Genomic DNA, 130,531 nt, shown 5'->3' on the forward strand with positions numbered 1-130,531 from the left:
CTCCTCCGGCGCTGCGCCTGCTCCGGGCTCGGCCCACCCGCTTCACACACACACCCCACTCCGCCGCCCCCGCGAGTCCAAGCGGGCTTCGCTTCTTTGCAGAAAAATGGGCGGCGGGAGGGAGTGTCGGTGGGCTGCCCCCACTTCCCCACAGCCCAGCCCCGCCCCGCCCCGGTGGCCTTCTCAGGTACTTGTCTCTCGTGCCTGAAGGATGGGAATAGCGCTGAGAAGCTAGTTCTGGGAGGTACAGAGAGTCCTCGACTTGCGACCGTCCGTTTAGTGACCGTTCGAAGTTACCGCGGCACTGAGAAAAGTGACATATGACCATTTTTCACACTGAGGACTGTTGCAGCTTTCACGTGATTTGCATTCATGATGCTTGATCAGTGGTTCATATTTATGACGGTTGCGGTGTTCCTGGTAACCTTACCTGATAACCTTCTGGGACCTTCTGACAAGCAAAGTCAATGGGGAAGCCAGATTCGCTTAACAACAGGTTACTAACTGAACAATCGCAGGGATTCACTTAACAACTGTGGCAAGGAAGGTTGTAAGATGGAGCAAAACTCACTTAGCGACTGGCTCACTTAACAACAGAAATTTGCTCGGTTAGTCAAGGACTACCTGTAAATGGCCATCTGCTAACAAACATAAATTTTGGGCTGGGTTATGTTCGTAAGTCGAGGACTACCTGTATTAGTGTTGTTTAGGGAGGGTTTTTTCCCTATTTATTCCTTACAGGAGAATTTAAAAAAAAAGACACATCCCTTTGTTAAAAAAAAAAAAAAAAGAAGAGGGCTACCTATTATGGATACCAAATTCAGCCAGTACACTCTATGATTTCTCATCAATTCCTGAAAATAGTGCCATCAGCATTGCAAAGTAAAAGTATGTCTTGAACTTGATCTTTCTTATAAGTGGCCATGAGTTCCCTATTGAACCAGTCATTCTGTGCCGAAGTTGCCAGCGCTTACTATTGCTTGGAGTGGAAAGTTGGCGGATGGGACAACCAACCTGGACAAAATATCTATATTCTGAAATTCATTTGGAACCAATAGGAAAAATGTCAATGTTTTTGCAACATTTTTACATAAATGAGCCGCAGTGGTTAGAGTGGTTTTTCTTGATTGAACATCTTAGAGGACATTGTGCAATCCCTCCACATAAAAAGGTAACGACATTGTGGAATTGAACTTGTCTCTTCCTAGTCCCTACAAGGATACCTGCATGCAATTTTCTTGGCAATTGTTTTGGTGTTTTGGACTGACTTCTTTCAAGATGCTCCAACTTCTCAATCTAGCCTACCACCTTTATTTATTTTAAAGCATGGGTGCCCATCCTTTTGGCTTGCCTGGGCTGCATTAAGTGAAGAAGAATTGTCTTGGACTGCATATATAATATAATTAATGTATATAAATCACAGAATAAGTTTAAAAAATTATAATCTTATAGGACCACATTACTAGCTATCCAGGGCCACATGCAGCCCACAGCCAATGAGTCGGAAATGTCTCTTTTAAAGGAATTTTATTTTTCCCTAAAAGAACAATGCACATTCTCCTATTTATCCTATTTATGAACTTAAGTTCTACTGGAATTCATCTGAACACCTAAAAACAGGTCCAGATTTCCTGGAACTGTGTTAAGTAGAAAAAAATGTGTTTAGACAAAAAATATCATCAGTGTCTACACTATTTCATCTGAAATAATTACTGTCTCTTTGTTCAATGCACATAATCACTATTGTGCATGGGAAAAATATCACCTTTACTTATAATCATGGCCAATTAAAGATGTGCACTGTTCACAAAATTTACCTTGAATTCAGAAGATAGCTCAATTTAACTCAGAGGCCAAAGCTGGGATTTCTCACTCTCCATTTTTACAATATGCTCTTATGTGCTTTGTGTCTGCAAATGACAAGAACACCATGTATTTGCAACAACATACCAGTAGTGAGAGAGGGCTCTGATGGATTGTGGGGGAAAAGGGGGATTGAAGGTGAAAAGCTTGGTCACTGACTACTGCTTTGAAACTAAATTGGAAAGGGTAAGTAAAACATCATTTTTAGGAGCCTGAGTGGCGTAGGAGGCTAATGCCTCCTAAGGCAGCATTTAACATCCAGCTGCCTGCAATTACTGCGAGTTCAATTCTCCCCAGGCTCAAGGTCGACTCAGCCTTCCATCCTTTCTAAGATGGGTAAATTGAGGACCCAGTTTGTGGGGGCAATAAACTGACTATGTATAAATATACAAAAGTATGAAGGCTATTGCTTAATGCATTGTAAGCTGCCCTGAGTCTCCGGAGAAGGGCGGCATATCAATCAATTTTTTTAAAAAAAAAAAGAAAAAGAAGAATAATGTGTTTTCCTACAAACAGAAAAATGTATAGGGCACAAGATGTTTTGACTGCACACTTAAGCAAAGTAGAGATAAGAACTTAGGAGGAATATGGTACTTACTACTTTTTCCAATTAACAAATATTATTAAAAAACCTACAGTATCCTGAGTTGAAGTGACCTGGCTGGACTGATCTGATCTAAGATTTAGATTGGGAAAAGGGAGGAGAAGAGAGGTTGTTTTATATGAGACAGATTACTAGTATTTTATCAATTAACAGTTATATGCTTGTTGAAAACTTTGATATTGCCTGAAACCTTTTGATGTATGAGAGTTTAGCAATTTTTCACTGATGGTGCTTTAAAAGTCCTGTTTTTCCAAAACAATCACCTAGAGGTCTGCCATAGAGTGACCTGGAAGATTGAAATGCTTTGATTTTACTTTTTGAGTTGATTAGTTTTATTGCACAAAATTTGCCCTATATAAACCTAAAGGGGCATTGCTGGTATATAATCATATGGAAGCACCTCTAATCTTGTGCCTCTATAGTACAGTATACTTGTTGGAGCCTCTGATGGTGTTACTGGTGTAGATGTGGAGAGTTGATCTTATCTTTGTCTTTAAGGTGCAAGGGCTATCAAACCACTAGATGGCAGCAGAATTATGTACAACTCTTTACCGCCATCTAGTGGTTATCTAGATATTTCAGTACAGCTCTGATCATCTCTTGTGGTGCTCTCTGAGCTTGGTGGGTTTTTTGCATATGTTTCATTCCAAAATAAGTAACATCATCAGTGCACTAGTTGGTAATAAAATGTCTGCAAGCTTCCAAAGGAAGCACTAGGGACCCTGCAGTTCAATCCTGAGATACAGATATTCTCTTGTATTGGTACATTGCTTTTATTGCCAAAGCTAGCTAATAGTACTAATTACCTGTTAAAATTGTTTTTAGAGCTGTTTCTTGCTAAGTAAAATGATCAAATACATTTTAGTTGCATTATTCAAAAATCAGTCATAGAAATACAGTCATGCAATTTTATGGCAGACCTGCTCACCTTGGAACCCAACAAACTATTGCTTCTGATCCAAATGTAATAACATTCCAGATCTGATCAGCTGTCATTCATCTGTAATGGGCTCTATTCAGCACAACTGGTCACCATGTCAAATTGTAGCTACAGAAGGACAAACATTCCTCCCAGAAAACAGGGAGCATTTTAACTAGTGGAAGATACGAATATCTATTAATTTTGAGATATACATCAGGAAACCTGACCCACTGCAAACCAATAGAGGATGTAAGGGTCTGTTACCTGTAGTCAAACTTTTATTATTCTTCATATTACTTATCATTTATCTGTTTTCTAAAATAATCTTAATATTGTTTCTTTTCAAGAGAGGTCTCTATTTCCATTGATTCCATTTCCATTGAATCATGGTTTTTACAGTATTTTATTACTAAGAGCTGCAATGGCACAGTGGTTAGAAGAATGCAGTACTGCAGGCTAATACTGCTGACTGCCGGCTGCCAGTAGGTCAGCAGTTCGAGTCTCACTGGCTTAAAGTTGACTCAGCCTTCCATCCTTCCAGGGTCAGTAAAATGAGGACCCAAATTGTTGGGGGGAATATGCTAATTCTGTAAACCACTTAGAGAGGGCTGTAAAGCACTGTGAACTGTATATAAGTCTGTTGCTAAGTACTAGTATTGTTGTTACGTAATTGTAAATCATATGTTACATGGCTTTCACCTCCAGTTGTATGAATTGTACACTATTTCTGTTATTACTTGGAAAATCTATTGTAATGATGAAAATGATCTTATTTCAGCAAGTAATATTTTCTTTTTCTTTTTTTTTGCTTTTTTTTTTTGCCAGAATAAAACAGAGAAAATATATTTAAACAAGGCAAAATAGACATCTATGTATAAATCCTTCCAGAGTCATGTTTAAGTGTTCTTTCTTCTGTTGATAATATAATATATTATATACATAACATAATGTATGAAGTCAAGGCTGCAACCACGCAGAATTAAAAGAATGATTTGCTTTCTTGCACAAGGATATGCATGTGCCCTAGCAAGGATTTTTTTTTATTATTATTATTATTTTTAACATTTTATATTTTAAATTACTAACATTACAAACAACATATACAATATTTCACCCTGTGATATACATAAGAAAGGAAGATTTGGTTCTTCGGATATATCCTCATGATCGCCAAAATCCACGTTCTCGGGGTACAGGTACCGAAGCATCCAATTTTCCCAGCACATAGTCCACAAATGGTTTCCAAATTTTCCAGAAAATGTCTTCTTTATAGTCACCATTTCTAATTTTAATATCACATGTCATTTTATCATTTAAAGCTAATTTCCACATTTCACAATACCATTCTTCTATTCTAAAATTCACATCTAATTTCCAATATCTGGCTATTATAATTCTACCCATTATAATCATAATTCTAATCAATTCTTTCTCATATTTTGTTGGTTCTATTTCCTTAATTATCAACAGTAATATAGTTTCTGGTCTCAATATTATTGCTTTCCCCATCATTTCAAATATCATTTCCTCCAATTGTTGCCAAAACTTTTTAACTTTATCACATTTGTACCACATATGTTCATAAGTCCCTAATTCCATATCACATCTCCAACATTGTTTACTAATTTTTTTATCCATCAATGACAATCTTAATGGAGTCAAATACCATTTCCAAACAACCTTATAATTATGCTCTTTAATCCTTACAGATAAAGTCTTCATAATTCTACTCTTCCAATTCACGTTCCAATCTAAATCTGATATTTTAATTTTAAGTTCTTTTTCCCAATTCATCTTCATCACCCTTTGTGGTTTTCCATCAAAATTTATAATCTTATATATCTTACTAACGAGTCCCTTTAGCCCAATTTCATCTTTCATAATTTGGAATACTAAATATTCAAATTCAGTTTTACTTCTACTTATCGAACAATTGTCCCTTACCTTCTTAGTCCATTTTTCTATCTGTATTTTTTCAAACCAGCCTAAACCCAATTTTTCAATGATTTCTTTTTTCCTCCTTTCATTTTCTAAAGTTTTTAACCAATCTATTATAGTTTGTATATTTTCATCTTCCATTACCCTATCACGACTTATATTAGTTTTAATCGGCCAATTTTCAATTGTCTTCCCTAAGAAAATTATATCTGGAATTAAAATTTTAACAAATTTGTTCCAAATTTTACTCAGTCCCTTTAACCAATAGCTATTAATTACACATTTTGATTTTGCTTTATCTAAAAACCATGTTGAGCCAAATCTCTTGATGTCCTTTAATTCTAAATCTCTCCAATGACTATCTTCACCTTTAAATATTTTTACCACAGTCCGAATAGCATAAGCCCAATAATAATTGAGTAGTTTGGGGATTCCTAATCCACCTTCCTTTTGATTTTGATACCACATTTTCTTCACTAATCTAGGTCTTTTCCCACCATTACAAAATTTATCCAATTTCTTCTGATATCCTTCAATATCTTTCTCTGTCAAGTTTAATGGTAACATCTCAAATAAAAAATTAAACTTTGGCAACAACATCATCTTACACATTGCAATTCTACCAAACCAAGACAACTTTATCATTTTATATTTATCTATCTTTTTCTCAATTTCATTCATCACCACATCATAATTTAATTTTTTCATTTCTTTAACTTTGAGTGAAAGTGTTATGCCCAAATATTTCAATGTTTTTTTAATCCTTATCCCAAGTTGTTCTTGCATATTCTCCCACTCCTTACCATAATTATTCATTAATAATTCAGATTTTGACCAATTTATTTTCAAACCTGTCATTTCCTCAAATTCTTCTAAATGCTTATGTATCCTTTTCAAATCTTTCTCTATATCTTTCAAAATAATCAAAGTATCATCCGCATACAGATTTATCTTATATCCCTTATACCCTTCCAATTCTTCATCTTTTTCTATCATTTTAGTCAAAATTTCCATAACTAATGAAAATAATGTTGGAGACAGGGGACATCCTTGTCTTGTACCCGCTTCCAATCTTATCTCTTCTGTCAGCCTTCCATTCACCTTCACTCTTGCACTACTTTTTTGATACAGTTTTGAAATAACATGTATAAACTTATTACCAAAACCTAGTACCTCAACAATTGTTTTAATAGTTTCCCATTGTACAGAGTCAAAAGCTTTGAAAATATCTAATGATATTATACCTATTTTATCAGCATTATTTTCAGCAACATCTATAATATTTAATACTCTTCTGACAATATCACTCATGTATCTACCCTTCACAAAACCTACTTGGTTATAACTTATATATCTATCTATAAATCTACTTAATCTATTATTTATAATGGCAGTAAATATCTTTGCATCTTGATTAATTAAAGAGATGGGCCGATAGGACTCAATCCTTTCTAAGTCTTTATCTGGTTTAGGGATTATAGATATCACCGTTCTGTTCCATGACAACGGAACTTCTCCACCATGTAAAATTCCGTTAAATAGTTTTTGCAATTTTGGTATTATTATTTCCTTAAATTCTTTATAAAACTCAGCAGGTAATCCATCTTCACCTGGAGTTTTCCCTAATTTTATTTTTTGTATTACTCCATTAATCTCGTCTTGTGTTATATCTTCTTCCATTAAATCTTTATATGTTTGGTCAATTTTCACAACATGTAATATTTTCAATTCAGCTTTTAGTCCAACAATAAGTGTTTCTGGAAGATGATTATGAAACACCTAGTGGTTATTATCTATACAATAATTAGCAACAAGAATGTATCTTTTTAGTGGCATCTGTAACAGACCACAATGATGTTCCAATCTTGACATGTGCATCATGATGTCATCACACAATTCACAGACTGAAATGTGTCATGATGCCTGATGAAACTCATGATACATGTCTTATCATTTGTCACTTCAGACATCCAGTGGTTTTTATTTTACTTTTTTTAACTTTTATTTTGTACTTAATTTTTGTATCTCAAATGCTTGCCTATGCTAGTATATGTCGGAGGACTAATAAAACAGCAGAGGAGAAAACATGGCACATGAGATGTTGCTTCAGATTTCATCAGCCTTGACTTTGATCATGCTAGCTAGAGCTAATTTGTGGGGCCCTAGAGAATATGGGTGTCCAGCTCAAGCACTGGAACAAGATGGGACAGTGGAAATAAGGGAGACATTTTCATTAAACATATGGAAGCAATTCCAAAGTTTGTTAAAGAATTTTAACTTTTTTAACTTTTCCAAATTAACCACCAGACAAAAGACAAACAAGAAAATGCCATCAGGATTCTTCAGCTGGATTGCTTGGTCTCTAGCCTGGCTTGAGAGAAAAGAAATATGTGCAAAGGGGAAAACTTATTTACTCTCTTTCCTAATATAGGAAAAGCAGCAGTAAAACAAACAACCCAGAAGCTTGATTATACAACTTGCGCAAAACCAATTTTTCTCAGGAAATAATAAAACTATGGAATATGTAACAAAATATAGTAAAGCTAAAGACACATTCTAGAGAATAGTAGCATCATTATTGAGGTCAATGTTCGGATTTACATGTTGCATTAAGAGATACCATAAGTTGCTTAGCTATAATTAATTTTATAAATAATGATGGTTTGCATTTACAACACAGCCAGAATCATGGTTTCTAAACTAAAGTGTTGTCTGGAATCACAAGTATGAAGCTCATAGGATTTCATTAACTACTATGAAGACAAAACAACGAAAGTATACTGTGATGCTGTTTGACGTTGCCTGTTTAATTATAGTCAGTAACATCCTACAACTGAATTCCCTTCAATTTGATATCCAGAATGGTGGATCATAATCATATTGTTCTCTGCTAAACATATAAGTAATACTTTTGTACTCTGCCAGGAAGTATAAATTAAATAACATATGAATATTATGCAAAGAACAGGTTGTATGTTTAGAAACAATGTGTTTAACAATTAAATTTCCATATGAGTAAAACAATTTTGATGCAAGAAACACACTTTAATTGTATATAGATTATGCTATTTATTTTAAACAAGGCATTTTTTCCTATGGAAAAGGAGAAATTCTATTAATATAATGTTTAAAAGCCCTGTTTACATTTTAAATTAATGAATACTGATTACATTTTGTGCCCTTAAAATATATATAATAGGGAATATACTTTTATTGCACATTTGTTCACAAAATTCTAGGAATTCTAACCACATGCTGCAAAATTTGGTATTAAGAACTAAGTCATTAGACATTGTCTAATTGCCAAATCAAGATTTTTAATTTAAATTTTCATGTATACAAGATATATAAGCCTCACTTTTCCATCCCACAACTGTAGTTCCTCAGAACTACTATGTATGCAGTATATATAAATATAATTTTGTGTATCAGAATAGGTTGTTAAGTAACAGTGGTGAAATCCTCCAAAGTCTGCTACCGGTTCACTGCGCGCGTATGTGCAGTGCACACCAAACACATGCTTTGCACGTATGCACACCGCAGACGCTACTGTGCAGTGCTGAAAAAGAAGGCTTAAGAAGCCTTTTCTAAGGTAAATAGAGGGGGGGAACAGCTGTGCCGCACAATTTGAATTTGCTATAAAGCAGGATTTCCTTCTTTCTACCGAATATAAATCACGTGGCACAGCTGATCGTTGGAAATACCGGTTCATCCGAACCGGTAGCATTTTTTTTACTGCAGGTTTGACTGAACTGGTAGCTTTTATTACTACCAGTTTGCACAACCTGGTCCGAATCAATTGCATTTCATCCCTGCTAAGTAAGCAAAAGCACAGTGGAAGTTATCTCTGGTTTCACCAGCATAATGTGATTGCTAGAACAGTTTTATTTTTAAATCAGAATGCTTACGTTACTATTTACCAACCATTTCATCATTCCTGATCAATCTTGGCAACCTTTAGCCAAAATAATATTCATTTGCAATTTTAGCCAAAATATTCTTCATTTGTACATGGGCTAATTCCTTTACCTTGTCCTTGCTATTCAAAAATTAAAAATTATTTTTGACTAGGAGAAGTTTTAGGATGGGATGAATTAAACTGTCAGTTAAATGGGATTCAGATATATTTTTCTCATAAGAACAGAACAATTTGGAATGTTTTTTCATCAGCAGCTAGTATTACCAAACTCTAAGATGTCTGTAATTTCCTTTTCTCCGCTAAAGTATGCTTAAAGAACACAAATAGCATATCTGTATCTCTTCTGTTGTAAGGATGAGTCTTAACTGCTTGCATAAATATAGTGGCTAGTTTCATACATGATATATAATTTGATTTGTTTGGTTTGGGCTTGATGCAATATGTGTACCCAGTTTTTGGGTTTATAAACTACAATTTATTTCTTTGCAGGATGTCTGAACCCAGCCAGGTGTGGATTATTCAAAGCATGGTAAAATAAACCATGACAGTATCATATGTAAACCTAGTCAATAACTTTGAAGATAGAAACAAATATAAAGATAAATTCTTATTAGAATTTCCAGCAAATGTTGCTTTCTAAGCATCTTATACTTTGATCCTAGAAGCCACATCCAACTCTCTTAGCAGATTCATCAGTCTCTTGTTTAATGAAGTTGTTTTGTTTACTTGGTATAAGCTTCTCAAATGCTTTCCTTTATTAATCATTTTTATAAGATGAAAATCATTTCAATTGGAGATGATGAGAGGGCTGCACTCATTACAGAACTGAAAGTAAGTTCATTAACCTATAGCAATAGCACTTAGACTTATATACCGATTCACAGTGTTTACAGCCCTCTCTAAGCAGTTTACAGAGTCAGCATTTTTTTTTTTTTAATTTGATTTATATGCTGCCCTTCTCCGGAGACTCAGGGCAGCTTACAATGCGTTAAGTAATAGCCTTCATACTTTTGTATATTTATACAAAGTCAGCTTATTGCCCCCACAAACTGGGTCCTCATTTTACCTACCTTAGAAAAGATGGAAGGCTGAGTCAACCTTGAGCCTGGTGAGATTCGATCTGCCAAACTGCTGGCAGCCAGTGATCAGCAGAAGTAGCCTGCAGTAGTGCACTCTTAACCACTGCGCCACCGCGGCTCCTGCAGGAATAATGATTTTTAAACTGGGATCCTCTGAAGCATGATCCCAAATCTTGCAAAAAAAAAAAAAGTTAATCTGGGCAGCATAGGGTCCTTGCAAGAGGTAGCTAAATTTAAGCAAGAAATCCAAACAAGATACTTTAAATGTTTACAAGTGCAAAATTCTTTGGAGTTTGAGATGGTTGGTATTTTGGAGAGTCTTTCAAATACATCAGAGATCAATATGAGCAGCACTATTCAGTTGGTTACCAGTCACAAACTTCTTGCTATAATCAGCATCTCTGTCTGTCTTTAGACATCAATCTATGTTTTGAAAGAGGGACTCAAGAGCTTAGATTTCACAGACATGTTACCTTCACTGCTTGTGTAATGTAGCTGGAAAGAATTCAGGATAAAAGTTTATTTAGCATCAAATTAAAGGCACCATCGAACTTGCTTTCTAGGTTGTACTGTAGCAATTGGGAAATAAATCACTCTGCTTTTCACCATAATAGAGAAAGAGGAAATAGAAATGTATATATTTTTGTATTTAGAAGTTTTTGTGATTAGAAGTTTTTAGTTTTGTATTTAGAAGTTTCCATCAAATCCCTTAAATAATTTTCTATATATTTATATATTTTAAACAAAACTTTAATAACTGTTTTAAATCAACACACCGTTATTATATATTTATTATTGCTGTAATTTTACAAGAAAATGATTTTAAAAAGCACAAACTTTTACCAATCCATCTAGGACTAAATAAGGTCAATAATATCTTGCAATTTCTTTCTGCAGTGCTTAATTTATCTAGCTTCTACTACTGGGCATACTTTTAGGAACAATGTAAGTGGTTCACTCACTGGACAGCTTTTGCAATCTTTCTAAGTCTATTTTGTCCATTCTTTGTCAAAATAAAATTAAATCAAACCATTTTATCCTGTCCCTTCCTGATTTTCTACAAGATCAGCAATCTTTTCCAAGGTTCCTCAAGCAGGAACCATAAGTCCAAGAAGATTTCCAAATTATGAACCTATTGTGAACTCTACCACCTAAATACAGCATTTAAATTGAACTTTAAAATGTCAGACACCAACGAACAAGAGCTTAGTCTTCCAGAAATTTATTTTGAACTTGTTTTAACACATCATAGCCTTTATAACCTTCATGCACTTGGCCATCATTTCAATAGCATTAAAATGCTATTGTATTCTTGCACCTTGGGTTGTGTTGGCAGCAGATAAGTGAATATAACTAATGTATAGATGATATCTCACCTGAAACTAATGAACGTCCTTTCCTAGAGTTTTCAAGTATATGTTGCACCTGCAGAAAGACTACCTTCCATGGGTAGAGATAAGTCACTCACAAGCCCCCCTTTCCTCATTCTTATTTATAGAAAACTTAAGAAGATAAAAATGGGGCAAGTATGTATACCATTTAATATATTTTTAACATTTTAGTTGAGCTTTCCAAAGCTGATGTTTCCTAGAACTTTTGATAATGCAGCTGGAGGATTTTCAACTTGCAGGACTATTAGCTAGTAATTTTGAAAATTGTAGTTCTAACACATATGGAAGCACCAAACTAAGGAAGGCTGCTTTAGACACCTCTAGTGTCCATACTAATAGACTGAAGTAAAATTTTAACATATTCTAACATATATTAATCTCAATTCTCCAATATATGGCCTTCATATCAGCAGATCTGAGAACGTATCACCAAAACACCACATGTATAGCAATGCAAAATAATTTCTGGGATATAGAACTACAGAGTGAGGAAGCCTTAACTGCTGAACATGAATAGAATGCCAGCATTCAGGAAGCAGGGATAGAATGAATATCTTGGAAGAGGATTTAGTTGATTGGATAGATACATCTCTGAATAGAAATACATGATTTGCAGTTCCCACTTTCTATATTTAAACAGTATCATGAAATGTTCAACCAAAGAGGGATCCTTGGCTTTAATTCTATATGACAACCTTCCTGAAGATAATTCCTTCCAGATGTGCTCAAAGGGGCCAATGATATTTGGGATGCAAAACTCTAGGAGATAGATTGAGAAAACTATTTTTCCTTCCATTTACTTCTCATCCAGAGTTTTGCAGCTCAAATATTATTATCCTACTGAACTACAGTTTCTTTTGTTTCCAGCAGCAAGCAATCCACACATCTGGGGAAGCCTATTTTGGAAAAGCTGATCAGGTGGTTGAGAGTATAATTTGTGAGCCAGAAAGAAATCAGATTAAATCTGAACTGCCAAAGTTCAGCAGAGGGTTTTGGCAAACATATTTTCTTACTTTCATTTCTCCAGAGCATAATGAAATTGACCAGCAGAGATTTACAATAGTATGGAAATAATGTACTGTATATGAAACACTTGGAATAATCAATGTCTTCAATAAAACAATCTTTTTCTGATGTTAGGTACATAAAGCTTTTTATCAAGCTGTGCTTTGTTTTAATCATAGTTTGTAAATGCACAACTACAGAGCTCAGACCAAATGCTAAGTAAAATGAAATAAGCCACATAGTGTACACAGCATGATGTATGATTCCAGGCTTTATTCTTCATTACACATTTAAGCTAAAGGATCTGATGATTCAGAATCTAGGTTTTGAAGTATTTCTCCCACAATTTTTGACCACTAGTCACAAAGCTGATTTCATGAAATGATTTCATGAAAGCTGTATCCCAAAACGTTTGGAGGGCAACCAGTTGGAAGGAAGTGATGAAGACAATAGACATGCTATTTTGTCTGTATGCCCCAATCTCAGTTTTGGCTTCTCAGTATGTTGAGTCAGCATTGGCAGGCATTTACTGAATGATTTTGTCTTCTGCCAAAGTCACCATGAACAACAGCATATGTGTGTGAGAGAGAGACAGAGAGGGAGGGAGGGAGGGAGGGAGGGAGGGAGGGGGGGGAGAGAGAGAGAGAGAGAGAGAGAGAGAGAGAGAGAGAATAAACCAAGAGGGGAAACTTGTTTCCAAAGTGGGCTTGCTGCTATTAGAGTTTACTTGAATATCTAGTAACATGCTTCATGGCAAAGATTATGGCTGTTCTAAGAAAGAAAACATGCCCAGGAAACATCTTTTTAAATTATATTTTTCATATCTCACACTAAGCACATAATAACTTTTTTAATAGGAATACCTTATTACCAATTTTTCACCAAAAGGAATTTAAAATGCTCTTATTTACTATTCTCATACTGCAGTCTTCTTTCTTTTCCAAGAAACTTAGTAGTCAATTAGCTATAAGTTGGACTGTCTTGTTTTATTTTTATTTATATATTGTTATGTTTTATTTTTATTTATATATTCCCCATGAAAATGTCAGATCAGATGACCAGAACATTTAATTCTGAATATTGGATAGTCACAAGATCACAATGAAGCAAACTTAGTCTTTAGTGCTGCATCTTCCTTCCCAAATTGATAGTTGCAACAGAAATACATTCATTTCAGTCTAATGAAGAAGAAAGGTTCTTAGAAGAGAGTTCTTATACTACAGTGAAAAGGAGAAGAAAGAACATGTTTATTGTTGCTAATCCTCTGCTTTGGTTTTCCTTCAGCAGCATGTTCCATTTTGCCAAACAAGATTTGGCAAAAAAGTTATGTGTACAAATTTAAATAATTCTGCTGGCATTTCATCAACCCTTGCAGCTTTGTTGCTGACAATATTTTCTAGGTCCTATTCCACTTTCCAAAATGTCTGGCTCTCTCCAGTGATCAAAACTTTGTCTGCATCATTGATTTGGAGATATTTTTCGTATAGTTCTTCTGTGCTACCTTTTCATTATATTTATTTCTCCAGTAAATCCTTGTGTATTTTGTCTCTTATCAATAACAGCATCTTTTATTACAACCATTGCTCAATCAGTAAATATGATAAAATCCATGCCAACATAAGACTAAATAAAATTACCTTCACAAATAATGTAACAAAAATTGCACTTTTAGCTTAATATAAAAAAATCTTTGCCATCATTTTAGTCATATAAAATATTTTATGGAAACTAGTGCTTGTGAATCTATAATTTTTTTCCTTCTATGTCATAGAGCAGTGATGGCGAACCTTTGTGGGACCGAGTGCCCAAACCGGAACGTGTGCATGTGCGTGCATGTGCGCATGCTGGAGAACCAGAAACCCAAAGACTAGCTGGCTGGCGTGCGCATGCCTGTTTTTCAGGCCATTTTCTGGACTGTTTTCCAAGCCATTTTGCGGCTATTTTCAGGCTGTTTTGGGGGCCATTTTCCAGGCCATTTTCAGGCCGTTTTCTGGCACTCTGGCACCCGCGAAGACCAGCTGGCCGGCACACATGTGCGCATTGGAAACCAGAAGAGCAGCTGCACGTGCCCACAGAGAGAGCTCTGCGTACCACGTGTGCCAGAGGTTCGCCATCACAGTCATAGAGGGTGCAGTTTATCATGGTTTTCAAGGCACCAGAATTGCAGAGGAAAATATCACTGGATGCTTTGAGAATTTCTTTGTTTGTATTTTATCAGGCTTTACATTAAAAGTTTCCATTGCTTTAATTTTTCAAAATAAAACTCTCATCCTTCCCATTTGGTTGTTATCCACAATTTCCCTGCATTGCTTATTTATACACAACTCCTGGTTTGTTCTCTGGAATTCAGAGTTTAGTTGGGCAAATGTTACTCTGCTGCCTTTTGTATCCTATCTTTCTGTAAATATTTTGACCCCATTTTAACTCATTTTGCCTTCTTTTGCATTTGGGGATACTTTTGTTTCATCTTTAATAATGTTATGGACTTCCATTCAGACTTCTTGAGGCACTCTATTGAGCAAATCTCACTCATTGATTTATACTTTATCTTCACAGCACAATCATACATAGTGCTGTGCAGGTTGTATCTTGCTAGTCTTAACAATTTTGTCGTCTTTCATTTAAACTGTAATTCTGCAAAATCTGAGCTACAATGAACATCAGGTCAATAGAAATCCTCTGTTTTGGCATGCAAATTATCCAGTCAATTTGAGTTCCGTCTTCAGCAATGTCCATATGTAAAGTTGTCTTTTAAGTTGTTGAAAGCTGGTATTTATTATAAGCATTGGTTTTTCTTGGTAGAACTCTGTGTCCTCTTTGTTTTGTATACCAAGGCCAAATCTTTGCATTATTCCAGATGCATTATATTCCCCTACAATTAATAAGATGCCTTTTTTGATGTTGTGTCAACAAAGTATTGCGAATCACCATAAAACTATTCAACTTCTGCTTCGTGTGCAACTTTGGGATAGACATGAAACACAATAAGCCAGTTGGCTTGCTGTGAATTTCATTTAACATAATTAGGAGGGGTTTGCATGCGACCTTTAACTTTGTTGTCTTTTTAATTGATGAGGATAGCTACTCCATTTCAAACTTCAAAGTTTTGAACTTTTCTTTTGTCTTTAGATACCTCAGCAGCTAAACAACTTTTCGGGTTTAATCCAGCTATATTGGAAGTACTTGTGGGCTAATTGTATTTGCTTTTTTGGCCTTTCCCCAGTACACACTGAATACCTTCTAACTTGAGGGGGGTTCATTGTCTAGTACAGGTAGTCTTTACTTACAGCAGTTCATTTAGTGACTGCTTGAAGTTACATAACACTGAAAAAAGTGATTTATGACTGTTTTTCACACTTATGACTGTTGCGGCATCCATTTTCAGACACTTGGCAACAGACTGATGTTTATGATGGCCAGGATCATGTGATCTCCTTTTGCAAACTTCTGACAAGCAAAGTCAATGGGGAAGTTAGATTCACTTAACAACTGTGTTACTAATTTAGCAACTGGAGTGATTCACTTAACAACTGTGGCAGGAAAGATCATAAAATGGGGCAAAACTCACACAATAGCTGTCTTGCTTAGCAACAGAAATTTTAGGGTCGGGGTGAAATCCAGCAGGTTCTGACAGGTTCTGGAGAACTGGTAGCAGAAATTTTGAGCAGTTTGGAGAACTGGTAGTGGAAATTTTGAGTAGTTCAGAGAACCAGCAAATACCACCTCTGGCTGCCCCCAGAGAGGGGTGGGAATGTAGATTTTGCAATATCCTTCCCCCAGGAGTGGGAAGGGAATGGGGATTTTGCAGTATCCTTCCCCTGGAGTGGGGTGGGAATGGAGATTTTGCAGTAACCTCCCCTGCCACGCCCACCAAGCCATGCCCATAGAATCCATAGTAAAAAAAATTGGATTTCACCACTGGTCATTAGTGATCATAAATCAAGAACTGCCTGTATTATGTTACCATTTTCTCAATTGGTTTCCTTACAAAAATCATTGGCATGAGTTGCCATTCTTCCTCCAATGGATTGTATTTAGCCTGATTCCTCTGTCAGTCATGGGTGATGCTTCTGGGAATATGCTTACTACCGGTATAGCTCATAGCAAGACTCTATGGGGTCACTCTAGTTTACACAGAAGAAATTATCAAAATATTCTCCCACTGTCCTTGGATTCACGATTTCATTTCCATGGGAAAGTAGAGTAATTGGCCTTGAATATCTTAGCGTGTATAAATTCATTCATTAGAGATATTTTATTTCTCCCAAATCCCCCCACCTTTTTTTCCAATAACAAGTTGCTATGGTAACTGTCATTCAGAAAGACAAGGCTTTTGAATATACATTTGCCATCATATTGGCTGCACAATTCAAGCTTTGGAACTATTTAATATGTGCTTGCAGCTATGGCAACTACACAGCCATTCAGAAATGCAGCCATTTACATTTTTACACTCAATATCAACCACCCCTATTTTGGGAGAACTTCTTTTTCAAGCCATTAGACAAATTTACTGATGATTGCAATCCATAGTATAAGCTACAGTAAAACTATGCAAAAGAAATAAACTTTTTTCATCATAATAATACACCTTAAAGAAGAAAGTCAGGCTATAGATGCTGTTCTATTGTGACTGTAAAACAATAGTTCTTCACTTTCAGCCAAGGACTGACTTCTGTCAGTGAAAAGCTAATTAAGTTGTGATGAAACCACGTACAAAAAATCCGCTCCTTGATGTAAAAAGGAATGTAGCTGGCTGAGGAATTCTGGGGGTTGAAGTCTACAAGTCTTAAAGTTGCTAAGTTTGGAGTCCCCTGCCTTAAAGGAAAGAGCATCACAGTACTTCAAAATAATCCAAGCAGAAGTTACTAGAGCATAGGGTGCTGGTCCATTCAAATGCTGGGCCAGGCACAGGTGTAGAAAGTTCGTTGAAAACTTTAGGGTCATTAAATCCCATACCATGCCTCCAGAGACAAGATAACTTTGTGTTGCCTATAACCTTTAGATATGTCTTTAGATGAAAATAAAGGCAAAAGATGTTTTCTTAGGCATACCTTTAGGGCAAGCAAGATGGCAGCATTTTGTTTATAACACACTTAATTTAAATTATTCTGGGCTAAGACTTTAAACACAAAGAACTAAAGGTGATGAATAAATCCTCTAGGCAGACAGGGAGCACAGCTCAATGTGTGTGTACAAGGTGGGGGAGCAGAAGTGGATAGGTGTTTTGCATATGCTAAATGCTAGGAGCCCTGACAGAATGACTCCAGTATGGTGCCACACGTAAAGTCTGAGTGGCAGCACTAATTACTTAAAGTTAGGAGGAAAGAAGCAAAATTAAAGGGGGCAACTCAGACAGTGACATCTGTTTTACAAAGATGTCTCCCCTAATTACATCTCTGCTGAGTATCGGCAGCACCTCGCATTCCTGCAGGCCCTGGCAGTCTCCCAGGAGGCACTGTGCCCAATGGAGCCCCTCTGTCTGAGAGGAAGAGAGATCTTCATTCTCTTCATGAAGAGTTAGGGCACACCTCCAGCATAGGGAATCTGGCAAGACCCGGAGACAGTCATTTTCTCATCTCGTTGTTCCTTTCAAACAATTGCCAACACATCTCATCTGACCTCCTTTGTGCAGCAGGTTGTAATTTATATCATACCACAAAACTGAAGGAAACAAAACACAACAAAACATTGTTTGGAAAAGATCTGGGTTCACTGCCCACCAACCCATACTGGACATTTCTGTAACTTGGTTAATTTATGGACAAATGCTTTTCCCATTTGTAATACACAATATCCCCATTGATTGGGATTTTGTAGTAACATTAGGCGCAAGTTGTGGGAGCTTCATCACTTGAGACTCTCAAGAAAAGATTGGACTGCCATTTGTCAGAAATGGTATAGGGCAGTGATGGCTAACCTTTTTGCCATCGTGTCAGGAGAGGGGGGGCGGGGGGAGGATAGCGCATGCACGTGCCCACGTGCATGCGCACGCTACCCCACCCACCCCCCACTCCTGGCACATAATGGCCTGGTAGGCCCATTTTTCTTTCTTACCTGATTCCAGATCCTTTCTATGGATCTGGGAAGGTCGAAAACAGCCTTTCCCACTCCCTTGGAGGCCCTACGGAGGCTGAAAGGGCCCATTTCCCAACTCTCGGTGGGACAGGAAGTGATGTTTTTTGCTGTCCCCAGCCTCCAGAACCTGTCTAGGAGTCTGTAGGAGCCTCTCTAGGAGTCTGGAGGCTGGGGACAGAAAAAAATGTCACTTCCTGTCCCACCGGGAGTCGGGAAATGGGCCCTTTCAGCCTCCGTAGGGCCTCCGAGGAAGTGGGAAAGGCTGTTTTCGCCCTTCCCAGTTCCATAGAAAGGATCTGGAGCCAGGTAAGAAAGAAAAATGGGCCTTCCCCCCCCCCAGGCCCTCCAGAGGCAGGAAACAGCCTGTTTCCCTACTTCTGGTGGGCCCAGAAGGCCCGAAAATCAGCTGGCCGGCATGCGCATGCACCCCAGAGCTGAGCTGGCGTGCCCACTAATATGGCTCCATGTGCCACCTGTGGCACGCGTGCCATAGGTTCGCCATCACGGGTATAGGGTCTCCTGCTTGAGCGGGGGGTTGGACTAGATGACCTATAAGGTCCCTTCCAACTCTGTTAATCTGTTAACCCATAGCAATAACAAAAGGTAACCTATTGCATGTGCTCTAACAATATTTCAATTTGACTTCAGTAATCTGACAACTTTATGAGGCTTGGAACTATATTTAACTGCGGAATGTGCATCTGTTTCTTTAGCTCTGTTTTTATAACACAGCTGACTAAGTCAGACACCGTCACAGTATAAAGACTTTGTAATGCATGGTTGCCAATGAATCAGTCTACCAGAAAGGAGGTTGGGAGACTTATCTCTTGGTTGTTATGCCATCCAAGGGGGGCATTTGCTCAGGTTTGTCTGGTGTGCCAGTTGCGCCCTTATTTGGACTGAGATGCCCTACGCACAGTCACTCATGCGCTTGTCACCTCCTGTATTGACTACTGCAATGCTCTCTACATGGGGCTGCCCTTGAAGACCACTTGGAGGCTTCAGCTGGTGCAGAGTGTGGCTGCGTGGGTAGAGATGGGAGTGTCCCGACACTCCCATGTTACACCTCTCCTGCGCGACTTGCATTGGTTGCCGGTTGCCTACCGGGTGAGATTCAAGGTGTTGGTGATCATCTATAAATCCCTACATGGCTTAGGCCCGGGATATTTGGCGGACCATCTGCAGCCAGCAACAGCTTCCCATCACCCAGTGCGCTCTCACAGGGAGGGCCTACTCAGGGTGCCATCGGCCAGACAGTGTCGGCTGGCGACCGCCAGGGAGAGAGCTTTCTCTGTAGGCGCACCCACCCTTTAGAATCAACTCCCTCTGGAGCTCCGGGTGGCCTCCGACCTTCGCTCCTTCCGCTGTGGGCTGAAAACGTGGCTATTTCATCTAGCTGCCCTAGACTGATGGGGTTTTTAATAGAACTTAATGGGGTTTTATTGGATTTTTGTCAATTTTATCATGGACTTTGTTTTTAACAGTTTGTTTGTTTTGTTTATTGTTGTGAGCCGCCCTGAGTCCTGTGGAGATAGGACGGCATATAAGTCCAATTAAATAAATAAATAAATAAATAAATAAATAAATAAATAAATAAATAAATAAATAAAAATACATACATACATACATACATACATACATACATACATACATACATACATACATAAATCCAGATTACAAAAAAAGTAGGTAAAAAATGTACAGAAATGCACAAAATCCATGTCAGTGCAAGTATAGGCAGAGTCGGGGAGTTTCTCTTCCCATCCTTTTCTATCTCTCATCTTTGGTCCCACAAGGCCTTAAACTAAAATAAGCACAAAGATCAAATATTTGAACCTGAGTGTATGTCAGCAAATTGCATACAACTCTTGGTTGGTGGGATGTGGGCCACAGTATATTGATTTTCAAGATAATATTTAGAGATTGTAACTCAAATAGAATGGTATGCAGGCTTGGCATAAATTGGGATATTGTTGCATTTGGGATATCCTGACTGAAATGTGACATTGATAGGTTCTATACTGCACATGACATGGTATGTCTGATAATCTAATCTTGCATTCTTTGAAAACCTTTATTGGCCAAAAGCATGATAGGTGATAAAGATCAAAGATCACTGTGGACCCATCTACTCATAACAAAGCACGCTGAAGATTTTGGTTTCAAATATATGAAGAACCAATGATAACAGCAAATAAAAGAAAAAAAATATATGGTAAATCTCTGAAACTAAAAAGGGAAAAATATTGTTCTTAATGAAAATAGTCTATCTTTTGGAGAGGAACTGATTACTATAAATGCACCGAAATGAAATATAAGTTTAATTGTTAATGAAAAAGCAAAAAAGTATGTCAGAAAGTATGAATTAGTCCCATTTAGGTTCCTGGGAGGGTAAGAAAATAAAAGAATTTAAAGGCTCACAATAGCTTCATATGAAAGGTGATAATGAAAGAACTAGAGTTATGTTTGGGGGGAAATCATGCAATTTTATGTATAAATTAACCTGTAAGGAGGAGGTGAATATTCTGCTAGAAGTCATGAATGTCTGGGTGAGAATCAGAACAGGGAATAGTGAAGGAATTGAGAGAGCCCGAAATGCATAAAAATAGTGACTGGTAAATATCCATTTGGAAAAAGGTGTAACTATGTAGTATAAGCATCAATATCTACCACCCAGAGTCACTGGGAATCAGGCTGCCTAAAAAATTAATTAATAACAATAATAGTTCAAACCTAAAGTCAGATGGCTGACTTTACTTTACTTTACTTTACTTTTATTAGATTTCTATACCACCCTTCTCCCGAAGGACTCAGGGCGGTGTACAGCCATATTAAAACACATAAAATTTACAAAATTTAAAAACCATTAAAATCAAATATACAAAAATTTGGCCCACAAATTAAAAACTAACATACACCCATTAAAATTCATATTCATGTTAGGCCAGCCCGGCTTGTTGAAACAAGAGGATCCTCAGGGCGTGGGGAAAGGTGCGCAGGTCGGGGATCATACGCACATCTAGGGGCAGCTCATTCCAGAGGGCTGGTGACCCCTCAGAGAAGGCTCTCCCCCTGGGTGTCGCCAGTCGACATTGTTTGGCCGGCGGCACCCTGAGGAGCCCCTCTCTGAGGGAGCGTATTGGCCGGTGGGAGGCTGTCGATGGCAGAAGGCGGTCTCATATATACCCTGGTCCTAAGCCATGGAGGGCTTTAAAGGTGGTAACCAACACCTTGAATCACACCTGGAAGACCACTGGGAGCCAGTGCAGCTCGCACAGGAGAGGTGTCACATGGGTGCGATGAGTCGCCCCCATAATCACCCGCGCGGCCGCTTTCTGGACCAGTTGGAGCCTCCGAGTGCTCTTCAAGGGGAGCCCCATGTAGAGAGACTGTGCAACAGTCCATAATAGTTCCAGTCAAATGTACCCATGGCAAAGAAATGAATATCAATTTAAAAGCAGAATGCATTTGATTCTTTATGATGAAAGATTAAATGAACCAGTGAAGGATGCAAGGGTGATGAGGAATTTTTCTAAAATTGGACAAATAAAGCATTTTTTCCCTGAGTAGATGTTAAGTAAAACTGAGTATGAAAGAAAAGAAGTGAAAGAAATTATGAGTGAAAATAGAATAATTACAGGAAAAATAAGTACAAGTGTTGTATGAAAAAGAATTTGGAGACAGATCAATTTTCCACAGAATTGATGGAAAGCTGTTGCAAAGAAAAAGGAACGGGTAGCTGTCTACAACAGTTTGAATGTAACTTTCACTGTTAACTAAAGACCAATTTACTCCCTGCCTAACATCTTTCAATATTGTGCTGGAATTTTTCTTTCAGATCAGTCTGCTCTTTTCAGCTGATATAGCCCACGTCTCATCTCTAAGTCAGAAGCAATCCCTTCCTACAGTTCTTACAAATAGAACAAACTGTAGTTATCCCTGAAAAGCTATGTGCCCACTTTCTGCACACTGCTGGGTAAACCAGGCTATATAAAATTAACTAAAATGATAATATGTCAGAAAACTAGGTACCAATAAATAACAACCTCTATGGAAGTCACAGCTTGGGCACAGTTCAATTTCCCATCATCCTTTTCCCCCCATCTGAAATAAAACAATCATTATAGCCTCTCTATGATTTTCTGTAGCCTCTTGGAATGAGCAGAAAACTAAATCATAACTTTCTTTTAGTAGGTGGGTGGAAAAAAACTGAAATTCCTAATCCAATGTGTATATTTTTAAGCAAACATCTTGTCATTTGCATATACACACAAGCAAATCCATCTACCTGTAAGTACATTTGCTATCTGCTGTCACAAATCCTGTATTTTAGGCCCTTTCTCTTTAGAGGGCAACCTAATATGCATAAACAAGTCTCAGTATTTTACTATTCAGTGCTTTACTGAAGCCATCAAAATGTCATGATAAATGCCTAACTACTATATCTCCCTGATCACCCGGACCTTCAAGGGTTAACTAACCACATATCCCATAATCCCTGTAACCACTCCTTACCTCTTAGCCCCTCCTCCTGGGTACAAAAGGTCCGACCACATGGTCCACAGATGATTCCAGATGTATACCTGAAAGAGAAAGGTACAAGGTCAGTGACCTCCAGTACCAACAGATCAATAATAAAGCTACAGAAAAGAATTGGAGTCTGTCTTTGAGTTATTGGGCTAGATCCAGCTTTTAACAAAATTGTAGCAGAGGTCGGTTGCCCATAACTCCAGACAATGACTGAACCCAACACCTACCCTGAAGAAGCAAACAGAGCACAGACCAGAGCTCTTACCAAGAAGATGGCTGAGAAGCTTGCAACCAAAGCCACAGCCATGGAGGAGACAGAAGCTGGAAGCGAGCAGGACTCCAGCCTGGACTCACAATCAGATGAAGAGGGGCCATCCAAGGAAATCACCGCCCCGGAAGAAGAAACAGCACAGAAAATGAATAAATTCAAACTCTCCATCCTGAAACTGATGGAGGGAAGCAGCGACAAAGAAAACCTCATCGCGGACCTTCAAAGCCTCTTCGAGCAACAAGAAGCAGCGATTGAGGCCCCAAAGACCACCGAGAAAGAAAAGCCAGCAAAAAAGGGTAAGCCACCCCAACCCGATGATCCTGAGCCGGCAGAATCCATTTCCGCGCCCCCTTCCCGGCGGCCATCTTGGGACGAGCACCAGCCAATGGGAAGCCAGGATTTGAATCCCTTGGCGCGAAAATGCCCGAACCCCGAAACAGACGAGGGGGACTCAGAAAGCGACTACGAAGAGCCCGACTCTGAAAGCGACCACGAAGAGATCACAATAACAAAAAGAAAAACGCCTACCGATCTCGAATTGCAAAAGGCAATCGAAACCATCACCGCTGCCCTAGGCTCTGCTTTCGAGCCTCCTGCGGCACTCAATAAATCAAAGAAAAATCCTGGAAAGCACAAGAAGGCCAGGATAACCAACAAAGACCAGGCAACCGAGTCACAGCCAACTAAAAACACCGCACACACCAACAACCGGCACAAAAGACCGCCCACCTGCAGGAAGAATCAACCGCAGAACTCGAACTCACCACCCGCTACACCGACAACGCGAGGCCCGAGGGAGAAGAGAAGAACCGGCTACTCACCAATGCCACGACATCCATCAGGCCAGTCCACGCGACCAGGGACCAGCGACCACGAGGGAGGATCTGCCGCCGCCGCCGCCATTACCGCCGAGCCGCTGGGTGCAGGGAATCCTCAACCTACGACCTCCGCTGCTTCCGCGCCGCCGACCCGCGAAAGTCCTCGACTTGCGACCGCGTCGCCCCCTCACCTTCTGCCCTTCTTCGCCGGGGATCCGGCCATCCAGCAGTGGTGTCCACCTTCAGGAGGAATCTTCGGACCCACCGGGGGCGGGTCCAGCCTCCCACCGACAGGCCTAGGCCTAGGCCTGGGAGCTCCAGCAACAGGAACCTCACCCGATGGACTCCAGTGCGGAATGAGCTTCGCGCATGCCCAGTACCTGCCTGTAACAAGAGAAGCAAGTTACATAGATCCAAGCAAGTACAGAATGGCCACAGACATCCCAAAGCCTTATTGTGAGTTTAATCACATTTTGGACCATGGACAGCTCCCCCCAGTAAGTAACCTTACTAATATTTCTGGGGCAAATTATACCAATTTGCCAAAATTGCAGTTAGATGGGGGTAATATTATAGAATGGAGCCAACAATTAAGAGTTGCTCTCATGAGAGAGAATGCACTGTTCCTAGCTAACAGACCTCCCCAAAAGCCCTGGTCACTGGAAATTGACTGCATTCATCACAGGGCATTTTGCATCATGTTAACCTCCATTCCATCTGCTATGTATCCATCTATTGAGGACAATCTAACTGTTTATGATATTATGCAAAAACTATGTAACCTGTTTTATAGCCAAAGCAGAGCCACTACCACTAGACTATCTAGGGAGTTCCACTCCACCAAGCATAAGGCAGGGGTCCCCATGAGTGAGCACATCTTAAAGATGAATGCTGCAAGGGCAGAACTCATGCAGAGGGGGGAAATCATCACTGAAGAGAGCATGATAAGCATAATCATAAACTCTCTTGATAGCAGCTGGGACAGCTTCATGACCCAACTAAATAGCCTCAGCTTGCAATACCTCACACTAGGCGCACTGACCAGTCAGCTCGTTGCAGAGGACACTCTGAGGAGGGAACGCCAACTAGCCAAAGGGGACCCTAGACCCACAAAGAGGGTGGATTTCCAGGATAGGGCCAGGGATACCTCAGAATGTTATTCTTGTGGATCAAGGAACCACTTAAAGAAGGATTGCCCCAGGAACCATAGGGATAGGGGACAGCACGACAGTAGAGGGGGAAGGTCACCTGAACGCAGGTACCCAAAGGAAAGAGGGCGAGGTGGTCACCCAACCCCAGGAAACACCACGAGCGCAGAGACCACTCCAGGGACAGTAACTCTGGCTCCATGTACGGGATCAGGCACGATGACCCAAATGACAAACACAAGATAGAGAGAAGCTCATGGCTTCTGGATTCAGGGGCCACAAGTCACACTACCTGTAACCCAGAGCTGCTAGACTCACTCACAGAAATAGACTCAGAAATAAAGGTGGCAAACCAAAGCAAGGTCAAAGTAGTGGGGAAAGGAAACGTACATATCACACAGGTAGGGGACTTAAAAGGAGTACTGTACGTACCAGAGATTCCCCACAACGTGCTAGCCATCACAAAGCTGACACGAGACACAAATATAGAAATAAAATTTAAAGATGGAAAGGCACACTTGATCAAGCAAGGGAAAGAGATAGGAAAGGTAACCATACACGAGGGACTTCCCTACTTCACACCCAACGCAAGGGAGGAAGAAGGCATTGATACCAGCACAAACCACAAGGTAGATAAGTATCCAGAAACAGAGGGGGTGCAGCAAGAGGCAGGATGTAGCCATGAGAAGACAAACAAGTCTGTATCTATCGGCAAGCCATTGCATGATAACTGCGCCCACCTCCTCCACAGGAGACTGGGACACATAAGCTTCCCCATTGTAAAGAAAATGACGGAATGTACCGAGGGTCTCAAAGTAAAGAACTGCGAAAACTACTTGGAGTGTTCAGTTTGTAAGCGTTCTAAGATCAAGGTTAAGGCCATCCCCAGGGGATCCAAACGAACCACGGAATACCCCTTCCAATTGGTGCATATGGACTTGGTAGGGCCAATGAAGCCCTCTGTAGGACATAGGAAGCGATTCTTCCTCACGATTGTGGATGACTACACCAGATACGGGTATGTCTACTCCCTCAGACACAAAAACGAAGTGTTCCAAAGGTTTAAGGAATTCCACAGAAGAGTAGATATGCAACATAACATGAGAATAAGGCAGATAATGACTGATAGGGGCTCAGAGTTCATGGCCAAAGAATTCACAAGGTGGCTGAGGGAGCAGGGCATAGCGCATTACACCTCTTCACCTTTCTCCCCCTTTCAAAATGGAGTCTCAGAGAGAAAAAACGGGGTGTTGCAAACCATGATGAGATGCGCCCTGGAGGATGCTGGGATGGGGCAGCATTTCTGGTCAGAGGCATTACACTACGCAAATTACACCCTGAATAGACTGTGGTCAAGCTCCATCAATAAGACACCATACGAGATGCTATACAACAGAAAGCCCAACATTGCACACTTACACATATTCGGCGCCCCAGCTGATGTCCACATTCCCAGACAGCTAAGAAGAAAAGGGGAGAAATTATCAAAAAGGTTGAGGTTCGTGGGTTACGAACCGGGCACAAAGGGCTACAGATTTGTCGACAACAATAACCGTTTTGTGGTTTCCAGATCAGCCAGTTTCCACGAAAACGCAAACTGGTCGAGGGTACACTCCAATGACATCCCAACCAATAGGGTCACGTTCGAGTATGACCAAGGGGAAAGGGAGGTCAGAGAGGTCACAGGGCACAAAGCCAACCATCGCAAGGCGAGCGTCAAAGGTTGGAAAGAAGGGCACCCTTCACTGAAGATAGATGACCTGACGGACAAAGAGGCAGACAACATGCAGGAAACCGAGCCAACCCCCAGCAGGCCAATCAGAGAAACCAGAAACAAGCTACCAAAGAAGTTAGAGGACTACGTTATGACCATCCACAACACCCATTTCACGCCCAGCTCATATGAAGACATCCTCGGGCTCCCCCAGGAAGAGAAAGAAAAATGGATGTCTGCCATGGAGAAGGAGATGGAAAGCCTAAGGAACCTCCAGGTATACTCACCTGCCCAAGTTCCAGAGGACAAAAAACCAATAGGAACCAAATGGGTGTTCAGGGTTAAGACATTAGAGGACAACAAGGTCCTATACAAGGCAAGACTAGTCGCGCAGGGTTTCGCCCAAAGATACCCCGAAGACTATACAGACACCTACTCGCCAACCGTCAGGGCGGAGAGCGTCAAAAGCGCCCTGGTGGTGGCCACCATCCTGGGCTTGGAGGTCTTCCAATTCGACGTACAAACAGCGTACTTGCACGCCGAGCTGGATAAAGAAATATACGTCAAAGCGCCGCCTGGGTACAACAAAGGCGAGAACCAAACCTGGCTGCTGAACAAAAGCCTGTACGGGCTCAAGCAGTCAGGCAAAAGGTGGTATGACTGCCTGGCCAAGGCCCTCAGATCCATGGGCTTCGAGGCCACCTCAGCCGACAAATGCTTCTTTACGAGGAGAGAAAACAACACATTCGAAGGTGTGCTCGTTTACGTGGACGACATCTTGTACATCAGCAAACACAAGGACAGATGTGACAAGTTCGCCACTGACCTGGGTAGCCACTTCTCCTTAAAGTCACTTGGAAAGATCGATAAATACCTAGGAGTCCAAGTGATAAAAACCAACAAGGGTTTCCGCCTCTCCCAGAGAGAAAAGATCATCGAGCTGCTGTCCAAATGCAACATGTCCGAAGCAAAACCCAGCGAGACCCCCATGCAACCTGAGTTTCTGAAGACCATGTATGAGGAATCTGAACCTTTCACAGACAACAAATTGTATAGATCAACGATAGGGTCACTGCTGTACATATCCAACTAGACCAGGCCCGACATCGCCTTAGCCGTCAATCTGCTGTCCAGGCATGTAAGCAAACCCACGGTAACACACTGGAACGCCATCAAAAGACTACTTAGATACTTAAAATTCAGTGCGGATGCCCTACTCTGCCTAGAACCAGAAACATCCGAGAAACCAAAGCTAACCTGCTATGCTGACGCTGACTGGGCTGGGGACATAGAGTGCAGAAAAAGCACCTCAGGCTACGTGCTACTACTCAACAATTGCCCCATCCATTGGTACACTGGAAAGCAAAAACTGGTGGCCACATCAACTACGGAAGCAGAATTCGTTTGCCTATCAAAGGCCGCAAACAATTTAGTATGGTTCGATGACCTGCTCTGCGACATCTGGGCTGAACCCTCATATCCAATAGTTATCCACGAAGACAACAAGGCAGCGATAGAGATCTCTAGGGCCGATGCCATAGGTCAGCGTTCTAGGCACATTGACATTAAATACAAACACGTCAGGCAGTTTTCAGAGATAGGTTTCATTAGGGCAGTACACTGTGACACAGAGGAGCAAACAGCAGATATCCTCACTAAACCCCTACCACATAAACAACATGCTTACCTCATGTCAAAAATGCGTGTTTGCTTGTAATTCATGCCTGTACCTGTGTATTCTCTGTATGTATGCGAACACCGCCCCAGGTACCCAGTTAGGCATTTAGAGGGGGTTTTGTCATGATAAATGCCTAACTACTATATCTCCCTGATCACCCGGACCTTCAAGGGTTAACTAACCACATATCCCATAATCCCTGTAACCACTCCTTACCTCTTAGCCCCTCCTCCTGGGTACAAAAGGTCCGACCACATGGTCCACAGATGATTCCAGATGTATACCTGAAAGAGAAAGGTACAAGGTCAGTGACCTCCAGTACCAACAGATCAATAATAAAGCTACAGAAAAGAATTGGAGTCTGTCTTTGAGTTATTGGGCTAGATCCAGCTTTTAACACAAAAGAAAGATGCTGTAGTTTTGAAACAAAAAATGCCAATGCACACTGTTCTTGCTGTTTTTGCTTTGTTGTTCCTATTAATTCAGGCACAGTAGTTTTATCAACGTCTGGTAGAGCTGCAAACTTCTGTAGAGAAGCTAACCAAAATAGAATTCAGAGACAACAGATATAGAGTAAAAAGGTAAAGCCGGTTCCCTGTCCAGATTCTAGGGCAGAGTACTCATCTCCATTTCTTGGCTGAGGGAGCCAGTGTTGTCTGAAAACATTTCCGTGTCATGTGGCCAGCATGGCTATGCTCCAAAGGCACATAGAGCACAGAACACATCCCACTGAAGTGGTACCTATTAATTTACTCGCATTTGCACGCATTCGGACTGCTAGGTGGGCATATGTATATTAATTCAGATAGCTAGCTAGCTATAGATAAATGATAGATAGACGATAGATAGATAGATAGATAGATAGATAGATAGATAGATAGATAGATAGATAGATAGATAGACAGACAGACAGACAGACAGACAGACAGACAGACAGACAGACAGACTAGGAGTATCTTTACTCAAATAAATGAAACATCTGATTGCAGCTTTCTTTGGAGCCTCAACTTTTGATGATCATCAATTATTTAATAAATTCAAGAACTGTTTCCCAACTTGGTGACCTCTAGAAGTTCTGGAGAATTTCCTTCATGGCTGCCAGCTGAGAATCAGAGGGAGTGGAGTGGACTCTGTACTTGAGCAGACTATTTGCTTAACATATGCAGGGGAGTCCAGCTGACTGGCTTTATAGCAACTCTGTATGGTGATATATTCAGCAGTCATCAGCCTTCATTCTTTTACATGACATTTCCCCCCAATAACGCATGTGTGAAATTCCCATAGCTAAATAATCCAGATCCCTGTATATGTTTTTGTGTTCCTAAAATGATTAAGAATTGGAAATATAAGGAGCCCTTCTTTTCCTCAGAAAGAGGCTAACCTGAATATGAAAATAAGGCTTCTGAGACTCAGACTCCAAGTGAACCACTTAAATCTGCTTTTTAAATTGTCATGTCAATGTTTTGGTATTCCTTTAGAGAGCACTGTGCAAAACTAGACATAATTTAATGGTTTACTATCGTCCACAGGTGCCTTATTCAGTCAACCATGGTGCCTTATCATTGTGTGGGTCTCTCAGCCCTCTCATGTTCTTCTATTGAACAGCTGAGGTTGCTTGTCATTTGGTTTAATCCTTTGGAGGCCTTTCCCCATTTGCTCCATAAGAAAAGAAGTCAGCCAAAGGCTGATCTTTTGTCTGTACTTTTATTTGGAGTGCAAGAGATTAGCACCCAGAGGCACCGGCTGGGCCTTGGCAGTGACTCATGCTTAGAAGTAGGACCATGGATTGATGTTGCTACTGTGGTGGATTCCCCATCATAAGGGCAATTTGATTGGCACATCTGCTGAATAGGTGCAGACGAATTAAGGCAGGAATTCCCCAAGCAGACCTTCCCTTGAAGAGGAATGAACTTCATCACCCTTACCAATACACAGGGCATAAATCTTTGTCTTGTGGACAGCCATACATTTCACACCAGGAAAAAAAAATTGTCCTACATTGAACTCTGTAACCGAATTAAAATATCACCGAATCCCTGGTATTGCTCTGTCTTGCCAGAGCCTATTTTTCTATTGGCCTCCATACCTACCTATCTTTTCCATTGAGAACAAATCCCAAAATTCAAGATCATATACGAGACTAGAGAGTGGTGCAAGGAGATACCCCTTTTCTCTATGAAGGTTAGTGAGGATTCATCAAGATAGAAGATCATCCTCAGTCATTGGAGTATAATCAATTTTTTAATCTTGTGAATCTGTCTGAATTGGGAACTTGCAGAACCATGTAATAAAACACAGAAAACTAAGTCTTCAGAGTTTTAGTGGGACAGAAGAACCTGACCAGAATATTCAGTCATGCATCTACAACCCAAAATGGTTCTGTTCAAGGACAAATGTATCTCCTTATCAGGTTATTGTGAGTTTTAGAGTCATCTATCAGGACACTGAAGAATGCTTTGGGAAGAGATGTCTATGCTAATCTTCTTTAAGTCTTTTCTCTCTCTTTTTCTCACTCAAAACACACAGGTTAATGGCTGCTTAGCAAAGTGGATGAAGCATCTGAAGAGTTATTGGCCTGTCTTAATGCGGAATTTCTCCTTTGGGTGAAGCGTAGGCTTCCAGCCAGCCAGCCAGCCAAGTCCATTAATGTGGAAAGGGGATACCCCTGAGAAGAGGTCAGTAGCCAGAGGAGGTAGACAGGAAGTGCCTCTGGCCCCTGGATGGAGACAGACAGATGAGGGCCCTGAAATTTCAGACCTGCCCCAGACCTGCTGAAACATGCTGCAGGAATGTTCTTAGAGTGCCAGCAACCAGCAGGACATCAGTGCTGGGATCGTTCCTGCTCTCACGTCAGACTGATGAAGACCAGCAGTCAAAGGAAGAAGCCACATCAGCTAAAGTAAGAAGTGTGACTGCCGTTCTTGCTCTAGTCTGCCCTCCTTACTAAACTAGTGGCAGGGAGGGTTGATTTTATTGGGGGGGGAGGACTCTTGTGAGGATATTTGTAGGAAGAAAGGAATTCATGCTGGAATTCATGAAGTAAACATTGTCTTTTGGCTTCAAAGTCTCTTAGGATGAAATTCATGCTTGTAAAGACATCAGTGGAATAGAAGTTTCCAAGACACTCCACTTCCCTCCCTGGAGGCTTTTGATCTAAAGCCAAACCATTCTCCCAGACAACGCCGGCCTGCTGCAATTGTTCCAGACCCATTATATCCCCTGAGATCTAAAACATAAAGCTTCCATTTTACATGGCCTGGACTCTCTCCTCCTCCACAACAGATGTGAAGGTTTCCAAGATCACTATATATAATTGAACAAGATGTAATTGAGAGCTAGTCATCCAGTAGTTTCTGAGATGCGATAAAACCTGGATTGATTAAGATTATCACAGTGTAAGAAATCTAGGGCTACTCTACCTGGCCTACAAAATCTAAACTGGCCACTAGAAGGCAGCAAAGAGATACAGAAAACTCTCTTTGCTGCCATCTGCTGTAAGTCTTTGCTCCAATCTTAATATTTCTGTTTTCCAGATGACTAGTAGCCCAAGTTATGGCTCATCACATGGCAACCAGGAATGGAGTGAGCAACCACAATTGGTTCATCATCACTTTACACTATGATAAATAGTCTAGCACACTGCCTTTTGATCTGGATATAGCCCAAACAGATGAGAAGAAAATTAGGGTTCAGATCAGCCCAGCCTGGGTCCCTCCCAATATGTGGATTTCTGAAATTTTGAACAATGGCCATGCTGACTAGGCAAATCTGGGAACTGACTCAATATATCTGGAGGCCAGATTGTGAAAGGCTCTTTTAGATTTCCTGATGTCTGTTTTGAGCTGCTCCAAAGGGACAAATTAATAGTTTCCTTGATTCACTAAACACTCCAGATCTTTGGAACTTGTGCTGCAAAAACATTCCTTTGCTGTCCACAGCTGGAAATTAGCTCCTGGATTAAATGGATGCTCATTGCTCAGACCCAAGTAGACTCTTTTGCAGAAGGAAGGCACCCCGTTAATAGTTGCCCTGCTTTTCCAGAGCAAAAGAAATGATCTTCCACAATCTGCGAAAGCTTATTGCAATTGCTTTAATGATCAGGCCCATTCTGCAGAGTGCAGGTTTCAAACAGGAGGTGGTTCTTTGTTCAGATGTAAGTGGTCCACAATGGCTGCACAATTAAGGTGCCATTTGCTCCAAAGATACATAGAAAAAGGGTTCTCACTTGAGTGACCAGTTTCCGAGCAATTCTGACCTGACCTAACAAATGCCCTGTGTGCTGCAGCTCCTGGAGAGTTAAGTCACCTTCTGATTTCCAATCAGCAAAGGCACCGTATCCTCCATCGTGTCCTCCACAAAAGTACTCTAAGCAACCGGTCAGCTGAGAGAGAGAGATCCTCAAGGGCGGGAAAGAAAGGCAGCTGCTGTGGTACGGGGCCCAAGTAGGTTACTGCATGGAGCGAGTCACTTTTTCGGTGGGCGACCCTCCCACGCATCTTAGCAGAGTCCTCCGGAATCCCAAAACACAGACTCAATTAATAGCCGAAGCATGAGGCCAGCTTCCCCCTCCCACACATGTTCTCTTGCGTTCCTGCAGCAGATGGCCGCCCGTCGCTTAGTTCCCCGCAGTTGCACCTGCAGCAACCAAAGAGAAGGGGCAAAACGTGACATAGGGGAACGTTTCACTGAGGCAGCCCCCATGGGACCTCGGTCCCGAATTGATTATAACAGTTTATAATACTCATCATTTCTTTACTCATTTTTTTTTTTTTACACAGGGCAGTGCTAGCAGGAATGGATGGGAAATCATTTCACGATTTTGCTCAAGGATGGAGAACTTGCAACCCGCCAGATGTTGTTGAATAATGACTTCCACCAATATATGTTGCTGAATAATGACTTCCTCCAGTAGTATCTGGAGGACAGTGTATTTGGCATATGATAAAACGGCCCTGTGATTACTACACTACATGGTGGCTGTAAGTCAGGGGTGTCAAACTCGTGGCATCATGTTGTCATGTGTCATATTGTGACTTTTTCCCCGTTTGCTAAAATGGTGGTGGGCATGGCCAGAGTGTGACTCATTTGTCCCGTGGGCCGCGACTTTGACTGTAAGTTCTGCAAAGCTGCCAAATTGAACTGCATGTCTGTATGGGAAATCCTGATTGTTTACTGAGCCAAGTGAAGGATGACATAATTCCACAGCCTTTGCAGGAGTTCCCCTGTCTCACAGGGTGCTCTGGGCACTGCCATTTGGGTCCTTAAAGTGGATTTTGTGGGCAAATTTTTGTGCCTTGAGCAGAGGAAGGAGAGCTGCAGGTCCCTCTGCTCCACCTATTCTCAATGCATTCTGCAAATTGACAGGTTCTGGTGAGCCACCTCTGACTAACCGTATGCTGTCTACGTGCTGTACTTGACAGGGTGGCTCTGTCTCAGCAGGTGGAGTCAGGTCTGCAGAGGGTGGGAGGCAGGCAGGCAGGTTACTGAATTGCTTGGTCTTATGTGAGCAGGAGCAGCTGGGCAAAACGCCAGCAGATGCTTCTGGACCTGTTGTAAAGATGACTAACACAGTTCTTATCAAAATGTGTAACAAGGAAACTCCATACTTCTTCAAGAAGGCAGCTTAATAATTCGCCCCTGGAGGTTACTTTGGCTCACTTGGAGTGTGAGGGGCTGCCTAGATTTAGATTAACCCCTAGATTCAGTGGTGGGCATTGTCCCCTAAAGCTGATTTATAGGCAACTCATAGTTGACAGGACCACACCTTCGAAGTCAGATGGTAAAGCAATTAGATCATTTCACCCTGTTCTTGTTTTATTTTTTTAAAATTTGGGTGGGGGAGGGGCTTAAATGGTTTGCACCTTTTTTTTTCTGAAAGGAAGAAAACTTCAAATTTAAGATGGCAGCTTTGTATGTAGATATCTGCCTCGTGTGCCATCCCTTACTGTACCGAACGTGCAATACAGAGAATGTATTGCATGATCGTGCAATACCAAACAATACAGATAATGTTGTATATGGATCCTACACAAGGACAACATACAACTTGTCCTTGTGTAGGATCCATATACAACATTCTCTGTATTGCTCCAGTTTAACTATATAAGCCACCAAAGCCACCTGTCGTGGAAGGGGTCACCAGGGTTGATTCATTTGATCTGTCTAGCTTGGGGGGGGATCGTCTTCCTTTCTCACTGCTCGATACACATCCCTCACAAATGTCATACTTGGTAGAAGAGAATGACCAGATGAAGCTTCTTCAATGGGTATATGATCAATACGGTCTAAGTTGTAACAATCAGGTATGATCAGTCTTCGAGTTAAACCTACTTCATGGACAAATCCATTTAGTTTTCTTGGCACCATGAAAATTCAGCCTGTAGTTTTGGCATTTCTGGTGATCTTCCATCCAGGTGCTAGTTGGATTCAACTATGTTGGCTTTTGAGAACAGCCAAGATATGTAAACTGTTGCTACTTAGTACAAAGAGATTTGATGTAACAGTAACAGGGCTGGAAGGGACCTTGGAGATCATCTAGTCCAGCTCATGCAGGAGACCTGTATTAGAGATTCGAACTGCCAAACTGCCAACCTTTCTGATCAACAAGCTCAGTGTCTTAGCCACTGAACCACCTAGTTTTAAAAAAGTCACACAAAGGCTGTGAATTTGATGACCTGTAGTGCATTTCTTTCTAAATAAGCAGTCTCACCAGAAAAAAAATTAGTGAATGTGAGCATGAGTGCATACATGCATATCCTATAGATATATTTATCTGGCCAGTATGGGGAATTGCCTTTCATATGTGTTTGAAGAAATTGTCAGCTGTTAAAGAATACATTTTCCAGAGGATACACATTCCATTTGATCTTATTCTAGTTAGTTTGGGACAAAGTTAAAATGGTACTTAAACTGTCAAAGCTGAGGAACAATGGCATCAAAATGAAGTTAAAAAAGACAACAATCAAGCAAAATATTTACTTGTCAAATATGCATGTGGAGATGCCCATTTAGAAACAATTACTCATAGCATCATCCAAGCCATCCATATATATCATCCATAATGAGGAGAGGCTTTATAGCACAGGTTGGGTTGTGAAGGTACAGTACATTGCTAGGAGGAGATCTTTGTAATAATTTTAGTGCACAAGAAGCATGTAGATCACACTGTTGTCCAACCTTTTGTCTTGCCTGGGCTACATTGAGTGAAGAGGCATCTTGAGTTGCATATAAAATATATAGTATAATTAGATAATGTACTATATATAAATAATACACTTCCCTTTATATGTATGCTTTTATTATCTTCTAGGGTTGCATTACTAGCTGTTCAGGTTCACATGGGGCTCAACGGGGTGTTGGGTTGGACATGCCTGATGTAGAGTCAGAGGCTTCAGTTTGCAAGAAATCTAAAAGTTCTCCCAAAGTAGTTGTTTATTCATTCAAGCATGAAATTTCCATCCTGTCTTAATTCAGTTGGATTTAGGTGATATATAATAAAATACAGTAATAGCTATAGAACAGAGGTGTCAAACTCTCATCATCATGGAATTGTCATGTGACGTATCATCACTTTTTTTTCACTTCGCTAAACCGGGCATGGGCGTGCCCAGCGCATGACGCATCTGGCCTGCGGGTTGCGAGTTTGACACCCCTGCTATAGAGCATGAAATCATAAAACAGAAAAGAACATCACAATAAAACTCATTCAAGAGTTCATGTCTCTACAATCAGTCCCCAAAGACCCTCTGGAAAAAAACAGGTCTTTATAAATTTCCTCTCACCATGATAAAGAAGAACCTTAGCAAGATCTCTGAGGCAAGCAGGCAGGTTCTATCTTACCTCAAGCCTAGTAATCACCAAGTTGCAATTATTATGTGACCAATGGGGAACATTATTAAATATGGTGTTTTGAACAATAAAAATATTATATCATTAAAAAAGGGGCAGTTTGCTGTAGTGGTGAAGGCACTGGCCTAGAAATCAGGAGATGATGAGTTTTAGGCCTCCCTTAGGCATGAAAACCAACTGGATAATAGTCTGCTCTTAAAAAAATTGTTCCATTTGCTACAAAATATGAATTTCTTGGTAAGTTTTTATTAGGCCCTCATTACTTAAGGATTGCCTGATTTTAAAATATGGGACATCAGATTCCTATTTTTAAATAAGGAAGGAAAAGTACTGTACTGTAGATGGAAAACCTAAAACACTGAAGAAAATTTGAAGAGAATACATACAATATTGTTGCCTTTTTCTTTTTTTTTTTTTTTTTTTGCAACCTAAAAGTGATTCACTGAGCTGGAAGAAAAATTACTCAAAATTTGCCCCTTTCTTTGGATTTAATTGGCATTACTTTCTGATGGAACATGGACCAATGACCATACATTAACTTTTAAATATTTTATGCCATCCTGGTGAATCCCCATCAGTCATAATCAATATGACTAATAGTTACGCTATACGTTGGAATTGATGAAAGCTGTAATTCACCCCATCAGATTGCCAGAAAATTAGCAAGAGGAAAGGAAGAGAGATATAATCTCTGAATTGCTTCAGAGTGGCTGCATTCGGCTTCTTTGATCTCTTTCCAGATGAAATCCTTTCATTGTTCATTCAGGTTTGGGTGGGCTGTGCTGGGCATCTGCAAGCGATGATTCAAAAACTCCTCAGATCTTAAGTCAGAACACCAGTGTCCCGACAACATCAGGTCTACGAAGCTGACTTAGCAGAGTCCTCTGAGCCAGCTGTGCATCTTGAGGTGGGCTTATTCTCTTCACTCCATTACACTGTGCAGGCCATTCTTCTTCTAAATCAGGGGTGTCAAAAGATTTCTTCAAGGGCTGGATCAGCATTGTAGTTTTCCTCCATGGGCCGGCCAGGGTGGAAGGGGGGAGGCAGCCTGGATGGCCAAAATGGGATGCACAGGGCCTGTGCATCCCCTGCCCCCCACATCCCGTTTTGCCTGCCAGAGGCACTGCAGGCTGGTTCTTTCCTATTTCCAGGCCGGCCCTGTGGGCCAGATTTAAGCACCCTGTGGTCCGGATCTGGCCCACAGGCCTTGAGTTTGACACCCTTGCTCTAAATCCTCACTGACTTGGTTTGGACCTCATACTGAGACTACAGTTCAGTGCAAGATAAATGAATGTATCTCCCTCCTCCTTCAGTCTGTACTAAAATCTAACTAGATTTCACATGAGGAAATTGAAAGCTTGCACATTTTTAGTGATCCAATGAGATGTTGCCTTTAAAAAAATGAAATATTACATTTTTATTTAGCCTAGGAATTCCACATCATTGCTGGAGCTACTGCTGTGACTAGACCAGAGAAATTACCCTTAATTTTATTGTTTCGCATTTCTTTTCACCAAAGATAACTACATGTTAACCTTGGACAATGCATAATGGTGTTGTTAATATAAAAGTAGACACTTATATTTTTTTTGCAAATGTCTTAGATTCTTAATACTTGCCAAGTCTCACTGAAACTTGTTCTTCTCATTGTACAAGTGAAATCTGAATTTGGCCTTTCTGGAAGGTTCACAAAAAGCAGAACTGAAATGGAACAATTAGAAAAAAAACCTCATTTGCAGATATCTGAGCATGATTGCAGCTCTTCTGTTCACTTTCTTTTTTTTTTTTTTACAAATTTTTATTGAAAATTATTAAAAATTACAGAAAAAAAATATATCAATATGGATAGAATTGCAGAGAGTAATATAATCCATATAGAGTTTTAAAGCATCTATTTTCATCTAGAAATAGTACAAATCTCCATTAAACCAAATCATCAAAAAAAAAGAAAAGATTATCCAGAAGAAAAAATTCTCAACTGCCATGCAATATTCCTATAAATCTTTACCCACAATCACACTAAGATTATTATTTTACATTCTTCTTAAGATTTCTTTTTTGCAGCCAAGCATACCACCGGTCCCAACTCATATATAGCCCCGATTCTTGTCTATCTCGCAAAAGTCCAGTAAGCTTGTCTGCCTCTGCACAGTCCATGATCTTTGTGGTTAACGTAGTCTCCGATGGGGTATTTTTGGATTTTCATTCTTGCGCAAATGAAATCCTGGCTGCAATGATGATGTGGAGAGTGAGATACCAATTAGATTTATTTAAGTTCTCTGGTTTCATGCCTAGTAAAAACGTTTCTGGGTTCAATTTTATCCTACATCCTATGATTTCTAAAATCCATTTTTGAATTCTAGTCCAATATTCTCTTGCTCGGGGACAGGTCCACCAGGTATGAAAATAAGTTCCCATAGCGGCGTTACATTTCCAACAAACCGGGGAGGTTCCCAGGAACATCTTCGATAATCTAGCCGGAGGGAGGTGCCATCTATACAGCATTTTATATGTATTTTCCTTATAGGAAACCGACATTGTTAATTTTAGGGTTTTCCCCCAAATTTCTTCCCATTTTTCAAGCTCAATCGAATGCCCCAAATTTCTCCCCCAGGCAATCATTGAGTCCTTAATAACCTCCTCTCCAATCCAATCCGTTAAGAGGAATTGATACAGTTTGGATAATACCTTCTCATCCTTCCCCAACAAGATCTTATCAAGTTCTTGTAGAGAATTATAAATTCCTCCCTTGTTTTTGTCCTGAGCTGTCTTGGATTGGATCTGATTGTATGTCCACCAATCTAACTCATAGCCTAATTCTACCAGTGTATTTCGAGGTTTTACTTTGCCTAAAGGATCCAACAGAACTTGGTAAATTAATGGTTTATTTCTATTATAAAGGGTCGGGTGTATCATCGCGTCTAGAGGGGTTCTGTTCACTTTCAAGAAACATCAAGCATAGAAGTAAAAAGGAAATGATGATAACATTTTTTTTTTAAATGTTGGTCTAGATGAAGTGGTGAAAGACGATAACAGGTCCAGCCCTACCAACAGTCAGAAGAAGGATAGTGGATGCTGCTTAGCAGTTGGAAGCAGTATTGTGGCAAATAAAACTGCACCATGCAGTTCACCTTGAACTCTCCATTAGTTTGAACCCTCAAGTATGATAGATAATGTTGAAATTGACATTTGGATCAGATAGTGTATGAGGAATGAAGATATGGGGATTGACACAATCTTGATTTTCTTCTGTCTAATTACCCTGTCTCATAGGGTAATTTGGGGAGGGGGTAGCAATCTTTTTCCCAATTCTGTTTGAAGAAATGCTACAATTTCTTACCAGTAGTCCATATTTGTGTCTATATTTCGATCCTCTTTATTTTCTCCCCAGGATGCCTCATTTTACCAATAATATCTGTAGCTCAGGGTTGAACTGCGGAGTCCCTTGGTAGTCTTTGAACTTGATTGTTTTCTTGCAGACATTTCATTACCTGGCTAGGTAAAATCATCAGTGCTAGAAGGCAGTTAACATTTCCAATGTTAGAAACCCCACTCCCTTCTAGTACTGAAGATGTTATTTAGCTGGGTAATGAAACATCTGCAAGAAAACAATCAAGGTTAAAGAGGACTAAGGACTCCACATGCCTTATTTTTATCACTGTGTAAATGCAAACATCTTTAATGGCTATACTCTGCTGAAGATGTCCTTCCTTCTGTACCTATGAATAGAGGGGGGGTATACCTTCCCTTCTGAACCCCATGAATACTTAGCCTGTATTGGCAAGAAGATCATGTGCAATAAGCAGAACATACAAGCAGGGATCATCCACAACAGATGTTTGTTAGACACCACTAACACATTTTGTAAAGCAGATCCAGATGGTTCAAACACAGGAGCCAGCCAAGTATCACAAGGAAGGAAATAAAACTGTAGCTGGTCTTGCCAGCTACTTAGTTAGTTTGTGGAGACTTTATTTCTGGTCCACAATATAATAATTCCCTCTAAGCTTTGGAACCATTTGATGCCACTCCTGATTAGTTTATCTCAGAGGTGCTCACTTTTTTTTCTTTAGCCCTTCAGTCTCCAGGGAATCCACGAACAAAAGTGGCACCAGAGAAAATCCTTTCCTTACCCAGATTTGTAATTAAAGCAGACTGAACTGGAGGTTGCTTTTGGCAATCACAGCATTAGTAGCAGTGGAGATTGCAAATAAATGGAGAAGACAGTTGCACTACATTAAGAAAATAACTAAGCGGTGTCAGAGCCCAGGAGACTATCCGAGGGGGCTGTGTGGTATGAAGACCTTGGCAAATAGTTCAAGAACTTCTGCTTTGAACAGGCAGGAAGGAAGGATCCTGCATCTGGCTGTGGGGTGACTCAAGATTTCTCTAACTTTTAAAGTTACGAACAGCAGGTCATCTTGTATTTATGTTGCAGGAGACAAATCTGCATTCCTGTCTCCAAGAACACTTCACCATATGGTAATGTTATAAACTCAGCTACAGCTAAAATCAAACAGAAACAGACCTCCCTGTGTGGAGATCCACACACACTTAGCTCTAGACAGGCACTTTTCTTGCCTTTGTGCCTATTCTGATTCTCATAAATTCTCCATGAGATTCCTGAACTTCTACCTGTTGTTAACCTTTCCCCAACCCTTATAAAATCCCTTGTTCCCAACCTGCTAATCATGTTGGATTGGGCTGATGGAAGCTGCCCTTTAACAATGTTTTTGGAACCTACCCTTTAACAACTTTTTAAATTTTATTTTATTTATTTATTTATTTATCAATAATGTATTAGGTAATAAGTATAAACATAGATTGGATACATAAAATAGATACAAATAGAGGAAACATTAGGACAGGGACGGTAGACACCTTGATGCGCTTATGCACGCCCCTTACAGACCTCTTAGGAATGGGGTGAGGTCAACAGTAGACAGTCTTAAGTTAAAATTTTGGGGGTTTGGGTTTGGGGAAGAAACCACAGAGTCAGGTAGTGCATTCCAGGCATTGACCACGCTGTTACTGAAGTCATATTTTCTACAATCGAGTTTGGAGCGGTTCACTTTAAGTTAGTATCTATTGTGTGCTCGTGTATTGTTGTGGTTGAAGCTGAAGTAGTCATTGACAGGTAGGACATTGTAGCAGATAATTTTATGAGCTACGCTTAGATCATACTGAAGGCGGCGTAATTCTAAGTTTTCTAAGCCCAGAATTTCAAGTCATAAGGTATTTTGTTGTGAGCAGAGGAGTGGAGGACTCTTCTTGTGAAATATTTCTGGACATGTTCAATTGTATTAATATCCGATATGGGGAGGAATAGGCTCAACCCATCCAAGACCGAGTGGCTGTGGTTTCCGACGTCCCGATATAGTCAGTTGATGCCATCACTGACTATTGGGGGCGAATCATTGGCCCCCACGGAGAGGGCTCGCAACTTGGGCGTCCTCCTGGATTCACAGCTGTCTTTAGAAGAGCACTTGACGGCCGTGACCGGGAGGATTTTTCATCAGGTTCGCCTGATTTGCCAGTTGCGTCCCTTTCTGGATCGGGACTCGTTACGCACGGTCACTCATGCCCTTGTCACCTCCCGCCTGGACTATTGCAACGCTCTCTACATGGGGCTCCCCTTGAGGAGCACCCGGAGGCTCCAACTGGCGCAGAGTGCGGCCGCGCGGGTGGTAATGGGAGCGACATGGCGTTCCCATGTAACACCCCTCCTGCACGAGCTGCACTGGCTCCCGGTGGTCTTCCGGGTGCGCTTCAAGGTTCTGGTTACCACCTTTAAAGCGCTCCATGGCTTAGGACCCGGGTACTTGCGGGACCGCCTACTACCACCAATAGCCTCCCACCGGCCGGTACGCTCCCATAGAGAGGGGCTCCTCCGGGTGCCGTCAGCCAAACAATGCCAACTGGCAGCCCCCAGGGGGAGAGCCTTCTCTGTGGGGGCACCTACTATCTGGAACGAGCTCCCCCCAGAGATACGGAGGATCCCGGATCTGCACACCTTCCGCCGCGCCTTAAAGACCTTACTATTTCACCAGGCCGGCCTGGCCTAATTTTCCCCCTCTCTTATAAAAGATTTTTAAAATTTTAAATATCTTTTAGTATTTTATATATTCAATTTTAAATTGGTTTTAAAAGTTTGGGGTTTTAAATTTGTCGGGGCCAAAATTATTTAATTTGATTTTATTCTATTTTTTAAATTTTGTATTGTATGTGTTTTTATTGTTTGGCTGTGCACCGCCCTGAGTCCTTCGGGAGTAGGGCGGTATAGAAATCTAATAAAATGAAATGAAATGAAATGAAATGAATATTTAGTGTGGGTTCCAGACAGATGAGCTGTATTCGAGAATTGGTCTAGCAAATGTTTTGTATGCTCTGGTTAGTAGTGTAATATTACCAGAGAAGAAGCTATGCAAGATTAGGTTTACAATTCTTAATGCCTTTTTGGTGATGTTGTTACAGTGGGCTCTGGCACTTAGATCATTAGATATGAGTACTCCAAAGTCCTTGACAGAGGGAGGGTCATCTACAACGTTGTGTCCACTCAGCTTGTATTTTGTGTTCTGGTTCTTTTTGCCAATGTGTCAGACAGAGCATTTGTTGGTTGAGATTTGGAGTTGCCAATTGTTTGACCATTCCGACACAAAGTCAACTTCAGCAGAGCCGGGTCAGAAGGTTCACACCTATTCGCCTATTGAAGTTTCTACAATATCAGTATTTTGGTAATATTAACGAAGCAAAACAGGTCAGCCCAAAATGCACTTTTTCCTAGGCAGAATGGAAAGCTAATTATTGGCTAGGAAACATGTATAGGTTTTTCAACTTTATTCCATGTTTCCTTGGGGAGTTCTAAGTACGTCTAGCTCAAAGTTCTCCCCCATTCTCCTCCCACAAACAACCCTCTGAGGTAGGCTTAGCTGAGAAACAGTGATTGACCAAAGGAAGGTAGGGGGCCGTTCATATTCTTTCCTTCATTGTTTCTGACAGATTTTCTCCTTCTTTTCCTTCCTCCCATTTAGCCACATAGATGATGGGATAAAAAAGAGCAAAGACTTGGGAAACCCTGATTTTAGCAAATTAACAACTTCTCTCAACCCTTTTTATACAACCCAGCTGAGCCCAGGGCAATTGCAAGCCAAGATTAAGTAGTATTGCTTAATTCTCACAGTTAGCTGTATGTGTTCTGGCTTTCCTTGGCTCAATTAAAAACATATGAATTTTTATGGCTTGAGGGTGCTTGCAATCTGGATTGCTGTGATCCAAGTCCAATATTTAAACCACTACAGAAACCCAAAATTCAGATGCCCTAAATCAGGGGTGCTATTCAACAGGTTCTGAGTAGCGGAAATTTTGAGTAGTTTGGAGAACCAGCAAATACCACCTCTGGCTGGCCCCAGAGTGGGGTGGGAATGGGGATTTTTCAGTATCCTTCCCCTGCCACGCCCACCAAGCCACACCCACAGAACCAGTAGTAAAAAAAAATTGAATTCCACCACTGCCCTAAATATATGTGTGACTGTGGAGGCAGCAGAGGAGAGCAGGAGGAGCAGAGAGACTTTAATGGACTGATAAAAGGCACAAGGAAGTCTTCTGAGAGGAAGGGAACTAGAGGGCCTTACAACAAAAAGGGATATGAAGGTGGTTTGCAGTAGTTTAAATATCTGCTCACCAATCTTTCAATTATATTGGGAATCTGAACTCAAATCGTGCTCATTTCCTTATTTGAAGAAAATGATTGGGGCTATTTATGCCTGCTGCCATGACCTAGCCTGCTTTTCAGATTCCATGGCTGTGCCCTGGCATATCCCTATGCTGGAATTAGAGATTATGCTACGATTCATGTTTATTTATAGATCTTAGCAGGCAGTCTGCACACCACTGGCTTTCTTGTTGGCACTCCTATGAGGAAGGTGCTCAAGTTTTAAAGCCCTGATCCCAGCCATCCTCTTAGTACCGGTGGCATCTAGGTTTCTGCTTCATAAATGCAGAGTTAACTGGGAGAGGGGTCGTACCATTTGCCTGCAGGCCTTATTCTAACCTCAGCTCCTCCACTGATTCATCTGAGAACGTAACTTTTTGAGGCACAAAATGGAAAATCCAATTTTCTTCTCTGCAGCTGTGGGAAACATATACTTCCCATCTCATAATTTTCCAGTGCATTACACATAAATGTTTTAAGTGTCACTACTACAAGCCAGATGTCATGTATGCAACTTGTTATCCAGCATTGGAAAGAAAGAGAAAGACAATCCAGTTTTTTTTTTCTTTATCGGATGTTTCGACTTGTGTAGTTCGAAGTTACTAATTATCAGCATCAGGTTATTTTTGTTCCTTGGGAATAACACATGACTCATGCCTTGTCTGGTTTCCTACAGTTTTATTTATTATTTTATTTGCTTACAGTAGACATATACATCTCTCTTTTTGAAATTTTCTCAGAGCATCTAGCAAACATGATTTAAATGATTGTAAAAATGTGTGTTTTTAAAAAAGATTGTCTATGATTAGAAACATTTTTACCAATTAGTTTAAATGCATCAAATCCTGGGCTTGTCTACTCAAATTCAATGGGACCTACTCCTAGAAAACTAGAGATAGTAGTTTTCCCCAACCTAACAATAGTGACTACACAGCCTGTGACTTGAGAATTATTTGGGCTGAAATATAAGGATCCAGTAGTGATTTAATTGGTAGAGAATCCTTTTAGAGTTGAACAGGCTCATTACAGGTAATCTTTATTTAACTATGACAATTGGGACCATAATTTCCATTACTAAGTGATGCATTTGTAGAACATGATGCCACATCACTGAGCTTTGGCAATTGTAGCAGTCCCTAGTTACCATCATTAAGTGAATCCCCATGGGTCATTAAGCAAGGAGCTCATGTGACTGCAACTTGCAACCTTCCCTACTGGCTCTCCCATTGATTTTGCTTGTGGGAAGCTGGCAAGGAAGGTCATAAGTCACAATCACATGACCAAGAATTCTGCAACAGTCAGAACTTCGAGGGCTAGCTGTAAGTACCACTTTTTAGTTGCCATCGTACATTTCAATGGACACAGTGGTTGTTAATTGAGGACTACTTGTATTAGATTGAGTCTTCTTCCCCATATGCTGATCTGTTCTGTAAGGTTGGGAGAGTTTTCAGAATTCATTTAAGGGGCATCAGGAAGACTGTTGGAAGAAAGAAGGTAAAGATAAGCTTCCTTCAAGCAACAGAAACTCTGCTTGCCTAAAGTCGAGGGTGTGTAAAGTTATCCCCACCCCAACCCCATGCATTACTTATCTGGGAAATCTTATATTTCCTTCCTGGCAGGCAAAATATTTTTCTCCCCCCCCCCTCGCTTTTTTAAAAGTGTAGAGATTTATCTTGGTTCAATTGAGTATAACATGTAAATTAACTTGGATCCTGTAAGCTGCAGGCTTCTACATGCTATATCTGATAGCAAAAGTATGTAAATACCGAGTTGCTAAAGCAATAAGACATTTAGTTGTTTGCTGGTTCCATTCCAGAGGTGGGTTTCAGCAGGTTCTGACCAGTTCTGGAGAACTGGTAATGGAAATTTTGAGTAGTTCAGAGAACCGGTAGTAAAAATTCTGACTGGCCCCGCCCCCATCTATTCTCTGCCTCCCAAGTTCCAGCTGATCGGGAGGAAATGGGGATTTTGCAGTAACCTTCCCCTACCATGCCCACCAAGTCACACCCACAGAATTGGTAGTAAAATTTTTTGAAACCCACCACTGTTCCATTCGTAAAGAAGGTATAAAGAACATATGAGAAGTAACTAGAAAGCAATACAGGGAAAGCAAGCAAGTTATCCTACAGATTTGGGGGCTCCATAGCTCAAGGTGGCAGGAATTTTCTCTTCTGAGGCAGAGACTGGCAAGTGGATCAGATGCTGCAATTTGGAGTATAATATTATGGTTGGCTAAAGCTTTCTCTCTTGCCCTCTGGGCCAAGTATTTGTTGCAGGCAACCCGTTTCTGGTAAGCTAAGTATGGACAATGCTGACACATACTGTAAATTCCTTTCTTGCAGAACAATTTTGCCAGGTCCAGGCGGCAGCTCCCAGCGTCACCTTTTCAAACCAATTTTTTATTTGTTTACCTAGCAATGTGCAGGGTCCCTGCTGCTTCCATTGCCATTTCTCCTCATTATGACACCATTTTCCACACCAGCCCTCAGCCCTTAGCTCCAGACTCTTTGTCTGCTCATGAACAAAATATTACCTGACCAATCTGGACATAACTTGATGTATAAAAGCCAACTAAAGACACCATCTTTAAATGGTATAGGAAACTAAATGCAAAAACTCTTGCAGCAGGTTTTTTGTGTGTGTAGCTGGCATGATACAGCTCGTCCTGGGTGTTCTCTTTAATTTGGCATATTTTGGATGAAAGCCTGCTCTAGAAAGAGAACAGGCCAGATACAGTACCCACCCTGCCCCTCCAAGGTGAATTATTATCTGTTGTCATGGGAACTCCTTCCCTATAAAGTCCCACACAGGCTGACTTCATATCTCTCCAAAATAGGTAGACTGCGACACCATTCAGCTGCCACCCATCTGCTTTCATAGCTTGGATGAAGGCATTTGGGATGTGGTTTTCTTATTCTTGTGAAATGCAATAACATTTGCTATGGGAAGCTGTTCACACTATCGTACCCTTTCTAGTTTCCTCACACAGAATTTCTCTCTCCATCAAACAAATATTTTGGGTTTGGCAGGTCTTAATTTATGTTTGTTAAACTTTAAACGAATGCAAATAAAAAGTCTTTTTGGTGGTAGCTCCATTTTCTTTGAGTCCACCCCAGGAAATAAACACAGCTCCAATTTTGCCAGCAATTGGGAGACATCTTAGTTCTAGACTACATAATTGGGCTTAATCTACTCTGCTTTTCATTATGCTTTAGCCTGTCTTTCTTTTTGATGTTTTAAAATTTTATATTTTGAAAATTGCTTTTGTTTTATATACTGTTCAACTATAATCTTTCTGACAGATGGCATGGCAACTTTCTGGCATGTTTTAACCCCACAAGAAAGCTATAAATAGATTACACTAAAGTTATGCAAAGGGATGTTTAGATTTTACATACTTCATTGCCAGACCATGCACATTTGGAGACTACACACACACACACACACACACACACACACGAAAAAGTAAAGCGAGTGTGACTATTTCTTTGTCAAGACAGAAGAATATGCACTATCAGTAAGAAACCTAGGTTAGTTTTCCTCTCTGTTACAATGCTGTCATCACGTTAATATTGATGCATATTTTGGCATTAGTAGCAGAGAAACCATCCAAAGGTGAAGTAGTGAAAGGTGAAGTTGACTCAGCCTTCCATCCTTTAGAGGTAGGTAAAATGAGGACCCGGTTTGTGGGGGCAATAAGCTGACTTTGTATAAAATAGAACACCACTTAGGGGGGCCCAAAAAGCCCTACTAAGCAAGTATATACAAAAGTATGAAGGCTATTGTTTAATCATGCATTGTAAGCCGCCCTGAGTCTCCAGAGAAGGGCGGCATATAAATCAAACTAATAAATAAATAATAAATAAATAAAGTATATGGCCAGAGCTCATAGACCTAACTTTAAAAACAAAACACCCAGGGATTACTGTAGCACTTTGGGGACGAGGGAAAATAAGCTTAACAAGTCTTAACTGCTCAGAATATTTTGAGAAGATGGAATTTGGAAATTCCACTAGGCATAAAACACACACAGAGAGAGTTTTCTACCAAGTTAGCATAACTTACTTATGTTCAGTTTTTAATATGCCTTTACAACAGATTCTTCCAGAGTTTTCAAGAATAATTCATACATGATGAAAAACATCATATAAGTGATAAAAGCAGCACAATCCAAACACAGAAATAAATCACATTCAGTTGAAAATTCTGGAAAACGACTGATCCTTAATTATGGGCAAAGAATATTAAAGTTGGCATCAGGAGAGCTTCTCTGGAAAATGTTTTCTATGGACAGGAAACAATAACTAAAGTGTAAATGTAGTAGAACTGTGTTACTCCAGGGTTTCCAGCCTTGAAACCTATTAAAAGGTTAAATTAGGTCTATAAATGGAATTGTCCTAATATTTAAGGAAAGGTCATTTGAAAGCAAGCAAAGAAAAATTAACCCCAGTAGGTCTTCTTGGCTTCTAGCAGCTCTTTTTTCTTTTTCTTTTATGTACACTGAGAGCATATGCACCAAGACAAATTCCTTGTGTGTCCAATCACACTTGGTCAATAAAGAATATTCTATTCTATTCTATTCTAATCTATTCTATTCTATTCTATTCTATTCTATTCTATTCTATTCTATTCTATTCTATTCTATTCTATTCTATGCTATGCTATGCTATGCTATGCTATGCTATGCTATGCTATGCTATGCTATGCCATTCCATTCCATTCCATTCTAAAGAAGACAGAGCTTTCTGAAGAGTACTGTGACCAAATAGTAGTGGGAAATGGTGGTGGGTAGTGATGGTACAGAGTCAGCAGCTATCCCTTCCTCTTTATGGAATTAGCTTTATGGATTTAGGGATAAATGTAGAAGTGCATGGCAGTGCCTTAAAATGCCAGAAGTGTTTGCTGGGGGAATAGAGGGGAGGGAAGCAATGGTGGGTTTCAAATTTTTTTACTACTGGTTCTGTGGGTGTGACTTGGTGGGCGTGGCATGGCTTGGTGGGCATGGCTTGGTGGGCATGGCAGGGGAAGGATACTGTAAAATCTCCATTCCCATCCCAATCCAGGGGGAGGTTACTGCAAAATCCCAATTTCCTCCCAATCACCTGGGATTTGGGAGGTAGAGAATAGATGGGGGCTGGGCCAGTCAGAATTTTTACTACCGGTTCTCCGAACTACTCAAAATTTCCACTACCGGTTCTCCAGAACTGGTCAGAACCTGCTGAAACTCACCTCTGGAGGGAAGGAAGGGATGACAAGGAGTATCTTTAACCATCCCTTTGTGTGCTACTTTTATTCATTTTTCTTTAAAAAATGTGTTCCATTCCATCTTCTTGTTCCTGTTTTCCCCATATTTCTTTTACAATTGTTAACTTTTTTCATTATTGGTGCTAAGCACAAATGTTTTTCCATGTTGAGTATACCTAAGATTGATAGGCTACAAATTAATGTACTTATTTTGTACATTAATTTGTAGAATATCAATCGTGGGTATGCTCAAAATCTACACTATAAGTGCAGTACCTAAGTTTGATCCATCTTTCTTGATAATCTGTCCTTCTTTTTTGCTGCACATTTTGTATATTTCTACAAATATGGGGAATTGCTAAACAAATTCATTTTGGCCATCATAATTCTCAGCTCCTTTTAGGTCTGTTTCTGGCAGCCTTTCTCCAACTCAGTTTGACATCAGAAGGATTTATAATAAATTTAGAGTGCATATTCACTATGAAGTGATACATTTTCAAGTATCTCTTCTATATCTCTGATAGAAAGAATAGTTAAATCTAAATATTTATTCTGTAAGGTTTACCCAAAAAATTCCTTATTCCAAAGTTTAGGATCCACTTGACTTTTTTAAAAAAGAGTGAAACATTATTCCAAAGGAATCATTTGTACAGTCTTAATTTGCAAAGTTTCAGATACATAATTTGGACTGTGTGGATATTTTACTGGATTGGAAAAAGTTGCACTGATCACAGGGTAATCTAGCCTAATAGTATCCTTTAACCAGCAGTCCAGGCAGTGAACTCATCTCACATTCTATATACAGTATTCATTCCCAAGATCCTAACTGGATAACCGTTTAGAAATTTGGACCATTGTTTATATTTTATGTTTAATTTCCTGATTTTTCTATTGCTAAGTAAAATGTTACTGATAATATGGCAGAAGGTAAATGTATTCATAATGCTGGTTAGCAAAATGATGAGTATAAAAGGGATGTATGCTTTTTCCTTTTCTCCCCTTCCATTTTTTAAAAAAATATCTTTTTTCATAGGCAAATAAAATTAATTCCCCTATCCTAGCAGGCAAAATTTTCACTCGGCACCTGCTACTAACTGAAACTGTTGCCCCACATGCTGAAACTTGATGAGTTTCAGCATTTATTGGCAGCATAACAATATTAATGTGTAGGCAACTGGTGATGGCGAGGAGTTCCCCCTGAGTTTCCCACCGGCTAGTAGCAATCTGCAGCAGAATCCCCACGACTGGGTTTCAAGCTCTTCCCCCATGCCACAGGAACCCTGTCCAAGAGCTCTGCTTCCCAGCTGCTCTTGTAATCTTCGTAACATGAGTTAAACCCTTTGCTTCCTGCAAAGTTACAAATACAGCCCTATGTGCTTACAGTCTGTGAACATGTAAATAAGGCAGCATTAACTGAAAGGGATCTCGGCCTTTTGGTATCCTAGATCTAGGCAGGGCTCGAAGCCAGGCGAAGCTCCCCTGGACTCATCCCAAAATGAACCTATAGAAATTAAGAAGGAGCACTGACATCCTTTCTGGTTGAAAGGTTCTTTGAGGACAAGCAGGGCTTTGTACCTCTGCTTAGCATCGAGAACAATCCCGAAGTGTGGAGGGGGCAGTAATTTAGTGCAGGTGAGGCAATTACAGTCAATTGGCTGCTGCAGCATGTCCCTTGGCAAGAGATGTAAATTCCAACCAAGGCCTTCTCATATATCAAAGGAGTTAGCTTGTTCCAAAAGTAAAATACTCCCTGCTCCACAAGGCCGACAACCTCTAGGCTGGGAGCAGAGAGTAATTCAGTTCCAATGGAAAACCATTTGCTTTGAAACAAGTTGAAACAAAAGCTTCTTTTGAGATTTCCAACGTGCCCAGATGGCCAGGTTTCCTTTCCTGACTTATTCCGGGTCTTTTGCTCTTGGCAGAGAGAGGAGACAGGAGAGTCAATTGCTGCCATAGAGCCACCCAGGAGGAAATGAACAACAAAGAAGGAACCTGATTGTATAAGAGGCCAAAGGATACAAATGTAGAGAATGGTGGGAAAGCTGTTGCTAGATGTACTCAAATGACTTCTATCATATGCTGGGAAAAAAGTCTGAACTATCATTCAATTAGAAAGTTTTTGTTTAGAGAAGTCAGCTTAAGCTAGGAAACTAGCTAAGTTCAGAGCTCCACTAACTTTAGGACAGAACGGTGGAACTAGTCAGTAAAAGAGCCTGTTGTAAGTGAAATGGTCCTTCTGCTGTAAAGCACATTTACTGTTATGGCTTTACCACGGATGTACTACCGTAGGTGAGGACTAAAGAAAAAGTGGGCAAGGGAGAGCAGCTGGCCTCATGTTTTCTGACTAGCAGTGTGCAAGATAATATAGTCCTGCAAGGATATGTCTTTTTCCAGATGGAAGATTTGCTTGGATAAAAAGCTGCTCCTGAATGAATGGCAGAGCTGATCTGGGCTGCTAGTTTAGCAATGGCTTTGTGCCAGCTGGTTTCATCTTTCATGTCCTCCAGGCAGGCAGTTCTTGAGCCAGCATAGCAAGTACATGGCAACCCGGTGACTCAGCAATCCACTAAAATATGATCAAACTACAAGCTCCTTGTAAGGCTCCAGGCAGAATTCCATTACAGTTCCATTTCTACACCTATAGCAATTCTTCTATGGCACCTAACTCAGATTCCAGTTTATAGATGCTGTTTTTAGAAGAATTCCTCTAATGTTACTTCCATATGCTCTCAGCATGTCAATATATTGCATGTATTACTAGTTGATGGAATATGGCAAACAATATGTTGGCTTCCAAATTAGTCTCGGAATTAGAGATCCTTGTTTGAAAGAACAGGGTGAGCAAGTTTGGGGTAAAAATGGGATATGGTTGCATTAGGGCATATTGGCCACAATTTGCCAAAGGCTAACTAGTTTTGTTTCCCTACCATTAGCAGGCACTAAGGCCGGTAATCAAATCATTTTTTTTTATATCTTACTAAAATATTCATTAAAAGACATTGTAGGAAAGCCACCGTTGGGTGGTGGAGGTTAATATTCAGGGCCATCTATTGACCATCATTGTATATGAAAGATATATTCTTTCCCACTGTCCAGCCATCAATTTCCATGCAGCAGCTATGCATTTTAGAAGAAAATTATACGGTATGTCTGAAATATTAAGCCCTGTCTAAAAGCTGAATTAATATTTGCTTAATTAATTAATCGTTTATGGCTCAAGTGCATGATTTTAGATGGGCAACAATAAAAACAGAACAGAAACATCATAAAAGCTATCAAAATTAAAAACAACAGAAATAACAATGGATCAGTTGGGAACACTTATTTAACAGTCATGACCAGGAAACAGGCTTACTTGTGCTATCAGGGCCCCAGGCTTGATGGAAAAAATGGGTTTCCAATGCCTTGCAAAAGGCCAGCTGGGTTCAGGCAAGTCTAATCTCTGGGGGAATGCCAGAGGATTGGGTACCAGAGCAGAAAAGGCTGTTCAGATGGAACTCTCTTGTTGACAGGGCCCAGAGCATGCTACTCCTGCTAGATCTAACAGGATGGGTCCCACAGGGGACAGATGATTCTGTAGGCTAATAATACTTCTTCCCCAAAATTAACATCTTTAGGACATTACAAAACATATGCTTTAATGAAACATTATTGTTATGTCAAATAACACAGATTTACTGACTTGTTTTGTATACAAACAGGGCAGGATGCAGTAAGTTTGAAATATGAATATGGTCTGATATTACTGAATGAAGCTGATGAAGATAATCACAGAAAATGAAAGTTTAGGTGTAATTCCCAGCAATAAGGCCAAAATCAGTAGGTACAAATTTGTGTCACTTAGGTTGTTATGGCTGGGAGAAGTGTATGGCGAGAATGAGCAAAATCTGGCAAATGCAGTGTAAGGTAGGGGTAGTACAGACCAAAATTTTATTTTTTGGTAGTCACTGCAAAATTTATGAATGTGAGAAAGTTTACTGTAGATTTGGTAATTCAGAGAAAGCATATGATAAAGTAAATAGGCTTGAATTGTAGTGTGTGTTGTAAAATATGTTAAGTCGCTTCCAAAATAGCATGTGATATATAATGCACATAAGTAAAGAATTTGTAATCAATGAATTTTTACTAAATGGTTCCATACTCAGCAGGGAATAGAACAAGGATGGGTGATGTCCCTTTGATCGTTTACTGTATCTACAGATCAAGATATAAAGAGTATCATCCATTAAAACATATATTTCTGTAATAGAAGCTAAGAATGAGGGCAAAATGGAAACTTGGATGAAATAATTGATTGGCCCATAAATATTCAGGTAGAATGGAAGCTTATATTTGGAAGTTCAGTGGAGATTCAACAAGCCAGAACTTGTAACCAGCTTCATTACAAATTATAGCCAAAAACAAAAAACAAACAAAAACCTTGTTTCAAACATGTGTAATATCCTGTATGTTCAGACATTCTGTAAATAAGAATTCAGGTTCAGAATAAATGGTTTATATACTGGATTAATCTAAAGCCCTCTGACTAATTCCTGGAACTTTGGATATTATTTCTAAAGTTGTTGTTAGGACAATATCTAAAAATGAAGTAGAGTTTCTTGAATATATAACCCAAAGTTTATGTGCACAAAAATAGATTTTGAAATACTCAGGATGGAGGAATAGCTGATGAAAATGACAGAATTGGCAGAGATGGCAAAATTGACTTCCTTGATTAGAGAAAGGATCATTGTATTTATTAGGGACTAGAAACTCCTTATGGACTTTTGCTGAACAAAGAAGAAAATGAACTTGTGATTTATGGGTTTGATGATTACAAGGGATGGACTATAGAAAGGTGGATTATAGAGAGAAGGAAATTATATTATAATCTTAGAAAGTACAATTTAAACTGTTTGTAGCTGCTAAATTTGGAAGCTGCTACTTTACAACTTTTTCTTCTTCTTCCTATTTCTTTTCTTTCTTATTTATTATTTTTCTCTGTTCTATTTCTTTTTCTAAAAATTGTATTGTTATTTATCTTGATAAAGACCTTTTTATCAAGAAATTTGAGAATAGCCACATAGCTGGCATCTTCTTTAAACTACTGCCATCTTGTGGATATTTTTATTTTTGCCATATTCACAATGTACGTTTTAGAAAGCACAATGTAGCACAGTCTTGAGCTTTTTAAATGTGATTCCAAATTGACTGTAGAACTTTGTCCTTTATTATTTCTATTTGAAGGTTTAATGCATGCACCTCCATGTATATTTGAAAAACCATAAATAAAAATCACTCAGTGAACTCCACCAAAAAAAGCGAATTCTCCTATGCAAATTTCACAAAATTATCTACTCCACATTGCTCAAGCTTTTACTTACAGTAGTTATCCACCAGATTTGGCATTTCTCTGCATGTAATAGTTAAATTGGCTCAGTTTAAACTAGCCTGATGTTTATGTGCCATCAAGTCAACTCTTATTATATAGATATTCTGGATCTGTCCCCAGCTTGCTGCTGTAATTGAGTATGTCCTTCTTTCATTGCACTGCAGTATTAGAGCCCTCTCCAGTGCAAGGAAAGAGGAATAATTTGAACCTTGATTTCTTTGTTTGATGAACCATTTCTTTGCTTTCTTCGCTGTCCATTGTATTCTCAGGATTCTTCTCCACTTTCAAAATTCAAAAGCATCAAAACTTTCTCCTGGCTTCTTCAAAATCCAACTTTTTTTCCACAGTGCGTCACAGGGAAAACCCACTGACTACATAATTCTGATCTTTATAGCTCTAGATGTATCAAGGCATCCAAACACATTTGCCAGAGTATTCATTGCCACTCTACCCAGTGCTAGCCTTTTGACTTCAAAGAACTTCTTTGTCAGGCAGTGCTAATCTAAAACAAATTCTACAAAACAAATGGTCAAAAAAATGATCAAACAAATGGAGAATTAAATAAAACATGGGTAGGGTTTTTAAAAAGTTTATACTGGAAATGGAATTGTAATCAGAAAAAATCAATATGGATCAGTAATAGATTTGTCCATTTTTTCCCTGAAAATTCTACTTAGTATTTCACAAGAGACATTGTTATTTAAGCCATTGCACATCTTATTTATATGATTTACCCCCAACAGTCAGAAGAACTTGCTATATCAATCTATAAATTCTATAGTGATATAGAACACAATCATGGTGGAGCAGAGGCATTCCATGCTTATTTCCAAGAAAAGCATCTGGGTTATTCATTTTTGGACATAGTACTTCTTCCCACTTAGAAGCTTGTAATTATATTACATTAGAGGGCATTATAAAAAAAAATGTGAAGAAACCCAAATACTACCGTTCCCCACTTTCTAGGGATTCTTTCCTTCTCTTCCAGTTTTTCTTAAAGCATGCTTCACAAGCAAATTGCAGGTGTCCTGTGTGCAACTACTTGCAAAAATAATTGAACCTTGCGCCTAGTTCTGCTCCATCATTGACCTGCTAAGGTGTACATAAGGAGTATGCAAATCTTTCAGGGTGATGTGATGGGGAATCTTTAGTGGGACCTCCCACTGAATAAAAGGGCAAAACAAACCAATTTCATCTATTGGTTCCTGCCGCGGTTGCTCTTGTCAGAATTGCTTTTGGCTAGAGTCTGAAAGTAGAGGAGCACACAGCTGTAGGTGCTCTGGCTACAGACCAATGGCATATGTATATATAGTCCTTGAATTAACTGGTCACTTAGCTACCATTTGAAATTACAACACCCCCTCCCCCAAAAGGTACTTATGACCAGTTTCTGGCATTCCAACAGCTGCGCCCCCATGGTCACATGACTGCATTTCAGGTGCTGGGCAGTCAGGCCACATTTATGGCCATCTGCAATGTCCCACAGTCACGTGAAGGGATTTACATTTTTTGCCAAAATCTGGCATTTGCTTCCGGTTTCTGGCAAAAGCCAGCCATAGCGAATAATGTGTTTGATTAATGACAACAGTGTTAACCATAACAAAAGTAGAATTGGGTCACTCCTGTAATGACTCGGTTTATGACTGTCACAATGTATGACCATATTGCCAGGCTTAATAATTGTTCTAAGTCGAGATAGTACATCAGATATATTAAAAAAAAGTATTCTCCATTAGAAACATCTGCTAAATATTCTGTAGTCTTAAAAAGTTAATGCAACAGAGTTCTAGAGGCAGATAGCATGACCAACCTGAATGAAGCGGCTCAATGAAGCAGGTGTTATTTACCAATGCAAAATAGAGAGATATCTCTAGTTGTTTAAAACTCCTTTGGTATTTCATTTTAAATTAAGGTTACTGGAAGGCTAAGGTAAATATGCAGTTCTCTATTAAAGAACTCAACATCTATGCTAAGCAGCTATGCAAACAAGTTGCAAGCATAATTCACTTTTATTCCCTCATTAACATAAATACTGGATACCAACTAGTTTAAATTTATTTTGCTCTCTGATATCACTTACATAGTTATACAGCATTTTTATACAGAATGTATGGGATCCATTTTGCCACTGGGACACAAAAGACCACAAGAAAATCCAGACGATCCAGAGGATCTCCACCTTGCACTGGACTGCTTAGTAACGGTTCAAATATGTCCAAGTGCGGTTGTAGTTGTAATCCAGAAGTTGCTCAACAGGTCCTGAAAAAAGAACCAATTTGTTTGAGATACTGTAAAGAAACCCCTGGCATTACTTAATAAGCTTGAAAAGAAGAGCTAGATGGAAGTTTTACTGGTTTTCTACAAACCATTGTCAGATTAGATGTAACAATACTTCTCTGTTCAAGGTTTCCAAGTAGCCTAAACCCTCTGAATATAAATTGGGTTCAATAATACATCAAAATTCAAGTCAGACATTTTGAAAAAAGTTGGCATTTGAGGGTGAGGAAGATTTTATCTTCTTTTTCTCTGGAAACTGCCTTCAAAGAGCTTTGCTTTAAAGTTTCAGACGGAATCTTAACAACTGCACTGGATGATGGGGGAAATCACCAGCAGTTCTAAGTCATCTACCTGTTCAGGCAGGTTTCAAGAGAAAGCTTTCCTGGGCTGACAGGTAAACATTGAAAGGTACAACTACAAGCAGATAATTCATGTCATAGGACAAATTTGATCTCAGAAATAACATTTTCACAAACATTCTTAAGAGTCCAATTTCATTATGGCTGTCTTAGAATGGGATTGTAAAAAGGGTGACATGCAGATCTGGGATTATACTGAATTCAATTTTGTCATAAATAACCAGAACATGATCTGGTAAAGTTAATCTGAAGCATTTTAAACATACCAAAATAGTCAACAGATTGTTTCCTAGTTCCTTAGCAATCACAACTCAAAGCCTATCAACTTACCAACTCCTGCAACAACTGGACATTTGTCATACACATATTTACTGCAGACATCCTGAACCATTTGGGTATTAATTTCCTAAAAGACAGAAAAAAATTAGATGTACTTTCAGAAGAAATTTAAACAATTTGCTAATTACATACACTGACTACCAACCAAAACTGTACATCATTGGCAAAACTCAAATTGACGTTGCTCTGCTCATCTACTTGAGGGTCTTCTAAGAATACAATATTCTCTTCAAAAATACAGAACTCCTTCATAGATTACTTCCTTCAGTGATGACCTGAATCAGAAACCAACACCCCACAAATTAGAGCTCCTTGAACTTCATGAGAAACACCACAAATTTCCTAAGGATTTTTGCATGTTGCAAGATAGGCGCCAGAATTGCAGAAAACCGACATACCATGCTTGATACTGTAGTACTGAGTAGGATGCCATGTCTTAGCAATTATCAAACAGTAATGCAAACACTAAACAGCACCAGTTTGATTGGAGCAACACAAAAATAATCGGCCATGCTACCACCTGCCACGCTCCTGAGTTCATCAAAGCCTGGCACTCCACAAGCAATTCCATCACAGACACATTGACCTACAACCAGTCTACGAAGTCCTCAGAATCCAAATCAACCGCACAGCCAATCAGAGACAGCACAAATCCTCAACCAACCCATGCACCTCCCCCCCCCGATTTCTCTCCCCAATAACCCTGACCTGATGTAATCTCCTTATTTACACTCATCACAAGACTCACTGATGACTCACAGCTGACCCATCACAAGACCCTCACTTGACACACCCATACCTGAAGCTCTTATAAACAGAACACTGACATGGACGTCCCCTAAACTCTGCTGAAGATGTTACTTAACCTAATTACGAAACATTCGGAAACCAACTCACAAGCTCGGAAAACGAACTTTCACCCTCATCCTACACCTGAGCTACAGATATTCACCATTATTGCAAAGTAATGCAAATAACTACTGTTTCAACTATAATCAAGAAATGCGAGAAGATTAGTGAAATTAAGCTTCCTCTTTCATCAAAACAATAATACTTACAGAAATTCTGGCATCCCATTCTGCCAAAGGTATCCGACGACCATAGCTCAGCAGCTGGGTGGCAATACTCTCACACATTGGAGTAGTACCTGAAAAATAATAGATTGTCAATGGAGTCATTAAATCTCTTTTCAAGAAGTGAAGCAGATTCCACAATACACAAACAAGTATATATTGTTAATGAATACCATTCAAAAATCCTTGTAGTCAGGTATTTCTTTCATATAGGACGTTACTAGTGTACAAGCTTTGAAGTTCTTAATCATCAATGATATTACCAAAAAAGCAGATGAGGAAGAGCTGATGTTTGGGCCAGATATTTGAGTCAACCACCTGCCTTTCAAAGCTAGTCTCAAAACAGAAATTGTGGACTGAATATTTTTTAGTGGTAGATATCATTAGTATCAGGCTACACTTAGCATGGAGGGATAAAGACAGTGGTTGCTTCCAACTCTAAAAATTCACTCTATTTCTTCTTCATGGCAAAATGCACAGAGAGAAGTAACAATGAAAGACTTTTCATAGTAATTTTGTGCTACCTTACCAAATGCAGAAAGAAATAGTTAACCAAATCAAATTGGTCTACAGTGTATTGCTTAATAGAGAGGGTCAAACTTTAAATTTCTTCAACCTGTAGCAAATGCTATGCATAATCAAGCTCTAATGATGCCTGCTGTTAACATATTATTATTATTATTATTATTATTATTATTATTATTATTATTATTATTATTATTACTTTATTCATCAAACATGAAACTCAGTCAACTGAACATTCAAAATGCATCACAAATACCATTGACTGGTGCTAATGGTTGATATGGGTTGCTGCCAGCGTCCCAGGTATCAGCCAAGTATCTTCTTAAAGTAATAATAATAATAATAATAATAATAATAATAATAATAATAATAATAATAATAATAATTTTATTCATTAAACATGAAACTCAGTCAACTGAACATTTAAAGGTGTATCACAAATATTATTGACTGGCACTGATGGTTGATATAGGTTGCTGCCAGCATCCTAGGTATCGATCAAGTATCTTCTTAAAATGTATGATGTTCTGAGTAGCACAGATTTTTGCAGTTTCACTGGTGTTATTGTAGGAAGCTGTAATTTCTTTTTTTTTTTTTTTATTGCAAAAGTTTTACAATTACATTTTCACCCCTTTTTTCATCCCCCCACCTCCCTCCCCAAACTTCCCATCCTCCCTAACCCTCCCCCCCCAGACTTCCCTATTACATATCATAACTAATAACACTAATATATAAACCTGAACCCATCCCTCCCCCTATATAATTTTTCCTCTTTGTCTCTTTACATTAAAATATTTCTAATACATTATTTTCAAATAAAAGCTATTTGATACTTTCTAGTTTGGTATTTGTTCTGAACATATTCTATCCACCTTTTCCATTCCCATTCATAAGTCTCTTGTGAACAATCTTTTAAATACGCCGAAATCTTCGCCATCTCTGCAAAACTAGCCATCTTCAAAGTCCATTCCTCGATAGTAGGCAAAGCTTCATTCTTCCAATATTTACCTATCAGCAATCTTGCTGCTGTTATCATATACAATATTAGTTTTATTTCACCCCGTGTAAAACCCTTAACTATACCCAATAAAAACAATTGTGGAGAAAATTGAATTTTTTTCTTCAAAACATTCTGCATGACCCACCAAATTTTTATCCAAAAAGCCTTAACTTTCCTACAGGTCCACCAAACATGATAATACGTAGCATCCAAACATTCACATCTCCAACATTTTGGCTGAACATTAGGGTACATACATGACAACTTTTTGGGATCTAAATGCCATCTATAAAACATTTTATAAAAATTTTCCCTCAGGTTCTGCGACTGTGTAAATTTAACATTCTGAACCCAAATTTTTTCCCATGTTTCCAACATCACTGGTTCTTCAAAATTTTGTGCCCACTTAATCATACAATCTTTAACTAATTCAGTTTCTGAGTCCCTTTCTAACAAAACATTATAAAGCCTTTTAATATGCATTGGACCTTTCTCTCTTATATGTCTAACCAATTCTTCCTCATGCAACATAATACCAGTTTTTTGGTCCTCTTTCCATCTCAATTGTAGTTGATTATATTGTAACCAAATTAAGTTAATTCCTTCATCCAACAGTGTCTGTAATGTCTTCAGCTGCCATCTGCCCGCATCTGTAAAAAGAACCTCTTTATATAAAAACCCCCCGAGTGACATTATATTTGTATTCCACATAGTATGACCAAGATCCAGCCATAACGGTATTTTATAATCCCATTTGAGTCGGTGCTTCTTCCAAACTCTCATCAAAGATTCTCTAAGTATATGACTTTTAAATACTTTATCTGCTTTGTCGTCATAAAATAAATAAGCATGCCATCCAAATTCAAGATCAAAACTTTCTGCATTCAGTATTCCAGTCTTTTTACTTCCAAACCAATCACTTGTTAAAGTTAAAGCTGCTGCATCATAATATAACTGTAGGTTTGGGAGTTTAAGGCCTCCTCTTTCTGGAACATCTTGCATAATTTTCAGTTTCACTCTCGGCTTCTTCTCGTTCCAGACAAACTTATTCACACCAGACTGCCAAACTTTCAGTTGTTTATCACTTTTAAGCACCGGAATCATTTGAAACAAAAACAGAAATCTTGGCAAAATGTTCATCTTAACTGCTGCTATTCTTCCAAGTAAAGACAGTTGCAGCTTTTTCCAAGTCTCCATATCTTTCTGGACCTCTCGCCACAACACCTCGTAATTATTTTGAAACAATTTCATATTTGATTCTGCAACCTGAACTCCAAGATATTTTACCTTAGGCACAATTTCAAAACCTGCCCTCCTTTCAAGCTCATGTTTACGATCTTGTGTCATATTTTTTACTATCATTTTAGTCTTTTTTGAATTCAGTCTAAAGCCTGAAACTCTACCATAGTCTTGTATAATGTCGTTCATCAAGATTATTGATTCCATTGGTTGTGATAGGGTAACAACCAGATCATCTGCAAATGCCTTTATTCTGTAATCCTCTTGCCTTATCATTATGCCTTTCAAAATTTTAGAGTCCCGTATTGTATTTAGCAAGACTTCCAATGTTAAAATAAATAAAAGTGGGGACAACGGACATCCCTGTCTTGTTCCTTTTTCAATTTTAAACTCTGTCGTCAAACTTCCATTAATAATAATCTGTGCCTTTTGCTCTTGATAAATTGCTGAGATCGCCTGTATAAATTGGTCCCCAAAGTCCATCTTTTTTAAAGTCTTTAGTAGAAAATTCCAATCCACTCTATCAAAGGCCTTCTCTGCATCCAAAAAAGCCAGCACTGCAGGAATCTGTTTATTCTTATCAAGATATTCCAATAAATCTATTACTTGCCTTACATTGTCCTTCATATATCTGCCTTCAATAAATCCCGCTTGGTCCTCATGAATCACCTTTTGGATTACTGGCATCAACCTGTTGGCTAATACCTTCGCATAAATTTTATAGTCTGTGTTCAAAAGAGATATTGGTCTATAATTCTCTGGTTTTTTAGGACCAACTTGTTCTTTTGGTATCAAAGATATATAAGCAGTTGTCCAAGATGGGGGTATTTTACCCCCTTGTTGAATATTACAAAATAAGTCTCTAAGTTTTCCCACCATTTCAGCTTGTAAAGTTTTGTAATACACTGCAGTCAAACCATCCGTGCCAGGAGCTTTGGCTGTTTTTAACTGTTTAATTGCTGCTGTTATCTCCTCCTCTGTTATAGGATAATTCATTCTTTCCTTTTGTTGATCAGTAATTTTTATAACTCTCTTATCATTTAAATATTTTTCTATAAGTCCATTCTGCACCTCTTCTTTAGCATATAGTTTAGTATAATAGTCCACAAAAGCTTCTTTAATTAATTTTTGTTGAAAGATTTCTTTCCCTCCAATATCAATACTATCGATAGTCCGTATACTTTGTTTTTTCCTCAATGTGTAAGCCAACCATCTGCCCGGTTTGTTAGCGTTGCAAAATGTATTATGCTTCGCATATTGTAGACTTGTTGCAACTTGTTCCGCCATAAGCATTTGAAATTGGTCTTTCAAAAGTTTTATAGCACTTCGAATTCTTTCATCTGTTGGGTTTTTAATGAGTAACTGTTCTTTATTCTTTATCTCCATTTCCAACTCAAGTCTTTTCTTTTGTCGGAACAGTCTATGTTTAGAATTCATATAGATAAGTACCCCTCTCATATAAGCTTTACTTGCGTCCCAAACAATTTCAATTGGAGTACCTTTATTCAAATTTATTTCAAAAAATTCTTTCAAATGCTTTTTAAGTTCTATTATATTTTTTTCATATCTAAACAAGTTCTCATTTAATCTCCAAGAGCGTCTCTCAACCTTGTCCATCTCAATTTCTATCCATACAGGGCTATGGTCAGTCAAAGTTCTTGGAAAAATCTTTGTTCTTTTTGTCTTGACAAGTAGATCATTTGACAACAGGATAAAATCAATCCTAGAAAAGGATCTATGTCTATCAGAGAAAAAAGTGTAATCCAATTCATTTAAATTATGTATTCTCCAAACATCTTTTAGTTCCATATCTTCTTTCATATCAAAAAAAGTCTGTGGTAGTCTAATTCTAGACTTTGCCAAGCTCTTTTTGTCTAGTTTAGAATCAATTACTCCATTCCAATCTCCCATAATTAAAATAGATCTATAGTCCCATTGCAATATTTTAGTATGTAACATCTTATAAAAATAATCCTGTTGTTGGTTGGGAGCATAAATTCCAATCAGAAGAATTTGGCCATTTGCTGTAAGCAATTCAATTGCTACAAACCTACCATCTTGATCTACTTCTATAACTTTCGCTGTTAATTTTTTATTTACATAAATAACCACACCATTCTTTTTCTGCGAAGTTGAAGATATAAAATGTGCTCCTAGTTTTGAATTTATCAAATATTTTTGATCTTGAGTTGTGATATGCGTTTCTTGTAAACATATTATATCATTATGAAATTGTTTCAAATATGTAAATAATTTCTTCCTTTTCTGTGCTGAATTCAACCCATTGACATTCCAAGATAAACACTTAAAGGTCATCAGCCTCTTTCTGGAGCGCAGAGCAAAATATTTGAAGTTCATCCGAGAGCTTCGATCTCGCTCCTCCCATAGCGCCACTCTCTTGTACGGTACTCTTAACTGCCTTCTTGTCTTGTCTTTCCTGTTGTTGTTGTTGCTTTTGTTTAAGTAGCTTGGATTGAGCTCTAGTTATACGTTGATCTTTAACTTCAGCCAACTGAATCAAATCCAAAATTGGAGAAGAGTCCAGCAAGGGCTCACTCAGAAAACCTCCTTCTGCACCTTGCACTGTTTCTAATTCCTGCTTAGACTGTTCTTTCAGTTGCCTCTCTTCACTCTCCTTAATCTCCAAAACCGTAGATGTACGTGGGGATGGTGTTCTTTCCTTAAGAATAGTACTATAAAAGTGTTGTGCCTTCTCCACGGTATTCAACCGATATCCTTCTCCCTTATATCTAAAAATTATCCCAGCTGGTGCGTCCCACCGGAAGGGTATCTGTAAGTTTTTCAATTCCTTAACAAGAAAACCAAATTCTTTTCTGGCTTTCAGCATTTTAGGAGGTAATTCTTTAAAAATTTCAAGTCGTGAACCCCCCACTTGTACAGAAGTATGAAAAGATTTTTGCAGGATATCATTTCTAATTTCTCTATCAGTAAAATATATGACCACATCTCTGGGCAGTTGTCTTTGTCTGGCCACCCAAGAGTTCACTCTGTAAATTTTATCTATTTTATGAAATACCAAATCAGGATTAGCTTGTAAAATCTTAACCAAGGCTTCAGAGCAAACTTGTCTCAAATCCTGTCTCTCCTCCTCTCGAATTCCCCAAAGCCGTATGGCGAATTCCATCGCCCGGAATTGTATCATAACAATCTCATCTTCAATTCTCTGTATTTTATTGTCAACTTCATCAATTTTATAATCATTGTCTTTCATCTTAACATTAACTTCTGATTTAAATTCTTCAACTTTAAAATCAACTTTCCCAATAAATCCTACCAGGCCAGACGCCACTTCTGATATTTTTTTGGTCACCTTTTTTTGATTCTGATTCACCATGTCTTTAACTTCATTAATTTCCTGCATAAATTCCTGATGTGATTTTTGAAGTTTATCATCTATCTCCTGTTGAGATTTTTGAAATTTATCATCCAAAGTTTTAGAAATAAATTCTTTTAAATCTCCCACATCAAATTCTTTTTTCTGAGTTTGTAGCTGTTGAGCAGGGGGAAGTTGCGTTTCATGTTTGTGTGTGGGGGATCCCCCCCCTGATGCCTTCCCTTCCTGCTTCTTTGAAGCCATCCTGGCTCGTGATCTGGTTTTTCTAAAGAGGGAAGTTCCTTTTCCTTTCCCTCCTGCACAAAGACTTCTAAAAAAGTCCCCCAGATTTAATCAAATAAGGGTTAAAATAAAGCAAAGTCCAGTATTAAAAGGGGAGAAATTATTGTTTCTCTTATAACAAGCAAGGCAACTTTGTAGCAACTTGGAAACTTTGTAACAAGACAAGATAACTTCACCAATCCACATTCGCTGGCTCATTAACTCTGAGGCTAGGCGCCATGTTTTTTCAAAGCACTTTCACTCACTCGCTGTAATTTCTTGATGTATTTTGTAAAATTCTTGGACATGGTGTCAAGTGCTCCAATGACAATGAGTATCACTGTTACATGTTTCATCCATAATCGCGTCGTTTCGATGGTCAGGTCGTGATAGTTCATTATTTTTTTCTAGTTCTTTCTTTCTTTGACTCTGGCATCTCCTATCAGTAAATTGTATGCTTTGGTTTTCGACAACTGTGATATCTGGCATGTAGTGTTTTAAATGATGATTCATCTGTATTCGAAAGTTGCACAAGATCTTCACCTTCTCTTATTATTGTTGTTGTTTTGTTACTACTATTGTTACTATTATTATATTTTCCATTTGGAGATTTAATTTTATTGCTAAAATAGTAAGCTTAGACTTCCTTGTTTTTTTTCTAATTTTGTAATGATTTGCTTGATAAATATTCAATCCAAAAGCTTGTGTGTGCACTCCTACATTTTCATGAATTCTAATACAGAATATGATACTGATTGGTCTTTATGAAGATATTACACAACTACAGAGTTATAGATTAATACAGGAATGATTTCTTGTTCTGTAAATGATTTAAGAAGGCTAAGAACTTTGATTTTTGGAAGTTTAGTTTTATTCTGTGTAACTGAAGACTGTTTGTATTGGGTTATATCCATTCCAGAAATAACTGAGCAATTGTTCTAAATAGATTTGCAATAGCATAGACCTCTGTAAAAATAGACAATCTAGTTTACTTTAACATACTACCGTGCTTCACCGAAAACAAGACCTAGCTTGATTTTTACGTGTGCCTAATATAAGCCCTACCCCCCGAAAATAAGCCCTAATTAAGACCTTGCCCTCTCTGTCCTACCATCTGGTAGGGCGAGGTGCATGCATAAAAATCAAGCTAGGGTGGAACTGCCCCATGTGCCCCGCACCCTTACTTTAGAACCGCCGCAGCCAGGCGTCCCATGTTCCGACACTTGTGCTGCTGCCCGACTTCTGTGGCCGCTTGTGAGTGGTATCAGCGCAACAAGCCATGCGATGTCTGGCCGTGAGCAGCAGCAGCAGCAGCAGTGTGATGTGCCACGTGGCATCTGGCTGCGAGTGGCCACAGAAGAAGTCGGGTAGTGGCAAGACAGGTGTCGGAGTATGGGACGCCTGGCTGCAGCGGTCCTAAGCGGATAAGACATCACCTGAAAATAAGACCTGGTGCTTATTTTGGGGCCTAAAAGAAAATAAGACCGGGCCTTATTTTCAGGGAAACATGATAATTCACCATATTTAGATTGCATTTCTTCAATTAAAAGCACTTTGCATGACATTAAGTGGGTTGCTTTTGAGAGGAACTGTTATATTATTCATTCAGAAATTTCAACCAGGTACAAACTCATGGCATCTATGTGTAGCATTAATTCCTAACTTTAAGTGCAACCAGGTTCAGTCCAGACATCCCACCTGAAATAATGAATTGATATGCTGCATCCAAAGTGTTTAAATGAGGAAGTTGGAAGTTGACTGACACTACTTTTGCCTTAAGTTTGTAACATTTGCAATGGTTTATTGCCCAGGGGGGCCTTATATCAGGTTCGCCTGATCCGCCAGTTGCAGCCCTTTCTGGACCGGGACGCCTTGCGCACAGTCACTCATGCCCTTGTCACCTCCCGGCTGGACTATTGTAATGCTCTCTACATGGGGCTCCCCTTGAAGAGCACTCGGAGGCTCCAACTGGTCCAGAATGCGGCCGCGTGGGTGGTTATGGGCACAACACGTTGTGCCCGCATGACACCCCTCCTGCGCGAGCTGCACTGGCTCCCAGTGGTCTTCCGGGTGCGATTCAAGGTGTTGGTTACCACCTTTAAAGCGCTCCATGGCATAGGACCTGGGTACCTTCGAGACCGTCTTCTGCCACCAATAGCCTCCCACCGACCAGTCCGTTCCCACAGAGAGGGTCTCCTCAGGGTGCCATCAGCCAAGCTATGTCGGCTGGCGACACCCAGGGGGAGGGCCTTCTCTGTGGGAGCCCCAGCCCTGTGGAATGCCCCTGGAAATACATAAGATCTCCGACCTCCGGGTGTTTCGTTGCGCATTGAAGACCCTGTTGTTCCGCCAGGCCGGGCTATCAACTTAATAATTTTAAATTGGGGTATTTTAAATTTTTGGGGTTTTAAATCGGCCAAATCTATTTAATTATTTTAATTTTTAATTATTGTTGTGTCTTGTGTTTTTAAATTGGCTGTACACCACCCTGAGTCCTTCGGGAGAAGGGCGGTATAGAAATAAAATTATTATTATTATTATTATTATTATTATTATTATTATTATTATTATTATTATTATTATTATTATTTGAGTAATACATGTCATTTCACCACAAATTACATCATTTCTGGAAAGTCATGCAAATGAGATTAGATGTAGTAAATGAGACATGCTTGCATTATTTGTGTAGTCACATTGTTATATATATTGTTATACAATGACATGCTTATATATTTTGGAACACTTGAGAATAGTGTTATCCTTTGTCCAAGTAGTGTGCAAAAAGCGGTTTCACTGTGTGTGCATCTATATTTATATACAAACATAAAACCATATAAAGTACAAACAATAGAAACTGAAGATAGCAAGATCATCTTCAGAAACAGTGTTTCATAGAAGGGTGTGTGTCTTCTAAAACAAGGCTTTGGTAACATTTATGTATCATCTAAAAAACAAAGTATGAATATGCAGTTTCTGTTTTTTGATAAACTTCCTGATTGCTTGGAGCTAATAAGGTAATACTCTTTATAGTGGATGGTAGACTACAAATTTTCCAGAGAGACTGACAGGTGCCTTCTATAAAGCCAAAAGGAACAGAAAGTTACACAACTCAAAGAAAATAAAGAGACCTGTGGGGTAAGGGCTTGCAGATCTATCTCCATGTTCCATCTGCAGAATGGTGAATTTAGACACTAGAATATGCTGGATAGCACAGAAGAAAGACTAGCAAACATTTGAAATAGAGAGGAATTCAGGAAAAATGTTACTTTCATTACACTTTTCACAAGAAAAGAGCCTGTAGTACAGTGGACTAAAGCACTGTTATTAACATCTGCTGCTTGCAATTACCGCAAGTTCAAATCTCACCAGGCTCAAGGTTGACTCAGCCTTCCATCCTTTCAAAGGTAGGTGAAATGAGGACCCAGATTGTGGGGGAAATAAGCTGACTTTGTATAAATATACAAAAGTATGAAGGCTATTGCTTAATGCATTGTAAGCCGCCCTGAGTCTCCGGAGAAGGGCGGCATATAAATTAAAGAAAAAAAGAAAAGAAAAAAAGAAAAAGAAAAAAAGAAAAAAAAAAAGAAAAACCTGCTCAGGAGGTGTTAAAATTGAAACTGTGTTAAGAGACATACCATCCAGTTGGGCCACCAAGTTCCTTCGAAGAACTTTTTTGCCTCTCTCCAAGTCGTGTTTGGGCAAATCAGTGCAAATGCGCATCCTGTATAAGCAGCAGAGTTGAAGAAATATATTAATTAAATGTAATACATCTTTAAATGACAATTCTCTTCCATTTTAGAAAACTTATGCTTATTAATAGCAAGGAAATCAGGTTTGTTATTCTACATCAGGGGTATCAAACGGTATTTCTTCAACGGATGAATCAGCATTGTACTTCTCCTCCGTGGGCCAGCTTGGGGGGGGGGAAGAGATGGGACAGATGCCTCCTGAAGCACCCTGCCAGCCAAAATGGGCCACAGGGGGCAGCACACTCCCCCCCACTCCGTGTCCTGTTTTGGCTGCCAGATGCACTGCAGGCCGGTCCTTTGCTATTTCCAGGCTGGCCCTGTGGGCCAGATTTAAGCACCCCACAGATGAGTTTGACAGCCCTGTTCTACGTTAAAGCTGAAAGAAGATCATCACAGGACAAACGTAAAGACAGATGAAACAGAAAGAGTAGTATATACTTGAGCTAACATTTAAATGAAAACTCTCTGTAGAGGCATAATAAATACAACTAGATTCTAATGTAGAAGCTGCAATACACTATCTCACACTAGAAACTTTCAGAACAGGTTTTGAGATTATTTTGCTTCTACTTTATTTTCCCATTTGCAAATATTTTTTCATTAATCCTTGGAGAGCTATTTCCTGAAGTCTATTTGCAGCCTCATATAGTACTATTTTCTTACAAAATAAAAATAACATAATAGAAATGAAACCATCCTTACCATTCGTATCTTCCCCAATCGCTTGAGTGTAAAATATTGAAACGATCAGTGACAAAATAAAAACCAAAAAGTCCTGTATCAGAGTAGGAAATGTTGAAGGTCTGGAAACTTCGACAGAGGTCATGCTCAGCAAAATCAGCAGCCATTTTGCTATACAGATTCTATAAACAGATAAGTTATAATTTACTATGCAAAAATGCAGACATAACTCATAACCAGAAAAGTATTCATTCACAGTCATTAGCCTTGAAATAGCTGTTATTCAATTTCATCAGTACTTTAATCACCTAAGCCAGACAAGTAACGGAAGCCTAACAAAGTCATTAGAGAATTTCTTAAACTTGACATGAAAAAATCCTTGCCACAGAATTCAGATACCATAATGCAAATGAGCACCTATCCAACAAAATTGAATTCCTAGAAAAAATAAACTGAATGCAAAAAGGGACTTTACTTAAACCAGAATATTAGCTATGCCGTTTATCTGTAACATTAGGGAAATTAAATCAGCAGTAGATAACCAAGTGTTCTGGACCAAAATGGCTTGTGGGAAGTTCGAACAAGGAATTCTCCATGTTGGCAAAGATTCCTGAAAATTTCAGGCACAGTCAAGAAATGGATCATCATACAAGTCAGCTCAAGAGTTCTCACTCAAGGCACAAAATATCAGGTACTTTGGACACATTACGCAAAAACCCAGCTTTCCGGAAAAGGCTCTAATGCAGGGAAAGGTGGTAGATAAGAGAAGAAGAGGATGATCAAGAGCAAGACGGATGGATTTAGTTACAATGGAGATGGGTGCACTACAGAAGACTTGAAGGACCAGATTAGAGACAGATTGTCATGGAGAAAATCTAACTATGTGGTTGCTAAGTGTCAACATTGACGTGATAATCAAAACGAACATGCCAATCACAGTGCCTTACCTTACTTCCACCAAAGGTAAAGTCGTAGCGTCCTATGATTGAATTAATTAACAGAAGGACAAGGTTGTCTGGGCTACCCCAGCCAGGCCCCTCCACTGCGAAAGCGACATGAGCCAAAGGTAACTCATCATCTCTGACTGTGACCTAAAAAGGGTATGAAGCAAGAAAAGAGGAAAAAATAGCCCAGTCATATCATTTTGCAAAAAGATAACATTTCCCCTTTTATCTATTAAACCAAAACCAAAACAGAATTCATGTTTTATTTTTAAAATATTTTCATCCCACTTTTTAAAAATTTGTGAATCTTGTATTGAGAACTCGAGAGTGGCTGTGATAAACATGAACATTCAGCCTTGTTACTGCTGTGATAGCCAAGAAAAGTAGGCAAGGAATTTAAGTGAAGAAATGAACATAAAGAAAGGGCCAATACTAATACCTTAACCTGCTTCAACATTAAATGTATTTCAGATGTAAAATAAGTAGCTACTTCGCATGGAAGTGTTGAGTTGCTAAAAATAGTTATACTATGAGAGGAAAATATTCAAGGGCAGATACACATTTATTTAAATGATTTATATGGCCGCTCATCTCACAACAGTGATTCTGGGCTGTGTACAAGAATTAAACTAACAGCTACAATCATTAAACCATGATGTACAAGGTAAAGCAATATACCTCAATGACAAAAACCTACATCAGCAGCAGAGCTTGCTTAACTTTCTGGCCAAAAGACTTGTGGGGGAGGAGGGGAGAGACAGCGTAAGGGCCATCAGGATTGCCAGAGGGAAGCTCTTCACTACCATTTATTATGGTATATAATACTATGGGCACGACTGTAGAGGGGTCCAAAAAGATGTCACTGTTTAATAGGGAAGCTCCACAGCATACTCTGATAGATCTGGTGGGCCGAGCAAAAACAATGAAAGAGCTGGTGCCACAAAGAGCCTGGCCTATGCCAAGTAGAGCTATATAGATCAGACTTCCCCACACTTTCCAGCTTTGCAGACCAGAATGGGGGAAGAGAGACGTGATGGTTCTGTGCGAGCAGCAGGGCCACGGGGCCACAGCTTGTGCAAATGGAGCGCCCATGGCTTTGAGTGGGGATGCATATGTGCGTGCTCAACCAGCACTTCTGCGACCTGGTTCCAAAGGGCTCAAGGCCTGATAGTGGGCTATGGCCCGGGACTGTTATGGATGATAAGCCTATAGGTGATAAGCATCACCATGAATTAATATTCAGAAGCCTACTTTCTTTGCCACTGCATTCTGGGCAGTCCCATATAGAGGGCATTACATTAATCAAAGTGGGAGATGACTAAAGAAATAGTCACCATGGGATAAGGAACACAGTAGTGACTGTCACAGGCTCATCAAACAAGATCTGTCATTCCAGGCAGACTTAAGGATAGAAAATATCCAGAGCAGGAAATCATTAAAATCCACAGCAAATCAGGCTTGTCAGGGCTGAACCAAAGCCTTTCTTCCCATTCAGACCCTCACAGCCTCCAGGCACTGGGAAAGCACCTCAGTGGCATTGCTTGGTCAGCCCAGGGTGGAGATGTACACCTGGGCATCATCAGCATACTCACATTCAAGAAGCCACTTTAATAAAAAGTGATCTAAATAGAATTTACACTGCATTATTTCCATGTACATTTTATTTTATGATAATGCCAGGCCAGGAAGACTCTTACCTGACTCCCGCTGAAACGACTTTGGGACAAAACAGGCATGGTATCAGCTTTGTACTTAAAAGAAACACTACCAAAATGCTGCTGGGCAAGATCTACCAGTTCTGTATGACCAACATCTATTAAAAAACAAGGCAATATGAATATTAATGAATATGAATATTGTTTCTTCCAACAGGGGCTGCTAAAAGAGAAATCTTTGCTAAACAGCTGCAAAACTATTCTCCAAATTTTAATATAAAATTAAAACATCCCCACTTATGACTTTTTTTGAACATACCCAGTGAAATCTCTCTGGATGACAATCCTTTAACAGACGTTACATGTTAGACCGTGGCTACAGGCAGTAGTAGCAGAATCTTAAAAGTCTATATTTTCCCTCCCCTCCCTCTTATATCCCAGCAAATAACGGTACATGCAGCCTGAGCTTCTTTCACATTCTTTCTGTTTCTTGGGCTTAACGCGTTTTTTTCTATAATTATTTCTGCATCGTTTCTCAAGGTCAACTCTGTGGCTCTCTATACTGGGCTCCTGGTTCTATTAGAAATGGTGGGAAATATTTGTAGCTCGGATGGTAGATGTTGGTGGTAGTTTTCTTCTCCGAGCTTGTTTGGAAACTAAAGCTTGGAGAACAAACCACCACCAACCCCTTGGTTCTATTGTCTGTTCCTAGTGATAGGATTCTTTTTTCTGCCTTCCTATAATTTCAGTCCATCATTTGGGGTTCCTCAGTAGAGCATTTTGGTTCATGCACAGAATAAAGATATTCTGGATAGAAATTATCGGGGGGTGGGGCTGAGAAGGGAGAGAACAGTGAAAAAGCCAAAGGTATCAGTGGTAGAGGGAGGGGCCGCTCCCCTTAGCACAGCCCATCCCCCAGAGATGGCCATCCCCAACTTTTCCAGTCTTTTGCTTTCGCCATAATAGAAATGTGTATATTCCCTTTGGTTTAACAAGAGTTGATCTGACTCAATGTACTTCACTATCCTAAACATGATCTTTGCTTGTATCATATAGTCATGATTACACTCCTATAACATTAGTATCAACCCTGAAGTTGGCCGAACTATGGCCATTTTCTTTTTGTAGCTTTTCTTCAGGGACTTTCTTTTCTCGCTGCTTCAGGGCTGACACAGCCTGGAGTGAAGGGGCCAGGGAGGGAGGGGTGTAGAGATAACTGAAGTGTTGTAGCCAAAATAAAATTCTTTCTCCTGGGAATCAAGGATGTTGATGCAGGTGTTCAAAAGGTGGAGACTGTGATCACCTAGCTACATGCTGGACTACATGCTGATTGGACCATGTGACTGGTGACTCTGGTGAGAAGTGACAAAAGTTTTACTTTTAATTGAGTGTAAAACCAGCGGAAACATACAGCTGGTTTTCCACCAAGACTATGCCAATTTGGTATGTCCCAATCAAAATGTTCTTTGAGGAATATGCCTGCCTCGGAATTCTTATTGAATGGGATGTATTACTTGGAACCTTGACAATTAGAACCTATTTATAAAAGATGAGATTAAAAGAAGACCATCTTACACTAACCTCCAGCAGCTACCAGGACCATGCGAGGTGCTTTGATATGATTTCCCATGTATTCTGTTATATCTGCACGAGTCAATTTCCTAGAAGAAATAAAAAATACTTTTCATAATTTACAATTTGTAAAAAGTATGGTGTTGTATTGAATATGGCATCTATGAGCTTAGAAACATACTGTCTTTTCATTTTTTTAAACATGTGTTATTTAGTATAATCTAGGGCTGGGCACCATGTTGAAATCAAAAGGGTAAAATAAATCCTTTCAAATGTCCAAGAGGGCTCTTCACACCAACTGTCTTCTTTGGATTGCTCTGCATCTGTGCAGACTGAAAAAGACACAGTAGCTTTATGTGCCATCTTGCCCTTCTGTCCAAGGTAGCAGCTGGAACTGCAGTTGATTTTATGATTTGGGAAAGGTTTCAACCTTGCATTATGTTGCTTCTAATGTTGGATTTACCATGGTTTGCTTTTTTTTATGTTCAGCTAGCTTTTTGCCTCGATAGGATTTTTCTCCTTAAACGTGTCTTAGAAACATAAGCAACCAGGTGTCTTTTTTGTTTTATACCAACTTCAGTATTCAGTATGAGGATAATACTGAACTAATTTCAGAAATACTAAGTGAGTTAAAAAAAAACCACAGAATTGTTTAAAACAAAGTTAGAATGTCTTCCTCATGTATCCTCTCAGAATTTGATGCATACATATGTTGACCAGCCAACACCAGACATCTCCACAGGTCTACATGAAATCTGAGTAATTAATTTAAAAAATAATCATGCCTGGAGAAGAACCAGATTCCTATAAAGCTCTTTTATCTCATTTTGCAGAAGGAGCTGAGATGGAGGAGAAAAGATGGGGGGAATATGAGTCTGCAATGAGCAAGAAACTGCAATTGAATGACTATATACCTCTGTGTGTGTGTGTGATGGGGAAATGAAAAGTATAAAATACAAGGCTGGAAGTGAGAGAGGATCTTATGCTAGTGAGTCTGGACTGGGAAAGAGTGTCAAAAGCAACTTAAGTGTTTTTAGCTGTAGATATTTAAGAGCCGTTTCTGAGTGCTTCAGGCAAAGTTTGAGAACCCCTGCTTTAAAGGATTGTTTATAACAACAAAAACTTATTTCACCCCTGTATATGACACACACACACAAAAAAACCATTAAGCCCTCCTGGTGATTTCCTTCCTTTCTTAAAAAAACCTGGTGAAAGAAGCCAAGCAACAGCTTATTAAGGGTCATAGCTTCTGTACTACATGTGTATATGTGCACGTATAAGTTATCCACAGCCAATATTTTATAATTATGCCTTAGCCGTATGGGTATTAGCATAAGATCTAATACATTGGATTTAAATTAAGACACTACCTTCCACCATGACATGGCATATAAGCAGTGGTGGGATTCTGGCGGTTCTAGGGGGTTTGGCCGAACCCTTTGTTAAATTGCTGGCTCGCCCCGCCCCTCCGCACTACTATTTATTCCAATAAATGGGGCGAGCGACCCAGCAATTTAACAAACGGTTCGGTGTTTTTTTGTAATTTATTGGCCCCGCAGCACACCGAACCGTTTGTTAAATTGCTGGCTCGCCCGCCCCTCGCCCCACCCCGCCTCCCATCCGCGCGGCGCCAGCCTACCCTAGCCAGGGGTAGGCAATTGTGGCTCTTTTACAACCTGTGGACTTCAACTTCCAGAATTTCTGAGACAGTTTGGCTGTCTCAGGAATTCTGGGAGTTGAAGGCCACAGGTTGTAAAAGAGCCACAATTGCCCACCCCTTCCCTAGCCTGAGTTCCGCTGCCTGGGATCCACGTGGGCTGCCACGTGGTTCCCCACCGGCTCCGGACGCAAGAGAGCAGGATGGAGAAAGCAGATTCCACGCCTTCACTCACCCTCACTCTCTGCTCTGTTGGATCACCGGCCGTTCGCTTATCCCGCCCACTCCCAATCTATTGCTGCCTCCGGAGTCCCACCTGATGGCTAGAGGAAAAAAAACTTCAAATTCTTGCCGTGGGGCTTCAAAGGGCTGCCCTATAGCCAGTGGTGCAGCTGAACCGTTTGTTAAATTGCTGGCTTGCCCCGCCCCTCCGCACCACTATTTATTGCCAATAAATAGTGGTGGGCGAGGGGCGGGCGAGCCAGCAATTTAACAAACGGCTCGGTGTTTTTTTGTAATTTTATTGGCCCCCGGAGCTTCAGCATAGGCTAATTAGCCCCTTGATTCTATCGGCCTCCCGACTCTCAGCTGATTTGTCTCAGCTGTTTTGCTCAGGGCTCTGCTGCTTCCTTGCAAAGAGTCCTGGAGCAGATTTTTTTTCCCTTAGCTCTGCTGAAACACGAAACTGAAACTGCTTTGCTGTTGCTGCAAGGTTGGAAAATTAGGCAGGCAGAATTCTTTTCTTTTTCCTCACCAAAAAAGGTAAGTGCAAACAATGGGAAATTTAGGGAAAAAGAGGAGAGTTCAAGATTTTAAAACACAAAAGAAAAAAAGCTCTATTTAACTAGGGAATTGTAATAATTGAGATACTATTAATTGTATATTTCTGAAAGCAGAAATGGTTAAGTTGTGGTTTGGAGGAATATATGGGAGAAATTATTTGGTTTATTATTATTGGTAAATATAATTGATTTGTAAGAAATTGGATTGCATAGAAATAATTGGAATATTCATGTTCATATTGATTAATATACAAAAAAGGTAGTTATATAACTAATTGATTTATATTAAAATGTTGAATTTATATTAAACAACTGTAATATTACATAATTAACCAATGTGAGGATGGATATAAAAATAGATGACAATGGGAAGGGGTATAATATAGAATAGAAGGGAAAATTGAATTTGATTAAGATTAGAGATGAGGATGAAGGGTAATATTGGTTTTTTACAAAAATAGATGAGGAATAAATATGGCAAAAAGGAAATATAGAAATTGTAAATTTAATTGAAATGACTAAACACTTTTAAATTTGTGAACCGGCCAAATACTCTGTTCAAAGAAAATACATTGTATGTTTGTATGTGTGTTTCTAATTATTGTTATTTATTCATATTTGTTCTCTTTTATTCTTTAAAGTTTAACAATTCATTCTTTATCTTAATATCTTTATATTTGTTTGGGGTTGGCTTTCTTCCCTTTCATCTTTTTTATTGTACAGCAATCTTTCTCCTCAAACCTACCACCTCTCTCTTTTCTTTCCTTCTTACTTTCTTTTCCTCCCCCTCTTCTTCTCCTCCCTACTTCCTCTTCCTTTCTCCTTCTCCTCCTCTCTTCCTCCCTCTCTTACCCTCACTCCTACTCTAATTTCCCTTCCCTTCCTTCATCCCTCTCTATTGCTGTATCCTTTTATGCATATGGACTACTCAGAGGGCTGAAAAAGTTATTTCTGACTGGTCCTCACACTTTTGACCAGTCCTCGAACTTACGACTGTCCTCACATTTTACGTTTTTGCCCTATCTTGTCACCATGGTGAAGAGAAGCAGTTGTGAAATGAGTGACATGGTTGTTAAGAATGCTACAATGGGCATAAATGATGACCAGTCATAAGTGCGAAGACCGGTCAAAAGTGCGAGGACCTGTCAGAAATCACTTTTTTCAGCCCTCTGGGTAGTCCTTTTGTGCATATGGACTACTCAGAGGGCTGAAAAAGTTATTTTTGACTGGTCCTCGCACTTTTGACCAGTCCTCGAACTTACAACTGTCCTCACATTTTATGTTTTTGCCCTATCTTGTCACCATGGTGAAGAGAAGCAGTTGTGAAATGAGTGACATGGTTGTTAAGAAAGCTGCACGGGCATAAATGTGAGGATGGTCATAAGTGTGAGGACCGGTCAAAATTGCAAGGCCCAGTCAGAAATGACTTTTTTCAGCCCTCTGAGTAGTCCCTATGCACATAGCCACGCCACCCGGTCACATGATGAGCTAGCCATGCCCACAGTCACATGACCAGCTAGCCACGCCCACCCAGTCACATGATTGCCAAGCCACACCCCCAACTAAGCCACGCCCACAGAACCTGTTGTTAAAAAAATTGAATCCCACCACTGCATATAAGCGATGCTTGACCAGGGTCTGGGATGCTACACATCCTCTCCATGACCAGTTTTCTTTGTTACCTTCTGGTAGGAGGCTTCACAGAACAAGTAGATACTGTTATAGCTTTATACCATATAGAAGCAACCTTGCCAACTCTTTTTTCTGCTATGTATTCTAAATGGTCTGTGATTAATATATGTGTGTGTATAGCATATGTTACGTGCATGTATATGTATGTGATCATGAAACACCAGGATTCTACTAATCTTCTTTTTCTATTACAGGCTTCTCCCAAAAGTTTAATAAAACTATTTATTTTTTAAAAATAAAATAAATTAAAAATAAATATTTTGAATTCTGTTCTAGAATTTTTTAAAAATCAAACTGTCACTGGTTTTTTTTCCTTTTCAATCAACTTCCCCACCCCCACCAGTCACAGTTTATGTAGACAATTTTTTTGAATACACAGAACACATACCCATTTATATTAACTACTAAGAGATATTTCCTTGGAAACCCTTCTCCCCCCCCCCCCCCCAAAAAAAAAAGCAGTAAGTAAGTAGAACTGTGTATTTCAGACCTGTATCACAATGATTGCACCAGGTAGAGCCGACTTGATACTTCTAGAGCAATGAAGGCAAACCTTTCAGGCTTGGCATGTCAAAAATTTAAAATATGCCTAACTTGACTCTTGGACCTCCAGTTGTCCTAGTGCCACTGGTGCCACTCAAACAGGCCACCTCATGCTGTTCCCCAAGGGGTTCAAGCCTTGGAAATTGGTGCAATTGCCCCATGGCCCAGAGCTTCCCAGACAATGGTGTGAGAACAGAATGTTCTTTTGAGTATCATTGTTCTCAGTTGTTGGTAAATGTTGGCTGGTCACCCAAAAAGTAGTGGTGTATCACCTTTGGCATGTATATCATAGGTTCACCATCCCTGGTATAGACTCTTTAACTATAACTCCAACACTCAGTTTCCCTAATGTATATTGTAGCAATTAAGATAAATGGCTGTTATTTTTCTGTGCAAAGGTATTTAATCACTGCTGTTTAGACATCTGCAACTTAAATAAGACTCGTATTTATCTCACTCTTTATTTCAGTTAACTGACTGAAATCTGTGTGTCTTAATCATGTCACTTCTGTTCAACTCACTTTATATTTGCTGTTGTTCCTTCAGCTGTTTGGGCCAAAGGTGTGCCTTGATAAGCTGAAGCATGAAGATAATCAAAGAGGACAGCAGACAGACAAGAATCGGATTCTTTCATCTCCTGAAGGATGACATTCCGCTCCTTCTCAATCTGAGAATCTTCCAAGCTGCAGTTCTGTGTTATTTCAGCCAGAATCTCAATTGCTAAAAAAGACATGCTATTTGAATCATCAAGTCGAATTAAATTAAAAAGTTACCACGACATTCCGGGATGAGAAACGCTCCCCCTCCCCTAAATTAGAAAGCAATTTATGGCATTGCAAGGCACAGCCAATGCCAATCCTTTTGTATCTCCTCCATAAATGAATTCCTCTCCTAGACTATTAATTGTCTACTTCTTTTGCAAATCTTTTACTTTTAACTTCAATCATCCATCTCCTTTGTTTCAGATGCCAATTGCTGAGAAAGTATAAATTATTATTACTATTGATGCAAGAGAATAACAATAGTAATGGAAGAGGATAATAGTATCACTACTATTGTTCAATGAAAGCAAACATGCAAACGAAGCAATTTTGTCAAACTCATAGACAATTTACATTACCTTTGGGCAAATCTTTGGGTAAAATTTTCATGTAAAAGGCTGTCTTTTCACGGGAGTAGTAGCTGTCAAGATGTGCACCAATGCCTTCCACTTCTTTTTCAAATTGGGCATAAGGGTATTTACTTGTGCCCTAATAAAACATCAACAATCAATGCTGTGTTTAGTGCTTGCAGCAACTTCAGTATTTATGAAGTTCATATTATCGTAAGGATTTTCTTTCTGTAAGGTCTATGGCCACATCAATTAAGTTACAATACAAGCTCTGGTTTAAGTGAGGCAGCATATGGTCTTACATTCATCCTAATAGACAAATTCAAAGAATCAAAATTCTGGTTTTCAGCTAATAAGATGTCCCAGCAAGCTAATGAACTTCCTCACTGAGAAAATAGGGAGAGGAATATCAGTTTGGCAGGAAGTTCAAGAAGACATCCCTAACAAGTATTACAACCAGGTGGCATAACTAGATTGAGCAGAAAACAAGAAGAAATGAAAACTTTTCTAAATGCATCTGCTGTATTCTTAAGAAGCAGAAGTGAAGGGACACGATTCTACAGTCCTGATTTGCTATGGCAGGTTTATGTTTTTGCGCAGATGAAGTCAGAAAGACCAAAACTCAGAATGAACTATATTTGGTAAAGGATGTTAGAACTATCTTTTATATATAGCCTTCAAAGTTGTTGACTCCAAGAGACTACATGGATTAGATACTCTTCTACAGTATCTCTATTTTCTTTCAATTCTTGCATATGACGAATCCTATTGGATATAATCATTTTTGTTAGCTGAAAATGATACAAGAATTTTAGTTCCTTTATATTTTTTAAAAAAATGTAAGCTGAACAAATAATATATCTATATAGTAGTATTTGTTCCTTAATCTTTTTCATTTAAATATAATTCGACTTGTTAGAAAGACATACTTTTAAATTTCATGGTATCACGGCATTCAAGCGCACTGATGTTACTTAGTTTGGTAACAAAATGTCTACAAGAAAACCACTAAGTTCAGACAGCATCAAGACTCCACACAGCAAAATTTCTTAGGAATAAAAGTGCCCTAAATAAATTTAAATCAGACTGGAAAGTAACATAATAATGACTAAAAGTTTGTTTCTGAAATATGGAAACCCTTTTAAAGTTTCTCTGGATTCAGAGCAGTAGGCCACACACATGTAGGAAGCAGTACAACTCAATCATATTGCAGCTCACCTTGAATGCCAGGTGTTCCATAAAGTTCCCCACTCCATTATTCTTCTCAGTTTCATAACGACTTCCTACGTTAATCCATACTCCAACCTGATTAAAAAAAGAATTGATTAAATATATTAAATATCAGGGCAGCTTTAAAGGATATTGTAATCTGATATTGTATTTTAATTTTTGTACCATTGCTTGTTTTTATTTTGTTTGATGCCCAGAGTCACTTGAGATAGGTAGATATACAAATTGAATGAATTATAATAGACTGTTGAAAACAAGAGCTTCAACTGCACAGAGAATAATCATCTTTACATTTCTATTGTCCTATATATCTTGCAATTTAAGTAACTTTCCTTAATTTGGCTAGAAATATAGAAACTGCATGTGGTAATACCAAGACAGTGTTTTTTTCAGTCAACAAATCAAAATCTAAGCAGAGGCTGAAAGTAACACCAGGATTTGGCCTAAAAACAAAAGAGAGGACAATCATATGCTGAGGTTTCAGTAAGCTCCCAATATGAGGTTTCAGTAAGCTCCCAATATGTGCTTGCGACAGACTGAACTTCCTCTTGACCCATTCCATGTGGAAAATTTCCCTTCCATATCAAGAGCATGGTAAGTCATTGGGAAGGTTTCAGATCCAAAGTTCCATCTCCGAATATTGCTGAATTATATCTCAAAGCTACCCCATCTAACATGGCCAATGCATTTGACAAATCCTATCAAATCCCAGTCATTCAACAAATCCTAATGCTGTTCTGAACCTGCATTCCTTTTAATACTTTTGGATCTTGTATGATTAATACATTAACTATAGCTGCACTATATTATAAGCATACTTTGTTGATATTGCAGATTGAGTTCCAGACCACTGTAATAAGCTGAGTATCACAATAAAGCAAGTGAAAGAAATTTTTTGGTTTCCCGGTGCGTATGGGATTATGCACTATGATTACACTATACTATAGTCCAAGTGTGCAATAGCCATATCTTAAAAAGATACATACCTTAATTAAAAATACTGTAGTGCTAAAAATGCTAATCATCATCTGGGATATATATATATACAGTGTGTGTGTGTGTGTGTGTGTGTGTGTGTGTGTATTTAGCAAAATATAAAATGCAGAGATGCAAAGAAAAATGACAATAATGGAAAATAGGGGAAGAAGAGGGGATGAGTAAAAAGTATAAGATAAAGGGGACAAGAAAAGCACCAACTCTGATTATTTTTGATACAGTAAAATAAGGTAATAACATGCAACCTCAACTTGTTACTTTTACATAATAATATATATTTAGCCATTTTGATAACAACAACCTAGTTAATTAGCAAAACTGGAAATCGAAGTTTATTTTTTTTCCACCTCAAGCACAAAGTGCAAAAGTGGTTTCCAAGTAGAAATGAAATTAATTGTATTCTTTAATCAAAACAATCAATTTAGCCATCTCTGCTAACTCCATCAATGTTTGCAACCATTCGACTATTGTGGGAATCAAAGTATCCTTCCATCTTTCTGCTATCAGCATATATAACATCAAAGTTCCAGTTTTTTCAAGTTCTTTAACCATTAAGCAAAAAAGAAAAGTTTTATCTTAATATTCACTTTGAGAATCTTCTGTATCAAGATGTGAATCCTACACAGTATTTCTTTGCTTTATCACTTGTCCACCATAAATGGTAAAAGGTTCCTTTGTTAAATTTAATTTTCCAACATTCATTTGAAGTATCTTTATAGATTCTTGACAATTTATTTGGCATTAGAATAAGCAGTTTAAATGTTATTTAAATGTTACTAATGTAAATTTTAAACCTCTCCATATAGAAAAATATGTTTTCTCATTGCTCAAGCATCATGTTATATCCAAAATTCTCTGCCCACTGAATAATACAAAGCTTCACATTCTCATTCTCCAAGTTCAATTTCAATAGCAATTTATTAAGCTTCATAATAATATGTTCATGATTACCACACAACAGAATTTCCAATAAAATATTGGAAATTTTGATACACTGAAATTCCTTCATTGAAATAATCAATTCTGCCGAAGATCTGTGCCAACAGAAATTTCAAAGTAATCTAAAGCATACTACAATTCACAACATGCAATTGCAAGTCCAGTTGAGCTTTGTAACTGCTCTATCTGAATTGAAAATTAATTCTAGAATATGCTCACTTGTTAGACATTAAAAAAGTAAAAGCAGAAATGATAGCCATCTGCAAGATAACAACCAAGCTCAGAGAACTCCAAAAACCTGACATAGTGATAGTGACCATATTTCAAAAATGGTCTGCTGCCTGCTATCTTGGTTTTTCTGCTATGGAATCTCTGACTTCTCTGGAATAAGAAGTATAAATTATATTTCTCTGAATAGCTTGGAAGCGATAAAAGTCTGCTATTTGGGAGTCTGCTATTTATTAAGTTGATTTTAGGGAAAGTTACTTTCTATTGGAAATATGTAAATGTAATCAGTCTAGCCACTCTATGAAGTGTGCTGCAGCTTAAGAAAATTTATACCTTTTAAAGGTTTTACTAGATTCCTTCCATTAAAAATATCAAGCCTGAATTGAGTATGGACCCAATTGAAAAAACAGGAATTCCAACATTTTTTTTTTTAAAAAACTAAATTAAAACTTACTGTACATGTAGGGTGGTTTGACTTTTCTGATGCTATTCGTAAGCCATTGTCTAAAGTAGTAACTTCTGTTTCAGGGAGATTGGATAGGACATTAGCATAGGTTGCAGTACTTCCTCTTTTCACCAAGCCCTGCAAGGATCTCTAAAAAAATGTTTATTAATTAATACAATATAAAAGAACAAACATATGTATTAAAATTATAGAATATCTATAACAAATTATATTTTATTCTGGGATTATATATTCTAACTACAGTGTCTTATGTGCAAGTTATGACACAAATCAAAAGAGTAAGAAAAGGTTTTTTCTATGGAAAAGGAATACATTAACTAAACATTAATAGCACACAAATATATGAGACTTCAGAAGCTATCCAATAAACTGCAATTATACTAAAAAGTCAAAATTATTTAGAATGACTTTGGGAAGAAAATTAATGAATATTTGAACATAATCTTGTATTTTTCTCTGATGAACAAGAGACAATTGGAAAATAATTTTAGTACATATCCTTCTGAAGCAAACCAAAATGAAATTCATTTTACAATGCAGAATAATTTACATAATCATTCAATTTAATACAAGAATATTTACTAAATGTAATGCTTTCAAAACAAAGATCTCTATTTCCAAATTGACACAAAAATAAAATATGAACAATAACCAATAAACAAATTTGTACATTTCAGATTTTTGACATAATTGCTCAGATACTTTCCAAATAAAATAGTCACAAAGCAATTAAGCCTAGGGCTCTAACGTAGGCTAAAATATTAACAAAGCCTATATCGCTGAATTTGGGTTCATACAATGTGCTAAAACCATGCTCTTTCATTCATTTGAATGACTAAAGCCACCTTGGGTGGATTCAAAACCAAACATAGATTATACCTTACAACATGTTGTATGTTATGTACAGTACAAACAGTTCAAAGATTTCTTAACAAGATATATATTACAATTTTCAAATCATATATTCCATATATTCCTTAATAGTTTTTGATAGTAGCTGCAACTTTTTCCAGACAGAACTGTCTGACAAGTAAGGGCTGAATTGAAAGGGGCAGAGATTTTATTATCATCCATTACTTTTGCTATTGCTGAATGCCGGCTGCTAGTAGTTTGGCAGTTTGAATCTCAACAACTCAAAGTTGACTCAGCCTTCCATCTTTCCGAGGTCGATAAAATGAGGACCCAGATTGTTGGGTTGATTGTTGAATAGGTTGACTCTGTAAACTGCTTAGAGAGGGTTATAAAGCACTGTAAAGTGGTATATGAATCTAAGTGCTATTGAATATAGAATAACAGAGTTGGAAGGGACCTTGGAGGTCTTCTAGTCCAACCCCGTTTGGGCAGGAAACCCTACATCACTTCAGACAAATGGTTATCCAACATCTTCTTAAAAACTTCCAGTGTTAAGAGTATTCACAACTTCTGGAGGCAAGTTGTTCCACTGATTAATTGTTCTAACTGTCAGGAAATTTCTCCTTAGCTCTAAGTTGCTTCTCTCCTTGATTAGTTTCCACCAATATTGCTATTGCTACTACTAAATTTCTACTTACTTTATCTGTTCAAATAGGTCTTTAGCCAGACATATGTGGCAATTAGGCCTGAATTCAGCAGCAGAACAAAATAAGGCAGCATACAGAGAAACATTAGCGTTAAGATACTCAGAGATAACAAACCCCTTGGCTGTTTCATCCTACGTCCAATTCACCCACTTGAGATTTTATTTTCATATTCTTGGAATCGTAAAACACCAGCAAGAAACTTAAAATGCAAGAAATTTAAAACTGCAAGTTCAAATCTCACCAGGCTCAAGGTTGACTCAGCCTTCCATCCTTTCAAAGGTAGGTGAAATGAGGACCCAGATTGTGGGGGCAATAAACTGACTTTGTATAAATATACAAAAGTATGAGGGCTATTGCTTAACGCATTGTAAGCCGCCCTGAGTCTCCGGAGAAGGACGGCATATAAATTAAAGCAAATAAATAAATAAATAAATAAAAATCGTTCCATAACTGTACAGATAACAGAAACTTCCTTGAAAGTTAAAAACTTTCATAGAAAGCCCTTTCCCTTGTCTTTCTTATATCCCCAACAGCCTTACTAGATTTGAACTGCTGTCATCCCGATTTTCACAGCCTGGGTTTAGTATTACTATTCCATGGCTAGAATATAAATGAACAATAATGGTGAAGAGCTGATGTGCTGGCTAAGGGGCCGAAAACTGCACCCTTTCAACATTTGGAAACAAGGTTTCGCCCAGGCTCTCCGGGCACTGCCACTACTCCTCAGCTGTCAAAACAAGCGGCCCAACATGCTGGCGAGGGAAGGAGGTGGGCTTCATCCTTAGGCAGGGCTCCCTCAGGGTTGGAGGAGATGGGGAGGCTGTGCAACTCGGCGTCTGTCTAGTCCAGGGTTCTCCAACCTTGGCAACTTTAAGACTTGTGGACTTCAACTCCCAGAATTCCTCAGCCAGCAAAGCTGGCTGAGGAATTCTGGGAGTTGAAGTCCACAAGTCTTAAAAGTTGCCAAGGTTGGAGAACCCTGGTTTAGTGGCTCTCATTTACCGCAATCTGCTCGGTCCACGGAAAAACTAAAACGTGGACTGAAAAGTTGGTCCCAAAAATACCTTTGGGACAAAACCATGACCTGGATGACTTGAGGATCTCCATAGAGACGTTAATGAAAGGCTCGCTGCAATACCGTCCAAAAGGATAAAGACGGAGCAGAATGGTCGGGACGAGGCTCAAAGGGCGTAAATATTTTATTTTATTTTATTTTATTGCGCCCGTAATTCGGACTGGACCGAGGAAGCGTTTCCACCAACCGGCCTTTCCTTGCTGTGACCTTCGCGGACGGGGAAGGAGGCGAGGCAGAGCCTGGTGGACTCCGCCTTCTTCCCCGATCCGTTTGCTTCCCCCACCCCCAAGGTATCCCCGTCGCCCCTTTGCCAGGAGCCAACCGGGCACCGACTCACCGGTGCGCAGGAGCCCCGAAGGAGAGCCCGGCTAGCAATAGAGCCCAGAGCCCGGTACACCGACCCCGCCGCCATCTTGCCCCTGACAGGAAGGCCGACAACTGCGCCTGCGTGCTGCTTGAGTTACCGTCACGCAGAGGTCTTCAAACTTGGCCGCTTTAAGACTTGTGGACTTCAACTCCCAGAATTCTCCAGCCAGCTATGCTATGCTAGGCCGGCTGGAGAATTCTGGGAGTTGAAGTCCACAAGTCTTAAAGTGGCCAAGTTTGAAGACCTCTGTTACAGGGAGGCGCAAGCACGAGTTGGGGGGGGAGGGGCGCGGTAGTCCCTTGAAGCCTCTTGTGCTAAGGACTGCGAGGTTGGTTCCCTGCTTTGCGCTGGAAAAGCGGTCCTTAACCCGGCTTTCTCTGTGTGTCTTTTCCTGGCTACACCATCTAGTACCGTAGTCTTCCGAATACTTGCAGCTCTACCAAGGCACTGCCAAGATCATTTCCCCTAAGAATTAAAAAAAAAAAAAAGTACAAGACTTGTAGAAGCGCAAGTCTGCGAATGGCTATAATTCTATCGTGCTGTAGCTCCTCCTGACCGTGGTGACCCAATGAGATCGTTGACATTTTGAATGAGAAAAGCAAAGTGGATCCAATGTTAAATCAGATGAAATCTAGGATAAAACTGTTGATAAAATCCCCCCCCCCAAAACCCCCCCAAAGTCAGCAAAGACATGATTGCTCCAGTGGTGGCTTTCAAATTTTTTTACTACCGGTTCTGTGGGTGTGTCTTGGTGGGTGTGGCAGGGGAAGGATACCGTAAAATCTCCATTCCCATCTCACTCCAGGGGAAGGTTACTGCAAAATCCCAATTTCCTCCCGATCAGCTGGGACTTGGGAGGCAGAGAATAGATGAGGGAGGGGCCAGTCAGAATTTTTACTACTGGTTTTCCGAACTACTCAAAATTTCCGCTACCGGTTCTCCAGAACTGGTCAGAACCTGCTGAAACCGAACTCTGGATTGCTCACTTTTGCTAGCCCAGACTATATTTTCTATGATTTTTTTAAAAAATTAAAAAATATATTCTTCCTTGTCATTTATATGCATAGATTAAAAAAACCGGGTTACTTTATCTGGGGTGTGCTAAAACTTCAGGTGATCATGATAGTATTTCTCTGTTGATGCAACCTAAGAATGCATTTTCCTTTTTTGCAGCACAAGGCTGACTCATATTTATTTGGTTGTCCGCTAGGACTCCTAGATTCCTAACATAGTTATGTACTACTGTTAAACCAGGTACCACCTATTCTATACTTTTGCAAATGGTAACGGGTCTTCTGCTTGAGCAGGAGTTGGACTAGAAGACCTCCAAGGTCTCTTCCAACTCTGTTATTCCGAATGATGTATGCATCTATTCCTAGAATAATTTTTTGAAAGTATCTGCCCTTTCTGTCCTTGTACACTAGAGGGTGGTGGTTTTCTTTCTTCTGCCAATTCCTATTCATATTTTAGATGAGTTGTGGCTTTTTATGTAATGATCAGAAATAAGACTCTTGTGAGACTGAATATTCTTAAGCCTCAACTTTAGGAAACAGTTGTGTTTGGATTGATTAAGTGCCATCAAGTAGTTTTTGATTCTAGCAACCACATACGTTTTCTCCACAAGGATCTGTCTTTTCACATCTTCTAACATTGCACCCATTGCAGTGGTGGGTTGCCCCCGGTTCAGACCAGTTCGCAAGAACCGGTAGTAAAACCTGCAGGAGTCTCCACCCACTGACCTGGACGTCATCAGAAGTGATCTGCGCATGCACCGGCATGATGCGAACCAGTAGTAAAGGTAAGTAGAACCCACCCCTGACCCATTGCCACTGTATCTGAGTCCATCCATCTTGCTGCTATTCATCCTCTTCTACCCTTCCCTTCCACCCTTTCCAGCATCAGAGCCTTTTCCAGATATCTGGATTTTCACATAATGTGTCCAAAAATAGGATAATTTGAGCCACGTCATTTATTCTTTGAGAACTCTGGATTGATTTGACTGATGAGCCATTTGGGTGGGTGGGTTTTTTTTTGGGGGGGGGGCTGTCTACGGTATTCTCAGACGTCTTCTCCGACACCAATGTTCAAAGGTATCATTGCTTTTCCTATCTTGCTACTTCAACTCTGTGGAACTTCTGCTTCCACAGAATGTCTCAGGGACTATCATGAGTAGTACTATTCTTATTGTTGTTGGTATAGAAACATCATATTTGAATACCTTTTCTAAGGTCTTCATGGCTGTTGTATAGTACCGTACCAAATATTAGTCTGCAGCGTATTTGTTGACAGCTTGTTCCTTTATTGTTGATGGTTGATCCGAAAAGGCAGAAGGCAGAAGCTACACTACTGTAGTATCTTCATTGCCAACTTTAAGGGTGATTACTCTACCTGTTGTCATTAGGTCGGTTCTTTTTTTAATTTAATTTTAATTCAGGAGCTTGCAGATCCTTTGAGTTTTTGGCCATCAAAACAATGTAATCAGCATAGTGCAGTTTATTTGTGGTGGGTGGGAGTGTGTTTGGGAATTGTTATGTGTGTTGAACCTGGTCTTTGAGTGTTAAGTGAATTTCGTTGTATGGGTATACTGTGTATAAACGTACAATGATAATAAAGTTATTATTATTATTGATGTTCCTTCCTCCAATTTTAAAACCGGAAACATCCTTCAATTCATCTTCCCTTAATATATATTCAGTGCAGGTAGTCTGTGCTTAATTATCATAACTGGCACAAGGATTTCCATTGCTAAGTGAAAGACCCATTAGGTAAAACATCACGTGACCATATCACTTAGTGATGGTTGTTCTGGTAGTCTCAGCTGGGGTAGTTAGGCCAGGACCATGCCAGTAGCAGGCAAGGGCCTCACATTTCTCCTGCCTGCTGTGCTCACCTCCACTTCAACTTTAAAATTTAAAAAATAGTTTATTTATATCTCTTGTCATAACAGATACTATTCAATGTCAAAGGAGACTATAGGAGCCACCTTGACAAAATTATCAAAATACTACAATTCCAGTAAAAAGATATTTATTTTGAGCGGTTAGACAGACCACAAGACATATGTTTCAATGTTAAATTCCAAACAAACAAACAAAGAAAAGGGGGATATTTATTCAAAGCATGAGAAACAATAGTACATGAAATGTAAGAGTCAAATACAGCATACTGTATATGCTGATAAAATGGTTAGGTCAATGAGGATATATCTGAACATTGTGGATTCTGGCCTGATGATTGGCCTAAAGAACAGAACAGAACAGAACAGAACAGAACAGAACAGAACAGAACAGAACAGAATTTTTTATTGGCCAAGTGTGATTGGACACACAAGGAATTTGTCTTTGAATATTGGCTTAATGTTTCAGGGCAGGTTATGTAATTCAGAATTCTCTAACCCCTTGCAGCCTCACCTCACGACATCTGCTTCTGGAGACAGTTGCTGCATTTTGATATTCACAGAGCTGACCTGTACAAACATTTAATTCATGTTAATAGGATACCTACCCCCAAAACCATTCTCAGGCCTGATCTTTTGAGTTCAATGCCTGCTTTTTCCTCCCAGAAATAATAATGACTTCAGAATTCATACATACTTTGTTTCTTAACAATTTGCAATGAAAGTTCCACTTCCTGTTTCCTATGCATTGTCTCAGTAATCAAGTCTACTGAAAACAAGCAATTTCAGTAAAAGAAGAAGCAGAGGTCTTCCCAAAGGTGCTTTTTCAAGAGGCAACTGGACTTTCTGGTTTTTCTTTGAAGACGTTTTGCTTCTCATCCAAGATGTTCTGAAGAAGCTTCTTGGATGAGAAGTGAAATGACTTCAAAGAAAAACCAGAAAGTCCAGTTGCCTCTTGGGACAACCATGACCTGGTTGACTGAGAATCTCCATAGACAACCAGAGGTCTTGTTTACCTTGTTTACCAGTATTACTAACCTTGATTTATGCTGATTATCCAGGATCTTAATCACAGGTCTTCAACTTTCTTATTGTTTGCTATCTGATACTTCTAACTGGAAATATTAGGAATACTTCATACAAAATATGTGGGCTAAAACTCCTTCCTCTGTATTAAGTAATGCATCCAGGCGTGACCAAAGAAATTCAAAGTATGAAAAACTTACTTTCTAAGACCTGCTATTAAAACTCCAGTTTAAGAAGGAAGGAAGGAACAAACATGGAGAGTAGATGCTTCTGTAAGGGACATGTTCTGCCTTTCCTTATTGATCAGGACCATCACAAAGGCAAAAACATGCTGTAAATGCCCAGTTTTCTCACCAAATCCAGTGGCAGACTGAATGGAAAATCCTTATCCCAAGAGCAGGGATAGCAACAAGTTCCAGTACCTGAGAGGGATTCTTTTTTAATGCATGAAATATTTTCTCAGGAGAATTAGAAGAATCAGTGCTCAAAAATCCAGAACAAAAGCTTCTCAGCCACAATCAGTTCTCAGTTGCTCCAAAGTTGAGTCTCCAGGAAAAGGCATCTCCAACTTCCAGTTTTTAAGCATTTACACCTGGTAATGGTTCACTTCTTCTCTGGATTTGTAATGGTGGTGAATCATGCCTCATTAGCAGCATCGTTTAGAACATCGTCTTGAAGATGTAAGCCTGTTTTCTGCTTGCCGATTACATGTTAGTGTTGTAGTCAACCTACAAAGATGGAGATTGAGCATCTCATATTAGCTGTACATATATATCATGCAAGGAGCCATGTCTGTACATGTTCATGAGACAAAACACCAAGGAAAAACTATCCAAGATGGAGATCATCTCTGTTTATATCCTCCTTTCCATGGAAGATCATATTTCTAATTCTAAACACAGAATACCTTGACATAATTTTTAATTGAATTGCTGTGGAGATGCACATATGTAGAGTAATCCTCACAATACCTAAAGAGAAATCAAAGCACTTCTTACAAGAGCTCAATTTGTAGTTCTGCTTTACAGGGTAGTCTGAGAAATAAAGGCTTATCTCATCCAATCTAATGAGTTCGTGACAAGAGTCATTTAACCTGGTCTATATATTAGCCAGTCTGGTGTAGTGTAGTTTTCTATACTGCCCAGAGTCCACTGGAGTTGAGTGGTCAATAAGTTTAAATAAATAAATAAAAATAATAAAATGATTAAGGCACCAGAACTGGGAGACTGTGAGTTCTAGTCAGGGGTGAAATGCTACCGGTTCGCACTGTCTGGGCAAATTGGTAGTGGTGGGGGTGCATGGTTTGGTGAACTGGTAGCGGCGGCAGCACGAAGCTCCGCCCACTCACCCAGATGTCATTACTTCCTGGTTTTAACCAGGAAGTAACCTGTTTTTGACCCTCTGCACATGCGCAGAAGGCTTTGCACATGCACAGAGGGTCCAAAATCGCATGGGACGGGCATGCGCACACATTTCCAAACCAGCAGGGAAGGTAAGAAGATTCCTCTCCTGGTTCTAGTTCTATGTTAGGCACAAAGCCAGCTGGGTGGCTTCAGGTCAGTCACTCAGTCTCAGCCCTAGGAAGAAGAAAATAGAACATTTTCACTTCTGAAAATCTTGCCAAGAAAACTGCAGGATCCAATCCAGGCAGTTGCCAAGAATTAACACTAACTCAAAGGCACGTGTACGCATTCACACAATTAGACCTACCTTGATGCAGTACGTTTTCAAACATTATTTTAAACTATATGCAATGGGGAAGATAAATTATGATTTGTGGGGACAATAAATTATGATTTGGCATGGGGAGGGAGAATCATCTTAGCACACGAATCACGGTTTTCCCTTTACAGAGCTGTATAAAGTATAAATCCTGTAGTTTAGAGAAGAAGAAGAGGAGTACTGATCTGGCATGGAAATACAATGAGATCACCAAGGAAAGTGAATAGTTCAACCCTGCTGTTTCAAGAGATGTGCCTGGTGGCAAAAGCACCAAGGCAGTCTACTAAACTTGCAAGATCCCTGCGAGGAGTCATTTTTTCTGAGTTAAGAAGAAAAAGTTTGCTTACAGTGTCAATGTGTGGCATGCTCTGTTCTCGGTTCCTGGCGATATAGGTAATTGCATCGTGCACTGATGCAAAAAGATGGTTCTTGGTTATGGTTTCATTGAAAAAATTGCTTCTTTCCAGCTGGGTAATGACAGTGCCTGAGGAGAGAAGAGCAGTAAATTGCCTGACAGGATCATACAGGGGCACATCTAGGGTTCCTACTAGTGGGAACTAGTGATGAATCCAGTCAGTGTCACATCTCATTTAGTCCAATAAATCTGGACTAAAGCAAGACTGGGGACAGCGATATGTCCGTTTTAATTATTTATTTTGCGTATTTCCTGCTTGTTTTGTTCACTAGAAGGTCTATTCAAGACTGGGAACTCTTACACCCCCTTAACTTTGTACTCTCTTTCCTTGATCAAAATTACTCCCAGTTGTTATTACGTACTACATACTATATGCCTCCCCCAATCCGGGTGTATTGAACTGCCACTCTCATATTTCCAGCTAGTGTTGCATAATACAACCGAAGGTCACAAGATGGGAGAGGCAATGCTATTAGCCTGGTGGGTGGCATGAGTCTCTGGGGAGACTCATTTATTCTTTTGCTTTAGTAGAAATTTTCACAGGGGTCGAGTTATACTTAGGAAAAAGGTTGATTTTTCCCAGGCTATCCTCATGGGACTCTTAAATAATAACAAACTATTATATATGTATATCGTAGTTTTTAGTCTGATTGTATCTGGGCTGCAAAGGTATAGATTAATATTTAAAGGCATCAAAGAATGTTTGGTCTCTTTACTGCCACTTAATGGCTTTCTGTATACAGTATTTGCAGCTCTGCCCCTGCTATTCTGGCCTTTTGGTGAAACTCATATAGGTAGTCCTTGATTTAAGACTGTAATTGAGCCGGACAAGTCTTGATAGTTGTAAAGTAGATCATCACATAACTGGACCTAATTTTACAACCTTATTTGTGGCAGTCATTAAGCAAATGTGGAGGTTGTTAAGTTAATGTCACAGTTGCTAAGTGAACCCATTGTATGCCATTGGCCAATTTTTGCTGGAAACAGGAAGCAAACACTGGCAAAACCATCATAAATCATGGCCATGTGAGTATGGGGTACTGCAAAAGGCCATAAGTGCAGGCTGCTTGCTGAGTACCCAAAATGTGGTCACATGACCACAGGGAAGGAGCTGATATAGGAACTCTGAAATCAGGTCATAAGTAGCTTGGGGAGAGGTGGTGTCCAGTCACTAAATGACCATTCGTAAGTCAAGGACTACCTGTAATGCTGAAACTCATAAATGCCCATGAGTCAGACTTGGACTGACACAAGAGTGAGGGCCTGAAGCCAAAAGAGGAACATTTGATTCAAGGTACACCCACTCCCAAGGTAATAACTTCCTGGCAACTTCTTACCATGGCAACCAGCAAGAAACACATCCACTTCAATCTCCTGGAAATCTTTAAATATCTGCAGGAAGCAACAAAGCAGAAACAGCAGAGTTGAAATACCGGTATAAATATGTGTGTTTGCCCAGCTGGCCAATTTAGACTAGGTAAGGAAAGAGCTAATGGAATTTTTCAAGGTAGTATGATCCAGATGTTTTATAGTTGGACTCCCATTATTCCCTGAGAGCACGCTAAAGGGAGTTAAAGTCCATCGCAATGGGAAGGTGCACAGTTGAAAAGGATTTATTAGAATGTTATTTCAACAAAGTCAGATTCTCTCTCTCCATTTGTTCTTTCAATCCTTTTAAGTTTAGTGAAGCAGCAGTGGCCATGAGCAATCTGCCACAGGAAAGAGCCTTGTTTCTGAAAAGCTGGGAAAATAAATGCTGTCTTGGCATTTTGAGTTCCTTCCAACCATTTCAATTACAGCGCGCATATGCGTGCTGGGGAGAAGCGACCAAATGAGAGAAATTGATTTAAGCAGTCAGGAAAATGCAGGAGAGCCATTTTTAGGAGGTCAGAAATTGTAGTGAACTCAAAAACCCTTTCAGTCCAAAACTCAACTGGAGAACCTGATCAATTTTAACATTTTGTACATATGATAAATGTACCAGTAGATGTTACGTTCATGGAATCTCAAGATCTCTATGATCTTTAAGGGCTAGAGAGTCACATTTTTCAGATAGGCAATGTATAGGGAAAGACAGAAAGTGGTAAAGATTAAAAACACTTTTATCAGAATGGTGACTTTAAAGCAAGGAGCCAAATGATTTTTCTTGGAGAAAAGCACAAGGGAATAACATATCCTTATTTCCAGACATTCTTGATTCAGAAAGAAAGCACTACTTTTACAGTTTCTTCCCTCCAACAAACAGGAACTTGGAACAAATGTGGATTTTTTGTCAGAATCTGAGCAAGACAAGAAAGCAGTTAAATCAACACTTCATGTGGGCAGCGGCATTTATTCCTTGCACCTCCCTCCTACAAGGTCTGTTGGCCTTTCTTCCCAAATGGGGCACAGCCAGGGGTGCTATTCAGCAGGGTTTTTTTAATTTTTATTTATTTTTTAATTTAATTTATATGCCACCCTTCTCCGGGGACTCAGGGTGGCTTACAATGCATTAAGCAATAGCCTTCATACTTTTGTATATTTATACAAAGTCAGTTTATTGCCCCCACAAACTGGGTCCTCAATTTACCTACCTTAGAAAGGATGGAAGGCTGAGTCAACCTTGAGCCTGGTGAGATTCGAACTTACAGTAATTGCAGACAGCTGGTGTTAATCACAATGCTATCAGTCTGCTGAGCCACCAGGCCCTTTCTGGTGGTTCTGGTTCTGACAGGTTCTGACAGGTTCTGGAGAACCAGTAGCAAAAATTTTGAGTAGTTCGGAGAACTGGCAAATACCACCTCTGACTGGCCCCAGAGTGGGGTGGGAATGGAGATTTTGCAGTATCCTTCCCCTGCCATGCCCACCAAGCCACACCATGCCCACCAAGCCATGGCCACAGAACCGGTAGTACAAAAAATTGAATTCCACCACTGGGCACAGCCATATATCTGAAACAATGGTGGGTTGCCCCCGGTTCTCATTGGTTCTCTAGAACCGGTAGTAAAACCGGCAGGAGGCCCACCGACCCCAACGTCATCAAAACGCTTCTGCGCATGCGCAGAAGAGCACGCATGCAGCCCCGCTGCAAACTGGTAGTAAAGGTAAGTAGAACCCACCCCTGATCTGAAAGCTCTCCTTGTCCTTACATTTTTTAAGGTCTTTACGGAGACAGTGTCCACAAAGGTGACAGAACTGAAGTCCAGAATGAGTGAGTGGATAGAAGGCTTTTCTAGCCCCAGACCATTTAAACTGGGTTTGCCACAAGATTGTGGCTGATGGTGATTTGGGGGGTCCCAAGCCATCACAGTTCCATTGTTCTCTGTGACTGCTGTCCCTTCCTCTGGTTCCTGCAAGAAAGGAGAAGCAGCGTTGATTACTTGGAGGGATTCTTCAGAGGTTGTCTTTGCTCTTAAGAGTATGTGTGGAGTGTGAGGTGTGGACTGAGTTCTGCTGGGGACGGGAAATCCTTTTCTGTGGACAGATCATAATCATATGTTGGGTTCTCACACCTTAACTTAGAATCCAGAAAAATGTTTTGAATGTCAGAGGTTTCAGAGGCTAGCTTTTTGAGGCAATGGACAAGCACATACGGCAGGGGTGGGCAACTGTGGCCCTTTTACAACCTGTGGACTTCAACTCCCAGAATTCCTGAGACAGCTTGGCTGCCCACCCCTGACATAGGGGGTATGCAAATTTCCTTGGGGGGGGGGAAATATGAACAAACTTGGTGAAAGAAACAAGAAGTCTAAAGCAATAATATCTCCTTCTTGTATTTATCTTAATAGTCATGTTGAAAGTACTATCATGACAACTTACTAATCTAGTAAAAAGCATCTCACTACCTTTTTAGTACTTGGGAGTAATAAAGTCTCTGTGTGTGCATGTGTGTGTTGTGTGTGTGTGCGTGTTTGTGCATGCATGGCGCATGTGCATGTGTGTAACTATGTGAGCACAGAGATACAACATAGCAGAATTGCATATTTTTTTTTTTTGGTCAGAATGCATCTGTCAAATGTCCAAAATGTAAATTGATTGAAACTTATTCTCAGATCTTGGAAAACTTTGGCTGGAGAAAGTATCATTTGTAAATCCATATTGACACAGGAAGCTCAGCAAAGACTTACCACTTTTGTTGCATGGTTATTGAACATTTAATCTCTACTTTGGTGGGTTTTGAAGCCAAAGGTGCTCATTTACACAGAAATATATACATACAGTATACAAATGGGTTTACTCAGGTATAGTAATGTCCTAAATGCCTAGGCAATGTTGCCTGCACTTTCTCTTTTTAAAATGATTGTACATGGTACAGTACTTGTGACTTTGCATCCATCTCCACATCCTCAAATCCAGGGTTGTTTTCTCCAGATTTTTTAGCAGTTTTCTGTTACCAAAAACAAGAGGAAAACATATATGACAATGGTCACAGAACTCTTTCTTCATATGACATTTTAAGAAACATAGAATTAATTTTGGATCAAGGAGGAAAATGACAAAAGTTATGACAACAGTATGCTGGTGCCATGCCATGCTATGTCATGGTAGTTTATTGCACAAGCCATAGTTAAAACAAATCAGAGTTCAGTACAGTATGTGAACAAATAATGATATGATACCCAAAGCTGAATAAAGACTTTGTTTTTCTGCACATAAATTGTTGATGTGGAACTGATAGGGATATTGATTTTGGCTAAACCTGACTCTTAGGATTTTTGTTCTGTTTTGCGTCAATAAAACAGAGAGTTGTACTCCTGCAGTGCTCTGAGCATAAGAGTTTTCAATATCATGTATGAAAATATAACGATACAACAGTACAAGCCTGACAGACAGACAGACAGACAGACATCTTGATCCATGTCTATTTGTAAATAATGAGGATACTTTTTTATGGTATGGTAAGAATAAAATCCATAGATATTTCCAAAATCACTATGTAAGAAATGCACTATTTTTAGTATGGGAAAAAGTAAAAGCTAAAATATATATGATAAAAAAGTGTGTGTGTGTGTGTGTGTGTGTGTGTGTGTAAGGTAAAGGTAAGGGTAAAGGTAAAGGTAAAGGTTCCCCTCGCACATATGTGCTAGTTGTTCCCAACTCTAGAGGGCAGTGCTCATCTCCGTTTCAAAGCCAAAGAGCCAGCGCTGTCTGCAGACATCTCTGTGGTCATGTGGCCGACATGACTAAACGCTGAAGGCACACAGAATGCTGTTACCTCCCCACCAAAGGTGGTCCCTATTTTTCTACTTGCATTTTTTACATGCTTTTGAACTGCTAGGTTGGCAAAAGCTGGGACAAGTAACGGGAGCTCACTCCATTATGCGGCGCTAGGGATTTGAACCGCCGAACTGGCGACCTGTCTTAGCCACTGAGCCACCGCATCCCTACATATATATGTATAGAGATAGATAGATAGATAGATAGATAGATAGATAGATAGATAGATAGATAGATATAAATAGAGAGATAGAGAGGATGCATTATACGAAATATCTGAAGGGCTCCAGGTTAGTGAAGGCTAGTTTGAACTCCTTCCTTTTTTGATTATCTATAGATAAACCAGATCCATGTATCTTTGTGGAAAATATACTGCTTGGAATTTAGAAGAAGAAAAAAAACACTAGTCAGAAAATGTACCTTGGCTTCTTTTTTGTCTTTCTTTTGCTTCCTCTTCAGAGCTTTCATCTTCTTTTCAATGAGATGACACACATCAATGCCACACTATAAAAGAGACAAGTTCTTACATCTCCGGAAGTAATGGACAGCTGCCAGTTTTCTGGTGTGTGATGGGCTGTGGTCAAAAAGTCAAGATGGTAGACACAGTGGTGAGATTGAAGCTCTGCCTGTTTTTGATATGCCTTGCACATGTGATGCATATCAAAACCAGGCAGAGCTTTGATTGTATTGTTATGTTTCCCATCTTGACTTTTTTAAAAATCATATCCTGCAGATATTCTTGGAAGACACCAAGATCCATTTTACTCATTTTCACTTCACCAAGCTTCTTAAAAGAAGCTTTGGATGGTGGGCTAAACACACTGAGAAGGCCCTATTCAAGGTATATGTTGATATTTAGGTGCTGGTGATGACCTATAAAGCCCTACATGGCTTAGGCCCAGGATACTTGTTGGACCATCTGCAGCCAGCAACGGCTTCCCATCGCCCGGTGTGTTCTCACAGGGAGGGCCTTCTCTGGGTGCCGTCGGCTAGACAATGTCGGCTGGCGGCCCCCAGGGGTAGAGCTTTCTCTGTGGGCACGCCCACTCTTTGGAATCAACTCCCCCTGGGGCTTTGGTTGGCTCCTGACCTTCGCACCTTCCGCCGCGAATTAAAAACATGGCTGTTCACATCACCCAGCCTGGACTGAGGGTTTTTTTTATTATTTTAATGGGTTTTAATATACGTTTAAGCTATATATTTATACATTTATGTATTTTATGTATGCATACTTATGTATTTTATGTCTTTTATTGACTTTGTTTTTACTTGTTATGAGCCGCCCTGAGTCCTATGGAGATTGGAGATAGGGCGGCATATAAATTATATTAAATAAATAAAATAAATAAATTTGAAATAATCTGATGGATTGATATCTGGTAAGAAAAGTTTCATTAAAATAAAAAAGAGTTGTTTTGCATTTTCCCTCACACTTCAGTTTATTGGGCCACTAACTTCAATGGGTAAAATGGTGGAAAAAATATTGTCATAAAGTACCAAAAGACAGTAAGTGGGTAAGGGGTGCCTGAATGTGGATTTCGATAAGAAATGAAAGTTGACCCTTGCCCTGCTTTTAATGTTGCTGATTAATTCAGAGCTTTTCATCATTTCATAACAGTTTTATATTCGGAATAAAAATGCACAAAGTGAAGCATTTGATCCTGTTGGTTTCAGGTCAGTGAATCAAATGTACCACAAAGGCACTCCCACGTGAGAGTCAAAAGAGCATCTGTCTCTGGATTTCTTCTCAGTAGAATACAGCCCAAAGTTATTTTACAGGTCATAGATTGCCATGAATGAGCAACCAAGCAAATACAAGTGCAAAGTCTTAAGTTTTCTCACCTTTTTTTTAAGGGCCTCTGCATACAGTTCAGCATTAGCAAAATAGATAGTAGCAGAGGAGTGGAAAATTTTCACACCTGGTATTTCCTTAGCCTGTGGGAGGGAAATGTATATATCACACAATAAGAAAGAAAAGACCGGCAGGAGACCAATCTCCACAAAAGAAGCAGAAATGTTGGGTAAGAAGATTGCTCTTGATGTAAGCACCATAGCAGCGTTACTGATCATTCTCTGTTATTTTGATGGGCAATAATTTCTCAGAGATCACAGGTAGGCAGTGTCAGCTGTGTCATTTAAACCCAACATAATAACTATAGTTCTTGGCTAGAGGAGGTTTCCCAGTGGATTAACAAGCATAATATGGATTTTGCCCCTGCAGGGATTGGGGCCTAATTGGCCTGCCCAGTGGTGATTTGCATTTGTGGAAAGCTTGCCCACTCCGATTTGCAATACTTCTTCCCTGGTGAGTTTTCAGAGTACTGTAAAACCTTGACTATTCAATAAGACCTTCAGGAGATATTATTTAGCCCTGCCCCTGGTTGTTATTTATTATAATAATGTTGCAATAAGATAAGCAGGGATTAACTCCAGAGGAACAATCAAGCAGAAAACAATACCCAAATCAAGGAACTACCAAGGAGAAAACCACATTTCCACCAAAACTGTCAGGGCAAGCCACTGTATATAAATAGGGAGTAAACCCCACAGTCACTAGCACTGATGATGTTATCTACTTAGGTAATGAAATGTTTGCAAGCAAACAACCCAGCTCAGAGAACACCAAGTACTCCACAATATTATGTGCTGTGTTGCCTGATTTAAAAAAATTCTCTTTAATACATTGCCTTGTAAATTGCTCAGAGCCAGTCTGGAAAGCCAGTAGTAAATAAATAAATATCTTTTTTTCTATACAGTTCCCAACAACTATCCCCTTTAATCATTTTCATGATATACTTACTTTATGATACTCAGCAATGTCTTTGTAAATTCCTGTGGTGGACACTTGCCCCAAAATGGAATAATAAGGCCTTAGGAAAGGGATAAATGAGAAAAAGAATTAGCAAAGGGTTTGACCTGCTCTCATAATAGATCATTTATGACATCTATATCTGGAATTCCTCATGGAAAAAGAAGCTGCTTGCTTTATATAGTTATATGTTAAAGTTTCTTTACCGGATTTTATATTAATTGTTTATATAAGTAATTTTAGATAAATCTTCTTGTAGGTGAACATGCCAGCCAAGTATGATGATTCTTTTGAATGTTACCCATGATACTGATCGATTGTAATTATGAAAAAAGATGTAACACAGCCCTTTGAGTATTTATACTCTGATTATGCAAAAAGAATGGCTTATGCCTTAAATCTGTTCAGCTAGTGCAGTTTAGATTAAACATATAGACTAAGCATATAGCTACTGGTAAATTGCTAAATCCAAATACTTTCATTCCGTATACACATATAAGTTGCTTTTCTTGGTTCATAATAATAAGTGTTTTGATTTAATTATATATACCGTATGTACTGAAATTAGGAGTTCCACCAATAGTGAGATGGAGTCTGTCTTCTGCTAGATATTGCTGAACTTCATCCCATGGTGTGTGTGTGTGGGAGGGCGCATACTGCATCCCTTTCGCCTTTCAGCTCCAATCCAGGAGCCCTCAAGCAGTCGTATACACACACACACACACACACACACACACACAGAGTGTGAAATCTTCCGCCGGTCATCACTGGTTCACTGCCCGCTCATGCGCGGTGCATGTCAGATGCGTGCTGCATGTGTGTATGCACAGTGCTTGTCAGCCGTACGCTGCGCGCATATGCACAGTGCGCACCAAATGTATGCTTTGTGTGGAAAAAGGGGCCGTTTGAAGGTAAGTAGAATAGCGAAGGGGAGGGAACATCTGTACCGTGTGATTTAGATTCGCTAGAAAGCAGGATTTCCTGCTTTCTAGTGAATTTAAATCACGCAGCACAGTTGATCGTCGGAAATACCAGTTTGGACCAACTGGTAGCTTTTTTTTACTACTGGTTTGCTGAACCGGTAGATTTTATCACTACCGGTTTGTCCGAACTGATGCAAACCGGTAGGATTTCACCACTCTGTGTGTGTATATATTGCCTTACTTAGCCCAGTTCTGCCTCTCAGTTTCTTAATATTATCTTCGAACAAATCAACCTGAATCTTTTGAAATGGGGCAGAATATAAATGCCTTATACTGCTGTACTATAAAAGTCTAACAGAAAGCAATTCCCAAAGCTATTTCTCCCATCCTCTCACTAGCTAGAGTAATACTCACATCTGAGTCCGGAAGATGACAGTGAAGAGTGAAAATGTCACGGCTGCTGCCAGTCCCAAGTCGAGATTCAAGAGTACCGTAGCGACAAAAGTTACAAGCCAGATAAGCTGAAGATATGAGAGTGAGAGAATAACAACAGTACTGAAGGCATCACTGGAATTGCCATTCAATTTTAGAAGAGGGAGACATTTCAGTAGTTATTATTTTTGAGTTATGTTATCAAATGTGAATTGGTGCAGAATGGTATCCCATTGCAGCTGGCCAGTGGTCTTGCCTAAACTTGTTGTCCCAAAGGTGCTTTTTAAAGAGGCAACTGGACTTTCTGGAAAGTCCAATTGCCTCTTGAAAAAGCACCTTTGGGAAAACCATGACCTGGATGACTGAGAATCTCCATAGACAACTAACCTTGTTGAGTCATCTAAAAAATTGAAAACAATTGGTTTTATATCAGGTAGGCTATTGATGGTGCAGAGATGCTTTTTAATAACCCTGTAGGACATTGTTATTGTTCTATTATATCTTAGCTATGGAATACATAAATATGAGGAAAAAACACTGTATTACAAAACCTACAGCATTAAAGAATAACATGGAGGTACAACCACATCAGTAAATATTTTAAAATGGCATGAAGAATCCTAGAATCTTCTCTGTTGGAGGCAATAGAACAATGATGTGAAACATTCAGTGCAGTAGGTGCTTTGAAAATACAAATTACTTTGCAGGGAGATTACTGCGACATTCTCTTCATGGGTTTTCCCCCCTGTTGGATGCTACAATTGGTAGAAATTGGTTTCTACCAATTTCTTCGAATTGATCCAGCCGTTGAGCACCAATACTGCAGTAACCACATGGCTACTGATTTACTCCCAGAACCCATTCAGAGTGCTTGTTATTAATGTTAAAGCTCTTCCCAGCTTGATTCTGGGTGTTTGTAGGACAATCTCAACTTGATTTCACCTGCTTTGTGTTGAAAATACCATGTGACCATATGTGTGTGGTGGGAGCTTGAAAAAAACACTTGCGTTGGACTATCTTAATTGTACTTCCCATCTTTTTTTAAAAAAAATGTTTCATTGTAATTTCTTTATTTGAATGTTGTGAGCTGCCCAGAATTATTGAGATTTGGGTAGCATATAAATGTAATTCTCCTCCCCCTCCTCCTCCTTCATCTCACCTCCCAAAGTATGAAACACATCCAGTCTCCTTGCCTTTGGGAATCTATGTGTAACAGCCTCAATCTATGGAAGTAGATTATCTATAATTTATGCGTTAAATAATGTAATAATGTAATTACTATGTTCAGATTTCTTTGTTCAAGGTCTGCATGATCATTATGGGTAAGTGGCCTCCCAAACTATATGATAAAATTGTATGTGCCACAATGCATTTCTTGCTGCACTCTAGAAATAGTGGGATTTCTCTTAAATATAGTGCAAGATACTATCACTTGTAGGGTGATAGTGATGTTGTAATGTTGGGTGATGGTGGTGAAAGGTTAGAAATAAGTTTTTTGTTTGCTATTTTATTTCTTTATCTACTTGTTTCTATAATATTATTGAAAATTAGCACAGTTTTATTGGAATTTTCCCCCCAGGTGTCCCTTACACAATACTGTTATTCTTTTCTGTTTCTGAGTGTGAGAACTACATCATGCATCCCTAAATTAGCTCCTTGTAGAAAGCAGAATTTATGGCCATCCATCAGTCTCTTCCTGCCCTTGGATTCCTCTTGAAGTCTTCTCCTACTTACCAGGTCGGTAAAATTAGATCTCCAAAGTGCAGGAATATCTTTGAACTGTTTGAACATGCCTTTCAAGTTGACGATAACAATGGCAGCTAAGACAGCCTAAAAGAAAATGGCAAAGATACTATTTTATAATATCTCGAGTAAGAAATTTTAATTCAAGTAATGGGTAAGAATCTTCGCATAAATATAAATCTTTTCTGGAGTAATACAATCCTCACAAAGTCATATTGATATTACCACTGTATTTGGAGAATGTTTTCTTCAATATCCACTGTATCTCAATATCCACTGTACCTGATATTTATTTTTTTTAAAAAAAGAACAGTCTAATTTTGGAACATACTTTGGGTAGTTCATGGAAAAGCTCTCCAATCTTCAGAATGGTTGCCAGGATGATGAGAGAGGAGATGACTGTAGCCATCTGCAAAGTAGAAAACAGGGAACAACTGACTACAAAGCAGGCTGCACAAAGCAAGAAAATAACTCCAAATTTCACTTTCCTCCAGTTTCAGCTTGTTATCAAGTTTTAAAGACAGCAGATGGTAGCACTTGGCTGACTTTAGGCTCCAAAACTAAGCAGGGTCAGGCCTGGTTATTACACGGATGGGAGACCCCAGAAAGTTTTAGAATGGTGAAAAGAGAAAAAAGAAACCCCAGGTAATGAATGATTGGTCAGTATGCTACTGATATTGAGCAAAACTTTGGGACAGATTATTAGACAGTTTGTGAGCATTCAGAAGACAATGTCTTGCTTGGCAGTGCTGTTGTGGATTTAATAAGACAAACACAACTTTTGGGTTGATCAGAGACAGATTTTATATATTGCGCAATAGGTTCAAGGCTCTGTACATGAAGCGTTGAACAAAGACAGGAATTAGGTACACTGGTTTTATACCCTTCTAGACAAAGGATTCTTTTGAAGTCAGCAGTTCATATGGTCCTATACATTTATCAATTTTAATTGACATTACAGAGTTTCTTTGCAAAACAATCATAATTCTTTTTGTAGATTACTGAAGCATCTCTTTTATCTTTTGACGATGGACAACTTTTAACTCATGTGGATCCCCTTGACCTAACCAACCTTTAAGCTGTATGTCATTAGAATGTTCCTTTCTTCTGACAACTTAGAGGCCTCCTAGAGGAACCAAAAGGACCTTGGCTGAGTTTGTACTCTTTCCAGCCGGATGCATTGCTTTTTAGAATAGAGTGAATAGAAAGTTATCCAGTGGTCATCCATCAGAGCCCGCTTCATTACATTATTCCCCCCTCTGAAAGTTTTTCAATGCAGAAACTTTCACTATTCTCATATAAGTTTAACTTCTGAGTATACAAGATTCCAATAAACAAATCTACCATATATAGGGTCTAACAAAAGATAATTAATAAAAGTAAAGGATAGGTAGTTCTTGATTGTTTTTCTACTCTCTTGATTCTTGGGGAGATTCTCTACCTTTTTCTACAGGTTCCATTTCCTCATATGGGTCTGCCTCAGAATCTTTATGTTCTTCCACAGGATATGGACCAAGTTGATTAAGAAAACGTTCTATCAAAGCTAGTTCCTTTTCAACTTGAATCTCCTTTACTGTTCTTATTTATAGATGTTTCAGCATAGGGATTGCACAAGGAATAAAAGCTAGGCCTGCCACAGCCATATTAATTCACCCGGATCCAGGCAACCAAGAAAACCACATGTCAGTTGTTTATAACCTCTGACCTATCTTGGAAGCCCTATCCTGCAATTCCTTGGCAATTTCTCTGACCACACCTGATTTGTTACATGTTTCTGTCCAGTTTGTTGGTAAACACAAATATGCATCCTTTCCACATAAGAAGATTTATGGAAAAGGCATGCACTCAGTAGTTCCTTGCATTAGTCCAGACCCCTAAGTCCCTGCCACAAACATTCCTGCCAGTGGTTGCAATGGGACTTCCAGTGAGAGGTCCTTCTGTTTATCTCTGAGAATTGGTCCTTCAAAAAACATAACAATAGTAAAATGCAAGTCAGATTAAAAAAATCTTTCAAAATCATTTCTTTGAGATAGAATAAAAATAAGAATAAAAATAATTTTATTTCTATACCATCCTTCTCCCGAAGGACTCAAGGCGGTGTACAGCCTATTTTGTTTAAAAAAAAACAAGGCAAACACCAATTTAAAATAATTAAAAATATTAAATGGATTCGGCTCAATTTAAAACCTCAGAAATTTAAAACATCCGATTTAAAATTATGTTGCTAACCCAGCCTGGCGAAACAACAGGATTCTGAGTACATGTTTAATGAAGCGTTTTTAAACCTCCAAAAATTTCCAGAAAAAATAAAATCAAAATTGTATTCAGAGCAGAAAAGTTTTCATATGCAAATTAAAGAGACCTAGCAGCAACAGCATTAGCCGATCACCCACTTCCCTCTCCTTTCTCTGGCTGCTTTTCTGAGAGAAAAAAAATGGTTAAACCGTAGCCCCCCCCCTCTTTCGTGCTTCTCATCTCCCAGGGAAAAAAGGAGGGGGTGAGAGAAAGGAAAAAAGTTAAAAGGAACTGTTTCTCTCTTACAAAGGAAAAGAGGGGGGGAAGAGGGAAAAAAATGTTGTACAGCACGCAAGGAAGCCTCGCTTCTCTCTTCCATTCAGCATTCTTACAACAAAGCAACACAGTATTATTACTATACTAACATTAGTATTTCTCTAATTTCTCACTTTATCAACACACAGGCTTTTCATATTTGTACTGCAATCAGACTTCTTTAAACCAATTTCACATACAAAAAATCCCACTTCATGCAAACCAACCATTACAATAATCTCAAATATCTCTCACAGCCTCAAGCACAAATCATCTCACTTTGCTGGCAGCCACACATATCACAATCAATTAAATTCCATTCAAATTTACACACTATCATTATATATATACACATATATTTAACAGAAATCACACCAAATTGATCAAATCATATTATCTGTTTTCCCATTTAGACAGGCTTCACCTTTTTAACTGCCTGCTAAACCCCGGGAGGGAAGAACAGTAAACTCTGGCTGTTTAAGAATGTCAGTTTATCAGAAAATTTATAACACTGCAATTAGTTCTTCTCTTACCACACATAAGATTACACACAATACTTAGTACTTAATTTCAATAATTAAATACTTAATTCCAGAGACTTCAGCTCGCCAACTGGTCTCCTAGGAGATTGATCAGATCTCACTCTTCCACCCCTTTAATGGGTAGGTACCTCTAAACAGAGAGACTTTAACTCTCTGATTTATACTTACCTGTTTTCTTTTCCTCTTTCTTTCTTTCTTTCTTTCTTCTTCTTCTTTTTTTTTATGTATTTATGTTGAGTCTCTGTATCTGATCAACCTTCAAGGATTCTTGACTGGCCTGTCTTTGTCAGCGGGTTTACGGCACCTCCTCACTGAATCTCCATGGACTTCAAAGGAGTCCTAATGGCCGGCCAGTGGATTTTCCTTGGAGAGGTGTCGATTCCCGCTGAGGCAGGCTGTCTGGTAGAACAAAAGTTCTCTGCCTTGTAGTCCCATCTGGGGTGCCATAAATGTTGTGGATTTAATAAGACAAACACAACTTTTGGGTTGATCAGAGACAGATTTTATATATTGCGCAATAGGTTCAAGGCTCTGTACATGAAGCGTTGAACAAAGACAGGAATTAGGTACACTGGTTTTATACCCTTCTAGACAAAGGATTCTTTTGAAGTCAGCAGTTCATATGGTCCTATACATTTATCAATTTTAATTGACATTACAGAGTTTCTTTGCAAAACAATCATAATTCTTTTTGTAGATTACTGAAGCATCTCTTTTATCTTTTGACGATGGACAACTTTTAACTCATGTGGATCCCCTTGACCTAACCAACCTTTAAGCTGTATGTCATTAGAATGTTCCTTTCTTCTGACAACTTAGAGGCCTCCTAGAGGAACCAAAAGGACCTTGGCTGAGTTTGTACTCTTTCCAGCCGGATGCATTGCTTTTAGAATAGAGTGAATAGAAAGTTATCCAGTGGTCATCCATCAGAGCCCGCTTCATTACATTAGTGCAGGTTTATCAAGAACAAGTCAGGCCCGTCCAATGTGATTTCCCTTTTTCACAGAGAGACCAGTTGAGGAGATTACCATGGAACAGTTATTTTGATGTCAGCAAAGTATTTGGAACCCAGGAGATTCTAGTAAAGCAGGCTAGACTATGCTATTAGAGGAATATAGAGGTGACTGAAAAATTGTAGTTAATAAGCATATGTTAATGATTTTTTAAAATCAAACTAGATACACGAAGGTGTCAAGTAATGTACTGCACACTTCATTTTGGGCCCAGTGCCGATCCTTATATTTAAAAATGAGTTGTACAAAGAAATTTTAAAAAGATTGTAAAATTTGCAGAAGATACAAAAATAGAGAATAACAAACCCTTTAGGAGATTATCTGGCTGATCCTTTACAAGCTGGGCAGAAAGATGATTGTCAACATAGCCGATAACAAAGTGTTACATTCTGGTAGAAAATGTCTTGGGAATAAATATAGGATAGGGGCCCCACACTTGGCAGTGCTACATGAGAGATTATTTGAATTCAACACAACCTGAACATAAATAGTGTGATGTAACTGCAAACAGACACGCATAGACACACCAATATTACGCTGCATCAGTGAAAGGTGAAAATGTGGAGAAATCAATCATCTCTATTCTGTTTTGGGTAGACTGTAAACTAGAATATTTTGGATGAAATATTGTCATCTCCACTGAGAAGGTTGCATCCAGTTCTGGGTACTGCATTTTAGGAGGTATTTTGACAACTGAAGTGAGTCTAAAGGAGAGCAACCATGATGATTAGGGTCTTGGGAGGAACAACTTATGAGGAATGGTTGGAGGCAATGGGTGTGTTTAGCCTGGAAAAGAGAAGACTGCAAGAGGAGTTCAAGTATCAGAAGAGCTGTCGTATAGAATAAGGGTAGAATTGTTCAGAAATGTTCGAGACATATTTACTTTTACTGTTTACTTAGCCTTGAGTTCTATTTCCTGTCACTCCAGTTGTCTGAGCAGTCTGGAGATAGAGGGAGTCATAGTGCAGAAAGATCTGGAAACGTTAGGTGTAGAAAATGCCCACTTTTGTGGTCATGGTGGATACTGGGTTTTTTGAAAGCAGGAAGCTAAACAGCCCTTAATAAGTTGTCTCATGCATTCAGAGAGAATAGTGATAAAACAAAGGTTTGAACTTCATGTTAATTCCAGTAGCATATTCAAAGCTACTTAATGTTTGTGAACAGATTCATGGCCCACTCAAACACTAAAAAAATACCCTAAATATATTTTTTTATTACCCATATATTTCATAATATAAATAAAATTATCTTCTAGGGATAGACAAGCCCACCCTCAGTTCCCAGCAAGAGTAATTGATGTAATTTCTAAAGCTAACCATACCACTGCATTCATCAGAGTGATCTCATCTATCCCAGCATGCCTTTAAATTAGTTCTCACTGAGTTCTCTGCAGATCTCTCCTGCTATCCATCCATTTGATTGATTCCAACTTCGGCACAATTCCTTCCTCCTATCAGAAAAAGGCTACAGGCTTATTTGGGATTTACCTGGCTGTGTCCTCCTGTGCTTTCTTGTACTAGGGAACGGGACATGGAGCAGCTGATGCTGTAGCAATGGAAAAAACTACCAGTGATGTTACTGAGCCCCAAGGCTATCAGTTCCTGCAAGAGAGTTGAGAAGATCTCAATTTATATTTCTTTATTTGGAGAGGGGGAAAAAAAGTTTGGAAGAGGCTACAGGCCCATCCCTTGACTTAGAAGTACAGTACAGGTAGTTCTCGATTTAGGACTATTATGGAGCCTGCCCATTAAAGTCGTAAGTCATAACAGCCATAATATAACAGTCAACCACGTGACTAATCTGATTTTACAACCTTTTTTTGTGGCGGTTGTTAATTGAACTGCAGTCACAAAGCAGTTCACTGCATGTGTTAAGCAAGCACCACAATTGTTAAGTGAATCAATGATTTGTTACGGAGTGGTTTGGCTGAAAACCTGAAGGAAATGCCCGGTTTTGGCAAAACCATCATAAAAAGTGGTCATGTGAATACAGGATGCTGCAAATAACCATAAATGCAGGCCAGTTGCTGAGCGCTTGACCTGCAGTCATGGTACTGGGGGGTGGGTGGGGTGGGAGCAGCCAATGGAATTTCAGAGCTGGGCTGTTAGTATTCTTGGGAGGGTCCTTCATAACTTTGAACCATTACTAAGCAATGGTTGTAAGTTGAGGACTACCTGCAACAGGAGTAGATAGATAGTGAACAAGGCAATCAAGAGAGAAAATAAAATCAAGGCAAAGAGGAAAGGGGAAAAAAAGCCAGGAAGCCAAGATAAGGAAAACATAACAAATGTCTTACCTGGTTGCTGTCCACACTATAACCGTGCTTGAGTGCGAAGATTTTTCCAAGGGAGATGCAAAGGACGTAGCTAACAATAGCAATGGCGAAAGCATTCCCTATCACCTGCCCAAAATAGCTTCCATTAGGGGCTTCGGGAGATCTCAATCTACAATAAGGAAACATAGATGCCACAAGGCAACACTGCTGTACAGGTAGCACAAGGCAAAAGAAGGGAGGAACAGGTGATTTCCCAGGGCTGGGGTGGGAAGAGGAGTATTAAGCAAACAGGAAGGGAACCTCCATTTTGTGCAGTCCAAATGAGACCTCTGTCAGTTTTGAAACCAATTAATCTGGCATGTTATGGCTCTGAGACCAATGGATTTGGGGAAGCAGCAGGAACACTTACCCCTTGGGAATATCGCCCACAACACTAATCCCAAATTTGTTGTTCAGGCTGGCACCATAGCAGATTGCCGTGGAGACAATAATCTGAAAAAAGAAGGCAGGTAGGGAAAATATTCTTTGGTAATTTAATGCTGCTGAGGAAGGGCACAGATGAAGGAATTCAATAGGTTGCAATTAGTGGTGGGTTGTCCCAGTTTGGACCAGTTCAGAAGAACCAGTAGTAAAACTGGCGGGAGGCCCTGCCCACTGCCCCTGATGTCATCATCGGTGATCTGTGCATGTGCAGAAGCAAGCGTGCATGTGCGATCCTGTTGCAAACTGCTAGTAAAAGTAAGTAGAACCCACTCCTGGTTGCAATGTCTCTAATGTGATGGCCTCATTCTTATCTGTTGGGCCGGAATTTCCCAAATGCCAGCTAGCATGAAGATCTCTAAAGGCCATTAGATTGGGGAAGGTTGAGCTAGGCGTTCCTCAGATGCATAATAAGAATGGAAGAGACTCAGTCATTGCAGCACTCTAACCCTTTTCTTTTTGGTCTCAGAAACGGGACTCAAAATGCAGCACCAATGGCTGCTGACAACAGAGGCATTACAGTGATCTCTCAGTTTGCAAAATCTGTCAGTTTTGCTTAGTTTTTCATTCCGTTTCATTCCGTTTTAATCTTAGGTTCTTTTTGAAAGAGTGTATAAATTGGTAAATTGTTGTCATGAACAGACCAAAATATCCTTTGGCAACTTAAATCTCATAGAGCTATTTTTAAAAGAGGAAGTTACCTAAACTAAATGACATGCGCTGCGGTGGTGCAGTGGTTAAAGTTCAGTACTGCAGGCTACTTCTGCTGACTGCCAGCTGCCTACAATTTGGCAGATCGAATCTCACCAGGCTCACGGTTGACTTAGCCTTCCATCCTTCTGAGGTGGGTAGAATTAGATCCCAAATTGTTGGAGGCAATATGCTGACTCTGTAAATTGCTTAGAGAGGGCTGTAAACAGTGGTGGGATTCAGCCAGTTCGCACCACTTCAGGAGAACCGGTCGTTAACTTTGTGATCAGTTTGGTGAGCTGGTTGTTGTTAGGGCAGAGAACCGGTTGTTAAATTATTTGAATCCCACCACTGGCTGTAAAGCACTGTAAAGCGGTATATAAGTCTAAGTGCTATTGCTATTATCAAAGCAATTTACCATCGATTTCTTATTTTTAGCAACAGGCAGTTTGACAAGATGGCAAGTTATCAAAATCCTTGGCCTTTTGATTAAATAAAATGTAGTTGAATGCTCAGAAATTGGGATCTAGATTTTAAGAACAAGCTCTCTAAACTCTTTGTTTCCTACTCTTTCAATTTCTCTTGCCTTTGTTTCTTTAAAAATAAAATCTTCACTTCAATGAAGAGAGTGTATTTCTTCCTAGGAAACAGAATAAAATTCTTATTCCTCTCTACCACAATGTAATATAAGGGATGAAGCTAATTCTAATTCCTTCCAAGAATTGCTTGGAAACAAATTCCTTCCTATGATTGATCTTTTTTTAAAAAACCAACTAAAAACTCATCCCACCCAAACATTATTCCCAAAGGGAATCTTGAAAAATGATCAGGAGGGCTTCTGGATCCCGGCATGGAAATTCATGCCTAGAGCAGACATGTAGAAAGTGAGAACCAGGCCCACTTGTGTCTACTGAAAGCTTTGACTGAAAGATGTAGCATCATTTTTCAACTATACCTTTTATATGGCAATGGGGAAAATTATTAAACACGTGGCTAAGAAGTAAAATATTTCCATCTTCATTCCTCCACTATTGAATATATGTCAATATATGCCATTACTGAATATATGTCATGTTGCAGTTGTGAAATGGGTAGCTGTGTAAAGCACATTAGACATACTTTTGGGGCTGATGGCAACTAAACTATGGTGCATTTTCCTTATAAACAGCCCAACGTTCACCTTCCACTGAGTGTAATGCCAACAATTTTATTTCCATGAAGTTTTCATTTTGTTTTACTAATTAGACCTTTGGAGGATATTTAGAAGGTATTAAGCTAGTTAGTTTTTTCTTGTAATGTTAACAGATTTAACAGATTATGTCAAGATTTCTGCACTGCTGGTTGTATTTTGTTCCATTGTCATTTTAGGGGAAAAAACAAGCAAACCAATGAACTTGGAACATCGCCCAACAAGTTACCGTGAGAAGTTCAATGGGGATAGGTGTTGGAAGCTTCTTATCAAATTTGTCATTGAGTAGCTTGATGAGCAAAAGGACAACCATGGAGATCAAGGCAGTGACCACAGTACCAGTGTGAGTGCCAGGTAATTTTGAGCAAATCTCCACAAAGGTCTGTGGGAAAATAGCAAGATAGAGGAAGTCATAATTTGGAGACACAAGAATACTGATGAAACTCAACTTCTGTGTGTCTACCTGTACTTACATAGATCAGTGACAATGGTCCAGATTTCTCTTCCAGGCTGATTCCAAAGACATACTTTAGCTGGGAAACCAGCACATGGACTGCAGCAGCTGTGGTATAGCCTCGCACCAAGGGCTCTGAAAGATAGGTGGCCACAAATCCAAACTGCAGCAGGCCAAGGGCAATCTAAAAACAGATCATTGGTGAAGTTACATCTGCTGAAACTGAAACTCTCCTGGGATTTTCTAGCGCGTTTTTCTTAAGACATCATTAGCTCAGAAAGCCAATGACACAAAAAGCAGAACAAATGCTTAACTATTGCTAAGCAAAGTTTCAATAATTTGGAAGCCAGTGCGTTCCCTGGGATCAAGCTATTTTTTAATTCAGACTGTTTACTTAGCAGGAAGCATCAGTCACCCACAATGGGCAATCGGCAGCTCTTAGAACTTACACTTATTAACTATTCAGGAGATGGCATTTTTCACTCTTCACAAATCTCTGCATATGCACCATACATCTTGCCTGTTCATTCTTCCCTTTTCTTCCTGTGGACTCCCTCATCTCCTGTTAATTTCCTCTGCAAATAACTGCCTTCGAACATACCTGTGTCACTGTCCACATTAACTGCAGCTACCTCCACCCTGCCTAATAACAGTAAGACCAACACTTTCAGCCTTAGTATCAAAGCAAATTCAATATTTCTTATTTTCAGGTTTTAGGTATTGATTCAGTTTACACAACCAGGTTTTTACTGCATGTTTATCTGACTCTTACCTGGAATAGGCCCATTAAGCAGGTGACTGCAGCTACCAGCTCTACTCGGGCTGCATCCCTCCGGATCTCATTGACAAATGTTTTATTGGTGCCAATGATCACTTCCAGATATTTTCCATTTGGTTCTAGTGACTCTGTCATACTTCCTAACATCACAGAAATTATAGCAAATGGACCTATGGGAAAAAAATCCAAGGTTTGAGTCTTCTTCTGATTCAAAAGATTTTGGAAAGGATATCTATTTTCTTAGACCATGTTAATAGCAATACCAATAGCAATAGCACTTAGACTTATATACTGCTTTACAGTGCCCTACAGACCTTTCTAAGCAGTTTACAGAGTCAGCATATTGCCCCCAACAATCTGGGTCCTCATTTTACCCACCTCAGAAGGATGGAAGGCTGAGTCAACTTTGAGCCTGGTGAGATCTGAACTGCCAAATTGCAGGCAGCTGGCAGTCAATAGAAGTAGCCTGCAGTGCTGCACTCTAACCACTGCACCACCATGGCTCATGATAAATATAATATGATACAACAAGCATATATCAATTGGGCAAATAAATGTGTTGCAAAATGTGTTAATAGAGATGCACTATCCAGTATTATGTTTAGGTGCTGCCAAATTTAAGGGTGGGGGGGAACAAAGTACTTTGAAGCTCCTGCTCTCTCATTTTCCTTCTGTGCTATCATTGGTCTCAACCTCTCCTCCCTCACTTCTTCTTCCTGCTGTTGTGGCCCTCCTCACTTCTCCTCTACTGCTCTTCTCCTTGCAAAACCTTTTCTGCTTAACATGAAGAAAGTACTGTGCCAGCCAGCTGGAAAATGCAGCACATTTTAAAAATGGAGTCTAAAAAGGATACCTGTGCAACTATGGCTTCCAATAGTCCAAATAAGTGCTTTCTTTGATAATATTTCTGTAAGTCTTTTGGGGGCTTCCCAAACTAGTCCTATGGTTCATTGCAAGTGGTGCCATTGATGTTCTACCTCTAGTAAATGTGATCCCATCAGGCATCTAAAATAGCATTCTCTGCTTACCAACAGAAATGTGTCTGGATGTCCCAAATAAGAAATACACCAGAACTGGATAGAAGGCTGAATACAAACCATGGACTGGAGGCAAGCCTGCTAGGAGTGCATATGCCAAACCTTGGAAAAATAGAAGTGGAAGTTACCTCACATGTCATTAACACTTCATTTTTATTTCACTTATTCTAGTTCTATTCACCCATCAAGCACTTGTATAGGAAATGTTTATGGCCTCCTCCTATAATTTTCCACCAACTTGCTAATGTGTCTCAAATACTTTGGACAAGAGTAGGCAATACTGCCTCTCCAGATGTTTGAACCACAATTCTCATAAGCCCCAGATCAATACACCTTACATCTGCAGTCCTTTCCCATTAAATACCTTTTTTTCTCAAAGGGTTTTTTTCCTTAAACAAATCAGTTCCATTTTTTCAAAAATAATGATGCAAAAGCCAAGACAGATTTCCAGTAGATTTTCCTACAGCAGAAGTGGACATTTTCCTAGGAGAATGAGCTACAATTTGATCCTATAACCACTTGGAACAGCTTCTGGTACCCTTACCAGAAGAATAAGGTAGGTTGGGACTTCTAGGTTTATCATGTTCCTAGATTTGGTGTGATTAATAGAAGAATTGAGAATTGAAAGCCTCTGGAAAACAAATTGCCTTCATTTCCATCATTAAACAGCCTTTTCCAAATAGCCCAAATCAATGTGGAAATTTAGAAGTAATTCATTTATATCACTGTGAAGAGAAAGCAAGATGGCATGACTTGTGAAGGATTATGTCCAGAGGCTTCCTACAATTTCTATAAAAACCAAGCCAAGTTCACCCTGCTGAAGTCAATCATATTGCTATTGAATTTTGACCGTGAAATCTAGCAGGGCCAGGGTACGGCTTGCCAACGTCTTTTCTGTGCCTATTTCTACCTATCATTCATTGATTACTATAGCTTTAGCATCAGAAATTCTCTGACTGAACCTGTCAGTCAGAGAATTCCAACTGGCGAGATCAAGGAAGAGGGCCAATAGTTGGTCAGAGGGTATTTTTGTTTCTCAAGATCCCAGGACTCACAAGAAGATCTCAGATAACATACCCTGTGGGAGATGCATAATTCCCACACTGAATCCTGAGATGATGTCCCCTAATAGCCATTCTTTGACTGGGTAGCGTGGCAACCAGCTAAGGATGGGCAGGAATCGAAACAGCAAGCTCTTTGCAGTTGATCCTGAGCATCTGGAAAAGAGATGGAGCAAGAGGAAAGCAAGGTCTTCAATTTACATGAAGTTTGAGGGATGTGGGGCAATGAAAGAACTGGGAATCTGTTCCATTCCATGAGGTAAATCTCTGCATCATTCCCAGAATCTGTCAGAGATGTGCACTCAAGAGAAAGAACACAATGGCCATGCCACATTATTCTGCAGTAAAAAGATCAAATTCCAGAGTTGCAGTATTGGAATTCTGGACATTTTGATGGCTAAAAACAGAGGTGGAGCTGCCCCACCTACTCCTAATTAATTGTGTGCAACAAATAGCCACAACCTTTCCACCTCTCTCTCTTTTTATTATTCTAAAAGTGCAACAGAGCATGCAGCTGTTAGACAAGGTTTTGCTCTAGCCCTTGGCAAAAATAGTTAGCTACAATCCAAAGAATCATATTTAAAAAAAAGGGTTGGGAAGAGCTGAACAGTGCTAGTTTTCCGGTGGTGGCCCATATGGACACTTCCATCTGTGGCAGCTTCATCTCTTCATATAAAATCCAACATACTTTTCCAGACTTTTTAGGCAACAAAGTTAGCCAGGGAAATACAACAATGAAATATTACCAATAAAATGTAAAGAAGTACATGAAGAAAGTCAATGAATGTCTACCTCAAGTTCTTTCAAGGTTACTTTCTTTTGTCTTTTATGTAACATTGGAGAGACACAAAACTGCAATCTTTGTTGAGGCAAAACAGACCAAAAAACTAGTTTATTTAATATATATATATATAGAGAGAGAGAGCAAATACCACATACCCTTCATTTACGGATTAATATGAGTTGAATATGGGGACAAGGGAATTGTGTTATCTAATTTAGAAGGGGGAAAAGGGTTTCAAATCTGTCTATAATTGCAAGAAAGAAGATTGAAGTCACTTCTTTAAGTATTTTTTCTTTTTCTTTTTGGCTTCCTGTTGTTTTCAACACCTTTCTCCCTCCCTCCCTCCCTCCCTCCCTCCCTCCCTCCCTCCCTCCCTCTCTCCTTCCTTTCTTCCTTCCTTCCTTCCTTCCTTCCTTCCTTCCTTCCTTCCTTCCTTCCTTCCTTCTTTTTTCTATATTGTTTCATATATTTTTAACTATGTAAAACAAAATGCATATACATATATGTGTGCCAACACCCACACACATATGCAATTTATACGTACACATGTATATATAATGCATGAGAAAATCTGATAAATTTGAATGTTTGCAGACAGAGGAAGCCTTGCAAGAGAGCAGTAAAGAGAAAGCTAAAAATCCCATCTCACTTCCTCTTATATACAAGCTTTCTAAATATTTGGATGCGCCATGCGATTCTTTTTCTGAGGCACGCTCTCTATGGAGCACAGCCTGGAACCTAATGTTTACAGTATGAAATACTATATTAGTGTTCCCGATTCCAGTCAGTCCACAATACCCTCTTTCGTGATGTTTACGCTTCTCTCCAGTTCAGTTTTTTGTTTTCTCTACCCCCACGGTCAAACCACTTAGTCTAGAAATAGTTTCTGTTTGTACAAACTTCAAGGTTTCCCCAAATTAGGGAGATCTTGAGAATTGGTAGGATTGTTTGAATCACCTGAGTAATAGCACAAACGTCTAAACATAAAAGAGAGACCAAAGAGTTTCATGAATGGGAAACCATTTATATACTATAGTATTGCATACTGTTCTTTTGTTCCCTCGGAATTGAGGGCAATGTGTTCCTTTGTCCTTGACTTACGACCATACAGGTAGTTCTTGATTTATGATCATAACTGAGCCTAACATTTCTGTGGCCAAGTGAAACATTTTGTAAAGTGAATTTGCCCCATTTTACGACCTTTCTTGCCACAGCTGTTAAGTGAATCATGGCAGTTGTTAAATTAGTAACACGATTGTTAAGTGAATCTGGCTTCCCTATTGACTTTGGTTGCAAAAGGTGATCACATTTTATTTATTTATTTTATTTATATTTGAATTTATATACCGCCCTTCTCCCCCTAGGGACTCAGGGCGGTAAACAGCCAAAATTAAAATACATACAATATAAAAGTTAAGATAGCTAAAATAAATTAAATCAGTCGGCCCCCAATTTAAAACCCCAAAGCTATACAATTAAAAACTAACCCAGAAAAAACCTAATTAGGCTAGGCCGGCTTGCTGAAATAAAAACGTCTTCAGGGCCTTACGGAAAGTACGGAGATTCGGGATCAGTCGTATTCCGGGAGGCAGCTCATTCGAGAGGGCGGGTGCCCCCACAGAGAAGGCTCTCCCCCTGGTGGCCGCCAGCCGACATTGCTTGACCGATGGCACCCTGAGGAGGCCCTCTCTGTGAGAGCGAATTGGCCGGTGGGAGGTTATCGGTAGCAGAAGGTGGTCTCGTAGATACCCTGGCCTTAGCCATGGAGCGCTTTAAAGGTGAGAACCAACACCTTGAAGTGCACCCGGAAGACCACCGGGAGCCAGTGCAGCTCACGCAGGAGAGGTGTTATATGGGAGTGCCATGTCACTCCCGTAATCACCCGCGCGGCTGCATTCTGGACCAGTTGGAGCCTCCGGGTGCTCCTCAAGGGGAGCCCCATGTAGAGAGTGTTACAGTAGTCCAGGCAGGAAGTGACGAGAGTATGAGTGACTGTGCATAAGGAATCCCGATCCAGAAAGGGGCGCAACTGGCGTATCAGGCGAACCTGATAAAAAGCCCCCCTGGCCACGGCCGTCATATGCTCTTCTAAAGACAGCCGTGTGTCCAGGAGGATGCCCAAGTTGCGAGTCCCCTCTGTGGGGGTCAATGACTCGCCCCCAATAGCCAGCGATGGCACCAGCTGGCTATATTGGGATGCCGGCATCCACAGCCACTCGGTCTTGGAAGGGTTGATCGAAGCTGTTTCTCCCCATCCAGACCCGCACGGCCTCCAGACACTGGGACATCACTTCAAGGGCATCATTGGGGTGGTTTGGGGTGGAGATGTACAGCTGAGTATCATCAGCGTACAGATGACACCACACCCCAAATCCACGGATGATCTCACCCAGCGGCTTCACATAAATGTTGAACAGGAGTGGCGAGAGGACTGACATGATCCCAGGATAGTGTGACCGTCATAAATATGAGTCAGTTGCCAAGCGTCCACATTTTGATCACATGATCATAGGGAAGCTATAATGGTTGTAAGTGTGAAAAACGATTATGTCATTTTTTTCAGTGCTGTTGTAACTTGGAACTGTTGTAACTTTGAACTGTTGTAAATGAACTGCTGTAAATCAAGGACCACCTGTATTCTGTCATCGTTCCCCTCCAAGCATCTGCCATTCAGAAGCAACAGCTTACTTTCCTCATGTTTCCCAAGGCCCTTTCTTTTCATAATCTAAAACATGCTTTCCTGATTTTTCATGCTCCAAGTATGGATTCGCAATACTTTACCTTATTTTCCTGATCTGGGTGGAAAGTGACACCCGTAAAATCTGTTTTTTCAGGCCGATCTTCTCTAACTCAGACTCACTCAGCACTTCACCTGCATTTTCTGCCTTGGAGTGTCCTGGCTCCATGCCCACCTCAGCGATCCCACCTGTTTTGTGGTTCAGCTTTGGGACTAGGAAGAGAAGAAGAAGCGCCATCAATACTAATGTTCCAGAGTAGGAACTACCAAGATTTGGTTGGCCCAGAGGTGGGTTTCAGCAGGTTCTGACCAGTTCTGGAGAACCGGTAGCAGAAATTTTGAGTAGTTTGGAGAACCGGTAAATACCACCTCTGACTATTCTCTGCCTCCCGAGTTCCAGCTAATCGGGAGGAAATGGGAATTTTGCAGTAACCTTCCCCTGGAGTGGGGAGGGAATGGAGATTTTACAGTATCCTTCCCCTGCCACGCCCACCAAGCCACGCCCACAGAACCGGTAGTAAAAAAATTTGAATCCCACCACTGGGTCGGCCTCAACCCTGCTGGCTTCTCAGGAAAGCTTAAAAACTTGGAAGTTGAAGTTAGTGGAGCCTGTGAGGTTGACATTAATTTAGCGATGACTGGTGTTGCCTACTGTAGTTACGTATGTGTGTTTAATAATAATAATAATAATAATAATAATAATAATAATAATAATAATAATAATAATAATAATTTTATTTCTATACCACCCATCTCCCGAAGGACTCAGGGCGGTGTACAGCCTATTAAAAGCACAAGACAAACATCAATTAAAATAATTTAAAATTTGTTTCTGTTTACACAGCCATGTGTTTTAACAAACCCATGCATTTAACGAAGCCACGTGTTTTTAACACAAAATAAAAATGTGATTTAAAAAAAAAATTGGTCATTTTCTATTCTGAGTTCTTAAATTTTATCTTAGACAACCAGAGTTTGCATTGCAATATAATTTAAGCAAAGGAATAAAATGCATAATAAACATGATCTGCTGGTTCGGGAAAAAAAAGAATTGAAACCAGGATCTTTGAGTTCTATCTTGAATTTTTTAAATAAAGAGCTCATTTAAAAAATAGAACCCGACATTTTAAAATCCTGAGATATGTTTTAAAATAACTGGTAGGTATCCAAGTAGTTATATAAATGAAATGGTTCTTGAGCAGAAAGGAAAGAAGATAAAAGGTTAAGCCATGCTTGCTGCTTGGCCCATTGCCAGTAGAAACCACTTATAGCTTCCTAAGTCCAAGAAAGGATGATGCCATCGTTTTCCCGTCTCCAGCTCAGGGCAAATGCCCCTGTCTTGTGTTTTCCAGCTCTGATTCAAAGCTGGCCTTGGTTGACCCCAGCTGTCTCAAACCCTTCAGAAGAAAAACAGCCTTTGTTCCATTCTAATAACAGCCTCACCTCCAACTGGCTACAGTACTTGACATACCCCCTTCTGTTTTCTGAACAGTCACTGCAACCTTTTCCACATCCAATGGGCACTCTGCCCAGCTTGGGTGAGGCATCTTCTCCTTCCTTTCCCACCCCCTGTCCTTCCATGTCCTTTATTTTAAACTATTTATTTCAAACTATTCTCCAAAGCACTTGAGGGTAGGACAAGAAGCAATGGGTGGAAACTAATCCAGGAGAGAAGCAACTTAGAACTAAGGAGAAATTTCCTGACAGTTAGAACAATTAATCAGTGGAAAAACTTGCCTCCAGAAGTTATGAATGCTCCAACACTGGAAGTTTTTAAGAAGATGTTGGACAACCATTTGTCTTAAGTGGTGTAGGGTTTCCTGCCTAAGCAGGGGGTTGGACTAGAAGACCTCTGTTATGTCCTTATAAGGACATCCGCCCTAATTGGCTGCCAGCCATCGGGCGGGAGATTTGAATCCCTGTCTAGGGGCGGTGCGTCTGCCGGGAACGAATATAAGGAGAGCTCCGGCAGCGCGCCAGCAGTCTTCTTTTACTTGTTACATTGTAAATAAAGCTGTTACATGTATCGAGCTGGTCACGTCTTCTGTTCCTGCGCCTGATCTAACACTGGCGACGAAGGACTAGAGAAGAGAACCTGAGAAAGACTCACGGCACGATCGCCCAACGAGCTGAAGTCACTACACCTCAGCGACTTCCAGAATGGCTACCCCGCAAGCCCCGATGACCGCGCTGAACCCGTTCGACCCATCCCGGGAGAAGTGGAGGTCATACATGGTCCGATTCCGGCAGTTCCTGCGAGGCAATGGATACCAGAACCTCGACGATGAGAGGAAAAGAGCCCTCTTCCTGGCTCATTGCGGATCGGACGTCCTGGAGATGGCGATTGACCTCGTGGCACCCAGGGACATCGAGGAGATGTCCTGGAACGACCTGCAGGAAGTCCTACAGGAGCACTATGCACCTACAGGCACCCCCATCGCAAACAGGTTCACCTTCCAGCAAAGAAACCAGCGGGAAGGTGAATCCATCAAGGAATTCGTGGCAGCGCTCCGCCAACTCGCTGCCAACTGTGAGTTTGACAATGTGGACAATGCCATCCGGGACCGCATTGTTTTTGGAATGCGAGATGTGGGGCTGCAAAAGAAATTCCTCAGCAGGAAGAGGATCCCGCTTAAAGACGTCCTCGACGAGGCAACAGCGGCTGAAACGTCGGAGCAAGCAGCCGCCGCAATGGTAAAAGCAAGAGGGATCCATAAGATCCACAAGTCGGGCCCGACCTCATCAGACGAGGCAACCACTCAATCCGAGTCTGATGGGGAAATGGCCATCCACAAGGTGTCCCGCCCCCCCAGGCGGGAAAACCCACAGCATGGCGACCAGGGAGAGCGATGCGGCAGCTGCAGAGGCGACCACCCCAGGGCAAACTGCAGATGGAGGGACGCGACCTGCCGCCGATGCCTGAAGAGGGGCCACATCGCCGAGGCCTGCAGAGCCACAGACCCAGCCCCGGAACCGCCCAGACCACGATTCCGGGAAAATCGCAAAGATAATCAGAGGACATCCAAACGGTCCTCAAACCAGTCCCGGCGCGGGGAGGAGGAATATCCCCGAAACAGAACGGTGCACCAGACCACCACCATTGCTCACACAAGCGACGAGGGGACCACCAAGTTCCACGTGACGCTGATAGCAGAGGGGTCCCCGTGCAAGATGGAGGTAGACTCCGGATCCGCCTTCTCCATCATGGACTGGCAGCACCTACAACAGCTGAAACCGGCATACAAAAGGACCCAGCTGAAAGCCCCGAAAGACAAACTTGTGGACTTCAACGGGAACCCCATTGAAATCCTAGGCAGAGCCACCATCCACGTGAAGTACAATGACTTCGACGGAAAGCTACCCATCACCATCGTGCAGCACAGCCGACCGAACCTGTTGGGTGTGGAGTGGTTCAAGCCGCTAGGACTTTCACTTCAGGGCATCCACGAGATCCGCAGGGACGAACTCGACTCCATCATCGAAGAGTTCAAGGAAGTCTTCGATGGTAAGCTGGGAAAATTTGTGGGGAGGCCAATCTCTTTTAATCTAGATAAGGGAATCACCCCAATCAGGCTCAAGCCCCGCCGAGTTCCATTTGCCCTGCGGCCTAAAGTAGATGAACAGCTGGATAAGCTGATCGCCCAGGGCGTCCTGGAACCGATCGATCATGCCTCATGGGAGACCCCCATTGTGACCCCACTGAAGCATGATGGGTCTGTGCGCATCTGTGCTGACTACCGTTGTACCATCAACAAGGCGTTGGCACAGAGCGCATACCCAGTCCCAGTGGTGCAACATCTGCTGCATTCCCTGGGATCTGGATCAATTTTCGCGAAACTGGACCTGGCCCAGGCTTACCAGCAACTGCCAGTGGATGACAAAACGGCGGAGGCTCAAACAATTGTCACGCACAGAGGGGCATTTAAATGTAACCGCCTCCAATTTGGAGTCAGCGCTGCCCCGGGTATCTTCCAATCCATGATGGAACGCCTTCTCCAAGGCGTTCCAGGGGTGGTGCCTTACTTCGATGATGTGCTCATCTCCGGTGACTCAAGAGCCCAACTCCTTGAAAGGCTCAGGCTTGTCCTGCAGCGGTTCAAGGCCAAGGGTTTGAGGGTCAGGCGGGACAAGTGCATCATAGGAGTACAGGAAGTCGAGTTCCTGGGCTTCCTCATTGATAGCACAGGCATACACCCCACCAAATCAAAAGTGGAAGCAATCCATGAAGCTCCAAGCCCAAAAAACAAAACGGAGCTTCAGGCTTTCCTTGGGTTGCTCAACTTCTACGCCATTTTTTTAAAACAGAAAGCCACAGTTGCTGAGCCACTTCACCGCCTGCTGGGGAAATCGGCTTCCTGGAAGTGGGGCCAGGAAGAGGAAGCGGCATTCCGGGCCATCAAAGGACTATTGACGTCCAAAAGCATCCTCATCCAATACAGCGAGACGCTCCCCATCAGACTGACCTGCGACGCGTCGCCTTACGGGGTGGGGGCAGTTCTCAGCCATGAACTGCCCAATGGCTCGGAAGCCCCAATAGCGTACTTCTCAAAGACTATGTCCGGCGCAGAACGGAACTATAGCCAGCTGGACAAAGAAGCCCTGGCCATCGTGGCTGGAGTGAAGCGTTTCCACGAATACCTCTACGGAAGACGTTTCACCATAGTCACAGACCACAAGCCTCTCCTGGGACTCCTCGCAGGCGACCAACCAACCCCGACCTTCATGTCCCCAAGAATGACGAGATGGGCCATCTTCCTAGCTGGCTACTCCTATAGGCTCGTGCACCAGCCAGGCACAGCCATAGGGAACGCTGACGCCCTCAGCAGATGCCCGTCGAAGAAGCCGGTCGAGGACCCAGCCCCCACGCTCCACCTACTTCACATTGATGACGACGCCAGCTGCCCGGTGTCATCCGCAGATGTGGCCGTCCACACCCAAAAGGACCCCACACTCCGCCAAGTGAAGTCCTGGATCCTCAGAGGGTGGCCAGCGGAAAAGCCAGAGGAAAGGTTCAGCCCGTTCGCCAGGAAACAGGAGGAGCTGTCCACCATAAAGGGCTGCCTGCTATGGGGAGACAGGGTGCTGATTCCAAGCACTCTGCAACGGCGGACGTTAGAGACCCTGCACAAGGGGCATCCGGGCATCGTCCGCATGAAGGCCCTGGCACGGAGTTATGTCTGGTGGCCCTCCATGGACAGAGACATTGAACAATGGGTCTCCAGATGCGACCCGTGCCAAGAAGTTCGCCCAGCGCCGCCGCAATCCGAAGTCGCGAAGTGGGAGACCCCCAGCAACCCCTGGTCGAGGATCCACATCGACTTCGCGGGTCCGATGCAAGGGCGACACCTCCTCATCGTGGTAGATGCCTTCTCCAAATGGCTCGAGGTGGTGCCCATGGCATCTACCACAACAGACGCAACGATCCGAGCCCTGCGCCGCCTTTTTGCCACACATGGTCTACCGGATGTGCTGGTCTCAGACAATGGCCCCCAGCTCACATCCCTGGCCATGGAGTCCTTCCTGGCAGGACTGGGCATCCGCCACGCCCTGTCCGCCCCCTACAGGCCGGCCGGAAACGGACAAGCCGAACGCATGGTCCGACTGACCAAAGAGGCCCTCACCAAGATGGGCCCGGGGGACTGGCAAGAGCGCATAGACAACTTCCTCCTCACCCAGCACATCACGCCACACGCCACCACCCACAAGAGCCCGGCCGAACTGTTGATGGGCAGAAGGTTGAGGTCACCCTTGGACCGGCTGCACCCCCAATACAGCCCGGAAGTGACCGCAACCGCCAGCCGCCCGCTTCGCGCCTTCAGCAACGGAGATTCAATCTTCGCGCTAAATTTCAGCGGCTCTCCTAAATGGCTGAAAGGGAAGATTGCCAGCACAACCGGCCCCAAATCCTACATCGTCGAGTTGGAAGATGGACAGTTCACGAGACGCCACATCGACCAACTCCGAAAAAGGTGGGGGGGAGCACATGAAAACCAGCCTGACGAGGGAGGCCTACAACACCCCGACGAGGTAGGCCTCCAACACCCCGGCGAGGTAGACCTACCACACCCAGACCAGGTAGGCCTACAACACCCCGACGAAGTAGGCCTACCACACCCCTGCGAGGCAGAGCAGCACCACCCCGACAAGGTCGGCCCAGCCCACTACCAGATGCTGTCACGTCGACAGCCCAGCGAGGTAGACCGGGGCCAACCGCACGGGGGATGGCACCACCAACCCAGCCAGGTGGGCACCGGGCACAACAGGGCCAGGGACCACCAACCCAGCCCGCAAGTAGACCGGTACCTGCCCAGAGGAGGAGCGGCGCACCCCACCAGTGACAGCAGCCTACGCCAGCCCAGCCAAGGAGACCACGGTTCCAGGCGAGTAGACCGGGACCCATCCAAGACGGGCACCCCCCAACCCATGGGCAAGGGTGGCACACGACTCCCCGGCGAGAGGGACCCCCGCCCATCACAAGAGGCAGCCAGGAAACAACACCCCGACCCGGATGACCCCAGGCACCACCCGACGGTAGACCAGGGACTAGGGGAAAGGGAAAGCCGACAACAACCCGGCCAGGTAGACCTGCACCACCCCGGCAGGGGAGACCTCCGCCGCCCCGCAGAGGTAGTGCCGCAACAACAGCCCGACCAGGTCGACCGCCACCGACCAGACGGGGTAGACCAACGCCAGCCCGACCTAGCAGACCAACACCACCCCTGCGAGGTCGGACAACGCAACACAAGCCAGCACCACCCGCAGCCGGCGGGCCGGTCCAGAGGGCACCAAACAGAACCACCACCCACCCGGCACCAGGCCGAACCGCAACCGAACCGCAGCGCCCGGGAGACCAGGGGGGAGCAAACGATGGACTTACCGAGACTCAGACGCTCTTCCCGGGTCGGAACCGAGCCACCGAGACGAGGCGACAGATCCACAGGCCAGGAAGAAGACCATCAGAACCAGCCATCCAAGGTCTGCGGTCCGGCCGGAGGCGCTGGGGGTGACCCCGCTCACTCAACAGCCGAACCAAGCCCGGTTCCGGAGAGGGAGCCGGGAGACGACAGAGCCCCGTCCATCCAGGTCGGAGACGGAGAACAAGTGAGACTGCGCAGGTCAGCTAGGGTGCCGAGGCGTCCTACGTACCTGCGTGATTACGTGACTTTTGTGGACGAGATTTGACAGTCCAGACTAAGGGGGGAGGAGTGTTATGTCCTTATAAGGACATCCGCCCTGATTGGCTGCCAGCCATCGGGCGGGAGATTTGAATCCCTGTCTAGGGGCGGTGCGTCTGCCGGGAGCGAATATAAGGAGAGCTCCGGCAGCGCGCCAGCAGTCTTCTTTTACTTGTTACATTGTAAATAAAGCTGTTACATGTATCGAGCTGGTCACGTCTTCTGTTCCTGCGCCTGATCTAACAACCTCCAAGGTCCCTTCCAACTCCTATTCTATTCTATTCTATTCTATTCTATTCTATTCTATTCTATTCTATTCTATTCTATTCTATTCTATTCTATTCTTTTTCAAAAATCTGTAAATTGCAATTTTGCAAGGGACATTGCAACTTTTGTTCCTATAAAGCTGAAATGTCAATTCTTGTGTGCCACAGAGTTCACTTGGACTATAGAAGATGATAAAAAGGAAAGTATAATATGTTATTTTTGTTTGTTTGTTTATATCCCACCTTTATTATTTTTATAAATAACTCAAAAGAGCAAAGATACAGATTGCTCCTTCTTCTTCCTATTTTATCCATAACAACAACCCTAGTATTCTGTTGCTTTGATTATTGTAGCATCAGAACAACAATGCTGTAATAAAGGGGGAAAACAAAACATAAGGGTCTGGTTTACTGTTAGGTAATTTGGGAAGGGCTGTGATAACATCTTTGTGTATAAGCGTCTGGGAAAGCAAAGGAAAGGTGCACAGACTAATAACAAAGGCCCTGTAGGCCAGCCCATACAGAAGCTAGTCAGTGTGGCTTGCCTTCACTACATGGATGGGAAAGGCAAGAAGCAGAGAAATGATCATTCAGGTCTTGCAATAGCCATGATCTGGACTGAGCTCAGGTTGGCCCAACTCACTGAAACCCAAATGGACTTTCTGAAGTCGACCTAAGAAACCACTGGAAGCAGCAAGAGAGGCAAGCAGCTTATCTTGCAATTTTGCAGAGTAGCCACTTTGAGCCAGCCTTCCTCCCTCTCTTCCTGTTGCTTCATATTTAAAGTCAGGAGGAGGAGGAGGAGGAGGAGGAGGAGGAGGAGAGGAAGAGGAAGAGGAAGAGGAAGAGGAAGAAGAAGAAGAAGAAGAAGAAGAAGAAGAAGAAGAAGAAGAAGAAGAAGAAGAAGAAGAAGAAGAAGAAGAAGAAGACTTCAAAATACACACGCACACATGTCACAGCAACTGGCATGCATATAAGATTTCATCTTCAGTGAAAAATAGAATACAAACATTTCTCCCTGTAACAAATAACTTTGAGTAGTACATTATGCCACAGTTAGGAGCATAAAACTTTTTTTTAAAAAAATAGAAGATTGGGAAAGAAAGTGTCTATTTCAATCACATTGGCTAGTATTTATACCGGTAGCAGAAATAATTCTCAGGTGTACTTTATAATAGATGATTGCAGAGGAACATGCATGCATTTATATGGTAGCATGTGGGCTAGGTCTAGATATTCTGATTTACTAATGTTAAACTCACTAGTTCGAAGACGTGTTTGGTTGAATAAAAGATGTTACATTTGTAATTTACTTAGCAATCATTTTACACCCGGATGTCTTATTAATGATCCTGGTTGAGCTGAAGACCCATTGTTCTGCACTGAAATACTGATCTCTCTCTCTCTCTCTCTCTCTCTCTCTCTCTCTCTCTCCCTCCCTCCCTCCCTCCCTCCCTCCCTCCCTCCCTCCCTCCCTCCAATTGTTTCTGGAAACTAAATGCTATCCAAAGGAAGTTTAAGGCATGGCAGAAAGGACAAATGACTAAATGCATAGACATTGCTCTCTAAGGCATTTTGGTTTTCAAAATTTCCCATTGCATTTCAGGACCAAGGCAAGTGGAATTCCAAGAAAGAAATAAAAATCTGTAGGTAAAAGAACTCTTCTAACAGTTGTCTATGGTGATTCTCCGTCATCCAAGTCACGGTTGTCCCAAAGGTGCTTTTTTTTCAAGAGCCACCTGGACTTTCTGGGTTTTCTCTGAAGACGTTTCACTTCTCATCCAAGGAGCTTCTTCAGCCCTGATTGGATGGCTTCAAGCAGTTATAATGCCATGAGCATCTGCTGCCCGGGTGATGCTGTTTCTGGTGGTAGTGATGGAACTGATAGTGAATTGTCAGAGTAGGCAAGGGAAGGCATTTCGTTTTTTCCTGCTCTGCTGAAGATCTGAGGGAACAACTCTATTTTGAAATAAGAGTTTGGTTTGAAGAGATACTTTTCACTTTAACAGAAAATGTACAGAATTCTGCCACAAGCAAATATCAACTTTGGAAGAGAGATTTTCCTCTGCCAAAAGCAAGGAAAGAATGAATCATCGGATCCTAAGTAGGGTCTCAGTTAATATTCTGATCTCATTAATTATTACCTTCCAAACTGTGATGTATTAGATATGCATTCCTGAGAATATGTGGAGTTTGACCAGATCCAGGAATCAGAAGGGGACAATCAATTTGATTAAACACCACAGAACTCAGGGGAGAAAAATCATTTTGAAAGCATCTCCCTTTGAAAATGCAACCATAAGGCAAACCCCTCCCTAAAAGTACATCCTTGCCATAATTCTGCTAGTGCTTAGGAACTTTATTGAATCCCCTCTGGGCAACTTTCTTTTAAGCATATTGATTATGCTTTGTGAACGTGTCAAAACCTAATTGAGGAAGCCATCCTACAGTAGTGGCCAAAATTGTGGAAACCTTTTGGGAAAAGTGTATTTTCTAAAACTAGCTAATAACACCACTTTTTTTGGAGTAGTACCATAAAATTATATATCAATGGAAAGATAATTTAATCAAGAATGTAATGCAATAACTTTTATGAAGGATTTGCTATTAGAATAGCAGTTACAGTATAAAGAAGAAAAGTGAAATGTAGAAAAAACGAGATATACAAAAATTATCACCATGTCAGTTAATACTTAGTTGGGTAACCTTTAGCATGAATTATGCTAACAACATCTTCTCATGGAGTGAATCAAGTCTTTTAGTTCTGCAGCTATTATAATGTGAAACCAAGATTGAATGATTGCTTCTATTAACTGGGTTTTATTTCTGGGTCGCTTCTGACTAATAAGTTTCTTTAGTCAGCTCCATAGATTTTCAATTGGGTTAAGGTCTGGGCTATTCCCAGGCCATTCCAGCAGTGGAATATAATTATCTTGAAACTCAAAAAAAAAAAAAAAGTGGTGTTATTACCCATCAAATCTCAAAAATACACTTTCTCCAAAAGGTTTCCACAATTTTGGCCACTACCGTATATAGAGTCATTTCACTGATCCATTTTACTCTGCCTACAAGGAAGCAGAAGTCATAGCAGCTGGGTCTTGCTCCCTTTAGGAGCTGTTTCTACCACCTAATTTCTTCTGTACCCCTAAGGATTTTGCTGTATTTAGATGCTGCCTTACACCAGGGCCAGTCTTGAAATAAGTTTTCATAGTCATTCCAATTAGCTTCTATGGTGTGGGGTGGAGAAGTCACCATCTCCTGGATTGCATCAGGAGATGAGAGTTTCAGAGTTACATCATGATAAATTTAAATTTCCCAACTCAGTCCTCTCTATGCAAGCTGGAGATTTTAGAACACAATGAAGGACATTTGGGAGATGAGTGGGTCAAATGCTCACCCCTGTTTTCAGACTCTTTGTAGCCTAACCTCTGTTGTCTTCAAGACAGGGGTGAAATCCAGCAGGTTCTGACAGGTTCTGGAGAACCGGTAGCGGAAATTTTAAGCAGTTCAGAGAACAGGTAGCGGAAAT

At 40.3% G+C, this 130,531-nt stretch overlaps 2 protein-coding genes across 2 annotated transcripts; both read right to left on the reverse strand.

The window, feature by feature from the left end:
* Positions 1 to 55,705: 55,705 nt before the first annotated feature.
* Positions 55,706 to 86,872, reverse strand: UQCRC1 (ubiquinol-cytochrome c reductase core protein 1). The gene is made up of 13 exons (XM_070936921.1): positions 86,780 to 86,872; positions 83,797 to 83,937; positions 81,168 to 81,254; positions 79,959 to 80,088; positions 79,360 to 79,558; positions 74,174 to 74,253; positions 72,635 to 72,750; positions 70,941 to 71,084; positions 70,015 to 70,175; positions 69,199 to 69,284; positions 59,166 to 59,254; positions 58,099 to 58,174; positions 55,706 to 57,391 (listed from the first exon to the last, which is right to left on the reverse strand). Exons 1-13 carry the CDS (start codon positions 86,852 to 86,854, stop codon positions 57,327 to 57,329), a joined length of 1,449 nt encoding a protein of 482 aa, XP_070793022.1. The 5' UTR covers positions 86,855 to 86,872; the 3' UTR covers positions 55,706 to 57,326.
* Positions 86,873 to 91,435: 4,563 nt separating this feature from the next.
* On the reverse strand, positions 91,436 to 119,730 carry SLC26A6 (solute carrier family 26 member 6). Its single transcript, XM_070933622.1, has 20 exons — positions 119,606 to 119,730; positions 116,057 to 116,196; positions 114,971 to 115,081; positions 113,937 to 114,112; positions 113,184 to 113,348; positions 112,940 to 113,092; positions 110,761 to 110,843; positions 110,373 to 110,520; positions 109,564 to 109,677; positions 104,303 to 104,380; positions 103,963 to 104,058; positions 102,211 to 102,317; positions 100,865 to 100,934; positions 99,907 to 99,999; positions 98,485 to 98,568; positions 97,166 to 97,234; positions 95,997 to 96,197; positions 94,206 to 94,260; positions 92,801 to 92,937; positions 91,436 to 91,459 (listed from the first exon to the last, which is right to left on the reverse strand). The coding sequence occupies exons 1-20, from the start codon at positions 119,728 to 119,730 to the stop codon at positions 91,436 to 91,438; spliced, it is 2,229 nt and encodes a 742-aa protein (XP_070789723.1).
* Positions 119,731 to 130,531: the final 10,801 nt, after the last annotated feature.

This window comes from Pituophis catenifer, unplaced genomic scaffold, assembly GCF_029215685.1.
Source record: "Pituophis catenifer annectens isolate HBS135680 unplaced genomic scaffold, rPitCat1.0.hap2 SCAF_2, whole genome shotgun sequence".
Classification (NCBI taxonomy): Eukaryota; Metazoa; Chordata; class Lepidosauria; order Squamata; family Colubridae; genus Pituophis; species Pituophis catenifer.

Excerpts from the sequence above, each read along its gene's own strand:
- UQCRC1 (XM_070936921.1), bottom strand. The coding sequence starts at position 86,854 with ATGGCGGCGGGGTCGGTGTACCGGGCTCTGGGCTCTATTGCTAGCCGG. Across the intron at positions 83,938-86,779 it reads TTCGGGGCTCCTGCGCACCG|AGATCCTTGCAGGGCTTGGT; the intron begins GTGAGTCGGTGC and ends ACATTTTTTTAG. Across the intron at positions 58,175-59,165 it reads AATGGGATGCCAGAATTTCT|GAAATTAATACCCAAATGGT; the intron begins GTAAGTATTATT and ends TCTGTCTTTTAG.
- SLC26A6 (XM_070933622.1), bottom strand. The coding sequence starts at position 119,730 with ATGGAGCCAGGACACTCCAAGGCAGAAAATGCAGGTGAAGTGCTGAGT. Across the intron at positions 98,569-99,906 it reads CAGAGGCCCTTAAAAAAAAG|TGTGGCATTGATGTGTGTCA; the intron begins GTGAGAAAACTT and ends TCTCTTTTATAG. Across the intron at positions 92,938-94,205 it reads GTTTCTTGCTGGTTGCCATG|GCACTGTCATTACCCAGCTG; the intron begins GTAAGAAGTTGC and ends TTCTCTCCTCAG.